The following is a 136377-nucleotide window of genomic DNA, read 5'->3' as shown; positions in this document are numbered from 1 at the left end:
ATTGGTAGTAAGAATGGATTGGTCCTGCCTGCTTACAATATAGAGGAGTTGTTTCCGTCTTTGAACTGGGAGTATCCTGGGATAGGGTTAAAAAAAGTCACAATAGTGACTATCATAGTGCAATCAAATTGCCATAATATTTATGTGTGTCCCCTATTATGGCTACCACCCTGAATATTTTTTTTACCAAACTCTGCATGCATCTCTGCTTTGAATATGAACAGCCATATTTTTTCCTAACACAGTTTATATAATTATGTTTTTTTTTTAAATAAACACACACACATCTCATTTTGTTACTCTCTTCTTCACTATTATTAGCTACGCAATTTTCAGGCGATCCTGAAAAGTGAGCTGCAAATTCTTGCTTGTGTTTTTACACCAACTTTGTTTAGTACTTTTCTTCCTGAATTGTTGAAATCAAAACGTCATTTTAATAAAGACTTTACCTTAGATGGATCTTTGATTATGGTTTTCTGTGTTTAACATGTTTTTTCTTTTCATAATCTGTCTAAAAGAAGAATTTAAAAAATCATTTTGCTTAAAATAAAAATAAAGGACTCACTGATTTTGATATGCTCTACATAGGAGGATATATCGGATGTAAATCCAGTTCCACTTTTCTAAGTGCTTGAAATCTGATCCAGTGTTGTCATTTCCAAGAATATGTCAATGGTGTGTCTCAATTGATAGCTTAGCTTCCACATGTCAACTACATCTGTAATCAAAATACCTTTTGAAACTACATCAAAATCAGAGGAAATCAGAAAATCCTACTAAACATAATCAAATCTTAACTAGATAGCTCATGTTATTCTGAATTTCTGCTATCCCTTGGAATATAATTTATGTAGCTGAGTCTTCTCTTAAGGGTTAGGGTTTATTTTAGTTGAATTCTTGACTAGTTTACTGATGTCTGTATTTGGGGGATACTATTTGCAAAGCAGCATATTAGAATACTCTAATAAATATTCACTTCGTCAGTTCAAAAGATGTGAATCTGGAAACAATAAATTCATGCCAAGTACAGTCGTGCTTAATAAAACAAAATCAGTAGTTTAGTATGAAATGGGTTAGAGCTGGGAGTTGTCTTTATTTTTTATTTTTGTTATATGTAAGGCACACACTTGATGAATGCGCATAGTTCTGGTTTTTGTCTACCTTTTAAACAAACAAGTATGCTACTTCAAAAATGAAATGTAGCTTTAAGCTACTCTTGTTTGGTTTGCTAATCCAAAATGACACTAAAGTGGTTTGGATTTTACTTTGTATGTTCCCATCTCCCCACCGAGGTCAGCCAACTCCTGAGGCTCACATCTTCCATCCAGTTGCTTAATTTTCAGCCCACTTGGGAAAAGTTGTTTCCAATCGTTTCCCCCATCAACTAAGTTTGAATTAGTCATACAGAGAATCTTTTTTTTTGCTTCTTGTTTCTTTCCATTTGTACAAAAGCTGCAACTGTAAGATGTCAAACCAAAACCTATAATTAAATGGTGATCTTCCTAGCACGTCTGTCTCTCTGGTTCCCTGACCCTACAATTTTTGTGGCAAGCAACCAACTTTTTTTCTTTTTCTTTCCTTTCTCCAGGAAGAAATTAAATAAAAATTATAGCTTAAAGTAAATGGTCTGAAAATGTATTATAAAAAAAAAAAAAAATCAAACAAGACCATACCTTGGAAGATAACCCATTTGGGGAAAGGAAGCTTTTAAAAATGCAGAGACAATTGTGGAAATCAAGTTTTCTCAGACAGTTTATTTCCCTACAACCCCAGCTCTGCCATTATAATTTCAGAGTTATCAAGCACATGCAAGCAATAAGATCAGAAATAATAGATGCAAATGAGATACATAACAAATGTCTGATGCCAAGAGGAGGAGAAACACCCCCATCCTAAATTCTAAGCTTTCTGGTACATTTTTCTCCTCCAATAGTCAGCCAGAAATTCGTCCTCCCCCAATCACCCACATTTTTTTCTTGCAGAGATGTGTATTTCTTCAAATGTTGGGATCCTTCTTGTGCATTGGAATTGCACTTTTGGTTTCATAACCAAATGGCACTTTAGTAGTCCAGAAATGTTCAGTTAAGCAGTGTCCTGGACTTTGATCTTGCAAGATTAATTCCAACATGGCAGTTGGAACCCAACAGTTATTTTAAATATCAGAGATATTAAATCTCCAATCCATTGCCTCCACACATTAGAATTTAGAACATTCTGCTCTTGTGCAGAAAACTGTTAAATAGATTCTGTACTTGAAAGTCATATACCAGAAAAACCCATGGTCAGCAACTGCGGTACTTTCTACTACAACCTTTTAAAGGAATTTGATAGATTTGTCAAGAGAATTGACTCTTAACAGCAAAATGTTGCTGGCCACAGCAAGTCTAAAGAGCACCCCAGCATTAATTTAAATCTTTTTTTAACCTTCCTAAATTTTTAGTCTTTTCAGGGAGCTTGGCTTTGTCTTTGGAAGAGAAATGCCTAGACAAAAAAAACAAAAAAACCCTAATTACTGGGCCTTGAACAACATTTTTAGAAGTCCGTGGAATAGGTTTTCTGCAAACGAGCTCAAAGAGAAAAGATTCTGAGCCTTGGGCAAGAGGGTTATTTTTGTCCCGGGAAAAGAAATGCATTTTGGCTTATCATAATCACATGAGAAGGGCTTTTCTTTGTCTGCCTAAAAACATAAGCTGATCTATTTTTAGGGAAGAAGCAATGCTTAAAGAACCAGAATAAAAGAGCTCGGGATGAAAGTTTTTAGTTTACGATGGTTAAAATGCATAAGATTTCGTACATCCATAAGGATTTGGATTTGTAAAGTGCTAGGGGGAAAAAAACCTTGGAGCAGCACATTCACTGAAGAATGCAAGGAAGGGTTCCTAATCTGTTGGACTAGTGGGACAATAACCGATGCAGGCTGGAAGAGCTGCTTCATTCATAAAAGTGGGCTCCTGCAAGGGAGAGAAATACAAAATTTGTATTGTAATGCCACCTTGCAAATGTTGCCCTTTTCTTGTGCAGGTGTTGCAATGTCACATACAGGTATCCCTGGGATGGAGCCTGCAGAACGACATCGCAGCGTATATTTCATCATTGTGATGAATTCTCTCGATTTGATAGATGCTCCTGCAGGGCATATATTCTTTTTAGCTAACCAACCATCTGTTTGCTTTCACTCATTTTCTGGGGAGAGTTCCAACCCAAGTGCTGGGCTGTAGCCATCCTCCAATTTTCTATATAAAGAAGGTTATCGAACCTGTTTCAGGCCCAGAAGCATTCTTAAAAATAAGGGTGATGTGAAGGGTGTCAACATCTTTTACAGTACGTGGGTTTCTTACTTTTCAAATAAATGTAAAAGAAAAGTCTAATCAGAGGAAAGGAGCTAGTTATCCAGTCTTGGCCCTGAACTTCTCCATGCACAAAAGAAGACTTCGAAAACTGTTGAATTTACAGGCTTGCTGCTTAAGAGAGTCTTCTAACACTTCTGAAACCTTGCTCCTCATCAGCCTGGCCAATATGACATTTTTGCCAATAATTGTGCCTTATTATGTTGTAACTATTCTGTGAACAGGGCTACTTTAATTTATGTACAGATTTTTTTTCCAATTCTCAATTTTTAAATTTAAATGTTTTCTTATCGGCACAGTCCTATCAAATTGGCTTCTTAATCTCTTAGTAATCTTCTATGCTGGTCCATACAGGGCCTGTTTGATGTAGTGATTAAGGCACCATGAGTCCTTGTCCCACTTCAAGTTAGTTGGGTGATCTTGGGATGCTTGCTTTCTCTCTCTCAGTCGTAGGAAGAAGGCAAGAAGCCGACAACCTCCAACCATTTTGCCAAGGAGATTGACTTGAAAGAAGCAAAATGTCAAGTCTGGAAGCCATCTTTTACACTGGGCCTTCAGGCCTGCCACATTTTCTGCTGTGGGAAAATAGGAGGGGGGGATTATATTGAGTATGGGAGATACATAGTCATAATAACATTCCTTTCTCAGAGAGTCAAGGACATCTTGCCCTGCATCTGGAGTGGTGTGACTGGGAGGCATCTCCAGTTGGGATGGTGTCTGATTGGACCATGTGATGGACATGTGGGTGCTGGGCAGGGACTTGAACTTTCACTTGGGTGGGGGAAACCTGGAAGCTTTTAGAATTGGGTTTTCCTAGATGTGCCAATATGACATCTCTAATAAAATGGAACTTTGAAGAAACTCAAGCCTCACAGTCTTCTTTCGTTGGAGGTGTTACTTAGAATCCTGACACAAACCCCCAAAAAACAATAACTCAAGCCTGTGTTCCATGCAACATTAACCCGCATTAACTTTGCAGTATTATAATATGCTTAACTTGGGTCCAGACTTGCAGTTGGTACAGAAAGACTACCCAACTCAGCCAGTGTGATTCACGTAGCATATAAACAATAAATCAAAGAAGGATAAAAAAACCCATAACATAACATACATTTTAAGAAGACTTCCTAGTGAAGGGCATCAGAGAAGATCTGAGGGTTGAAATGAATCCTTGAGTTCCCCCACGTGGGAATGTCAGTGCAGTTTGAAATCAGCCTCTGGTTCAGAAATTGGAATGCGGTAGACTTTCTCAACAGATGTCATGCCCCATGCTACCTATTCCTCTTGGTCTCTCAGATTTGATGGCTTTCATATGGATGAGCTGTTGGATGGTGGATGATGGGTTGGTTTTCTTAGTGCCTTTGCGGAACTGAAGAATGGACATTTGGCACAGTGGAAGTGGCTCTCATACTCTTTTCTCTCCAAGTTGTACCTTTTTCTCCTTTCTCTAGTGGAATCTAGGTTAATGAGTGGCTTCCTTGAAGAGAATCTAAACATCCCTGGCCTCAGCCCAGGAGCTAGAAGCAGCTGGCTAATAAAATAAAAAGCTAGAAAACCTTCCGCTTTAAAAAAAATATTAAGTGACCTGTTGTTTCCCCTTCCCAAAATAATTCTGATAGGCTTTGTAAAATTCAGTTGCAATTAAGGATTTTTAAAATATCCTCTTACTTCAGTCTGAATGCTAGCCTAACAGTGAAACCTGTCTAGATTACTTAAGGCAATAATGGAAATATTCCTCTTGAATGCACTAGGCACATTAAGGTGCACGTTAAGGTGGAGCCGAAATATTTCATGAAATGGTGAGATCAGAAGCCAACATCCCCCAAACTGTCTTCCATTATATTGTGTTTTTCCTCATTTTTCAGAATTAGAGTTAGCTTATATTAGAGAAATGCTATTCCATTAATGTTGCTGAGTAGAGCTCATTTTCAGATTATCTAGTTTTTATGCAACACAACTTTCAGAACTTGACCTTTTCTCTTTCCTCCTCATGTATATGTATGCATATATGCTTCTTTCCCAAGGGGAAGGCCTTTGTGGTTTTGCAACTTTTGCATAACTCTATTTAAAAATTAAAATGCAGTAAAACAACAATTGCTCTCTGCCCTAAAACTATGTCCTAGGTTCCCCCACATTTCTGCTATGCAGAACAGGGGTGGGTTTCAACCGGTTCGCGGCGGTCCCTGCGAACCGGTTGGTCGGTGAACCCGGAAGTAAGTAACTTCCGGGAACGGCGAAGGGCCCACCCGCCCACCTGTGCTCCTTACCGGTCTTTGAAGACTTCTGCGCTTCCACGCAGGCGCATGGCACATACAGCGCCTGCGCAATTCTCCGCGAGCAGCTGGATGGCACATACAGCGCCTGCGCGAGTCTCTGCGAGCAGCTGGAGCATCGCGCAGGCGCTAAGACACATGCGTGAACTGCGCGCGTGCACGAGGATGTCGCTGGCCCCGTTCCAACCGAACCGGTTGGAACGGGATTAGCAACCCACCCCTGGTGCAGAAGTATTGTATTATTATCTATTATTCCAAATACCATGCTGGTTAGAGATGGCAAGCATTGAAGCTTAGCATTTCTGGGGCTTGCCCAATTTGGGGAAACTACAAGTAGTCCGAGACTTACAACCACAATTGAGCCCAAAATTTCTGTTGCGAAGTGAGTTTTGCCCCACTTTATGACCTTTCTTGACATAGTTCTTAAGTGGATCGCTGCAGTTGTTAAACGAGTAACCCGGTTGTTAAGTGAATCTGGATTCCCCATTGACTTTGCTTGGCCGAAGGTCTCAAAAGATGATCTCATGATCATCAGGACACTGCAACCGTCACAAATATGAATCAGTTGCCAAGCACCTGAATTTTGATCACATGACCCTGGGGATGCTGTAACGGTTGTAAGTGTGAGAAATGGTCATGTCACTTTTTCCAGTGCCATTGTAACTTTGAATGGTCTCTAAATGAACTGTTGTAGGTCAAGGACTATCTGTATTCTCTGTAGGTGCAGAGCACGGCCAAGGAAACAAGAGTCCCTTGGACTTTTTAAAATGAGATTTAATGCTATGAATTAGGGGTGAGAATACTGTACAGAATCCCAAGAGCTTGAACGGAAGCTCTCCAGCCTCCCTTATTAGTGAATTCATTAAAGTGGAACCTCTTTGAAGCTTTGGAAATTCTTTTTCGTCGGCAGGATGCACTAAGAATCTGTTTCTTTGATAAGCCAGTTACAGTCTCTCCCATCTGCTGATTACTACATACTCCTTTTCTTACAAAACCCTCCTACAGCACTGATGCCCCGAACAAAAATGACTGGCTCAGTCTCCGGAGAGTTCTAGCAGCTTGTACATGCTGCAACGACCTTGATTATTGGCTTATTCTTTTCTCTACCTCCAGACCTCCGGTGCTGAGTTGAGAAGTGATATGACTAAGCGATCCCACACTGAGTTCCTAATCATGCAGAATGAAAGCAGGGGCAATGGTCAAAGCACTCGTGATAATGCCCTGTTGCCAGCAGCAGAGAAGAATCTGTTGTAAGAATGGGTGCATCATTAATAAAAATGCTTCTCTCTTTCACATAGTGATTTCCAGGAGAGGATAGAGAGAACAGAAGTGCTGATCTTCATTTAGATACTAGCTGATAACCTGGCGCTGCCCGGGTATTTATTTATCCCAACCCTCCTTCCATGAATGTCGCAGCAATTTCTAATTTTGGATTTTCCCCCCTTACCAGAGGGAGCCTCCTTGTGGTGTACTGTAAAGCCATTACCATGGCAACTCCACAGTGGTGTACAGTAGAAGCCATTTTAAGGCACAACAGGCTGTATCTTAATGGAACACACACTCCCAAGGGGTGTTAGGGGTGTCTTACCTCCACAGAGGGTAAGTAATCTATGTACCATGTTTGGTTCACATATATGTGATATATATGCTGGTCTTGTATTCGGGTCTTTTCCCGTGTAAGATTGGGATTGTCTTTGCGTTTCGGCGAGGTCTCACTCGCCATCTTCAGGCTGGGTTTTGGGCTTAAAGCATGGTCGGAGCTGCCGTCTTTCTATAAATCTTGGTGAGGGTGTGTGGAGTGCTGGCTTTGTTTCAGTAAGTGAAAAGATTGGTTGTGTGGTTGTATCATGATTGATAGATTGGTGCTGATTGGTGTCCATTGTTGTTTCGTGTTGTAATGGCCTGGGTGGTGGGTGGTGGGTGGGGCTCATTTGTTGATTAGGGCTGGTTTCCAAATGTCTGGTAGGTGCGAGGTATTGTCACGTGTATGTATATATATGTGTATCTGTGTGTGTGTGTGTGTGTGTGTATGTGTGTATATGTGTATATGTATGTATGTATGTGACCTTCCTCCCATACTTGGGCATACCAGGGGTTGTGACTTTAAGTATATACCTCCCACCCTGGCTGGCTGATAAAGGAGTCGTTCTCTGTAGCTCAAATGGTTAACTCCCTGCCTGGGAGGCAATAGAGCACAGGTTCGATTCCCAAAAACTTGGGTATGGCTAGCTGATGAGAGCTAAATAGCTTGAAATAGATCTATACTAGTCTCCCTTTATTTATTTATCAGCATAAATATAACAAATGTAACAAAAAAGGCAACAGTAAAAAATATTGGGTTTCTGTCTGGATGGTCTCTTGTGACGAGCCTAATGACAGAGAGTGGAAGTGTGACCTTCCTCCCATACTTGGGCATACCAGGGGTTGTGACTTTAAGTATATACCTCCCACCCTGGCTGGCTGATAAAGGAGTCGTTCTCTGTAGCTCAAATGGTTAACTCCCTGCCTGGGAGGCAATAGAGCACAGGTTCGATTCCCAAAAACTTGGGTATGGCTAGCTGTTGAGAGCTAAATAGCTTGAAATAGATCTATACTAGTCTCCCTTTATTTATTTATCAGCATAAATATAACAAATGTAACAAAAAAGGCAACAGTAAAAAATATTGGGTTTCTGTCTGGATGGTCTCTTGTGACGAGCCTAATGACAGAGAGTGGAAGTGTGACCTTCCTCCCATACTTGGGCATACCAGGGGTTGTGACTTTAAGTATATACCTCCCACCCTGGCTGGCTGATAAAGGAGTCGTTCTCTGTAGCTCAAATGGTTAACTCCCTGCCTGGGAGGCAATAGAGCACAGGTTCGATTCCCAAAAACTTGGGTATGGCTAGCTGATGAGAGCTAAATAGCTTGAAATAGATCTATACTAGTCTCCCTTTATTTATTTATCAGCATAAATATAACATACATACATACATACATACATACATACATACATACATACATACATATATATATATATATATATATATATATATATATACACACACACACACACACACACACACACACACATACATACACACATATACACATACATGCACGCACACATATATACATACATACATACATACACACGCACACATACACATATATATATTCTCCCATCTTTCATTGAGAAGCTCCAGGCTGTTAGCATAGCATTAATTTCTCTTATTGTCCTCCACAACAACCACTTTATAAAGTAAGTTGGGATGAGAGTGAGTAATTGCTCTTAAAGTTGCCCAGTGAGTTCTTGTGCCTGAGTGGGGACTAGAACACGGGTCTCTCCACTCCTACCTCAACCCCTTAGCCCTACACCGTCTTGCTCTGGACTAAGAGATTGTGATCGTGTCAGTGCAGTTCTCCTCTTTCTGCACATTGAAATCAATGGAAAGAGAAATGGGGTGGAAAATCCTAAATATTAAAATAATTTGGGAAATGATACTTTAATCAGCCAGTTTCGCCACTTTTAAGGTAAATTAGTGATAAAGGTGCTTCTCCATTCCCAAGGCAGCATGATGACTCAGCTTACGACACTGGGCTTGTCAGCTGGAAAGCCGCCCCAGGTTCAACAATGTGAGCACCTGTCTTTGCCTAACTCCTTTAAAGTGGCAGAACTGGCCAATTAAAGTATCATTTCCCAAACCTAGCAGTTTGAAAGCATGCAAATGCAAGTTGATAAAAAGGTAACACCTTGGTGGGGAAGGAACAGTGCTCCGCGACCTCATGCTGACCACATGACCATGTAAATGTCTTCAGACAGTGCTGGCTCATGACCTCAAAATGGAGATAAGCACCTCCCCCTGTTGTTGGCAATGACTAGCGGGAGTAAAATCTGTAGGGATTCCTTTCCTCCTTTCCCCCAGCACTGAGTTGTACTTTACTTGGGGCTCTCTCTATGTTCTCCTTCCCAGCATTGAGCTATGGTGAAAGGATGAGTTACATAAACTTGAAAATGGACAGATGGAATAGCGGAGAGTTGGCGGTGATGATGATAGTGGTGTGGAGAAACCTAGCCAAAGTTCTTTGTTGTTTCTGCATTGAAATCACGATGATCTGGTGCCACTTTCCTGGGCTATTTTCTTCTCTCTTACAGACAACAACAAGCAGGATATTTTTAAGAAGGAAATTGCACTTACTGTATATATTTTGAGATGAAAGCCCTCAGATCTCCATGGCAACATATATGCATCAACAGGGAGAAAGCTGAACATCTTGTTGTATTTGTCTGATTAAAAATGGACTATTTGTTTGAACCGGGGGAGGTGGGAGCTATGTGTGGTAAAAAGAGAGAGCTAATATTCTTGTTTGGTCCAGGATCTTAGAAGATCAGGAGCAGTGGTGGGTTCCTGCCAGTTCTAACCTCTTCTATAGAAGAGGTTCCACAAATCTACCGTGTCATTTAGAACTGGTTCTAGCTCCCTCCCCCTGCCCATCCACACATTATCAAGATGAAGACCAAGAGGAGGAATTCTGGGAGTTGAAGTCCACAAGTCTTAAAGCTGTCAAGTTTGAACACCCCTGGGGGTTTTTTTCCTAAAGGGTTAGGGGTGCGAGGGTATTGTAACTTGACAACTTTAAGACTTGTGTGCTTCAAATGCCAGAGTTTCTGAGCCAACATTTTGGTTGCTAAGCAAGAGCGTTGTTAAGTAAGTTTCACCACATTTTACAAGTTGGCCACTCCTACCCAATCACATGGCCAGCAAGCCACTCCCACAAGCAGGCCACACCTACAGAAGACGTTATAAATTTTTTTGAAACCCACCACTGATCAGGAGGATGGTGTGTCCGTGCATTGCAGCAACAGGTGGAGATCTCCAGAGACCAGAAACTGTGACCTAAAAGATCAGCTTTATTGGAGTTCAAAAGATTCCTTCAGAAGTGAGGCAACTCACCAAGAGTGATTTGTTTTGCCTACCTCAGCTCCCAGCAGTAAATCCTTGCTCAGGACCAAGAACAGGATCCATCTTCTCTCTCAACTTTCTTTTTCGCCTTGTAAATAAGCGACACCTCAGAAATAGAAATGTTCTGGCAGAAGGCAGGGAGAGCAAATCAAGGAAGGAATAGCATTCATTAAGCACCTCTGAGGGAGAACCTGTAATGGAACGTATAGATCACCTTGGCAAAATTCTGGATGCTTCTTCTGTTAGGTGAAGTTAGATGCCAGAGGTCTAAGCCTAAGAGATGGTGGTTAAAGACCTTGTGTCTTTTCTCTTGTGCCCAATCAAGCCAGGCAAGGGGGCAAGTTAAGAAAAAGAAAATGGACAGGCTTTTGAGAAAAGCAGAAAGACATGGAAACGGCAAACTCAGGAAAGAACATTTTTCATTCAGCAGGCAAAGCCAACTAAACTCAGCCACAGCTAACTTTTATTTCATGATCCCAAGCCATGGATTTTTGTCAATTGCCTTACTATGGAGGTCAAAGCATAGCTCAGCATAGAGTATATCTCATGTTTGAGGCAGATTGAAACTATTTGGGGAGGCAATTTTTTTATTATTATTATCTTGCCTTTAATATTTTTTTAATAAATAACTCAAGGCAGTGAACATACCCAACACACCTTCCTCCTCCTAATTTTCTTCACAACAACAATTCTGAAGGTTGGGCTGTGAGAGTGGGACTGGCCCAAAGTCACCCAGTCAGTTTTCATAGCTAAGGCAGGGCTAGAACTTACAGTCTCCTGGTTTGTAGCCTGGTGCATTAACCACTAGCCTACTAGTTTAATTTTATCTTCTCCTTCTGGCACCCTGTTTCTTAGATTGACAGATGAACAACCCAAGGAAAGGATCCTTCCTTTCTTCTGAGTTTTTCATCTGACAGTCAGTGATGTTCAATAATTTACCAATAGTCCTTTTTTTATAAAAAACATTAGCAACAACAAAGGCAATTGACCTAAGCATAAATCTAGTAATTTCTATTGCTTTGCTTTTCTCTCCCTTTTTATGTGCTCTAGGACAGGGGTCTCCAACCTTGTCAATTTTAAGCAAAGCTGGCTGAGGAACTCTGGCGGTTGAAGTCCACAAGTCTTAAAGTTGCCAAGTTTGGAGACCCCTGCTCTAGGACAAAAAGAATATAATGATTTGATTTTGCCATATAAATTTACCTTCTAGGACCTACTGCAAGATATTTGAAACCTTAACTTAACTTTTCCATAGCTAAACTCTCTGGAGTTTGGGGACAGGACAGGAGCTCATGACAAAGTTTTTTCAGCTATTGTATAGCTTCTGGAACAGCCACACATCTATGGTACCATTTCAATGAATTGCGCTTCCCATCACTATCAGTTACCACAGCCAGGGATTAAGTTGTGATTTTACCGAACTGGAGAGCTCCAGTTTAGTGAAGGCTGATTTAAGAGACAGTGAAATCAGTTGTCAAATTGTAATGCCAGAAATGATGCCAATTGCCCGCCAAAATGCACAATATTTCCAGTTTAATATTTCACTGTCAAGTAGACTTCTTTCAGATGTTTGTGCATATTATGTCATGCTTGTTGGCTCAGAGTTGTACTCAATTGTTATTATCAACTTTAGAAGGTTCTTCTTCCTCAGGTTCTCAGCAGACATTTAAGTGCACCTTCTATTGTTGGGGGGAGCGACACCAGATGCTTTTTAATATGATTTTGGCAGGTTTTGATGTTGTGATAAAATTGTTGCCTCCCTTAAGCCAGGTCATGTTATTCAGTCCAAATAAGTGAAAATATCTGGACAGCTTTACATCAGAAATCATCGCAAGAACAGCCAATAACAGAGTCCTAATATCTCCAGAGAAAACTCTACTGGAGATCAGGTGCTTTTCACCATATTTTCTTACTCTCCATCCTAATTGTCCCTCAGACATCTGTTTTGGTTAAGAAGAATTCTGGCTGGTTAATAAGTATTCTGGCTTGTATGAACGTTTAAGAATTACCTTTCTTTCCCAGATCTTCCTAGTCAGAATTCAAACTTGTTCTCCTGGTCTTCAAAATGCTAGACAAAACTGCTCCAAATATTTCCTCTTAGGAAGCTTGAAGAGACAGCAGTCATTTCAAATGCCTTCACAAGAAGTGAAAAGTACATAATTTCCATCACCATGTATTTGCCTTCTGGTTGGCTGAATTTCCAACATCTCCCTTTATAGCAATACATTTTCAAAGGTGTAGAAAATCCAGCCAATCACAAGATAAATCTATGGTGATGGGAATGGTCTACTTTGTTACTTTTGCAGAGGCATGTGATAAGACTGCTGTCTCTTCAGGCATTTGTCTATTATGGGAACATAAAGACTGCAGACTAGATGGGGATTGTATTGACCCAAACAGACTTGCTGCGTAATTTGGGAGTGTCATCCTACACCAATGATGGCAAAGTTTTTGGGCTCAAAGGCTTCCCTTTCTCGGTCATCCTGCCTCCATTCCTCCCTGGTAACAAGCTGTCCCAATCCTGAGGGGTCCTGGGCTGCCTCATCCTGTTCCTTCCCACATTCCTCTGAAGCCAACGAAGCTTCCCCCTCGATCTCCATCAACTCTAGCTGCCGGCTCGTCCTCCTCCGCAGATTCAGGCTTTGATGGGGGCATGACAGTCAAGGTTGGGCCTGAGGTAGAGACTTGGGCCTTGAGTTCAGCCCTAATCCTAGCACCTCTGATGCCACTCAAAATGTCACTTTGCACTTCCTTGCAAAGTAGCAGTATTACATAGGTGTGCTTTGTACGATTGCTTGGCACGATTGCTCCCACCATGCAGCGGTCCTGAGGATTAGCCATGCACCACTTACTTTCAGGCTGTATTCGTTTTCTGTTGACAGGCATCTGCAGCCTACCCAAGCTGCTCGAAGTTGCATGAGATCTTCATTCGTAAAGTGGCTTTGGAGAATGCTCTTCCACGTACTTTGCTGCCTCCAAAAACCACGTGAAAGCACATCCATTCTCATGCAATTTTCAGGGGGTCTGGAGGCCACATGAGAGCACGGCCCTCTCCCATGACTTCCAGAGGGTCTGGAGCCCATATGAGAGCACATCTCATTCTCATTCAGCCCCTACAGTCTCTAAAAATTGTGCAAGAAAGGAGAATGATTTCAAGAAGAATTGATAAACACTGGTGGGTCACCTAAAATGTCATAGCATGTCACTTTTGACATGTACCATAAATTGGCCATCACTGTCCTAGACCAGTGGTCCCCAACATCCAGTCCATAGACTGGCATACCCCCTCTGGTCCACAGAAATACTTTTCTCCACAGAACCGGTCTCTTGTGCTCAAAAGGTTGAGGGGTCATTGTCCTAGACTAACAGTTTCATATGAAGAGAAAGAACCTGGACCAGACTGTCACCTGCCCTTAACTGTTTATGCTTGGGTATATCCCATGCATGGAGTCTCTAAGCAGTGCACAGGAGAAAGACTGTTGGTCTAACCTGAATGGTAGTTCTCTGTGTGCTGCGGGAGACTCCATTCCCACCCAGTTCCACCGATCCTGGATCAAAGAGTGCTTTCATAAATCCGTATTGTGTAGTAATTGTACTTTTTCCGGAACTGGAAGGCCCTACTTACAGTCATTCTGTCAGCTTCTGCCTTGCTGTTGCTTCTGCTGCCATGAAACGGGAAGGGGGGGGGGCTTGTAATTGGGAGGGGTTAATTGATGTGCTGGAGGAATGTTCTAGGATGTGCCAGTCGTTGGGATTGCGCATGCGTCTGTGTTTCCCGCCTGCATCAACGGCCTCGACATTCCATCTCTCGGCCTGTCTTTTTGAAGTTATCTCACACCTGACACTTGAAGGACTTATGATTGGACTGGAGCTTTGATCCTAAGGGGGGGGCACGGGCTATTCTATATATCAAATGCTTTCGCGCCAAATTAAGCAGACTTTGCTTTGCTACTGCTCGCTTACCATTTATAATTAGTAAAAGTACTTTTGATTTCCAACCATGGAGTCTCTTAGTCTTCTTTCCTAATTATGGAATGGAGTGGTGCCTGACAAGAAGCAAAGTCTCAAAAAGTAACCCTTTCCAGGAGATTTACGTCTACCGAGAAGGGAGATAATGTCTTCTCCGATCAGAGAGGAGGAGGCGGCCGTTGGAGGTGCGGATTCCAGTGGAGTAGGACCTCCCGACCTTTCTCTACACGAGCCCAGCCCGCCTGACTTATCCTTACACGAAGATTTATTTCAACTGCAAATTTCCAGCCAGCCTGAACCTGCCCCCCCACCCCGATGGTCAACCTCGGTGGGACAAAGAGAGACAGAGACAAGCTGGAATGCTGGACTCACCCAAAGATCACCCAGACAACCTTCGCTGGAGCTGGGTGCCGTGAGAAAACCCCAGACGACTGAATTCCCTGACTATTGGAGCCAAAGGTATTTTGGGGAAAGAAGGGGAGGCGATGACGGAGAATGCCGAAGCTACCAGCTCCAGGGGCCCATGAGAAAACCCCAGCGGAGTGAATTACCTGATTATTGGGGTCAAACATATTTGGGGGAAAGAAGGGGGGAGGAGGAAAGAGACTGGAGAAATTGGCAACGTTACCCACGCCCGACATCTCCCCCTCCCCCTCGGCCTGCTTCACCCCCTGCGGCTAGAGGTTTTGCTGACCAAGGAGGGCCTCCCCCCCGAAGACATCGGATGGCTAAAATCCCTCCCTTGCCTGTGCGTTACAATGGTGATTCTGCTACCCTGGCCTCTTTTCTTATGCAAGTGTTTAACTACATAGAGATTTATGGCCGAGACTTTGAAAATGACATCATGAGGGTCAGAATGATTCTTTTGTCATTGGATGGTGAGGCTGCTAAATGGTCAACTGCTTTGCATATGTCTGGCTCTCCCCTCTTGGGGAATTTCCACCGCTTTATGGAGGCTTTCCGCCAGCGTTTTGATGACCCGTTAACTGAGAAGCGGAGCAAATTGAAGTTTCTAACCCTTGAACAAGACGATAGGCCTGTCGCCCAATACATCCAGGAATTTCAGTGTCTGTCACAATACATGAGAGGCTGGGGGGAGGACGCCTTACTAGACAAATTTGCTGAAGGATTGAATGAAGACATTTATCAGCAATGTATCAATCGTAACCTGCCTAGACGGTTGATCACGTGGTTTGAGCATGCAGCGGACGCTGAACTCGATTTAACCCGTCTCCGTTATGCTAAAGAGGAAAGAAGGAAGCGGAAAGAGAGGGCTGCCAAGTCCCTCCCCCCCCCAGCCACTCAATCGCTCTTCAAACGACGAGGGGAAGCGAGGGGGCCCCCTTCTGGCCTTTCCAGGCCTCTGACATGCTTTCGTTGTGGAAAATTAGGGCACACCGCTCCCGAATGTCGTGCTAAATTACCCCTCTCTGCTCAACTCCCTCCCAAACGTGAGGAAAAGTCTGGCAGAGGCCCTGAAAAGAAGAAGAAGGAAACGGCTTTCGCTGGGGATTCCAACCCCCCTCCTTTTGCCCAGCCAGTAGAGAGAGACGCGGACGCTAACTCCTCTTCTTCGGAGGACTCCGATGACGACACATCGCCTCACAGGGTGAGTTCAAACAAGGGGCCCCTGCTAATCCCTATTGAGTTAAAAGTTCCTCCTGAGGGTCAACCTGCCACCCTCCTGGCATTGCTTGATTCCGGCTGTTCCCGATCCATGATCAACCCAGCCATGGTGGAGAAATTAGGCCTCAAATTGCGCACTTTGAAAACCCCAATTGTGTTTTGCCAAATAGACGGATCCATTGCGGGGGGGGGGGGCACCCATTTTTTTTACGGAGCCTTTGGAAATGAGGATGGGTACCCATACTGAATTAATCTCTTTTGTGGTCGCACCTGGCATGGACAGACCACTCATCTTGGGCATCCCATGGCTCCGAAAGTGGAACCCTCACATAAATTGGCGTACAGGCCGCTTACGCATTCGCTCGAAGGTGCCTCCAGTGGGGGAGGGCTCTCCGGACCAACCTATCACTGACGTTCCTGAAGTGGCCGCTAGAGGGCAGGAGAGGCTTGCAGGAGAGGATAAAATTCCGAAAGAATATCTGGATCTTAAGGAGGTCTTCAGCGAACAATCTTCAGACATTCTACCCCCCCACAGACCTACTGATTGCTCCATAGACATTTTACCCGGGGTTAAACTCCCTAAACCCCGGATTTACTCCATGTCGCCCAGGGAAATGGAGGAGATGCGTTCTTTCATTGATAAAAATTTGGAACGTGGTTTCATTGAACCGGCTCGACCCAAAGTGGCTGCCCCTGTACTGTTTCGTGAAAAAAAAGATGGTTCTCTTCGTTTATGCTGTGATTTTAGAAATCTTAACGCGGTATCAACTCGGAACCTCTACCCACTCCCATTGATGAAAGACTTGTTGGCACAGCTAGGGAAGGGCCGCATCTTCACTAAATTGGACCTGCGAGAAGCTTACTATAGGGTACGCATTAAGGAGGGTGACGAATGGAAGACTGCTTTCAACTGCCCTCTTGGTTGCTTCCAGTTCCGGGTTATGCCTTTTGGCCTACAAAGGGCTCCTGCTGTTTTCATGCAACTTATTAATGAGATCTTGCACGATCATCTGTACAAGGGAGTTATCGTATACCTGGACGATATCCTCATTTATACTCGCAGTTACGACCACCACGTCACTCTGGTACGCACTGTTCTGAAAAAACTCCGTGCCGCTGACCTTTATGCCAAATTGTCTAAGTGTGAGTTTCACCAAACTAAAATTGACTATCTGGGCTATCGCATCTCCCCTGATGGCATTGAAATGGACCCTGAAAAGGTGAAGGCGGTCACTGAATGGGACGCGCCCAAAACGCGTAAGCAATTGCAAAAATTTTTGGGTTTCGCTAATTTCTACCGTCAATTCATTCCCTCTTTTGCTAAGATTGCTCTCCCTATTACTAATTTGCTCAAGACGAAGGGCGACCCGAAGCCTAAACCTAATAAGCCTTTAGACTGGAACATGGAGTGCCAGGCGGCATTCGAGAAACTTAAACGCCTTTTTGCCGCTGAACCAGTTCTTAAGCATCCTGATCTCGACCGGCCTTTCGTCGTCCAGGCTGATGCCAGTGATGTCGCCGTAGGGGCCATTCTGCTGCAAGCCAACGACCAAGGTAACTTGCAGCCTTGCGCATACACCTCCCGTAAACTCACTGACACGGAGAGGCGTTGGGCGGTTTGGGAGAAGGAGGCTTTCGCGGTCCGTTGGGCCCTCGCTACTTGGCGCCATTTCCTAGAAGGCGCTAAACATCCATTTGAAGTTTGGACTGACCACAAGAACTTGGAAGCGTTGCGAACGCCTCGTCGTCTCTCCCCCAAACAGTTGCGATGGGCCCAATATTTCAACCGTTTCAATTTCACTCTAAAGTATATTCCGTGGCGGACTGGAGTGAGCGTCTCAGTCGCATTTGGCCTCTGACTCTCTCCACTTTGGACGCTGCCCATAAGGCCCATAAGAAGCAAGCCGATAAGAAACGCTCTCAGCCCTATGAATACCGCATTGGGGATTTGGTGTATTTGTCCACGAAATTCTTGCACACTACACAGAAATCAAGGAAATTGGGACCCAAGTATGTTGGCCCTTTCCCTATTGTGAAAGTCATCAATCCTGTTTCTGTTCGTTTACAATTGCCCAAACACCTCAACCGCATCCACCCGGTGTTCCACATCAACCTCATCAAGCCTGTTCGGGTTTCCCACTTACGCCCCCCAGATGAACCTCCGCCTGCTCCGTTGCTGATTGATGGGGAACATCATTTTGAAATTCGTGAAATTCTTGATTCCCGCAGGCACCGTAATCGCATCCAATACCTGGTCGCTTGGAAGCACTTTCCCCCCTCCCACACGGAATGGGTTGATAAATCCCACGTTCGTGCTCCCCGCCTGCTACAGAAATTTTATGCTTCTTATCCCGACAAGCCTTGACTTTTCTCCCCTCCCTCTTCTTTTTGTGTTTTGTCGTTTGTCTGTTTTGTTTGGTTTTCTTCCAGGCCTGACAGCCTTTTTCCGGGGGACGGCCGGATGTCAGCTTCTGCCTTGCTGTTGCTTCTGCTGCCATGAAACGGGAAGGGGGGGCTTGTAATTGGGAGGGGTTAATTGATGTGCTGGAGGAATGTTCTAGGATGTGCCAGTCGTTGGGATTGCGCATGCGTCTGTGTTTCCCGCCTGCATCAACGGCCTCGACATTCCATCTCTCGGCCTGTCTTTTTGAAGTTATCTCACACCTGACACTTGAAGGACTTATGATTGGACTGGAGCTTTGATCCTAAGGGGGGGGCACGGGCTATTCTATATATCAAATGCTTTCGCGCCAAATTAAGCAGACTTTGCTTTGCTACTGCTCGCTTACCATTTATAATTAGTAAAAGTACTTTTGATTTCCAACCATGGAGTCTCTTAGTCTTCTTTCCTAATTATGGAATGGAGTGGTGCCTGACACATTCACATCTTGGTCAGCTCTCGTCTGGATAACTGCAGTGTATTGTATATGGGACTACTCTTGAATATCATTCGGAAGCTACAGTTGGTTCAGAACACAGCAGTGTGAGTATACCTTGGTACACCTATATAATACTGATGCTTTGCAGGCTGTACTGGTTACCAGTGGGCTTCTAGTACAATTCAAGGTGCTTATGTTGTAATTTCCATTGCCTGTACAATAAGATCTGGCATGCTCCAGGTTTCATCGGTTGAATGTCACTGTTGCTGGATCTACTGTATGTAGGTGACTCAATGGTTATGAAACTGGGACGTACAGTGACGTGCGCTCAGCTTTAGCCCCGGTGAGGCTGTTTTTAGACTTGTGGACTTCAACTCCCAGAATTCCACAGCCAGGCATGCTCAGTTCCGATTTAAAGCGACAGCATTTTTCCCCCTTGCAAAATAAGTTTTCCCGTTCTTTTTCTTCTCCCTCCCCCTCCTTCTTCCCTCTCTCCCTCCCTCCCCCTCTCTCAAACAGACACACGCACACAGAGAACTTCGATCCTTCTCTCATTCACTCACTCTCAAACACAAACACAGAAGTTGGATTGGATATATTTTCCAAAGGCTTGAAAGCAGCTCCTCTGCCATACCCCCCCTTTCCCTGTTGCCTTCCGATCAAACTTTTTGAATTCCTCCCCCCTCCCCACACACGCACCTTTTCCAGCTGTTTCAGAGACATTTCAACTCTGCTTTTCCCTGCCCCGCCCTTTCCTCTTGAAAAGCCAGAGCTCTGAAGTCAGACTGAGCTAGTCGCTCCCAGAAAACTCTAAAAAGCCTCTAAAAATGCCCTCTACATGAGGGGAGAGAATACTTGCCTCATTTGCATAATAAATTCTTCGCTTGTTAACCCTTGCTTAACTCTTAAAAGGCGAAGAAATCCTTATGCAAAAGAGGCCCCTAGTTCTCTGGCCTCCTCCTAGTTAATACTGAGAGCAGACACCAAGCCACTGTGACTTGAAATCTGGTAGCAACTACCCTGGCTTTAATTATTTTAAGAAAATTATTTAAAATCCTTTCCTTTCCCTAAGGAGACTGGTGAGGCCCCGCCTCCCTTGCCTCTAGTGACTGCACGTCCCTGGGGACGTAGACTGCTAAAGGTCTATAGCATGGCAGTTTGAGACCTGAGTGCCATGAGATGGAGTGAGCTCTTGTCACTTGTCCCAGCTCCTGTCAACCTAGCAGTTTGAAAAAATGCAAATGCAGGCAGATGAATAGGTACTGCATATAAGTGTGCAGGAAGGTAACAGCTTCCCATGTTTTGCTGTACATTTTGTGCTGCGGCCTGATGTCATGCTGGCACATGACCATGAAAACATCTCCAGACAATGCTGGTTATTTGGCTTAAGAAATGGAGATGAGCATTGCCCTCTAACGTCAGTCATGACTAATGGGGTAAAACCCCCAGGGACACTTTTACTTGTATTCCCCTCCAGATCTAGGATGATTCTGACCCTGCGTGACTTTTGAAAGGACTCTGAAAACTTGGCTTTGTCCAAAGCATTGGTCAGGAGGTTGTGTAAGTCCATCTTGATTGCTTCTGATTATTTGAATTGTTTTTAGGGCAGTACGTTTTATTATGTTTAATGGAGGAGGGTTATTTGTTGCTTTTAACTATTCAGTCATATGTTGTATCTGGCTATTCCAAGCAATGGCCCAAAGGGATTTCTTTTCATCAACTAATTTTTCCTACTAATAGCAATACACCAGTGAGGCTAGTGGACTAAAGATGGCAAAAGTTGAACTGTATCCATAATTTCCTACACTGGACCTCCTTCCTTGGTTTTTGGCAATTGCTGTTTAATAGGTGGTTCTTCAATGAAGCCTTTGTCACACATGCTTGTATCCTACAGCAGAAAGAGGCAGGCAACTTGTGCCCTAGGCAGATTTTGAACTATAATTCCCATAGCCACTTTCTATCACTCAATGTAATTTAAGCTGTTTGGAGTCAAGCAGAGCTTCTTCTAAAGGCACTGAGTTATCTATTTCTGTCTTATTCATATTTTAACTAAAATATGCTCTTTTGTTCTAAGTAGAGTTTCCTGTTACAGTTATTAGGTTGAGCAGTAAAGCACATGGTGACTGTACTCTTTCATTGCTCTATGTGGTGTTTTATATAAACAGAATTTCTAGCAGATTTCCCAATCCTGTCTCAACTGTTTAAAGCAGGAGGTATCTGAATCAAAGTAAAATCTTTCCCAGCCAAAAAGGGATATATATGTGTGTGTAACAAAAGGGTGTATATGAAGGAGAGGAAAGGGAGAAGAATGCAACTCTGGATTCTTCCTTCTGTTGCATTTTGATGCAGGATTATTAACCCCACTCCTCATCTCAACATTACACGTGGAAAGCGTTGTTCATTTGGGCCCCCTATTAGTTCAAGAAGTAAGGCCCTTTCTTTGCTATGAATTACAGGGAAAGCATGGAGTCAAATAGAATAGCTGGCATCTCCAGTTGCCCCTTAGCAACCAAATGGGGGGGGGGCATGGGAAAACGATCATGTGTCCAAGAGTTTGTGCCCAAGTTCATATCCAGCGCATGAGATAAAGAAAAACAATAAATAAGACCGAGTTTCCAGACTGATATATATCCACAGATTAAATGTTTCCATTCTTTGTTTTTTCTAAATGAAGGCTGAAGGGTACCATCCAATTGGTTGAAGCTCTTTACTCATTGTTTATCTGCTAAAAGGCCGGAAATGAACAAAGTGAACTCATTTTCCCAGCTGCTTCTGCCTACTAGAAACACACATGCGTGTATAAAACTATCCCTTGTTTTTCCTCCCCATCTCATGGAAGGAAAAAGTATCTTGGTGTAAGTAGTTTAGACTAGAGAAAGCATGGAAAGCAGAGGTAGTATTCAGCTGGTTCTCTCTGGTTTGGGTGAAAAGGATAGCGGTGGCTTCAGGAGGCTCCGCCCACCTGCCCTGACATAATGCATGAGCACTGCACATGCGCAGAAGGTGCGCATGTGCAGATGAAGTGAGAGTGAAGCGAGCACGCTCACATTTGCGAATCGGTAGGGAAGGTAAGTGAATCCCACCTCTGATGCAAAGAATTAAAATTTCTCTCTATTCCTCTGTGCTTCAGTCAAAAGTGAAGCCTTTCCTGCCTCTCTCCGTATGATAATAATACTGTTCCTCTGTGTTGCTACATCAGCATCTCCTCCTTCTATCTACTGTTAAGGACTAAATGAAATGTTCTCTGAGTGTCATATCTTAATTTTGCAAGGACTGGAATGCATTTCATTTGACTCCTTCTGACCCAACTTCCACCTTATTCTGAGTGACTGTACACCAATAAAACTAAATAATATCTCTCTAGTCAAAGAATTTGTTTTCCTGAGTGGGAGTTTTGCTTTTAAAACTGTTTATACTGTGCAGGGAAACCCAAACTTATATTTTGTGAGAATTGTTCAAAGGAATCACTTCACACTCCTCGGCATGGCACACAATTTCCAGCGAGCAGAAAATAACCAGGTAGGAGTGACACAGACTGATGGATGAAAAAAGGGCTTAGCAAATCAGAGGGCTATAGTTTTTAATATTTTTAAACTAGCTACAAAATGTCAATCACATCACAAACTGACAGGAGACAGAAGGAATTTCATATTACATGCGGCAACTATATTTAATCTCACAGTTTTATCTAGAAGTCATTCACGTAAGTTATTTTTATTTTGTTTTATTTTAAAATCAATAACAGCTACTAAACATCGCCGTGATTTTGGTATGCATAGCTCTAGATAAGCAACAGAGAACTGTATTAATAACAAACCACATGGGGGAGGGGAGAAAAGAAAAGAAGAAAAGGAGTCTGTGTTTGTGTGTGTTTGTGTGTGTGTGCGTGCACGCCAAAGCGTGTGTGAGAAAGAGAGAAGAGAGAGAGGAGAGGAGAGAGAGAGAGAGAGCTAGAAAGATACAGCCTTATAAAAATTACATTTCTCTGCAACATTTCATATGATAGCCATCCCTCCCCCTGAAAAAAGACAATTTTTGAAAGCAGCAGACAAACTCTGTATATTACACTTATATCTTATTTGCTGATGCTTTTTTGTTGTTGTTTGTTGTTGTGTTTCAGCCAAATGTTTTATTTGCTGGCAATGATGAAATGATAAGTGCCAGATCCAATTATTTGGTCTTAAAATGCGGTAAACGAAAAGAATGGGGGGAAAAAAAGAGGAACCAACATCTTTATATGGAAAAATAAGACGGTGCTACTGCAGACTTGCTGGTATAACATAGTCCTGACAGAGTCCCAATACCAAGCATGCTAAATTTTTTGTTTTCTTTTGTTGTCACTGATGTTATTACTGCCATGGAAAAGTCTCACTTAAGTTAAAGAGTCTAAAAATCTATTTTTTTCATGCAATAAATGCATAAATCACATCACTGTTTGCTTAGTGCAATGCTTGTTATAAGTTATATAATTCCACATTGTCTTATTATGAACTTAGAACAACGGATGACAGCAATGGAGAAATTGAGGGAACATGAGGTTCTTAAGTGTTTAAACAACCATGATGTTCAAAGAAGAGACTTCTGGGGGGGCAGCTCTGTGAAATGTTAACAGTTTTACAAGAACAATACTGTATAGTTCAAGGTTTAACAGCACGTTGAGCATTCCTACATTTTGTTTTTCATTTAGCAGAAACGTCATAATTTAAAAAAAAAGAAAAAATAAACAAACCCACCAACCAAAAATGGACAGAAAATGCAAAGGGAGGACTGGAATGGAGGGAGGGAGGGAGGGAGAAAGGAAAAACCCAACAAATAAATAGAACACAGTCATGAGTTATAGCCGTTAAATCAGTACTATATACATACAACCTTTGGAAAGGAAGAGGTCTGGGAAATAAAAATAAATTTACAAGTATTATTTTTGGAAAGCTGACAACTTACACAGGACAACATTTACAGAGGGAAGGAAGAAGAGGGGCTGATATGTGCACGTATGCAAACCTAGTTGGTAAATACCATGAGAAAAAGCATGAGATTGCTCCCCTCGGGGACAGTGTGTGTAGAAGGATTGGCCCCTGGTTGCCTTTAACTGCTGCCCAGCATCTTTGTTGCACGTTGATTGGCTTCATCAATCCTGGTTTTGTTGGAAACAGCCTGAATTGGAGAAAAGAAACATGGAGGAAAAAGGTGAAGATGGCAATGTTGTCAAGAAAGTTGTACTAGAGTAATGGGTATCTGGGGATCCAGTCCCAGAAATGTGTGACAGTCTAATGCAGGTTATATTAATACTAAGTAAGAGTAGAGTAGGGTAGGGTAGAGTAGAGTAGAGTAGAGTAGAATGAACTGGAAGTGACTTTTTTATTTTATTTTATCAATTTCATATATACATTCACAATTATATGATCTCATAACTGTTATTAATAATATGTATTTATAACAATTTTTCCCCTACTGTTGACAATATACTTGAAGATTTTTTTTTAACGTCCCATAGATCCATCTTATCTTACAACGGTCCTACTTGTTCTTCCCTCCCTCCCTCTTTCCTTCCCTCATTTCTTCTCTCCTACTCCCCTTCCTTCCCTCCCTCCTTCCCCGTCCCTCCGTCTCGCCTTCCCCCCGGCCTTCCTTCCTTCCTTTCTTTTCTCCTTCTCTCCTTCCTTTCCTCCTTCCTTCCCCCCTTCCTTCTCTCCTACATTCCCTCCTTCCTTCCCTCCTTTCTTCTCTCCTTCTCTCCTTCCTTCCCTCCTTTCTTCCCTCCTTTCTTCTCTCCTTCTCTCCTTCCTTCCCCCCTTCCTTCCCTCCTTGCTTCCCTCCCTCCTTCCCTCCCTCCTTCCTACCCCCTTTCTTCTCTTTCTTCTCTCCTTCCTTCCTTCCTCCTCTCCTTTCCCTTCTCTCCTGACCTGAAGTGACTTTAGAGGTCTTCTAGTCCAGCCCGCTGCTCAAGCAGGAAAATCTATACCATTTTAAATAAGTGACTGTCTAGACTCTTCTTTAAAACCTCCAGTGATGGAGCACCCACAACATCTGAAAATTGGTTAATTGTCTTCACTGTTAGGAAGTTTCTCCTTAATTCCAGGTTGCTTCTCTCTTTGGTTAGTTTCCAACCATTGTTTCTCGTCCTGCCCTCTGGTGCTTTGGAGAATAATGTCTCAGATTCACACACCAACACCATTCCTGTTATGCTTATCTGTCTCCTTTATGCATAGATATTTCAATGATGATTGAAATAAAATAAAAATAATATTTCAGATGATTGATAGCATAAAAAATGGTTTTAAACTCGGCCTCATTGGATATTGAGGGATCCCTTGGTAGGCTCTGAGCTTGTTTGCTTTCTTGCAGATATTTCATTACCCAAACTAGGTAACAACATAAGTGCTACTCCTGATGATGTTACCTAATATGGGTAATGAAACGCCTGGAAGCAAGCAAGCAAGCTCAGAGAACACCAAGGGACCACTCACGTCAACCCTGAGCTACAAATATTCTCCTTTATCCTTGGAAGTTATTAGAAAAATCTATTTATGAATGGTTTTGAACCAGAAAGCATTTGGACCAACTATGAATATTGATGCCAGTGGCAGCTCATCTCTTACCTTCTCCATGATCCTGTCCATTTGGCGGTTCTGTGTATCAATCTCATTGCCCATATCTAGAGCCATGTGACGGAGGTTTCCAATGATGCCGCCAACCTGTTCCAGGTTTTCATCCATCTCACCTTCTCGGGCATCATTTGTTACCCTGCGGAAGAATGAAAATTAAAACTGGACTGAACCATATCCAAGGCTTGGATGTTTATCCAAAAGTGAAGCTTCTTTATTGATGCAAAGGGATGCTATTTGATCGGCTACATCTAAGATTTTCTGGGCTTGTATAAAGACAAACATTGAGCAAAATAAAGGGATAAAGCAGTGGTGAAATTCAATTTTTTTTTACTATCTGTGGGTGTAGTTGGTGGGCATGGCAGGGGAAGGATACTGCAAAATTTCCATTCCCACCCCACTCCAGGGGAAGAATACTGCAAAATCTCTATTCCCACCCCACTCCAGGGGAAAGATACTGCAAAATCTCCATCCTCACCCCACTCTGGGGTCAGTCAGAGGTGGTATTTGCTGGTTCTCTGAACTACTCAAAATTCCTGCTACCGGTTCTCCAGAACCTGTCAGAACCTGCTGAATTTCACCTCTGGGATAAAGGATATAATCTTCCACAACTTCCACAAGTGGATCTGCTTTAAATGCATAGGCCTACCTTTTAGGCTAATTATAGAAGTCACAGAAGAACCAGCAGGATGTCAGGACACAATAAGTGGGAATACTCTAGCACATTGTCACTCCTTTCTGCACATATTAAGTGAACATTATCAGAGCAACCTACATATTGGTTCATTCTACAGGGTTTTTTTAAAAAAACAACTTTATGTTATTAGCAAATGAGGTGATATTACATGCAGAGAGTTTCCTGGTGCCTCAAAGGAATTTTCTTTTTCTGAAGGAAAAGATGTTGGACCTGGATAAAACCACCATCAAGCCATATGTTGTACTCAATGCCAGAATCCTAATTAAAGCATCTGAACAGATGGCTGCGTAGCCTTTGCTTGAACACATCCACTGAGGGGAAGATATTCCGCTGGGGAAATGGTTCTACTGCCAACCTACTTTTACTCTGAGGACGTTTTCTCTAATAGCTCACCAGAAGTTGCTTTCTTGAAATGTAAATCCATTATTTTATATTCTGTACCCCTGAAAGAATACAGAATAGTTCTTGATTTTTTTTACTATGCAACATTTTTTTTCCAAAACGGGAGGATACTATTTTATTCATCTTTTCCTTGTCCCTTCTGTATAGTCTTCAAAGAATTTAGATTCTAATCTCCAATCATCATTTATTTATCCCCATCTTTCTCTTTCTCTCTCTCTCTCCATCTCTCCCTCCTTCTGTCTCTCATCTATCATTTATCTATCCTTTATTATTTTTACAAATAAACTCAAAGCAGCAAACATACATAATACTCTTTCCTCCTATTGTCCCCCTAACAACAACCCTGTAAGGTGAGTTGGACTGAAAAAGGGTGACAGGCCCAGAATCATCTAGTCACCTTTCATGCCTGGACTATAACTCAGTTATAGTCTGGACTATAACTCAGTTTCCTGGTTTGTAGGTCTGATGCCTTAATCACTAGATTAGCCCTATTTCTCTATTTTTATATTAGCTATTTGTCTTTTCTCAGCCCTTTTCAGTTTAGCTGAAATCCAAAACTGGATGCAGTAGTTGGAATGAGATCTGGTTGCCACAGTAGAAAAGAAAATTTTACTTTCCATTATTTGGAAATGATACTTCGGTTGATGTTCAGAAGTTTAAAACTGCATTTACCCTTTTTTCTAACTACTGCACTCCCGCTTCCTATTTAGATGTTTCTCAATTTCCCTCCCAATAGAATGATTTCCACTTGATTAAGAACGTTAGCATTTGCCCTTGTTAAACTTCCTTCTGTTATTTCCACCTATTTTCCTGTCATATGAACAAGGTTTTGCACTTCCAGCTTCTAGGAAAATTGCTATCTCATTCAGTGTTGTGTCATCTGTAAATTTGATAACCTCTTTCTCACTCAAGTCATTAATAAAAATAATGAAGATGATAGGACCTTTGAATGTGCCTGTTGGCAGCTCATTTGATTTTCATTTGATGTATTTATTTGTCATACCATCCAGCTCATAGTTAATTAGCTTGCTACTGAGAATGTCACAGTGGACTTTGTGAAATGCTTTGATACAACGCTCCAGTAATGTATTAAAGAAGATACCTGATTCCAAAGAGTATGTAAGAAAAAGTGAAAATTCATTCTAGTATTTATTATTTTGTTTTCAAGATGTTTACAAATCTATCTCTTTATAATCTGCTATGCAGTCTCCCCAAAGTATTTGCTAGACTGAGGGATCTGGAGAAACTCCAAACCTTTTCCCCTTTTTGGAGATTGGGGCATTATCTGTTTTCTTCCAGCAGTTCCCAAGTTCTCCAGAATTTCCCAGCATTAATAGGAAGAGGCTCAACATGAACATCAATATTTTTCCATCCACTTTCCTAGAATGCAATTTATCGAGCCCTAGAGATATATATGAACAACTATTCCTTAGCAACTACTACCACGCTGGTGATAAGATGGGTAGATAATAAATTTTATAATTAAATAAATAAATAAATTTACTAATAGTGTTCCCATTATTGAGGTAAAGTGCCATCCATCACCCTTGAGCTGGCACCAAACATTGCCAGGATAACACCTACTCTTCCCATCAATGTTCCCTAATCTACAGTATGTAGGGCGTGTCCAATTTTTCAACTTTCAATTTCCAAACATTAGGTGTGCTCAAAAATTGTGACACGCCTTGGGGATTGTAAAGATGTTTTGGTTATTTTGATATAGTTCAGTTCAGTTCAGTTCAGTTCACTTTATTTGTATGCCGCCCTTTTCCCTGGGGGGATTCAGGGCGGTTCACAATTCAAAAGGGGTGGGGGAAGGACAAACAATTTACAACATAAAGCATTACATCATTTAAGAACTCAACAGTCATACAATTCGAGTAGGGGTTAGAATCTTTAACCCCAGGCCAGCCGGGATAGCCAGATTTTAAGTGCGGCGCGGAAGGACTGGAGGGTGGTGAGGGTCCGGATCTCCACGGGGAGTTCGTTCCAGAGGGTCAGAGCAGCCACCGAGAAGGATCTCCTCCGAGTAGTTGCCAGTCTACACTGGCTGGCTGATGGAATTCGGAGGAGGCCTAATCTATGCGATCTTATCGGTCTAGTGGAGGTGATTGGCAGTAGGCGGTCTCTCAAGTATATAATTTAGATGCGCTTGGTAAGTAACTACATAAATATGATAACTTTTTAACATTTTGTTTGTTTCATCAGTTACATTTGTCTGAGTCAGAGCAAAAGATGTGTGCGCTGGTTTGCACACATTATACATAAAACAATTAGTTTTCTGGTTTTGTTGCAGGGGTGGGCTTCAAAAATTTTAGCAACAGATTCTCTGCCCGGTTGCTGAGTGGGTGTGGGCATGGTGGGCATGGCCTAGCTGTCCTCCTGCACTACTGGGGGGCATTTTTGCCTTCCCCAAGCTCCAGAGGGTTTCCTTGAGCCTCTGGGAGGGCGAAAACTGCCTCCTCTAGGTTCCAGAGGCCTTCCGGGATGCCCGTTTCCCCCCTCCCTGAGCCTCCATGTGGGCCCTGCTCTTAACTCACATCTAAAATGGGCCATGTGGAGACTCCAGGGAGGGGAGGGTTGGGCATGGCCATCCAGGGGTGAGATTTGGAGGTTCTCCAAACTGGCCATAACGTTAGCTACAGGTTCTCCTAAACCCAGGCGAACCCATAGAGCCCACCCCTGTTTTGTTGCCCCCCCCTCTTCAGTTTGACACCAACAAACAGAGCAAAGACCTAATAGCTGGGAAGGCTGACTTTCACATTTTACCTAGGATCGGGATTTCAAGGTTGGCTTGTTTGCTCCACTTTTTATATCCTGGACAAGTGCCAAATTGAAATAATTTGAAATAGAAACATGGAAAAATAAAAGGTATGGGAGGAATTTGTTTCCTAAGTGATCATTTATTTCATTTATTAAACTTATATGTCATCCATCTGGTCAAAGGCAGTTCTAGGCAACATACAATCAATTATGGGGGGAAACCCCTCAAAAAATTAAGTGCACATGGAGAAGGCCAATATTGAAGAGAAACAGCTGGTTAGTGGTGAAGAGACGGAAAGAGGGGTTGCCCATGACTACAAATCATACTACTGATCATGCCCACCAGAGGTGATCTGCCCTTGCCTTTAAGCTAATGGGTGACAAAGGCAGATTTTACATAATTTGATAATCTGTTGGTTTAGAAGGGAAAATACCATTTGTGCCCTTAGAAATGGCTTAAGAATGTTTCTTCCATGAAGTAAGGATGAGTTATTTATGCCTGGATCAGTGGTGGGATTCAAATAATTTAACAACCGGTTCTCTGCCCTAATGACCAACTGGGTAGGCGGTGGTCGGTGGTCATGTGACTGGGTGGGTGTGGCCAACTCAATGTCACTCACTCTTCACCTTAGCTGTTACAATGTAATAAGGGTTAACTGGAGAGGCAGTTTCTGTAAGCAGGGCAATAAAGATTAGGCTAGAAACAACACTAGAATGTTTCCTTCCTGCCTTCCTTACAGGATTAGCCCTGTAAAGTGGAAAAAAAACAAAAGGAGATTTCTTCCAACAACCGGTTCTCAAAACTGCTTAGAAAGTTAACCACTGGTTCTCCCGAATAGGTGAGAACTGGCTGAATCTCACCATTGGCCTGGATGCATAATCTAACAATTCCAGGGAGAAGGCTGGAATGGTTGGCATATGATAGTGTCGTAATTAACTGCAAGTGGAGCCATGCCGGACCTATGTTTCCACAGGTAACAAACTTCAGTCCTTTCCAGTGATGGGATTCAAAAAATTTTACTACAGGTTCGGTGGATGTGGTGAGGCTTGGTGGTCATCGGTTGGTGGGCATGGCAGGGGAAGAATACTGCAAAATCCCCATTCCCTCCCTACTCCAGGGGAAGGATACTGCAAAATCCCTATTCCCTCCCCACCCCACTAACCTGTTTTCCAGCTCTGTTCTCCTGGGCAGGGCAACAGAAGAAGACCCAGCCAATCAGCTGGGACTCCGATCAACTGGCACTCAGAAGGCAGTGAATAGATGGGGGTGGAGCCAGCCATAGGTGGTATTTGCCGGTTCTCTGAACTACCCAAATTTCTGCTACCGGTTCACTAGAACAGGTCAGAACTGGCTGAACACCACCTCTGGTCCTTTCTCTCCATCCTGCTGTTGGCAATTGCCTGGTTGAATACCCCTCTCTAGTTGAAGGGGACTATGCCAGAATAGGAACTGAGTATCTCTTGAGTAACCCTAACCCTTTTTTCGGTCATTTGTTAGCCTTATTATCTATGAAAAAAGATGGAGGATCTTTGATTGCCTTGTAATTCCCATCCCTACTAAATCTCTTGGCTCTAGGGATACACCGCTAAAAAGTCTCTAGCTTTCAAATGTCTACCAATTTGGGTAAGGGGTAATGGTGGGGAGTCTCCCAAATGATGCTAATGTTTGGAATCCCTCCTAAATACTCAAGAGAATGTTGATGGAAATTTCTAGTGCAGCTCGACTAATGAATTTTGGCTGTACAAACTGGGAATAAACAGCACTAACACTCTCAATAGGACCATCTGGAGACACGTCTCCAGTATGCCAGTAACAGGAAAGAAGGAAGGGAAGACTGCATTTTTAAAAGGGGGAAAAAAAGAAGAATAAAATCTTCAAAATCCTCACCTGCGGATAAATCCACCACTGATGGCCATCTGTTCTCGTTCATCCACAACACGGGCAGGCTGGCTGGCTACAACTCCATCTTGATTGTTGCCCCAGGCTTTTTTGTAAGCATCACTTGATTTAAGCCTATGCAAAAACAGGCGGTGAGTAACAAGGCAGCAAGAGCGGGGAGAGCCAACAGTAAAACATCTTCTCCATATTTGTTTCAAGCTAAGAGCTGAGTCAAGCAAATGGGTTGTTTTTTTTAAATAAAGGGGGCATTCTGGTATACCGATATATCATAAAGTGGAACAAAAGCATTTCCTTTCTTTTTATTTGTTGCTTGCACATTTCATTTCCAATAGTGTCAATCGTCATCATGGCCAAGTTGGTGGCTTTTGGAGGGTGGACTTGCTTGATTTACACAAGAATAAACAAACACAACTAGGAAACGTTCAGCTGGTTTTTTTCATGACACATGTGTATCAGGACACCAAACGCAGGGACTGCACTTCTAGACAGACAAGAAAACAGAACTGCAAAGGGAAGTGTGTACATCACATCACAGTGAGACATTGTCTTAGATTTTTTAAAAAGACCAAGATGAAACAAAAACAGACTCAGCCTCCTTTTAAGCAAGGCTTCTTGATCATGGGGCACAAAGAACTTTTACATCCAACAATTTTTCCTATGGGATACTAGAAGAATGGAGATTCACAGAGGCTTCTTTGCCATAAGGCCTGATGGGGCAATTTGGCAAGACATTTTAATAATATATCGGTACTTGGAGAAAGTAACTATAGATCTAGAGTTGATGTACAAACCTTCACAGAGACAGAAAGTAAAATCAGGCTATATTGAGATGAATGCAGGGAAGTAAAGAAAGAATGCAAGCATGTGTAACAGTTGAGCTTCAGAAAGGGAAATTCCTCTAAGTAGGTATATATAGAGATATATTTCATGCACCAGGTTCAGGCATGAATAAGAAGCGTTCTCGAGAAAACCCAGCTGCCCCCGTGGTCCAACATTCTCTTAACACACTAGCAGTTACACAGCCTACACAGCAAAGTGGGATGCAGGCAAAAATGGATCTTCTGTTACAGTGAGAATTTAAAACATGAGGTCATATAAAGTATTTTAGTGAGTTAAATAGGCAATTTTTTTCAGAGGAACCATCTTTGACTGAGTCTCCACAGGGTAATTAAAATCCAGGCATACCAGCGATAACAAGCAATACAGTTTTAATGTATGCAGCATCCTTGTATATTTTAATGGTAGAAGTGTTGGCAATTACAAATTGAAATTACTGTCAAACCTGGTGGGTTGTTAGAGCCTAAACAGCATCAGTTTCAGCAAAGGATGTTCCTTAAGTTTGTACATGAAAACAAGCCCTCCTCCAAAACAGAAAATGTCCAGCCATGTTAATAAACGTCCACTTTATGCCCAAACTGGCACTATTTAAAAGCTTTCTAAGGACAGTGAACACAACTGTTCAAACATTCCTTTGGCTTCTCATTTCAAGCGGGGCTATTTGCTAACATGTTTCACAGCCTGGATGTTGCTTTGTAATCATTGTTTTTGGTCAGAAGTCAATTGACTTTCTTTTGATCAAGTACATGAGTAGAATTACAGTGCAGAGCTCCAATCCTATGAATGTCCCCTTGCTGGTCAACCTAACAAGATGTGCTCCAAGGAACATGCATGCAAAAATAATAAAAACTACATGCTACGATAGTGCTACAATAGTTTTTGGTGTTAATGTGTAAGGCGAGGCTGATAAATTGGATTAAACACAGCAGTAAGAGTGGAATGCTATTTGGAAAATTAGGTATGCCCCATGCACAGTAATATTTGGAACAGTTTTTTTTTCCAAATTGGACGTGAACAGTGTGTCATCTTAACCAGAGGTGATAAGGAGGTGGCATTCAGGCATTGCTACAAGGCCACACATTTGCCCACCTTTGCTTGAGCTGCTGATTGACTACATTTTTTCTCTTTACATCACCATTTGACTAACCTCTTTGGTCTGCTCTTCCATTCAGGGTTTCTGTTTCTCGATAGCAATAGCAGTTAGCAGTTAGACTTATATACTGCTTCACAGGGCTTTCAGCCCTCTCTAAGCGATTTACAGAGTCGGCATATTGCCCCCAACAACAATTCGGGTCCTCATTTAACCCACCTCGGAAGGATGGAAGGCTGAGTCAACCTTGAGCCGGTGAGATTTGAACCGCCGAGCTGCAGAACTAGCAGTCAGCTGAAGTGGCCTGCAGTACTGCACTCTAACCACTGCGCCACCTCGGCTCATAGGTACAGGTTGCTCTGAAATTATCTTGACAAAGTATGTAGACTTAAGCAGGGGTTGGGCTGCTGAGGGTTTGTAAGGGTTCAGGAGAAACTCTGAGATTCGGTGCAGTTCGAAGAACCACCAAATCCCACTCATTGGCTGGTCCCGCCCACCCCTCCCCTCCCAGGAGTCCCCACGCAGCCCGTTTTGGATGCAGGTAAGTGCAGGGCGCACATGGAGGCCTGGGGAGGGTGAAAAACAGGCTTACCAGAAGTTTGGGAAGGCCGCAAATGGTCCGTTTTTGGCCTCTAGAGCCTGGGAAGGCCATTTTCGCCCTTCCGGAGGATCAAAAAAAGCCTCTGGAGTCTGGGGAGGGCAAAAACGCCCCCCCCCGCCATGGTGCAGGAGGCCGACTAGACCATGCGCACCATGGCCACACCCACCCAGCAACTGGGCAGAGAACCCCTTGCTAAAAATTTTAAAACCCACCCCTGTTAATGAGACCCAGTATGGTGGTTAAGGCATCAGGCTAGAAAGTGGAAGACTGTGAGTTCTAGTTCCACCTCGAGCTCAAAGCCAGCTGGGTGATTTTAAGCCTGACCCTTTTTCTCAGAGCTAAGAAGGCGGCAATGGCAAATCATTTCTGGGAAAAACAAATTGCCAAGAAAACTGGCCAGGGACCTCTCTAGGCAGATCTCGAGAGTCAGATGTGTTTGAATGGAAGAAAAAAACAGACTTACTATTTATTATGTTCAGCATTACTGTTTGTCTTTCTTAGAATTTCCTGAGAACTCTTGCTACTCTCATTCACATCTTTGCCTTTCAGTGACACAATTGAGCCCCAAAGTTCCACTGCAGTCTTTTTACGTGGGATGGAATTGAGTGTAAAGGGAAGCCAATCCTCAGTGCAGAAAGTCTAAATCAAACTGGCAGCACTGAATCATTGGGTCTGAAAGGGGGTAAGCGTAGAAAAGCTGCACGAAGAGACTTCTCTCTTTATTATTTAAGACAGCGTTTCTGAACCTTGGGAACTTTAAGAGGAGTGAACTTCAACTCCCAGAATTCTCGGGAATATTGAGAAACACTGCTTTAAGACACCTGACTGGTTTATAAGGCTTTAAACCAGGGGTGGATTCCGGCAGGCACTACTTCCGGTTCGCTCGTGTGGGTGCTTGATGCGTGCTGTGTGCGCATGTGCAGCACAATAAAAATTGTTCCACGCACATGCAGAAACAATAAACAAGATGGTGGCGCCTACAGTGCCGCCCAGAGAACTGGTTCGGGGATGTGGCAGGCCTGGGTCGCTGCCGGTTCCAGTGACCCAGGCCGCCAAACCACTACCAGTTTAGCCGAAATGGTCGAACAGACCACTGCTTTAAACAGGATTATTTGGGAGGGGCAGATTCCATCTTTCTGGGTCAATGTAAGAAATATAGCAGCCCGCAAATATTTTTAATTTAAAAAAACCTTCCCAGCCTCTTCATGTATCATAAAACAATCTGAATACTGGATGGAACAGTCTAATTATTAGAATTATTGCATATTCCTGATGTCTGAGCAAATAAAAAAAGGCTAGATTATAAACCCAAAGCTACAGTATGTTACAAGGCCACATGCAACGGTACATGCTCACATGCAAACAGATATTCACTGTTCTAGGCCTGTTTTAATATTTATAAATGTTTTAATCATTCATCCGTGCAATAATTCATCCCACGCGAAATCTCTTATTTCTCTAAGCACGCATTCTTTCTCCTCTATGTCCTCCCTTTAAAGCTGATGCATCCATTTTGTTATGCTGCACTTTCATTTCATGGCAGTAATACGGAAGCAGGTCTAATATATTTCAACATTTTTTCTTGGTGTCATGCTACAAAGTGGAGAGCAGCTTATGAGCAAAATGGATCCAGTTTTTTTTCCCCCCCCCCTGACAATATTTTACTTTCCCATAGCTTGGGATCCAACAAGGAAAACAAGATGTATCTCCAGATCCAAATAATCGTTTTATGTATTTCTGAGCCATGAATCGTGGTCAAGAAGTACTGCTTTAAAGGCTGTTCAGAGGAAGAAAAGATTACATGGGGTCCTCATAATTTTAGAAATTTAAATTGTTTAATGCTGCATAGAACACACTATAAAATGTTGAAATTGTCATCATTGAAAAGTGCCTAGAATAAAAAATTTTTTACTATGGTATGCCTGATTTTAATGCATCTACTATAATCCTACTATTGTCTACACCAGTGGTTCCCAATCTGTAAATACACAAGCCACTGTCGAACTCTGAGGCGGCAGCAACTAGTTCACACAACCAAACTTCTCCTCTTATCCAACATGTGACAGCAGTGGCCCAGGGGAAGGGACATGTGAACTGCCACTGTCTCTTCTGTACTGAGACTGATGTGTCACTGGGTCAGCATTCACGTTTCCAGGAAATAGCAGTTAGACATGTCTTGGGAACAAAGGGTGAGACAGATGGCTGCCCACTGCATTGATTCCCTGGAAGGTGGAAATTTGAAAGCTGATAGCAGGAGTCATAGGTAGCCAAAGAGAGATTTTAGAGAGAGGGCCAAAGTGGTTTGTTAGTCAGAAAGCTTGGGAACCTCTGGTCTACACTATACGATGAATGCATTGGAACTAGAAGTGTTCTCTCTGCATGCCACATGCTCATCCTGCCCAGGTGCCTTAAGCAAGGATGAGCGTCACAAGGCTCTGTTGAGGTCAGCCTTGAGTGCTCTAAAAATCAGGCAGGCAGGCAGGCAGGCAGCACCTACTTGTTACATGGACAGGCACAAAGGCCACAGAATTTTCCTAGGTCCGTCAAATTCTTTTCTGCTTCTTTCATGTCCTTATTGATTTGGTCCATTCCCTCTTCGATGCGTTCCAGTTGTTCTGATTAAACACAAGCATTTTATCCCCATAGTATGAAGCAGATGGAAAGGGACAAAGAAAAAAAAAGACAAAGAAAAAAAAACTTCAGACATTCACTCATGACAAAGAAACTGGACACTACAGAGCATCACTGGCACCAAGTACCTACTTGTTACAAGGACATATGAAAAGGCCACAGCATTTCCCTAAATCTTTTAAATTTTTCTCGGCCTCCTTCATGTCTTGGTTGATATGGTTCATGCCTTCTTCAACACGATCGAGTTGTTCTGGTCAGGACAAAGGGATGACAGTATGGAATGAATTGTTTTTTTGTTTTGTTTTTTAGTCGTAGCTGTTTGTCTTCAACAGAAAATGAAAAAAAAAGATGTATGGAGAAACAGAATTATTACGATGGCATCTCAATGCATTAATTGCAGCTGATGCATTGAAGCAAAAAATGGAAGCAACCCTAGAAGCTAAAAAAAATAGTCCCTTTTACTAAAATGATGAAGCACACATACATCCATATAGGAAAAAAAAAGAAATGGAGAAGTGCTTGATGTGTGCTAATAAGAACAAAAATGTAAAAAAAAAAATGGAGGTGCTGTCAAATACCTCAGAATCCAGAAACATAATACAATACATCCAGTTACTATGACACCAGTGACATCCAAGAAAAAGAAAGAAATTGGATTATTACCTTGCAATGCAATTTGTGTACATTGATAACAGTTTTAAATGATTGCCTTCCATGGACAATATCTACAATACTTCCACTTACAAATGTCTTTGAGTTTGATGATGGTTGAAAATGTAATTGGTTTGCTTGGTGGAAAGTGTATACAGTTAATAATGGTTTTAGAATGGATATGAGTAGCTGAGTTAAAATCCATGTCCAGATACAAACTTTTTTCAATGACTGAGGTTCTTCAGATCTGAATTTTGGGCCGAGGTCCATCTCTAAAGAAGAGAAGACCATGGGTCTTATTCTTCTGTCAGTGACATTATTATATGCTAGGAGTGACCCCAGTGGAGTAGAAAGAATTACATAAAGTGCAGGACCTTGTTCCATGTCCAGAAAAGCAGATGGATAGACTGCCATAGAATTAGGGAGACTCAGAGCAGATGCAATATATAGATAAATAGATGGATAGTTAGGAAAAAAAATATAATAGAAGACCATCTTTTTTCCACCCATTGGTGGGCATTATTTCTTGCTTACCTGATCTCCCCATGGGTTCCAGGACATTAATAGGTCAATGTAATTCCTTTCACTTTAATGGAGTTACACCTGATTTGCATTAGAACAGTATAACATAAATATCAAGCCCACTATTTGGATTTATATGCAAATAATAAGTGACTTTTATAAATGCCACCGAGCCTGTGCTGACTTAGACTTGAATTAGTTACAGATTGCCTTTGAAAAGCGGCTAAGAATCATTATTCTTATTAAGATATGCCGAATAGCACAAAGTAAACATTTGAGATGGCACAAACAATCATACAGCTCAAGTCAGTCAATATTTAGGTAGAAAAAAATTCTCATCATGTTTGGCAGTAATTATTTCTGGCAAAGTACACATAGAATTGTCCCCTTGGTGCCTCCTTCTGAACCTCAGTTATTTTCCACTATCATAAACATATTCATTTCAATGGCATGTCACCTTGTTTCCCACCCTTCACCCTAAGGCAGTGGTTCCCAAACTTGGCAACTTTAAGAGCTCTGCTGGCTGGAGAATTCTGGGAGTTGAAGTCCACAAGTCTTAAAGTTGCCAAGTTTGGGAACCACTGCCCTAAGGAAACAAAATAATGAAGAAACACTTTTAAAAGGAAAAAAAAAACCCTAATTCTATTTAACACAAGGAAAAGAAGAAGAAATATTAGCAACACAAAGCAGGTTCTATTTGTCATTTCTGCACAGAAACGAAAATGTTTGTATTTGTATGGCTAAATATAAAGAAGAGGGAAAAATACAATATAAGTTGTAGTCATTAAATCAAAGGCCAGCCTTTTGAAATCACAGAATAGGTTTAGAGAAAAAAAAGTGTTGTGGTATCAGAGGTTTTTTCTTCTTAATTCCTCCAATTTCTCTATGGCAGGTAAGAGATAAGGATTTGGTAGAGGAAGTTGAAGATGAAGAAGGAACTACTATCCATCCATCATAATCCATCCTGAAAGAGCAGCGTGTGTTACAAGGGTACTTGAGATGACTGCTAGGTGGTGGAATTTTAAAAGCAAAATTCCTTCAAAAAAAGAAAAAAAAATCTGTAGCCCTAACTCTGTCTACTTGATATGGCTTTTTATTTAATTGGCAAGTGTATATTTAGTAAACATGAGTGCAGAAAGTTAATGCAGATGTAAAAGGATGATGTCAGCTAGGATGATGTTCAGTTGGCTTTCGAGTAGCAGCTGCAGTTTATATTTCAGTACCAGTTCAGGGACAATTGCTAGGAAACGAAAGGCTATAAGGAGCAAATGTCTGATGCAATGGACAATTAATTTCTACATAGAAGGCCCTGTTGTTCACACATACCTGGAAAATGAAAATGCACACTTTTTATGGGTAACATGCTTTGACTTATCAGGAGTCTCCAACCGTGGCAACTTTAAGACTTGTGGACTTCAACTCCCATTCCGGGAGTTCAAGTCCACAAGTCTTAAAGTTGCCAAGGTTGGAGACCCCTGGCTTAAATGTTAAAATAGCCCCCACATAATTCAGTATATCACTGAATTTCAGCAGCACTGCTGGACAAAAAATGCCATGTAAGGGCCACAGGTTGTTCACCAAAGGAAATACTGATATTTTAAAATTTTCAATTTCATTGATTTTGGAGTATATATTTGTGGATTCAAGACAATTAAGACACCTGAGATGCATTTGTGGAGCTGTGATTCATGGATTCACCAACTGATTATAGCTACAGTTTGTGTCTTTAAAAGGACCAGCCTTGTGGCCCCTAGCATACCTTAAATCAGTATGTGCTTGAGTTTTGTGTGTTGTACCAGATAATTTTCATGTGATATTAGTAGTAGCATTTAGTTTCCGTTAAACTTTAGGCTATGGGTCAAATAATCCCCTCTTGGTATCTATGCTTCTTCTTCTGAATCAAGAAATACAAGGCCTGTTGTTACTAATGCTAAACTCAAAAGCAGAAATTTGCCTAGAAGTTACGCAGTTGTTATATTGAGGGTGTCCGCAGGACTGTCAAAATAGAATATCAAAATGGAAGGCAGGGCTGAATGAGCAAAGGCCCGCCTCTTTAGACATCATTTATTACCACACGGTACCTCAATATCTCTTGAAAATGTATCGGTTCCTTCCCTCATATTCCTCCCTCAAATCCATGAAGATTTCAAACCCACTTATAGTTTCTCTTTGGTGAATAGTAGCCTGTGTTCAACAATGTTCTGTATTATTATTTTTTTCATGTGGGCAGGACCTTGAACATTCTTACATTGAACTGATGATTATTTTTTTAAAGGCAGAAATAAACACTTAATCTAAGCTAATTATTTGGTTTGGAGAACAGACCACCAAGGGGACAATATAATCAAAGTTTATAAAATTAGGTGTGATGTGCAGAAGGTTTTCTTTCTCCTTAAGAACATGGATTGGAAGGAGATTTGGAACAGATGATAAAAAGAACACAGCTCATAACTGAACTGTGGAAATTATTATCACAAGATATACTGATAGCCATTAAATCAGAAGGATTTTAAAGGGAAATGGATAAATTCATGGACAACAGAACAATGAGAAGCAATTCATCTTGAAGACATACTGGAGGCACTATGCTATCTCCAAATGCCAGTCATAGAGGAACAAAAGGTATGGAGGGTGCATCTCCTCCCAAGCATTGCAGAAGCATCTGCCTCTCTGCTCTTAGAAACAAAATGCCTTTGGGCCTTGGCTTGATTTAGTAAAGCCATTCTAATGTTCTCATTATTCTGAAATGGACAACCGAGCCTTGTAAATTTTCTTCAACATCAAAATAAACAAGCAATCTAGGAAACTTAAAAGAGTCAGGAGAAGATCCAAAAGAAATGGAAGGGATCTGTCAACTGAGCATTTAAATAATCCAATTTCATAATTTTGAGATTCACATCATTTGATGAATCAGATTATCTGTGAGTTATTCATGGTCTAATGGAAGCATAGCCTGTCCCAATTGTTTAAAGTATACCGAAAATTGTTTTAAAGCATATGGAACATTTCCATATTTTGAATGACTTACAAGCTTGCATTTAAAAGAACCACCAATATTAATTTTGGAACGTTTTATAGGGAGATCTGACTGTTTCCTATATGCATTTGTGTTGAATATCCCATTATCTAGCTTGTTCAAGTTTCACTATCAAAATTCTTTCCTCTTCCAGAATGCAGAGAACCTGATCCCTAAAATAATCTGTGCTTCAAAGCAACCTTAAGGAATGTTAAAATGTTAAATACTGTAGCTCTGATTAGAAGATTTATGTTCATTTTAAGTAAAAAAGGCATGTGCTAGCAACATCTTCCTAGTTTAGATGGCTGCAGATCAAGACCTATAAACAAACACCTGTCTAAGTATATACATGTGTTAGTATAAGACCATTAATTGGTCTAAAGTTTACTGTTCCTAAAAGGGTTTTTTTGGGTAAACAACCTGAACTTACCTCCTTGCTCATCCAACATAACCAAGGTCCTGATACCAGCATCCTTGCTCTATATTCCAGTGAGGATAACAAGATGGAACGGAGAGACACAGAGATAGATAAAGAAAGAAAGAAATTAGTGAAAGAACTAATAGTTAAGTTCAAATCAAAGTTAACAGTGAAAGAAAGGCAATAAGAAAGAGTAAAGTTTATAGCATTAAAGAAACAATGCAATAGATATCACATCGGTACTACTAGGAGAGTGTTCCCTGTCTTGCTCTATGGGGATACTTACTGGTCTTCTGAGAATTGTAGTCCCTATAGTGGAACTATTGGAGGGTAATTCTGTAGTTTAAATAATGACCTGACTGGTTAGTAACAACATAAGTGTTGCTATTTGGAGGACATCAGATTAGAATGACTCACCTTGGGACTCATGGCAACACCAGATAATTTCAGAAGGAAGAAGGAGTCATTAGAAAATGATGGCTCAATTTTGGTTCTGCAAGTTAGGAACCTATTGTTCCAAAATTATTCTTATTATTTGCTCTAGTTTGTTTTCTTTCAATAACTGACAATGGAGCTAGATCACCAACATGCACATGGTACTGGTGTCCATACGAGTGCATTTAATAGAGTATATATAAGTAAAATCTTTTTTGTATATTATTTAGGTAATATGTGTAAATATTGGTTCCACCACAAAACCGCGGTAGACTAAAGCGCGTGTGACTAAAGCGCGGTGACAAAACCGCACCGTCAAAACCGTACGACAACAGCGCGCCGACAACAGCGCGCCGACAGAAGCGCGCTGTAACATAACCCTAAAAATAACCCTAAACCTAACCCTAAACCTAACCCTAAACCTACCCTAAACCTACCCTAAACCTAACCCTAAACCTAACCCTAAACCTAACCCTAAACCTAACCCTAAACCTTACCTTAAGTTAAATCGTGCTTCTGTCGGCGCGCTTTTGACATCGCGGTTTTAGCGCCGCGGTGTTGTCGGCACGCTTTTGACGTTCGCGATTATGTCGTGCCACGGTAAATATTTAGCTAAAACATGAAAACTATCCAATATGGAATTAGGCTAGGATTTTGACTATGATAAGTGTAGATGGTTGAATCAGGAATGAAAGGACAGGAAACACACCCGTACATAAGCGTGAAAATCCCATCTAAACTAATTTCTATTTTTCTCTCCCATAAGATAATAATAATGAATAAACAAAACATTTGAAAACCTTTCATAAGGATAGTTGATAGATGAAGTGGGTAGGTTAAAGAGTCTTAAAATTATGAATGGGATTTGGCTACTTTCTCAAGCCTGGGATGCTGAATGTGTTAAGGCAGGGTTCCCCAACCCCCGGGCCATGGCTGACTACCAGGCCTTGAGCCATTCTGAACCGAGCCACAGAAGTGGTAGGCGAGTGCATACACCCAGATGCATTCCCACTTGTACAAAAAGCAGGCGAGTGAGTGCGCTCCATTTGCATAAGTGGCAAGCCTGCCATTCGCATAGAACAATCCTCCCCCCCCCCCACACTGCTGGTCCACAATTGATTTAAAAATGTCTTCAGTGCTTTTTATTGTAATATATTTTTGATTGTAAGCTGCCCAGAGTCATTGACTGAGATGGGTAACTGTTGTGGCCCAGCAGGAGCCGTTGGAGCTGCCACCAGACTCTGACAGCGAGGGGCCCTATGAGTCGGCTCTGGAGGACCCTGTCCAGGGTTCCGACTCTGAGCAGGGCGCAAAGAGGCTGGTTGGCCACCAGGAGGCACCTGAGGCTTGGACCAGTGGGAAGGAGACAAGGGAGTGTGAGCCTGAGGTCAGCAGTGAGTTGTTCCTGGATGCCCGGCACCGAAGAGCTAATAGACGTCAGGAACAGTTGCGCAGTTACAGGAGGTAATTGCACTCAGCTGGTGGTCATTAGGCTCCTCTCCAGACTATAAAAGGACTACTTGTGCACACGCCCCTCTTGCAGAAGTCAACACAGGAACTAATGTCGGAGAACATTATTGTGAGCTTGGCAGGCTGGATTGCTGCCAAGCCTTATCTATGCTGGATTGCTGCCCAAGCTTCTCTGTGCCGGTTTGCTGCCAAAGACCTGTCTGTCTGTTAATTAAATGCCATAATTTATCTTTGGCTCGGAGTGTGTGTTGGTGTGGGACGAGGGGGGTCAGAACAGGTAACTATAGATATTGAATAAATAAATAAATAAATAAACAAACAAATAAAATGTTTGTAATCCCCCCCCCTTTTCCTATGCTTATTTTTCAGGAAATTTGTATGAAAGTGACATATTTCATTGTAGTACTTTCTTAGAACAATTGCAGGAGAGTAGCTGCAGGGACTACAAATTTAAAATGAATAAAAAGCAAGTACCATTTGTCACATTTTCTATTTAAGCAGCAACTAAAAGGAAGTATCCAATGTTGCACTCTTCTGAATCAACCAAAACTTTTTTAAGTTCTCAGAACCAAACAGAACACTGGCTCAGTCTTGCAATATATCAGTTCTTCAAGTCTTTCAATATACCACTGTGAAAACTGTTTATTGTGATTACAGACTAGTCACAAAAAATGGAATTTTTCTACTCTGTATTGTGATTTTTTTTAAAAAAAATATGGGAACCTCATTTATGTCTCTGAATCTCCAGATTACCAAGAAAGCTTCAGATGTGCCTCACTTCAGATAAATCTTTCTCTAATTGTGATGTTTCTTAATTTTTTTTCTGAATCAACCTATTTCAGTCAGGAGTCCATGTGTAATTGAATGTGTAGTAACACTAATGTACATAGTGTCATGTACAGAGGTTAAGGCTGAAGAAACTTAAAGTCAACATAGTGGAATCTGACTGTAGAATCTGAATCTTAGTTCTTGAATGTTTCACAGGGACAGAGAGAAAATACAAATTCCAAATTTTCTAGTTGATCAGAAAGTATAGAAAAGGTAATATTGTCTTTCAGAAGACAAAATTCTCCCATTAGATTGGGGACCAGCTCACCCAGAAAATACACAATTAAATTATATATTTAATAAGTTGCTGCTTTTGTTTCTCTAAACTTTAAGACCAGAACATTACATGGTCAAATGAAGAGCTAAGCATTTTCCCCCTCATTCTCATCTCCATCGGCAATACAAGGCTAATAATGCTGATGAACCTTCCAGAGTGAATGTATGGGTTACAAAAGGGTAATGTATATAAAACATTTTACAGTATTCCAATTCCTTTCTCTCTGTGTGTGTTTGCATAGTTCATTACTGCAAATAAATGGTGTTATTATTAAATCAGGAAACAAACCCACTGCTGCTCAACACTCCTGCAGGACAACCTGTTTCACAGAATCTTTTCATTTCATGCGCTGATAAAAAGGATTTAACCCTAATCTACTAACAAACTGCTTTGAAATGACTGATCATCTGACAACTCTGTTGCCACAGTTTGGTCTCTAGGCAATCTGAGCTCCAAATAAATAGATGCTGTTTATTTCCTCTGCTCTATTACTATAGTTTATAGTTTTCTAAGTCAGTTAATTAAGTTAACTGCTTGAATGCCAGATCCCAATGATAATGCTGGAGTTTTGTGTAGCTTTGCCACCATTCTGAAAGTATTGACATTTCAACGTGATTTTGTTTGTGTATGTGTTTATTTTCTATCCTTAGAAACAGGATAAAAAATGTTTAGATAGAATTATTTTCTATCCATGTCTTGGTGGGGACCAAGGTGGAGAACACACCTAAAAACACCTTCCTCTTCTTATTTTCCCAACAACAACCCCTGTGATATGCCTAGGGCCGAGAGTGACTGACTGTCTCAAGGTCACCCAGCTAGCTTTCATGGCCAAGATGGGACTAGAACTACAGTCTCCCACTTTCTAGCTGGTGCTTTAACCACTAGACCAAACTGTCTCATGTGGAGAGCTAGCATATAGAAATTATGCATGTAATCTGTGTTGTGCTAAGATAGGCTTGTCAATGTAGCACAGCACTTCCAAATAGCAATAGCACTTAAGACTTATATACTGCTTCACAGTGCTTTACAGCCCGCTCTAAGCAGTTTACAGACCCAGCATATTGCCCCCAATAATCTGGGTCCTCATTTTACCAAACTCAGAAGGAGGGAAGGCTGAGTCAACCTTGAGCCTGTGAGATTCGATCTGCCAAACTCCTGGCAGCCAGCAGAAAAAGAGCAGGCTTGCCCATTAGCCTTAGCCACACCCATGTCACATGCAGCAAACCTTATATATAGTAAGGACATTATGCTTGGGCATGTTTTAGGTGATTTGCACAAGATCATTTTTATTCCGAGCATCTCCTCACTATGGTATGCAAAGTACAGGTAGTCCTCAATTTACAACAGTTCATTTAGTGACCCTTCAAAGTTACAAAGACACTGAAAAAAAGCGACTTATGACCGTTTTTCATACTCGCAACCTTTGTAGCATCCCCAGGATCATGTGATCAAAATTCAGATGCTTGGCAACTGATTCAACTCTAACCCAGGTCATGTGATCCCCTTTTGCAATCTTTTGACAAGTAAAATCAATGGGCAAGGCAGATTCACTTAATAACCATGTTACCAACTTCTCAACTGCAGTGCTTCACTTAACAGCCGTGGCAAGAAAGGTCATAAAATGGGGCAAAATTCACTTAACAACAGAAATTTGGGACTCAGTTGTGGTCGTAAGTCAAGGACTACCTGTATGATTTGTAGTGAAAAACAAGGTTTAATTATGTTTCCATTTTCTCTCCCCCCGTCCATCTCCTATCTTCATTTTTCTTCCTTCCAATAATTTTTTTATTCATTTTGGGCTTTTTGCGTAAGACTGATGGCCATTAAAGGGAACAGTGGGATGGATGTGTATACATACATGTTGTTTTCAATCATGTATCAAATAAATCATTGAAATGAGTGAGGCTTAAAGTAGCTAACTTAAATCCTATTGACGTTAATCATTCTACTTTAAATGGGACCAGGTCCAATCCAATATCTTTTGCAGCTCCTTCTTCAAATTCTGGGGGATTTATTTGTTCTAATCTCAAAATATTTCTAACAGAGTTAAATGAGACTGGTGAAAGCCACTCTCATTGGCCAAGCAAATACTGGTCCTTTTGAGCGGTCCCAGTTCTCTAAATTCCCCTGATTTCACAGGATGTGGAAGAGTATTGAAAATGTTATATGCATGTATTGCGCCCTCAAAAGCAGACAAAGGATTTACATGGGATGCTCCTTATGAAAACCAGTCATGGTTTCACAGGAAGGCACATACATATAAAAACCTCTGGCTTTATGTTAGCAGTGTGTGTAAATATTCACCTAAAGAAAACACTTTAAAATAACCATTTTCATTGTGTTTGGAAAATAGCAATAGCACTTAGACTTATATACTGCTTCACAGTGCTTTACAGCCCTCTCTTAAGTGATTTTACAGAGTCAGCCTATTGCCCCCAACAATCTGGGTTCTCATTCTACCCACCTTGGAAGGATGGAAGACTGAGTCAACCTTGAGCCTGGTGAGATTCAGTCTGCCCAATTGTTGGCAGCCAGTGATCAGCAGACGTAGCCTGCAGTACTGCACTCTAACCACTGCATCAGCGCGGCTCATAATGACTGAAAAGTCATTATGTAAGTCTAAGATGGATATACTTTGTCATGTACTGAGAAGCCTCAATTCCGGCTAGCCAGGAGGAAGAATCAAGATAAATCATAACAGTCTTACCTCTTCAACAAGCTGCAGCATACGACGGGTGCTTTCGAGGGACTAATGCAGAAAAGAAACAAAACAGTGTTGAGATTAACAAAATGTTTCAAATTATATATTGATAAGACCAATCATATTAGTCAAATACTCCATCCTGCACAGATCATTATCAATCTGAATCTCAGGTACCAAGTAATGCATCCATCACAAATTGAACTCCAAGGCATTCCGTTTTGTCAAAGTACAAAGTTATTTAGATACACAATATTGGCACTAACTGGTGAAAAGCCAGTACTAAAGTTCCCGGGCTTTTCGCCACAATATAAGTCTCAGTTTTCTCAAGTTGCCAAAACAACTGTTCCTATCTGGGCTCAAAAACATTTGCCACTGACAATAAATTCTGCTTTTTCGGAGACAGGATCCATGTTTCGGAACAAAGACCATCCATGTTATCATTTAGGAGGAGTCTAAAAATGTATTTAGTACTCATGTTTTAATTTTAGGAATTCCTCTTTTTGACATCCTTTTATTTTGCTTTTATGATCGTTTTTATTAGAAGCCCTTCAGAATCACTATAGGAGAGGGCAGTCCATACATTTCTTAAATACATTAAAAAATGAAAAGAAGATAAAATCAATAGTATTATGTTTATCTCCTGTTTATAGAGAAGATTCAATTTATTATGTTTAAATTATAGTATCTTCCCTGCAAGGAGTTTAAGATTTAGGATTCTCAGAGCAGCCACGTAATATAGATTGATCTAAGAATCGTTGATCTAAGATTGCATAAACTATGATCGCTTCACATATGGCTGAATGTCAAAAATTATTCTTGGACAAATGTTAAGTATGAAAAGCAGAAAGAAACTTAAATCACATTTCTTCAATTTTGGAGAAACACTGCATTACAGCCTCGTTTATTTATTTAAGAATCTATATTTCGTCTTAGTGATGGTTAGAAGGAGTTTATTTTGTTTAAACCTGCTTCTATCCACAGATTCTCAGTAGCTAACAAAAAACATATGGCAATCAATAGTAAAAAATACAGTAGAAGAACAATCTGGTAGCTAGCAGCACTGGGGATTGATCGGAAACACATGATTAATCCACCATAGCTATTTTAAACAACTAATATAGGAAACCCTTTTGCACGACTCCTCTTTTGCATTTTAGTATTTAATGATGATGGACCTCACAGTTTAAGGATTGATATTATAGGATAGTTAGGCCATGTGCATCTGACAGATTGGATGCCAAATTGTGATTTGAATATAGATTTTATCTGTTATTTATTATTTTATTCTAGAATTTTTAACTGGATATTCCTTGAGTGTTTTTATTTGTTCTGGTCTCTTGTCTTTGATTGTAATAAGCTTGATTTGATTTGATTTGAGTAGAAGAACAGCATAATATTCATAAGAAATTTAACAGGGTAAAATAAAGTTATACAGTAATAACGATGGTGTCATTTCATTCTCCAGATGCTCTCTGCCCAATTCTGTCTTTAAAATATACAGAAAACCAATAATGCAGAAGCCAATCTGATTTCTAGTAGAAAGCTGTTCAATTTTCTCACTTGAAATAATGTTCCAGGTACCAAATAATATTGTAAATATGTACAGATAAATCTATAGCTAACCGAAGCATAAGGAGAACCTTTGCTGTATCAGATCAAAGGTCTCTTTAGTCTTTAATTTAATGTAATTTAATTTATCCTGTTAGATTCCTAGAGGAAGTTGATGAATATTAGTTTCCTGCATATAAATGTCTGATACCTCCTATAAAAATAATAGAACTTTTATTCAATTTGTCACTGCACAAAAGGCTATGTATGAATAATAAAAGACATTCTTTCATCTTCAGTGACAGCTTTGTGATCCAGTTGTGGAACATGGATATGCTTTTCTCTTGGACAGTATTCCTGCTAGAATTACTTTGCTACAATGAGCAATTCCTTGTAGATCAAAGTACTATTCATCACTCCAACTTATTATTTGTATGCAGGGTAAATTAAGGAAAGCAAATGGAAGATTCCCCCAGTTTTGCTTCCTTCTTTTTTCTCCAAATATCCCTAGCTGGCAGAAGAACTTCCACCCATCACCTTCCTTAATTGGGATAGAGTTGGATGAATAGAAAAGAATATACGAAAGAATTGTTAAATTCGTTGGCTTAGCCATCTGTCAAAAGCTGTCCCAGGCTTTGCCCAAGCTCTCAATAACAATAACAATAGCACTTGGACTTATATAGCGCTTTGGTGCTTTACAGCCCTCTGTAAGCAGTTTACAGAGTCAGCATGTTGCCCCCAACAATCTGGGTCCTCATTTTACCAACCTCAGAAGGATGGAAGACTGTGTCAAGTTTGAGCCAGTGAGAATCAAACTGCTGGCAGACGCAGGATTAGCCTGTAATACTGCATTCTAACCATTGTGCCAGCATGGCTCTATCCCAAAATAGATCACAGGAATAAAGGGGGAAATCAGCTTTACACATCAGGTTTCACATCTCAAGGAGTTGATCAGATGCCAAATCTGAAAGGGTTGGCTAAAGAAAGCCAATGATTGGCGCCTTCAGCTTCACCTGCCTCCTCTCCCAGCCTAAGGGTCAGTTCAGACAGGCACTGAAGCCCCTTAACTACCCTTATGGATAGTTAGGATTTTCCACACTAAAATGAAGAAGATATCATTTCACATTCCACCCCCCAATCATCAAAGCCCGATCAGTTGTTTCTTGGGCTGCTTTCAAAAAAAAAGGTTAGCACTCTTTGGAAAAAGAATTAAAATCATGTTTAAATTAACCCAGCCAATTGATTATAGGTAGACCTGATATCTGTTGGTTGGGCTTATGTTTCTTTCAAAAGGAGGGATCAGCTTAGAGAAATAGGAAATAGGGAAGAGGCTGGATCTCTTTCCACACTGCACAAACCTGAATGGCCCCATAGGACCCTGCCCATGGACTGCAGGGAGAAGAAAAATGTTCATTGCAGCCTAAGATGGTCAATAGTTACTAGTCTGATCCCACCAGAGGTGGGCATCACATAAATGTAACAACCGGTTAGCTCTGAACCAAAAATGTGAGCGTGCGCATGCACGGGTCATCAAAAACACAGTGATTATATAGGATGGGATAGCCCCGGGATGGGTTGGCAGGCCCAATCATTGGTTGGAACTACCGGTTCACCTGAACCGGTCCTAACCGGCAACAGCCCACCTCTGGATCCCACCCCTTAATCCCACCCTGACTGCAACACCAACTTAAGTTGGTTGGTGAAGCCTATGCAATTGCAGCAAGAATAAAACTGCTGCACATTTTTGATAGCTTGAAGGGGGAAATGCTACTTTAAAGCTAAAAAGCCAGGGATGATTTAAGGCTGCCTAAAGTAAGAATGGCAGCAGTATGAGAGCAACATGGCAGAAAAACCAGGTGATCCAAGCCTGTTCATCATTTCATCAGGTGCAACTGGGGGAAATTTCCTTCATTGCCCTTTGGGCAGAGATTAGCTTTAATAAGGAAGCTTCAAGTTGTCTATGGAGGTTCTCAGTCATCCAGGTCATGGTTGCCCTGAAGGAGCTTTTTCAAGAGGCAACTGAACTTTCTTTGAAGATGTTTCACTTCTCATCCAAGAAGCTTCTTCAGCTTCTTGGATAAGAAGCAAAACGTCTTTTTAAAAAAACCCAGAATGTCCAGTTGCCTCTTGAAAAAGCACCTTTGGGAAGTTTCAAGTTCTAATCCCTAGTCCAGTTCAAAGGCAACACATGAGTTATAAATAAACAAAGCAGTACCCCCAACTTCCTGTCCTTCGGAGGTGCTCAATTCCTTGTACTGCACATATTTTTCTGCCCTTTTCTTTACCTCATCAGTCATCTGATCAGCCCGCTGCTGCATTTCTTCGAGCTCATTGCGCATATCAGCATCTTCTGCCATTGTGGCTGTAAGTGTATGGCTCTCGCTTCGAGATCAATCAGTTAATTTTCTGCCGTCTGCAAGCCTAGAGTGCAAAAATTTTTAAAAAAGTGCATTATTATCATCATCATCATCATCATCATCATCATCATCATCTTGTGCTTTTCAGTCAATGTTGACTCCTAGGTGCTGTCTGGATAAATCCCTGCAGTTTCCTTGGCAAGGTTTTCTTTGGAAGTGGTTTGCCATTGCCTCTTTCCTAGGGCTGAGGGAGAATGACTGGCTTAAGATCATCCAGTTGACTTTGTGCCAAAGATGGGACCAGAACTCATAGTTCCCCAGTTTCTAGCCTGGTGTCTTAACCACTAGATGTAGTCCTCAACTTACGAGCACAATTGAGCCCAAAATTTCTGTTGCTTTCTGTGACATTTGTTAAGTGAGTTTTACCTCATTTTATGACTTTTGTTTGCCACAGTTGTTAAGTGAATCACTGCAGTTGACAAGTTTGTAACACAGTTGTTAAGTTAAGCTTCCCCATTGACTTTGCTTGTCAAAAGGTTGCAAAAGAGGATCACATGACCTTGGGAAACAGCAGCAGTCACAAGTATGAACCAGTTGGCAAGCATCTGATTATTGATCACATGATCATAGGGATGCTACAAAAGTGTGAAAAATGGTCATAAATCACTTTTTCAGTACCCTTATAACTTTCAACGGTCACTAAATAAACTTTTGTAAGTGGAGGACTACCTGCATACCAAACTGGCTCTCTTAATAAAAGGAATACCTTACAATAAATTATGAGGAACAATTCCTTGATGAACATACATAATACGGTATTAGGGAGGAATAAATACTGAACCGAAATTGTACATATTGCAAGCTAGATACCTACATAACAAGTACTTGGAAAACACCATCAGATTAGTGACCTCACCAAACAAATGGTTTTGATTACTCGTGCGTCAATACCTGTGTTTTCAAAAATACTCTTATGGCTTTCCTCATAAAGCTATTTAACTGAGGCAGGCAATGTTTGTAAGTGAGAAAGCTCTCATCAATTGTTCCCAAGGTGATATTGTGCTATTCCTGGGCCATTAATCATTCTCCTGAATAGGAACCCAAATGTATGTTTGGTGCAATCACGAAGCAGAACTGATTCATTTCTGTCTCATAAAAACTCTGATCAACTTTCATAAAGCAAGAAGGCCAGGGAAAGAATGGATACGAGGCAAAAGTATCTGCACTAGTTTTGTCCCAAATCCCACACATTTCTCCAGAACTGAAATAAGTGTTGAAATTCTGGCAAGGAACTGAAAAATCACAGGCCCTCAACTATTCCAATTCCACAGACTCCAAATTCTGAGTGGAGATTAATCTCACAATGGGATTACATAGGGAAAGTTTTATTCTGTAAGAAAAGCAACAGGTTGGAAATCTGCTTCCAAATCAAAACTGGTTGTAAGAAAATAAAACTTTACATTTCTCAACAAGTATTCAAAATCTGATTTACTCCGAGAAGAAATCAGCCATCACTCCAAACTACACATTATGCTTTATGTAAACTCTCCATCTCTCCTTTTTCTGTTTCTTAAAAACAATGGTAAGAACAAAAAAAATTCTCTGTGTCTTTCTAATTATTGTCAAGGGAAAAGTTGTAATCCTGGATACTGTGGATTCATTATGCAACTAAATGCTTTTAACTTCAACCTTGACATTTCCCACACAATGGATGTTTTTTATGATGCATGCACACACATTGGAGGGAAAAATCTCTCTTCCACCATAGGATAATTGTTAGGTAATCAACATCACAAAATAGCCTGTAAGCTTTTGAATCTTCCATAAATCTTCTGCAGGCAAGTTGACTCCTTGATTATGTGCTATCAGGTTGTTTTCAATTTCCAGAGACCCCTTAGATTGATTTTCTCCATGACGATCTGTCTCCAACCTGGTCATCCAACTGTGCATCCATCACATCCATCTGCTGCTGGTTGTCCTCTTCTTCTCCTCTTCCTTTCCACCTTTCCCAACATTAGATCCTTCTGCAGAGAGCTGGGTCTTCACAGAATGTGTCCAAAAGTAGAATACTTTGAAGTTGACAAGATAGAGCAAAAAAACCAGACGACAAGAACATGAGGGCCCCCAAATGTATGAAGGACCTGCATGAAAAATACTTTTCTCACACAAGAGGGGAAGCATGCTTATCTGTGACCTCTCTGATTATAAGTAGACTGACTCTCTTTAATAACCGCAAAGGTTGAAAGCTTCTGCTGCATTGGTCTTAAAATGTAAATGAGAGGAGGCTAACCACTAGAGTTTTTCTGCTTCTTTATTTTTTGATAATAATAAAATAATAATAAATATTCTTTAGTTCTCCTAAGAAAAACTGCAGGTAATTGTGCAGGAAATGATTTTCCCTGTGACATTCTATGAAAGTGAAAGCTAGACTTTAAAGAAGCAAGACAGGAAGAGTAGTGATGCTTTTGAAATTTAAAGTTGGAGAAGACTCTTGCCATGGATCATCAAATAAATCAAAACAGGTTATCGTCCCAGGCTCAAATGATCAGGTTCAACTTTGGACACATTATGTAAAAAACTAGATCTGTTGGGAAGTCTCTAATACTGGGGAAAATGGAAGGAAAAAGGACATCTAGCAGCAAGATGGATGGAGTTGGTCACAGTAACAATGGATGCACCATTAGAAAACCTGAAGGGTGAACGTTGGCCAGGTTCCTCCTGGAGAAAGTCTATCACTATGATGGCGAACCTATGGCACGTGTTTCACAGGTGACACACAATGCCGGCTCTGTGGGCTTGAAAGATGTCACCCTAGTTCAGTTCTGCTGCACATGTGCACAAGCCTCCCGCCGGCCAGTTGGTCGTCGGGTCTGTGCTCAGCATTTGCAGGGTGTGTGGCATGTGCCAGGGCCCCGTGGGTGCATGGGGACCAAGGGGGGGGGGGCATAGTCCAGAAAAGGTTAGCCATCAGTGGCCTAGAGCAACCCGTGGCTCTGGAGCTGCATGTGACTCTTTCATCCTTCTGCTGTTGCTCCTTGTTGCTCAAAATATGTGTCACAACTGCCAATGTGTGACACCCAACAGCACATGACCTATTGAGTTTTTCAACCCCCAGTAGGCCAACCATGGATAAATCCAAGAAAAGAAAAGTTTCAGATGAAAACAGAACCTTTAATTCAAATACATATGCTAGTTTTGTGGGTGCTCAGGAAATAGTCAGACATGGGAACAGTTTTGTGGCTCCCAGTGTTTTATTTTCTGTTGGAAATGGGTCCAAATGGCTCTTTGAGTGTTTAAGGTTTCCTGGGCTAGAGGAAAGGTCACTGGCTGTCTAGATGTGCCCTTTAGATAGGACCAGTGGTGGGTTTCAAAAATTGTTGGAACCTACTGTGTGGGTGTGGCATCCTTTGTGGGAGTGGCTTGCCACCCATGTGACCAGATGGGAGTGGCTTGCCGCCCATGTGACCGGATATGAAATTATGAATTAGTACTTAGGTCAGTCCAAGTAGCTATTCAGAAACTCTGGCATTGAAGCATGCAAGTCTTAAAGCTGTCAAGTTACAAGATCCTTGCCAGTGGTGGGTTTCAAAAATTTTTGGAACCTCTTCTATAGGTGTGGCATGCTTTCCGGGTCCACTAGTGGAACCTCTTCTAACCGGTTTGGTAGATTTGACGAACCAGTTCTACCGAATAAGTGCGAACTGGTAGGAACCCACCTCTGGATAGGACTAACTTATTATTAGGTATAAACATGTTTGAATTTTTAAAAAGAATCAGAAATACTAAAAATGAAGTAAAAGTTATTACCATGCCTTTGGATAAATATGTACTTCTTTTCATGCTCTTTCATAAAAAAAGAGACGAGAAACATATAGATTTTGAACATCAAACCTATCCATACCCTACATTTAGTGCAATTACTTAATTTAATGTGAATAGTAACATTTAGTGTCAATTCTAAAATTTAGGAACTATGGTGATACACAACAGATCTCCTAATTAATCAGCAAAACTGACTTTATAAACGTATTATAAGAAACTTCTATGATTTAGTATTCCCTGTTTCTCTGTACAAATATGAAAAAAAAAACATTGAAAATCATATAAAATATAATAAAGATAAAGGTTTCCGCTTGTGTCTGCCTCTAGGGGGCGGTGCTTCTCTCTGTTTCTTAGCTGAGGGAGCCAGCATTGTCCAAAGATGATTTTGTGGCCAGCATGACTATATACTGAGGCGCATGGAACTCTGTTGTCTTCCCACAAAGTGGTACCTATTTATTTACTCACATTTGCATGCTTTCAAATAGTAGGTGGGCAGGAGCTGGGACATATAACAGGAGCTCATCCCTTCATGTAGCATTCGGATCTCAAACCCGGGCTGTCAGCTTTCCAGCTGACCTTAGCCTCTTTAACCACTGAGCTATCATGCTCCCTATAATTCTAATACTGTTATTTTTATGGAGGGAGGGTCCCCCAGAGCAAAAATGCCAAGGGCCCACCAAAGACATACTGAAGCCCTGCCTATATAATATCATGATTGGAAAGTAAAGAAAGAGAATTATACAATAATCCATTCAATTTCATTCTCCCACTAACAATTTATACCGTAATTAGGAAGAAGGAAGTAGAGAGACATGGTGTAGTCCAAATATGTAAAATTTACACAATACACACACACACACACACACACACACACATACACAATGTCAGGCAGTCAAAGCTTGTGGAATAAAGTCCTCTTAAAACTTTGGGCCTCCACAGTAAATGGAATTTCACCCCAAGCATTATTTTCAGCTCTCACTAATGTTTGGTTTCCCTCGCTGACAAGTCATTTCTGTGGGAGACAGGACTCTCCATGTGAAGCATGTATCTGTGCTAATTAAAAATGAACAAGAGGCAACTGCAAGGATTGTTGACGTACAATAATTGCCGCCCCACAAACATGGGGTGGGAGGGAGCAAGCAGGGATTAGCAATCAATTCTATTGAAGTCTCTGATTCATTTATGTAACTAGTTCGTGACGGTCTCACTCCCTCACATGAAAAACAAACAAACTGATATTTGCCCAGGAGGACAATTCTGAATACATAGATTTTAAAAGAATAGAGAGGATTGTTTCATTATCTGAATCATTTGAGCTGGGAATGGTTCTCCTAATTCCATTTCATGTAAAAAATAATATGAACTCCAAAGCAAATACACTTCAGTCGCTGTGTACTCCAAATTGGAAAGTGTTACTGCTGGGAGAAAATGGGTTATTAAAGGTTTGCTATGTAGTTTATACTGAAGCTCAAATATTCACAAGTGGTTCACAATAAAACAGCATCGTTTCCAGGATAATAAACTGCTTAGCAGCAAAAATCTGAAAAAGGTTATTGTTTTGACCTGCAATCCAAAAACGATAGACAAGAGTTATAGTGCATAGTTTATTGTTAACCTGGTTTGAGTGTTGAGAAACTACCATAAAGAAACAGTAGGGAAAGAAGTTTATTCTATTTTTTTCCCTACAAAATGGCTAGAAACTTTATAATAATTTCATAATGATTTAAGCAGAAGGTAATATTGTTTTCAGTCGTCAGTCAGAGAGAGTCAGCAGGGAAAGACAGATAAGTCAGCTGCTTTTCAGACACTTCTGATATCACACCTTGACACACGTGGACCTGTCTGAATACATAAAATCAGGGGTGGGCTTCAAAAATTGCAGCAACAGGTTCGCTGCCCCGTTGCTGGGTGGGCATGGCCATGGTGGATGTGGCCTAGTCAGCCTCCTGCACCACGGGGGGGGGGAGCATTTTTCACCCTCCCCAGGCTCTGGAGGTTTTCTGCACGCCTCTGGGAGGGCAAAAACAGCTTTCCCCAGGCTTCGGAGACCCTCCGGAGGCTGGAAACAGGCCCATTTCCAGACTTCCGGAACTTCCGGTTGGCCTGTTTCCCATTCTCCCCAAACCTCCATGCGCGTCCTACATTACCTGGCATGATGAACAGGCCACATGGAGACTCCTGAGAAGAGCAGAGTGGGAAGGGTAGGATGGGTGTGGCCAGCCAGGGGTGGCATTTGGGGATTCGCCAAACTGGGCAGAATCCTAGCTAGAGGCTCACCCAAACCCGTGAAAACCCCCAGCAGCCCACCCCTGCATAGAATCACAGGGGTAGAAAGAATCCTGGAGGTCTTCAGTGTTTAAAATTCGAACACAGAAAGTACAAACATAGATTCACTCTCTGCTGTATGTAGAACAATTAATCAGTGGAATGACTTGCCTCCAGAAGTTGTGGAGGTTTTTTAAAAAAGAGATTGAACAACCATTTGTCTGAAGTGGTATAGAGTTTCCTGTATGAGCAAGGGGTTGAATTAGAATACTTTTAAGTTCTAAGTACTATCTCTTTCAACTCTGTTATTCTATTATGTTCTATTTACCCTCTGCCAAAATATTCCATTTAAAAAATAGCATGATTTTATCATAAAACCAATGGAACTGTAAAGTATGCATCATGACTAAACAGAATAATGATTGTTGGTGACTAGTACCGAGGTAAATGTGTTAGCAAAGAGGGAGGGAGGAAGAGAAGGAACAAACAGCTTACTCCTCCTCAATGCCTGTATAATTTGTTTGACTTGTGAAAAGCAAAAGATTAGTTTTCACTCCCTGCCTCTTTCTGAAGCCTTTGGGAGTGCAAAAATGTCATGCTAAACCTTTTGCATAACCAGTGCATATCTCGGATGTAAAGTCAGTCTTCTCAAGATGCTTCTACAATCTTGCAATCCCTTGCATGAACAATTTAGGAAGGTATGATTCAGGCAACCAGGGGCTATAAAGAGAGGAATATATTATTTTTTGTTGAAGAAAAGAAATCTGAGCTTTTTGCCTGAAATTCTCTCTCTCTCTCTCTCTCTCTCTCTCTCTCTCTCTCCCCCTCATCTATCAATCTATCTCTATCTATCTATTTATAGCTATTGTCTATTGTCTATTGTCTATCATCTATCATCTATATCTATCTATCGTCTATCATCTATATCTATCTATGTCTATCGTCTATCGTCTATCGTCTATCGTCTATCGTCTATTGCCTACCGTCTACCGTCTATATCTATCTATCTATCTATCTATCTATCTATCTATCTATCTATCTATCGTATGTATGTATTATCTATCTCTGATGGTCTCCTATGAAACTGTGCTGGAAAAAGTAGTTTTTGAACAAACAAAATAATTGCGAAGGTAAGAAGACATCAGAAAAACAACTAGCCCAAAAAAATCCATCAGTCAGCTCTTCCCAAGAATTTTCAAAACCTGTTCTAGTTCTTTGTTTTTGGCTTTCTTGAAATTGGAGATTCTATTCTACGAATTCTGAAATAATAGCACTCACAAAATGGAGACACTGTCAGTATGGTCCAAACTGAAGGCAAAAAATGAGTTATTTCTCTATAAGGTTATTTAAAGTTAAGCCCCAAATAAATTACACTTACATGCTTTTGTTAATCAGCCTTGGGGGAAAGAACAACAAGACAGAAATTTGACTGGAATGATTCTTGGATCCTAAGTCTTTCCTATTGTGTTGGCTACTATACCAGTCTTGAAAAAGTAGACAAAGGCTCACCTGGTTGTAAACATAACCATCCAATAGAAACAATAAAGAACATTTCCAGATTCCTAGGAGCAATTCATTAAAGCATTCAAATGATTCAATTAAGCTACATCACTATCCCTGGAGCAGGTCCATTCATCAATTTCAATGGCAAAATCATCAAAGCATTCTCCCCAAACCATTCATTGGAGGTCAATGGAAGGTTCCTGCAACATTGTAGATTCATCCTATCAAATATTTAGCCTTGCCAATTTCTAGCACTTGACATCTGGGGTCTAAAAAGAAAATTATATTAGCTCCAAGATTTTTCAATAGAGCCAAGTGCGATGTTTACTTGCTCATTTCCTGAGAATAGTGCTTTATTTGCTTCCATGGGTTTTAATTCTTGGTTATGGCGCACTCTATTCAGGAATCTTATTATGAAGAAGTTGCTCAAAGGATGCACTACAGGATATAATACCATTTGGCATTACACATTCTCAGGTCAAGCCATAAAGCAGAGGATGTTGAAACTTCCATTTCCAGCTCATGCTGTACTCCGTACAAACCCTGCTTTGTGTAGCCAACCATTAAATCACAAACTGGCAGGGAAAAATTGATCCTTTATTAATGTAGACACATAACCTTATTTCCCCCTCCCTTCTGCACCCAGCATGGATATGGATCATGCTGTGGGGGAAGGGAGTAATTCATTTCAATCACATGATCAGCAAATGTGTGGAAAGATACAGCAAAATCCATTCCATTTACCAATTGAAGCCTTCTGCTTCCCATGCAGGAGGGTTTATTGATTTCTTGATATCTTAATTTATTTTATTTCCTTACTCACATTTGTACAGACGCCCATCTCACTTAGTGACTCTGGGCAGTATACATAAAACTAATCAAGAGTGCATAAAAACCATTGAAACCCATCTGTGCAAATTTAAAAAAAAGGAAAAACAAGTGAAAAACCGAAATGGCAGAAAAACAAGCAGTGAGAGAGCCTCCTTGCCAGGTTTTGCAGAGCAGCGATCAAAATCTCTCAGATGATGACCTGTGCCTCAAACCAGCCTTAATGAGCATCTGATTAGTTAGTTGAGTTCTCTGTATTATCATCATATTTGGCCATATTTTAATTTTTATCCATCTTCATAGGATTTTTTTTTAGATTTTTGTTTTTATACACATATCGAATAGTTTTTTTTTAACTTTCTATATTTTATGGGGTTTTTTTTAGCTTTCAAAATTATTAACCATCTGTATTCTAGATTTGTATTCCAGATTTGGTTGAAATAGAGAACGCATTCCCTTAACTGTTATATAACCATTTCACTGACTCCCCTCTGCGGTGTTATCCTTAAGCTAACTGACAAAGCCACATTCACTTTCTTTATTTCTTTCAGTGCTACTACCTATTGCTACACCCTGGGGTTGTGACTAGAGCAATTGGCACAAGATGGATGCTGATGGTGACTTCTACCATTATAAGCCAGGTAACAATTTTTGCTACATAAAACAATAAGAGTTGTAAATTGCAGAACACAAACTTTCCTTGGTTAAAAATGGGTCATTTGTTTCTCAGAACTGTTTCTTCCCCCCAGTGATTCCCGGAACCAGACAATTCATTACAGAATTCCCAAAAAATGCTTTCTTTTCTTCATTTGGAGGTCATGTACCTTGCGTGAAGAAATCCCCCGATAAATTCTCTGTGGTGATCTTTTGGAGCTTTACTGCTAATTTCTGCAAATAATATCAGGGTGGGCACTTTGACCTTCTGATTCCGATCAACCTGAGGTGCCATCACAAGCAGCAGGGTACAAAATGTACCATGCGTGCCCTAGTTAGCTTCCTGCTTTAGTGATGCTGAACATTATTCCTTTGCCTACTTTGCGGAAAATGTCAGCTGCGTAGCTAGTCAGGTTCTCTCTCTCTCTCTCTCTTTTTGGCATGAAATGTTCCTTGCCTGAGGTGGCAAAGTGTCATGGACCAGCTCTGTGTCTGATTCAGCATGAGACATTTTTTTGCTTCTTTCCACTATAATTCCTGCTATAGCTGTAATTTCTCTTGTGTCTTACAAAAAAAACAGGGTTGCAGCTACCACAATTGGTGGATATTCAGGCCATGCAGCTGTTTGGATTAGAATGAGAAAAAAATGATTTGGAGAATGCGTAGGTCCAGAGACTGCTGCTCTTGGCACCTCCTTCAATTAAACACATTTTTCCTTGGGATTGACTGGTAATAGATAGAGCCGAAAAATATACCCTTTAAAGCAATTAGGGCAACACAATGAATTTGGCAGTAGATACGAAGCCGGAAGATATCCCATTCTTATTAATCATTCTAAAGACAGTTAAGCTGAAGTCATATTTATTTTTACTACTTCTAATTGCAGATCCTCCAATGGATTTTACCTATCTTTATTATTTTTATGTTGGTGAGCTGAAACTTGTTTGTTGGGTAAGTGGTGCAGTGGCCTAGAGGTGGGCTTACAAGCCTCCTTACAATCAGGAGGCTGTGAGTTCGATCCTAGGTAGTGGCAGATATTTCTCTCTCTGGGCAAAATGAGTAAATATCTGCTGCGAACTCTGCATTGGTAACAGGAAGGGCATCCGGCCAGTAAACATTCAGTTGCCCTGACTCCATGCTGATGCAAGGGATTATGGAGTCATTCAAAGACCAAAAAAACCGTTGTTTATTGGGTCTTACTTTTCCTAAAAGATTGATCAAATCAAGGCTGATTTCCACAATTTCTGTCCTTTTTAACTCAAAATTTAGGAATTTTCTCAGTACTGTATTGAAAAAGATATCTGCAACATTTCTGGGTTTGTTTCTTTTATAATAATGATGCATATGAAAACTGCAGGTTGACCTATATGACAGGGTTGTTGTTAGAATCAGGAAAATATGTGAAATCTTGTGAAGAGCAACACAAATCCAATTTTTTTTTTCAGATAACTAAGGTGCCAAAGCCCAGGCTTTCTAGGAATAGATGGGTAAAAGAAAGAAAAGGCACATTTCAGAATAAAACCCTTCTTTGATTCATCTTTTATTGTTCTGCCTAAGGCTAAGAGCTGACACTAGTGACTAAAATTAGACAGGCTTTTATGGTATCTATATTTAACTGAAATGCTGCAAAATTGCTGCAATTTTTAATAGCACAAAATTTTAAAGGGTTCATTTTAAAGACATTTGCATGATTTTATCAGCAGAATTTGATCATTATCCTATTGTCAGACTGAAAAATGTATAGTAATCCCCTTTTAATTAACATAATACATGAGAATCAATTATCTCATCGCCAACCGACATTATCATTCTGATGGCATATTTCTACATGTGCCGATTCTGTCTTCCGAAGTACAGTACTGGTATATTGAGCTGATTGTCTTGTGTTTTCAACTTCCAGGAACAACCTGGTCACTCATTATTCTGTAGGGAGTTATGTTGGCAAGCTGAGCTCCTTGACAGTGCTGGAACGTCCTAGCTCTGAGTTTCATTTCTGACTTACATCTGAGACCTCAAGGAAAGGCTATTGTTCTGACCCAGCTCTCCAAACACAACAAACCCTCTAAAGTTAACTCAAAGATTCCTTTATTAGGACCGCCAAGTTTCTCTCTCAACACCAGCTAACAAGTCTGTCTGGCCAGAAAATGAATAGTTGTCTGCCACATCTTTTCATCTCTGCCCCCTGCCTTTTATCCCCAGTCCTAGTGGGGCTTCACTAGCAGCGGTGGCTCTTCCTTCCCCAGGATCGGCCCATGGCTTTCCACTGCTCCCCCTTCTCTGCCTTCTGCACAGCCACGCGTCAGACACTGGACCCAGCTGTTCCCCCTCTTCTTTATCCACCACCTCCAGACCTGGGGGCTGTTGACTCTCCATCTGAGGGCTGATGGATGGCCCAGGCTCCGCCTCTGTCTCTCTCTCTCTCTGCCAGCTCTATTCCCTCTTCCCCTTTGGAGCTCTGAGGTTGCATTGATGCTGACCCTGATTCCCGCACCACCACCACCACCACCTCCTCCTCCTCCTCCTCCTCCTCCTCCTCCTCCTCCTCCTCCTCCTCCTCCTCCTCCTCCTCCTTTCTTCCTCCTCCTCCTCCTCTGATTCAGCTGCTGGAGGGGCCGGTGGCCGACAAGCCACAACAGCTATATGCATTAGCATTCAATATTGCAACAGGTTGACCATCCAAAGCCTAATACTGAATTGAGTTAGTTGCCTCTATAGATTGGAAATAATGACTCTTTTTCAGGGGCATCTGTAGCAAGCCAAATTTTTCCTCAAAATGATGACATGTGCATTGTGATGTCATAAAGCAACTTTTGAACTTGCACGTAAAATCACAATGCAAGCACACAAGGGGCAGAGTTTGCAACCTGTTACTCATGGGCCCCACGCTCTCTCCGAGTGGACACATAGGCTCACTTGATTGATGCAACATGCCTGTCTGCACCTCTCTCTCATCACACAGGTCCCTTCACTAGGAATCAGACCTGAGGGAAAACTGGGGAATACTGTTTTATTATGGTAAGATTAACAGCAGAACATGTCATCACAATCTAGGGTCCCAGTGCACAGCTGTTGATTTCCCTTTGATTCTCCTCCAGAGCCTACTGGGGGGAGGATGGGACTCTCCTCACAGGTACATTTCCCTGCCATGACGTTGCCTTCATTTTGCTTCCAGCCGAAACCTGAGGTAAAATCCTTGTTAGCAGTCCTACTTTTAAAGAAGCATTTTTTGCCCTTGGTTAACAATAGGATACACTTTGACCATTGCCAAGCCACAGATGTTGTCAGGAGCCTCTAAGGTTCTCAAACTTCCCAATGCCGCGACCCTTTATAATACAGTTCCTCATGTTGTGGTGACCCCCAACCATAAAATTGGTGTCTCGGTTCCTAAGACCATTGAAAATATGTGTTTTCCGATGGTCTTAGGCGACCCCTGTGAAAGGGTCATTTGACCCCCAAAGCGGTCCCGACCCACAGGTTGAGAACCACTGCTCTAAGGGATATTGGTTGCCCTCCCTCCCCTCCTTCATGGCTTTTCTATTGTGGGCAGTAAGAGAATCCTGTTCATTCAATTGGACTCTCTTTGGGACCTATCGAGAGGTAGTATTCTGCTGGTTTGCCCTGGTTCATGTGAATGGGTAGTGGTGGCAGCGGGAGGCTCTGCCCACCTGCCCAGACATCATCATGGATGGTCTGCGCATGTGCAGAAGCGCCATGCATGAGCGAAGCAAGCATGTGCGAGCAAAGCAAGCATATGTGTGGGCGCTCTTGGTTCCAAACTGGTAGCGAAGGTAAGAGGATTTCATGCCTGGACCTATCAAATGTCTACGCCTGTTCCCAGCTTTGGAGATGCCCCTCCTCATCTGTGTGTGTGTGTGTGTATGTGTGTATGTGTGTGTTTATGGCGAGGGGAGACACTGCTTCCTGAAACAGCAGAAAAAGAGAGAGAAGAGCTTCTACCACCGTCCCTTGCTTCCCATACTCGCAATACATGTTAGCTGCCATTCGGGTTCCTTTTGAATATGGGTTTAACATGCTTGATTAGAAAGATGGTTTGCACCCCTTCATCACCTGAGGGTGTCAGGAGATCTGGGATGGAGGAGCTCCCCTCTACATGACACTTTTCCCAGCTCAGGCAGCTGATATCCAGGCTGGGAGAGAAATTGAAGGAGAAATGGGAAAGCCATAGATCTAGCTTGAGACAAAACCGTAGCCCGTTCTGTGTCTAGGGAAGTGGTGTGAGAGACAAACTTGCCTCTCAGGAAACAAACACACCATCCTCCAACTGCAAGGAGGAACAGATGTGGGTGGGTGGGTGGGTGGGAAGAAACCCTGAGGAAGAGACCCAGGTGTCATTGATGTTCTGAGCAGTGCCATTTTAATTTCCCACGATATCTTGAAGTATCAAGGTCATGTCAGCAATTAAAACAGCTACTTGCTTCAGCTACTTGGTAGTACTCAGAAATCCCTGCAAATCTACTGAAGGCTACCGATTAGCAGACGTGTGTGTGTGTGTGTGTGTGTGTGTGTGTGTGTGTGTACATGCGTGCACATGTGTGTGCGTCTGTGCATGTGCAAAACCTGGAGCCAGCCCCATTTGTGAGCAAATAAACTAATTTAAATACAAACAACCAACCCACCATGCCCCAACATGCTTTGGAGGTTGAGATGTTCCTATTTACAAAGATCAACATCCAAAGTAGAGAAAACAGAGTTGCATTAGACTCTTGTCACGAGGCATTAGAGCTCCATTTGAAGGGCTTTAGTACGTAGTATTAATAGAAATAGAAGCAACCACCCAAGACACAGGTCCGTGACTCAGGGCCAGCAGGCTACCTGGGAAGGAAAGCAAAAGGACAGCCTGAGTCACACAACTTTTGGAGTCAGGCTGACCACAGTCCTCTGCTGAGAAGGCTGAGCTTATAATTCCAGCTGCGTCACCAAGCTGCTGTGAAGAGGATGAAGATTTGACAAATCCTAATAGCTATTACAATGCTATAGGGAGAACGCTTTCTAAAAGTAGGTTGCGTTTCCGGAGCGCTCTGACTAAGACAAATGCTGCATTTGACATCAACTTCAGTATACACAGCAGGAAGCCAAACACTGCTACTGATGACTATGCAAAGAACAGTGCAGAACAGGTTTCTCCAGGTGGAAAAGAGGCACCTTCTGCCTCTTGTGGGCAGCAGGTGAGACCTAATCTGATTGCTCTGAGTTTCTGAGCAAACAATACTCTCCAGTCCCCGTCCCCGTGCCCCCCACCGCTCTGTTTTGCCCTGAGGCAACCTGTCCTCCAACAGGAGTGGCATACATTACGTATCAGCCAATCATCCTTTCTTAGGGCTCTTTAGCCCCGCTCATGGGGCAAATCTAAGAGCAGGCATTCTCCCTTTGTTTTCTCATTACTGGCAACAGAAGTGCATTTGAGAGGAGGGCTATGCCCTTCTGGTGTGCTTTTGGAAGGGCCCCATAATAATACATTACCCCCCTCTGCCTTGCCAGTTGATTGACCTGCTCGGGAAGCAGTCAGACAGAAATTCAAGGAGCATCCAAAGAGCAGGAATGCTATTCCTAACAACTCCAAACCTTTGCATGCAGCACAGCTGAGCTCTTTCCATGTCCTCTTCTGCCTCCACTGAAATTACAGTCAGAATAACACAGTTGGAAGGGACCTTGGAGGTCTTCTAGTCCAACCCCCTCTAGGGAGACCTTACACCATTTCAGACACATGACTCTTCTTAAAACCCTCCAGTGATGGAGCATCCACAACTTCTGAAGTCAAGCCATTCCACTGATTAATGAAGGCAAGCAGCTCCATTGATTAATACGTGGAATTGATTAATAATCAATTATATTATCATATTAATACGTGTAATGGGTTAATAATGAAAGTCCACATTCCATGCTAGCCTCTGCTTACATAAAACCTCATAAAAGAGATGCCCATCGCATCTCCATGCTCTGCTTATGAACTTCTGGAAAGTAATAAGTAGCCTGTTGCCCATGGACAAATTCTTTTCCCAAAGTAACCACAGATAGAATGAGAACACCAGACTGCAAATTGAGTAAAAGACAGAGAACAATTACCCCCTTTGATTGATTGCTACCCCATCCATTTTTCAAAAGGTGAGCTAATAGCAGTAGCAATAGCAATAACAGTTAGACTTATATACCGCTTCATAGGGCTTTCAGCCCTCTCTAAGCGGTTTACAGAGTCAGCACATTGCCCCCACTGTCTGGGTCCTCATTTCACCCACCTCGGAAGGATGGAAGGCTGAGTCAACCTTGAGCCGGTGAGATTTGAACCGCTGAACTGCAGATAACAGTCAGCTGAAGTGGTCTGCAGTACTGCACCCTAACCACTGCGCCACCTCGGCTCTCTTAGCTCTCTAATATTCCTGACAGACATGTGACCAAGAGATCAGATGTTAAGTAGGCAGAAATAGGGCTGAAAGTAATAGCATTAATGGTGACTAACATTAATCCATCAACATTTTCCTTTCCACTGTTTTCTTCTTTTCATGCAATCCATTCCCTTCTAGGGTTCTGTGTGACTAGCCTTTTGTGAACAAGCAACCCCTTCCTCTACCATTTTGCAACAAATGCCTACATTCGAGCAGGTCCTCAAAATTCCAAATGTATCCACCATCACAAATAGTTGGAATAACTTGCTAAAACCATGGTCTACACACCAAACTAGCTGGCTTTATACGTCATATGAAATCAAAACCAACTTAAGGGTTTATATTTGAGCCTTGGCTTATGAAAATACTTTTTATCTCATAATCAATGATATTTAAGCACGTTTTCTTTAATAAAGCATATCTTTTGAGATCATTTTGTTTGTTTGTTACATTTCTACATCGCCCATCTCACCAACAGCCATAACAAGCATTGCCATGCATGGCTTTGTAATCCAAAACGCAGAGAGACTACTAAATTACTTTTTCCTGCTTTAGTTGAAAAGTGGTACAACTCCACTTAGAAATGTAAAGTCCATCAAATCCAATGGAAAATATTCTCATGTTGAGGAAATTTGATCTATAGTTCTCTCGCTGTATGGAATTCAACTTGATGGTTTCATCTTCTAATAGGAATAGCAATGTGATCCAGAGTATGTGATTATTTCACAGTCATGTTGAAAGGTGGAAAAATCAGTGCAGTGAAGTTTACCTTTCCAATACAAATGAAACATAAATGAGCAGTTTTCAATAAACCTCCATTGAATTGTCAAGTTCCAAAGCATCTTTCTCTCTCCACTGTTAAACTAGACTTGGGCAGCCCAGACTTTCAACCATAGAAATTCTCTACTCTACTTTCTACTTTCAGCCATAGAAATTCACTCAGTTAATTTAAGCTACCTCCCCATACTCAGTCTAACCTACTTCAGGAGTTCAGTGGGGAAAATCCCCATGAATGCTCTTTGTCCTCCTGGAGAAAAAGCAAGATATGAATTATGATGATCTATTAATGTGTAACTACATAAATAAATAGAATGTTCCTAACTCAGAATTTGCACGAAATTGCTAAACCCAGATTTTACTCAGGACTATTGCTCTGTCTAAAAGTAAGCCAGAGCTGTTCCAAATACTCAGATATGTCAGGGTCTAAATTGGCCCTAGAGACAAACCCCTGACCCGCCTGATGTTGTTGAACTATAGTTCCTAACAACCATTTGTCGTAGCCAATAAGGAAGATTGGGGCTAGTTCTAGTATGGCAATATCTGGAGGACACCAGATGTCCTAATCCTGGCCGCACTCTGCTTTGTACTTAATAAGTCAGATTGGTACCATGGGTGACAAAGAATAGCATCTACACTGCACAGATTTAGTCAAATTTCTATTTTTGTTGGGGGGGGGGAAGGCTGAAACAAACCAGGTCAACTTTCCATAAATTAAGACCCCAGAGTCCCTAGAATAAGGGGACTGCAGTTCCATCAAACCATGATGGAAACACAGTCTGGGACACATACAGTACAGCTATTTCCTACTCTTCTGTTAAGGCGAAGTTGTACAAAATGGCTGCCATCCATGGAGTCTACCTACGTTTTGTGACAACAGAAGAACTACCGTACTCTTGTATAACTTTCAAAGTGGAAAATGGTTTCTGGTTTTCTGAGAAAAGTTTCAGTGTCCTTTTCTTTTCTTAAGCAGTGTTAAGGGGCTGCAATGTTTTATTCCAGTATTTATAATTTTTAAGCAAAGATCATGCAGCAGATGGCAAGTTCATATAACATTCTTGCCGAAGAAAATAGGCTAACATTAATAAAGGAGAAAATTTGTAGCTCAGGGTCAGTGGTGGGTTTCAAAATATTTTAGAACCTCTTCTGTAGGTGTGGTCTGCTTTGTGGGAGTGGCTTGCTGACCATGTGACTGGGTGGGAGTGGCTTGCCGACCATGTGACCAGGTGGGAATGGCTTGCCAGCCATGTGATTGGGTGGGCGTGGCCAACTTGTAAAATGTGGTGAAACTCACTTAACAATGCTCTTGCTTAGCAACCAAAATGTTGGCTCAGAAACTCTGGCATTTGAAGCACGCAAATCTTAAAGCTATCAAGTTACAAGACCCTTGCACCCCTAACCCTTTAGGGGTGTTCAAACTTGACAGCTTTAAGACTTGTGGACTTCAACTCCCAGAATTCCTCCTCTCGCTCTTCATCTTGATGATGTGCAGACAGGTGAGGGGGGGAGCTGGAACTGGTTGTAAACGGCACTATACATTTGTGGAACTTCTTCTATAGAAGAGGTTAGAAGTGGCAGGAACCCACCCCTGCTCAGGGTTGACATGAGGGGTTCTTGGTGCTCTCCGAACTTGCTTGTTTTCTTGTAAACATTTCATTACCCAAACTAGGTAACATCACCAGTGATGTTACCTAGTTTGGATAATGAAACATCTGCAGGAAAACAAGCAAGCTCAGTGAGCACTAAGGACCCCTCAAGGCTAACATTAAATATTACATAACAGCTTCAAAATATTTTTCAATCTTATATTATCAAATGAAACAGCAGATTCTATTCACATACTCACCCACCTCAATGTATGTAATGAGTACTGTATTCAGAAAGGCATATTATACTACACCCCTCCCCCCATAGGTTGCATCAAAGCATAGCTCAGGCAATATTTCTGGATTTTTAGCATTAAATGTATAGTTGACACAAGTTCCACTATTGTCAGCAATGTTTGTACTTCTTCAATGAAGTTAATGAAGTTGTTTTATCTGCAACTGAGGTTCTAACTTTTCTCTTGTCTTATATTATAACATGATGGCTCTCCTTTGTTGCAGGATAAAATGCCAAAGGAGAAATCAACGGTATTATTTTTTTCAACATTCTTTCTAAAACTCTATACACAGAGCTGGCAGTCTTCCCATGGGCTGGGATGAGCCTCCAGTTCAAGAGCTGACTCACAAGAGCCAGGAGTAGGGGATTCTGTTGCTACAGCTGGGACTCCCTATTCATGACGGTCTGATTGCCTCATCATCTTGTTCTTCCTCAGGATTATTTTTCCAGCCATGTCATGTGAACCCAGCTCTCCCAATCTTGATGTGTTGAATCTCTTAATGTGCATCCTGTTAGGAAAGGCCAGGCCATTCACACATTCATACTTATCCTCATTTCCCACTAACAGCAGCATGATGATCATCCTGTGAAATATTTTCAGAGGACAAGTACTCATGACGTGGCCTTCATCTTATCATCAGGCCACTGTTAAGGCAATTTACATTCTTCCCTATTCTGCCTTTTAAAGCAGCATTCTTTTCCCAAGGCAATTTTTTCACAGATAAATATTCTATGAGATCCTGTTTTATGTATTAAAAATGATTAAAGTAGAAAAACACGTTTGCATTCTTTATTTCAAGCTGAGCTCCTTAATAACCAAAACATACAGTTAAACCCTTAAAATAGATTTCTTCACAAAATCCCTTTTAAAGCTTTCACAAATGTCCTTAAACCATGAATGTTCTGTGCCCCACTTTACCAGGATGTACACAAGATGTGGTTCAGTTTTAGGATATAACTGGCTTCAGGGTCTAAATATTCATTGACTGTTACAGAGCTTCTACAAGAATCAATGTCTCTCAGTTGCCCTAGAACAGGGGTTGGCAAACTTAAACACACAAAGAGCCATTTGGACCTGTTTCCCACAGAAAAGAAAACACCGGGAGCCACAAAGGTCCTAATCGGAAGCCCCCTGTTCAATTCTGGAGCTGACTGGAAGTTCAGTTCCCCCACCATAGAGTCTCCTCCTAGCGCGGCGTACTTTTTCCTCTACCTGTCATAGCCCTATCAATTGTGGAGACAACCAGTGGCGGAGCTGCAGCAGAGGGAGGAAAGAGTCACCCTAGAAGTAATGCTTGGTATTGATTCCCTCATGTGAATTATCCTCAATTCAACCTTTATTTTCTTAATCTTTATTTTACATCATTTCACACTGCTGATCCTGCGGGTGTTTGGATTTGATTAGAAAAACAAAGTTAATTGCTGAGCAAACTTTGCTCTTTCTTGCATTTCTCCAAAACCTAACATGTCAGCTTGGCAACACACAGAAAAATGATATTTGCTATGGGGGGTTAAAATCAAGTTTCTGATTTTACCCGTAATATTAGATGCTTAGTTATGAACCTATCCCTTCCCCCAGTATATTGTAGGATTTTCTAAGGGTCCTTAGGTATCCAGGTATCAATGTCCTATACACTAGTTTGAATATAAAAATGGTTATGAAGTAGGCATTTACAATCTTCAGATATATCCTCTGTGCCTGGATGGAATGACCTCACTATATGACATTGAAAATGTATTTCCAAACTTGGACCCAATGTATCTTGAACATTTATTTCTTAATGTATTCTAATCAGATGTAAGGGATGTGTTTCTCGAAATAGTTTGATCATTGTCAACAATTAAGAGATTGTATGGGCTTCTTGTAGAACTTGCAGCTTCTAACGTATGAAAATAGGAAGTGCAGTTCTTCAAATATAAATAAATAAATAATGGAATGATTAAAGGCTATGCTGACTACCCAACTACAGAGAAGGCCTCCTGATTTGTTTAGAAAGAAGGAGTTCTTTCTAGATCAGGGGTGTCAAATTCAAGGCCTGGGGGCCGGATTTGGCCCACAGGGTGCTTAGATCTGGCCTGCAGGGCTGCCCTGGAAAAAATGAAGGATCAGCCCACGGTGCCTCTGCCAGTGAACACAGCCCTCACAAGCTCTGTTTCCCCTGGTAGAGGGCTTCAGGAGGCCATCCAGCTGAAAACGGAGCTCATGAGGGCTGCATGTGCCCCCCCCAGCTCCATTTTCGCTGGCAGAAGGATGCAGGAGACCATCCCAGCTGAAAGCTGAGTTTGGAAGCCCATTTTTGCTGGCAGAGCACTCAGGCCACCATAGGCATCCCTCCCACCCCCCGACATGAGTGATGTCATGCTGGTCACACCCACCCTGGCCATGCCCTCCTTGGCCCTCTAAGGTCAATCATAACCCTTAAACGGCCCTCAACAAAATCAAGTTTGATACCCCTGTTCCAGATTATGTAGCCCATCACTGTTTCCTGTCAACAGTCAGACACATATCCAGCTTTTCCTGATTTAGCGAGGGGTAGAAATAGATAATCAGTGATTCCATGTAGATATTCCAGAGAAGTCAAAAAACCCGAACCCGTAGAAGTCCACAAACAGAAGCAATTTATCCCCTAAACACATACCAGATGCTGCTTCATAAAGACAATAGCATTTTTGCTAATTACGGCATCTACTTGGAGTAGGTATGAACCATTTTATCTTTACAGTGCTTTGCAAATCTCCTGCAGTAGATGTTTGTGGTTAGTTGAGTCTGTTCCCATCTAGCCCATTAACTGAGAAAGGTCTGCCAGGCATTTCACAGAGGATTCAATAATAGTAAAGGTTGTATTTGTTGCAAAATTTATATCTTCGTGCTCTAACCACTTATCAGATGATAAGATCTTTCCATCTGGAGAGCATCCAAACATTGCAGTGAAAATATTGGCCTTCATCAAGGAGACCATAACTGACGTAAAGCAATTTCTTAATGCCCCACTGCTTTTGCTCATTTTTCATCATTTCAAGTCAGTGATGTGGATGCCTCATTCTCAGAAAGGGAATTAAAATATTTTTGACCAAGGTAGAAAAAATACCCAACAAAGGACTGGGAAATCTGTGCCTCTCCACATGTTGTTGAACTATAACTCCTTTAATCTCCATTAACCATGGAAGTAAAAACCACCAAGAATTGCTTGGAGTTGTTGTTATTAATATTAGAGGCCAAAGTTGTCTTGTGCCGTACACTTTCCCATAGTTTTTAAAGATGTCAATAATTTTATATAGAATCCTATTACGTTCTTCCTGCTTGAATGCTTATCTACAACATCTGTGGACATATAAAGCATGCACAGATAGACAAGCCATGGGCAAACACAATCCTTTCTTCTCTTGTTGCCTTAGAAATCCTCATTTGAAGGTGTGGTGTTTTTTTTCACAATCATAAGAAAAGTACAGAGAAAATACAATGATACTTGTAACTGACATGGGACAGTGTTTAATCTCATAAAACTGAATTGAATATTTGTTGGGCAAATGCAATGGCTTACTACAGCTAAACAGAGGATGTAGCAAAACTGGTCTAAGGTAAATTGTCTTATTTTTGTTATTTGATTTTTTTTTTAAAAAAAATAACTTTTGAATATTTGCCAAGATGGAATTGTTTCAGCATCCCGACAAGCACACTAATCCTAGCTCATAAAACCCTTTGTCACATTTGTTCTGATGTTTTATGCCAAGTCAGGCCAGAAGGCTGGTATGCTACTGTGATATTCTGACAGAGCACTTTGGATTTCAAATGCCACGCCCACTTGGATGGCAATATTTATGGCTGTGTTCACAAGCTTCCTTCTCTGATAAGGCTCCAACTAAGCAGCCATACAATGGTTGCTCATAGCACAGTGTTTTTTTTTTACAGGCATCAGGGCAGGTGCACCTGTGCTAAAAACTAACATAATAAAGGCTTGTTTACTGATAACCAGATTTTAAGGTTAGTATAGGAAGGTAAGGCCAATTGCTTTTAATGGGGGAAAATGGTAAAACTCAAATACTGATTTCTCGGAGAGATGATCTTTTTTTTTAATCAGATCTGGAAAGATTACATAAGTGATGCTAAGAATAACTCTTCTTTTAATAAATTTAGCATTATGGGGAAATTATGACTGAATGTTGAGATGTATTGTTCTGGACTATTATCTTGTATTCGTGTTTCTTCTTGCTTTACAGAATATTAAAAATGAAAAAAAAAATGATAATACCAGAGGGGAAAAACAGAGTATGAGAAAGCAGTAAGTTACATAACTATCTCATTGTCTTGGTAGGTCAAACTTCATAGGGAGGAAAAATACTGGACGCTGCTGTTGAACTTGTAGGCTATGTAGAAAGAACCAAATTAATAAAATGAAAGATAAAAAGGCACTTTTTTTGCATTAAAAGCACATCATCAAATGCTAGATGTAGAAGGAACAAGAAAGTATTTTGAGTTTCAGCCAGGCCAATGTTAAGAACCCAATATCCTAAGAATAATCCACATACAAAGTATTATAAAACTCATCAATGGGCCAACTCCTCACTCTATCACCCCAAATGCTGTTTGGAATCATCAAATTTTCAGTAGGTTTCTAAATATTAGGGTGATGGAGTGTGCCAACATTATATCTGGTGGGAGATATACCCTGTTTTCCCCAAAATAAGACCTCCCTGGATAATAAGCCCAAACAGGCTTTTGAGCACATGCACTAAAATAAGCCTTCCTCCTCAAATAAGTCGTCCCCAAAAATATTGCAACGCAGCAGCAGCCATAAGGTGATCGTGTTCACAGCTTCCTGCACCTCAAAAATAATAGGACCTCCCCCAAAATAAGGCCATTTCAGCAGTCAAAAGAAAATAACACAGTAGGAGAAGAGTTTTTGCACAAAATGCTCTCCTGGGAGCCCATTTGGGATCCTTAGCAAGTACTCTCTGCCATCATGTATTCAATGGGTGGATTATATTTGACGTTAGCAATCCTAACTTTATGTAAGTAACAACAGGCAGTTTGAATTGCACTTGGAAACCAACTGCAGTTTTCATAATACTGGTGCTTTATGTCTGTACTCTATAGTTCTTGTTTCTACATTTTGAACTAGGTGCCATTTCTAGATGATCTTCAGGGAAGCTCCCTTGTAGAGTGCATTACATACATCTCACCAAACATGGGCCGGATTTGAATGGCTAAGCAAATTCGGTTCCAGAAATGACCACAAATCTAGGCAAATACCCTCCTGACATTTTCACAACTGCTTTTCTAGTATTTATTATTTGTTTATTTTTTTATATCCCGCCTTTAATATTTTTTTTAATAAACAACGCAAGGTGGCAAACATGTTCTTTCTTCTATTTTCCCCACAAAAACAACCCTGTCAGGTGAATTGGGCTGAGAGATAATGACTGGCCCAAAATACCCAGCTGGTTTTCACAGCTAAAGTGAAACTAGAACTCACAATCTCCTGGTTTCCTGACTGATGCTTTAACTATTAGAGCAGATTGGCTAATAGGAGCCACGAGTCCAGGAAAATCCCCAAATTATATACGTTCTTTATTGGAGAGTACATACCATCCAAAAGCTAAGATTGGTATTATCCCATGCTCAGTCTCTGAATCAATAGCTACTCCCTCTTGCTATGGCTAAGTGTTCTGACCCCCTCCTCCGTCCAGTAACGAATGCCGAGACAAGCTTAACTGGAATGTACTTTAATAGCAAGACACCAAGACCTCGGTGGCTGAAAGCCAAGCATAACAAACAGATAAGGATCTTGGCAGCAACTCAGACAAACTCAGGCAGCAATAAACACAGATAAGGCTTGGCAGCAATCCAGCCTGCCAAGCTCACAGTACTGTCCTCCGACATTCAATCCTGCGTTGACTTCTGCAAAGAGGGGTGTGTGCACCAGTAGCTTTTTATAGTCTGGAGAGGAGCCTAATGACCACTAGCTGAATACAATCACCTCCTGTAATTGCGTAATTGTTCCTGGCACCTAGTAGCTCTTCGATGGCGTGCATCCAGGAACAACTCACTACTGGCCTCCGGCTCACTCTCTCTTGTCTCCTCCCTACTGGTCCAAAGCTCAGGTGCCTCCTGGTGGCCAACCAGCCTCTCTGCGCCCTGCTCAGAGTCAGAACCCTGTCCAGGGTCCTCCACATCCTCCAGAGCCGACTCAGAGGGCCCTTCACTGTTGGAGTCTGGTGGCAGCTCCAACGGCACCTGCTGGGCCACAACAGTTAAGTACGGACCTATTTCTCCCCATCTAGACCCTTACAGCTTCCAGATACTTTGTTTAACTTCTACTAGATTTTCCAGTTGGTCTGTGGTAGAGATGCAGAGCTGGCCATTATCAGCGTATTGAGGATAATGGGCCCAACTATCAAATAACATGTCGGTGGTTTTGCGTAGTTGTTAAAGAAAATGTAGGAGAAAGCTGAGCATGAGAGTGTATGAGAGCCTGTGGGAATGTGCAGAGGAATGCAGATTAGGTATGGAGAAGCAGTACAGCCCAGAAATAAGAACTGTGAAAAGAAAGCATTTGAAAGACATGTGACCTTAATTAACTCACAAAATGTGACCGGGAATTCACTCTTATGGTTTTCAATATTATATTTTATCCCGACTGAGCATTAAAGATGCCTTTCTGAAATTCCCAAAATTCTTGCTTCTTTGACTAGGCAGCTATGTGGATTTAACATTGTGACAACCTATACTGGAGTGCCCCAGGGTTCAATCTTTCCTTCTCCACACAAAGCAACTAAAAACTCTGCTTGGGGAAACCATGAAACTATCTTAAATTTATGCCTGTAACTCATATTCCTAACAGATGTCCAGAAGGATGCTATTCTCAATGGTACCGATGGTTACTGAAAAGTTCAGCAGGGCTAACAGAGTCATGCTTCCTCTATCCATTTGATACTGTGGATCATCAATGAGATACCATTGTTGTTTCTGTCTCATGCCTGAACCTGATCCCTCGATGAAAAGGGGCCAGATAATGTGATTTTCCTAGAATTCTTTACAGCTACCATTCCACTACTTTCTCAACAACATTATCTGAAAACCAAGGTTAGAAACTATTTGATAATTGATAATTATCTTAAAAAGATGGGTCTGAAGCAGAGGCCAGTTTTAACAGGTTCTGAAAAACCAGTAGTGGAAATTTTGAGTAGTTCGGAGAACCGACAAATAAACTGGCTCCACCCCCATTGCCTCCCAGCTAATCTTCTTTTGTTGCCCTGAACAGGAGAATGGAGCTGGAAAGCAAGTTAGTAGGGTGGGGAGGGAATGGGGATTTTGCGATATCCTTTCCCCTGCCATACCCACAAGGCCATGCCCACAAAGTCACACCATGCCTACCAAGCCACGCCCACAGAACCAGTAGTAAAAAAAATTTGAATCCCACCACTGGTCTGAAGGCAGCTTGTTAAGGATTGTACACCAATCCTCTTCAGGGACATTGATATTTCCCCTTCGACAGCAAAACCTTCACAAAGGCCCAATCCCAGACTCAAGCTGCAGATAGAAATGAGGAAGGGCAGAAGTCCAACCTGCAAGTGACAGAGTTCATCTTAACGAAGGACTCTGCTCATTCTTCAGGATCGACAGCTTCAACTTCTTCCTAGCTGGTAATGCCACAAATATCAACCTCTATTTGGACTTTGTCCAGCAATCTTCCAACTTTGAGGGAATGCTAATGATTTAATCCACAAAGTACTTGGCCACAACTCGGAGCTATCCATCAGCCAACCTTCTGGCCAACCTTTTACCGAAAAGTAAACTGCATAGTACAAATATGGAACTGACCCAGAAATTGTTGTCTATGCCATAAATACTAACACCCATGAAAGGCCTGGAGAAGTGGATTCTTCCCCAGCATTTTTTTTCCCAAAGAGAGAAGATCTACCACAGCTTGCATTCAGCCATAGCTTCTTATTGGCTTTTCATCTACCTTTTGCAGAGACCTTTGTGCTAGCTCTTTGATAGGAGAAAGTGGGAATACAGTTTCATTTAATTTCTCATAGCAAGCATGCCCTTGGGGAGAAAAGGAGGTATTACAAAATTGTTGGCTTTAGAGGCAGTCTTTAATTGGCGCAGGAGCTGGGGGGGGAACTAGAATGATGGAGGTATTGACTGGAAACAACTCCTGCTGTTGAAGAGTTATGATTTTAATCAAAAACAATGTGGCCTGGCAAAACTGAGTTGGGTTGGGCAGGGTTTATGCTGCAGAAGGCTTCTTAATTGGCATGGGGCCCAAAGCCAGTGAAACAGAGTAGGGCACAATCTCGAACTTTTCCTCTTAACACAAAGAGCCCCGATGGAGTCAAATATTATGGAAGGTTTGATCAGTCAGAGAAAAGCAAGCTACCAGTATGACTCACTGAAAGAAAATTGATAATTAGAAAGGCAGAATCAGATGCAGTCAATTCTTTATGCAATCATAACCCAAACTAACAAGATAAAATTATAATAAAGCATTTTCTAACAACATCTCCTACAGTGAGACTTTTTAGGCAACATCTAATATTATTCAAGATTATTTTCATTAATCTAAAAGACTCTTTTAATCTTCTCTTCCTATTGCAGCTTCTAGAGCCTCCCGAGCTGCTCTGCCAACTTCCCCAGATTTTTTAAGAAGCAGACTGGAAGACTTAGACTATGAGTATTATACTGGCCATATTTACAATGAGCACTTGTGATCTGATTGCATTTACATTTAAAACCTGGCGTTTTAAAACCATTTAAAACCTGGCGATAACCTGGCGTTGCCTGGATATTTATTTATAGGGGGGAAATGTCTAGACCAAATGTAATTTCTAATGTTGGATTTTCCCCCTTACCAGGAGGAGCCCCCTTATGGAGTACTGTGAAGCCGTTACCATGACAGCTCCACTGCGCTGTACAGTAGAAGCCAGTATGGTGCAACGGGCTGCATCTTAACAGAACGCACAGCCCGAGGGGTGTTAGGGGTGTCTTACTCCATAGTATTTTTCTCCAGAGAGTAAGTCATCTGTATATCAAGTTTGGTTGGAATTGCTTGAGGCATTCGAGAGTTATGCTGGAACATACACACACACAGCCTTTCATATATAGATAGATTAATAAAAATTTGGGTAAATTACTTCAACTACCTCTGACAAAGAGAGAGGGAGGGAGGGGCAGGAGGAGAGAGAATTTTCCCCTTTTATCGTGTTAAACATTAAAATTCGTTAAATTTGGAGAGTGCTTGCAGGTTGTAGATTTATTGGATTTATATGCCGCCCTTCTCCCAAGGGCTCAGGGCGGCGTACAACATAAAAGAAAACAAAATTTACAAAAATTAAAAGGGACATTAAATAAAGTATCCAAAAAAACCCCCAATTGATATTTACAATAAAAATTTAAAAATTAAATTAAAATTAACAACCAAAAATAGCAATTGCAGTTAGACTTATATAGCAGTTAGACTTATATAGGGCTTTCAGCCCTCTCTAAGCGGTTTACAGAGTCAGCATATCGCCCCCACAGTCTGGGTCCTCATTTCACCCACCTTGGAAGGATGGAAGGCTGAGTCAACCTTGAGCCGGTGAGATTTGAACCACCGAACTGCAGCTAACAGTCAGCTGAAGTGGCCTGCAGTACTGCACTCTAACCACTGCGCCACCTCGGCTCTTTATTCTATTCAGGCCAGGCCGGCTTGCTGGAAAAGCCAATTTTTTAGAATACGTCAGAACAACCGGAGGTCGGGGATTATGCAAAGCTCTGTGGGGAGCTCATTCCAGAGGGAAGGCGCTCCCACAGAGAAGGCTCTCCCCCTGGGGGTTGCTAGAGTCTTTGGATCCAACCTTAGTTTTAGAGTTGTTTTACCGGAACTGGACTACCCCACTAGTCCAGAGTGAATTTATAACTGTAATGGATTCAGTGACAGCAACAATAATTTCCCTGAGCACTCAATTCTTTGGGCCAGCCAGGGAATGTGTAGATGGGCCTGCCATCAGGGTATGATGGAATTCATAAAAGCCATGGTTTACAATAAGAAATGGTCTTGATTGAAGGTGGTACCTGCTGGAACCTCCTTAACTGAAATTCATATTTTCCTTAAACTGCATTGCAGTCAGGAACCCAGGAAAACACATAGTTTCTTCATGGAGATGCCGACAGATGCAGCAAGCACATCCTCACCTGGATCCATCTGCAGTCCATTACAACAACATGATGGGTAAATCAAGAGAGATACTGTGAAAAGTACCTTATATTAATTAGACAAGACACAAAATTTTCCAGTTCTCTCAAATTTAGAAAGAGAAGCAACAGCCATAGCAATAGCTCTTAAAGTTATTGTATATACCACTTCACAGTGCTTTCCAGCCCTCTCTAAGCGGTTTACAGAGTCAGCGTATTGTCCCAACAATCTGGGTCTTCATTTTACCGACCTCAGAAGGATGGAAGGCTGAGTCAACCTTGAGCCTGATGAGATTTGAATTGCCAAACTGCTGGCAGCCTGCAGTCAGCAGAAGTAGCCTGCAGTACTGCAATCTAACCACTGTGCCACTAGTAGTAGCCACTTTGCTTTTAATTCAGGGGCCACATCAAGCTCTTTTTTAAAACACCGAAGAAAAACTCAATGTCACAGCAAAACTTTTTAGACACCTTTAAAATCCTAAACGAACAGAGGTGCTTGCCTGATGCCAAAAGATGAATGAAGGTCCCAAGTGAGTCTTTATGGGGAGAATGTTCTGTAACTAAAGAGTTATTGCTTAAAAGCAATCCGACAATGTCCGACCTCAGTTATTTAGAGCAGAAGCAACAAAAAATATTTCAATAGGATAGAAAGAGACATTCCTTTGCATATCAGTAACGTAACAGGGTTTTAAGATTAACAACTGCACAATGAATTGACCCCCAAAACACTATTTTAGTCATTGCAGTGTAAATCAACTAATTGTCTTTTCATAGCAGAAAACGTTTTCCCTAACATTCATTTACAGATGGATAATACAATCAGATTGCCTTGCAGTACATTCTTGGCATAATAGAAAACCAGAGGGTGGAGCTCTAATACCTATATAGTATTTGGTAGAATATATTGATAATCAGTAAAAGACGCTGGATTCTAACATACATTCCCAAATAACCTTGATAGCCTTCTTTGTCCTTTCATGACACTCAAAATCTACTCTTGGGAAGCAACCTCACCATATTTTCAACTGATTAACTGTAGTTTTGCAAGTCGAAGGCATAAGAATTTCTTAAAACCTAAATTCGTAGTACCAAGCCATTTTTCTTGCAGGTAATCCAACATCCCGCATGGATTATTTTAGAGTAGATAAAGAGACAAATAATTGACATTTCAGGGCTCCTCCCTGCCCAGTTTGTCATTTCGTGCTTCAAAATTGTTTCTGGGTTCCAAATAACCTACTATAAATGGGGAGGGGTGGGAAGAGTTACCAAAATATACGTAGTCCTCAACTTACAACTGTTCATATAGAGACTGTTTGAAGTTACAACAGCACTGAAAAAAGTGACTTACAACTGTTGTTCATACTTACGACAATTGCAGTTGATCAAAATCCAGACACTTGGCCACTGACTCATATTTATGACAATTACAGTGATCATGTGATCACCTTCTGAAAAGTGAAGTCAATGTGGAAGCCAGATTCACTTAACAACTGTGTTACTATCTTAAGAACTGCAGTGATTCACTTAACGATTGGGGCAAGAAAGGTTCATGAAATGGGGCAAAAATCACTTAATTGTTTCGCTTAGCAACAGAAAATGTTGGGTTCAGTTATGGTTGCAAGCCAAGAACTCCCTGTATTTGAGCACTTGCAACTTGACACAGTGCACTGGCTTAAAGTACAGCGCCATGAACATTACTGACATATAATGAAATTTGTCCTTGCAGCCTTGAAGCTAAGTGTTTTTACTTGTGGCTCAGCTCCATTTCAATATGGGCAAGCAAAATAATAAAATGAAAACTTTATTACCATATATAATCCTGATTTGGCTAAACCCTACCTTTAAAATCTTTTTAAAAAAACCCTTTTTGGCTGCAAAACCCAGGATTATTAACTGCTTCATTTCCTATATAACTATATATTTTGTTTGTATCCTGCCTTTATTATTTTTACAAATAACTCAAGGCAGCGAACATATCCTATGCACCTTCCTCCTCCTATTTTACCCACAACAACCACCCTGTGAGGTAGGTTAGGCTGAGAGAGAATGTCTCCCAGCTGGCTTTCATAGGAATGCTATATCATTCCTAAATATGTCAATCCTTTTATAAAACGTAGAGGTTTTTCTAATTCAGAGGTGCCAGAATTTTGTAATCACATTTGATCACAATGTAGAAACATTAAGTCATGGATTTTTCTTTCTCGCTGATTCCCCCCCCCTCCCCGTTTCAAGCCATTAAAAAGCAAAATATTTCGAATATTTTGAACATGTGATGCGACACCCAGAAAAATACTGCATCCTTCACTTAATCCTCCAGGGAATGATTGAAGGCAAATGATGTCCAGGTAGAAGAAGAACATCATGGCTTCAAAACCTAAGGGACTGGTTTGGATAAAACTCAGCAGCCCTTTTTCATGCGGCTGTTGACAAAAATAGGATCGCCAACATGATCGCCAAGATCAGATTATGGATATAGCACAAGAAGAGGAGGTTTCAACCTAATGGGAAGAAAATGTGTAGCAGGACTCTGTCTGGCCATGCATGGTAACTTCCCAAAACTGGAAAAGGCATAAAGTCCCAGAAAAAAGCAGAAACACTGACGTGCAAACATGTTATATATTTGCAGCTTTGCATGCTTCCTTTATTTTGTTACTCAAGGAGCGTCAACATCTTCATACTTGTTTAACACCATCTAAATTAAACACACTGGAGAGGGAAAAAAACCACTGTTCTACGCACTGGCAACAATATTGAATCGGTTATACAGAGGGTACCCTTTAGACAACCGTCCTATAGTTTGAACAGGTTGTCATTTTCTTTTAAAGTCTTCTTCATTTCTGGTTTCACGCCTGGCCTTTGAACAAGTACAATAACATTTTCTCTGAAAAAAAATTATTTAGCATGTGGCACCTCTGGAAAAAAACCTTGAATGTGATTAACTTAATAAAATATATTGCGATTGGACCTACAGGGCCTGACTTTGGGAAAAGTCAACTTGTCTTTCAAACTCTACAAAGCATGGGAAGATAAGTCGAGAGTTGGTTAAAATTAAGAGTTGAACAGATCTGTATTTATCAGTTTGGGAGAATGTAAAGATAAACATATATTGAAGCGAAACAAATACTAGCCTGGGTCAATTTGCCCAGGAAAATTAAATCCATTGCCCATGAATTGCCATGGTGGCAATTGTTTGAAGTTGGATTTTGGATTCAATTGGATTTTAATGTGGTCTCTTTAAAACATAAAAAAATATACATGAGTTGCTAGAGTTCCAGCTGAAGAGCAAAATGCGTGCAATGGTTGCAGACACGTGATTTTAATATTAACCATGCCAGAAGCGCATTCATCACCTGCAGCCATATAGAAACCCTCATGATAAATTGCTCCTAGTCTGTCCTCTTCCCTTGATTAATATTCAGCTTCTGCTACTGCATAAGATGAAACACCGTATCTATCATTACCAAAGAAGGAACATAATAAAGTTCTGACACAACCAATATCCCGGCGATATAGCACAGCAATAGTATATTTGATCAAGGAAGAACTTTTAACATATTAGGGAAATTGCCCTATGATTCTAACTCTGCAACAGACTGAAGCCGCTGAGATCTGATGGCACGGTATATACCCTCTCCACTTATATTACGTGCTTATGATGAAAGAGAATATTTTGTGCCATTCGGCTCTTATTCATTTTGGTGCCTTCTAGTCAGTGTTGACTCCTGGTGACTGTTCGGACAAGGCCCTGCAGTTTTCTTGGCAAAAAGGAGTGACTGGGCCAAGATCACCCAGTTACGCCTAAAGCAGGACTAGAACTCATGATCTCCTAATCTCTAGCCTGATGCCTTAACCACTACACCAAACCAAGTGTTTAACCAAACTGGCTCTCGAATCAGCAAAGAGTAAGTAAAATTGTACTAATCTCATCTTCACATCCAACTGAAGGAAACCTAAACATTTTGCACGGCAAGGATTTTTCACAGAAGCATATTTGCAGACTATCTTTTCAGAGGTGCACTCCGCCAGACATGGAAGTAATTCGGAAAATTTTAGAATGTGCTGAAATGGATAGATTAACTTTTAAAATGAAGGATAAAGAAGACTCAGAATATTACCTGACATGGAACCGTTTTTATGAATGGCTAGAGACAATGGGTAGGAATTAGAAAAAAGACCATGAATGTCTATATTAAAGTAGAGATGGTTTTCAACTATAATTATGATAATCTATAAAATATAAATAGGCCAAGATGTAAGAAAACCCAGTTTAAACTATTTGTATACTATTATAATTAATACAAGTGTTATCATATTATAGTTACTGTTATGAGTCCATGCGTTAATATTTACCATGATTTTTTTTATTCTGGTCTTTGTGTAACTGATATACCCTGTATTCAAAAATGCAGATAGATAGATAGATAGATAGATAGATAGATAGATAGATAGATAGATAGATGATAGATAGATAGATAGATAGATAGATAGATAGATAGATAGATAGATAGATAGATGAGATACCGATATAACAGCAGATCAGCAGAGGTTATATATAAATACTGCTCACCCGTTTCAGAGAATTTAAATGCCTGCATTTTAATTTGCTCAAACAATTTGACAGATTTAAGATGAAAACACATCTCTTACAGTAGGACAAAAAGAAAAAAGAAATATTCTAGCTGAACAATGTACATCGGTAATGACATTTCTAGATTCTGTATCCGAGATACGCCAAGCCTTTAGTGGCCCAAATTCAATGATATCAGTAAGATGTATCGACCAGCCAAGCTTCATAATCAGCCAGCCCCATCTGATATGTCAATGATTGGACTGTGCTACTCTAGAGAAGGAAGACAAGTGAGTTATGCAAATAGTGAGATATGCAAATACCCTGTTCTCCAATTACTTTAATTAAAGATGGTGATAAAGTATCTCAGTTCCAAAAAGAATATGGAAATTTTTGATGCCTGGATAATGTCGATATAGCCAGCAGGGGCACCAGCAATCCGAGGTAACACATTCCAGCAACAGATCAATCACATAAAGCTACCAATCCTGGTTTTTCCTATAAATTTAAGCTATTGCGTAACAACTCAAGCTTTCCTTCTTGATCAAGTATATAATAAGGTCCCCTCCAACTCTGTTATTCGATTAACAATTTTACTATCCTATTGCAGAAAATTATTGAAACCTAAGTCTACCAAAAAATGAATGGGGCCTATTTACAAGCAATGGATACTAGGACAAAACATTAGTGTTTACTTAGGGCAAGACTAACTGTTTTTAAAGCTCCAATCCTGTTTACCCTACCTTGTCCATCCTGAATAAAAACCCTGCACATCCAATCCTGCAGCATAAGGCACCCATGTCCTTTTGATGACAATTTCTACACTAAGCTAATTCAGACATTTTATCAATCTCTTCTCCTCATGATGCCACTCCACCTCACTTAGGCAGAGTGACACTACACTCCAGTTCAGAAGCAAAGCTTCACAATACACTTTAGTTAAGAGTTGGGTATGCTTATTTTGGACTGGAAATGGATTGGGAAAATAACAGCATCACACAGCAAGGTATAATTCAAAGAAGGATAGAATTGAAATAGAGTAGAAGTCTGAAAAGTTATTCCTTGACTTTTAAATCACTCCCAAAATTCTTTGCCTTGTAATATTTTCAACTCCTGACTTCCCAGCATAAGTGTTAACAGATACTTTCCCATTACTATAGCCTTTCTTTGTAAGTAACGTTTTGTAAAAACAATAGTTTAGTGAGTCCAAAGTAAAACATTAAAGGAACAGGGACATAAAATTGTAAATGTTAAACTTGGATATTTTGTTTTTACAGTGGGGCTCTTTAAAGGGGACCTTCTACAAAAGACTGCATAATGAATGCAATTCTGTTAGCTGTTTTCACTCATAGCAAAAACGCATTTCTAACCAGCCCCCTGTGTTTTTCCTTAAAAATTACAGCAGCTAAATAGGCTTTCTCCCTAGAAGATACCTGCAAAGCTCCGTGCTCCCCACCCCTTCTGCTCATCCCTACTATCTGGTTGGAGAAGCTGCCTGTTTTGGTTACATAAGGAATGGCACTCACACCCAATCCATACAAATAAAGGAAACGGTCTCACAGGCGCACACAAGTACTGAATGGGGCATTCTGGCTACGTTAACAGCCATGAGTATACTATATTCAGATGGCTTTTAATTAAAAGCAATAGGGTACAGCCCAAGAGAGAACTAGGAAGGCTTACAAGCCCAGCTTTGGGTAGACTTTTGTTTATATTAGAGTTGCTGCTGGTGGGAGGATAAGAGGCTCTGCATGCATACACAAGATACAACATTCAATTTTTAGCTGCCTGTTTATTTTACTGAAGTTCTTGGTTTACATCTTTAGTAACATTCATTTGAAGGGATAAACAAAGAGAGAATCTCATTCCTATTCAAACACAGTTCTTTGTGGACTCTCCTGGCTTCTGGAAGAAAAAACCAGGACAATGTCACTAGTGGGGAGAAAACCTGAATTAAGCTATCCTGTAAAAGGTAAAGTCTCCTTCACACAGAATCCAGCCCTGATGGCCTCATAGAAACATCCATACAGTGTTCTTACTAACAGTAAGAGATTTGTCATTGTCTTCAGCCAGGGTGGAGTTCCATCATATGCTGATTGCAGGATGGTGGTTTTCTCCTGCTTTATTTTATCTCCAATGCCTGGAAGGGAACCCTGAGATTCTTCCACCTGCACTCTTGAAATAATTTACTGGTTTAATCTACACTGTGCCAAAGAAACAGCCAATCACTTCTTAATGCCTGCAGCAGTTTTCGGTAATCAAACGAACCAGCTCTTTGGAATGCTGCCTTGGTGGCTTTGAATGGAAAATTCCTTCAGACTCTTTTGGAGAAATCATCCCCAACTCCACATGTCCGTATGTCTGTTTGCTTCTGTACGGCCACAAATATCACCTTCCCTGGTGCCTCTTCTCCTCTTATTGACCATTCTACATTCCATCTTGCTAAGGGTTCGATTACTAATTCCTTGGACTCGATCCTGCATGGGACTTTGCCTAAAGTCTGTCCCCTGTGATTTAAAAAAAATACTCGTTGCAAGAAGGGCATTTTGCATCTGTTCAGAGATACCTACATTATTTCCCAAAGAAATGGGATCGTGGCTTGACATTTGGTGCTGGGGGATAAAGGTTGCTGTAGACCAAGGTCCTCTGTAAGCACTGCATTGTCTAGCACGCTCTTTCTCCCTCTCTCCCCCCCCCCCGCCCTCGCTTTTTCCGCTGCTATGAAGTCCAATTCCTTGATTGTTCCTTGTTCCTCTAGACAATTTTGCTTTCCATCCTCTGTCACGAGGCAGTCGAAGAACGGTGCTTTATGCAGCACGCAGGATGCAGACCCTGACTTCGGTCAAATCATGAACATTTCCAAGGGTATCTGGACAGCTCTCGGCCCCTGCCTTGCCCCCACCCCTGCTGCTTTTACCAGGCGGCCTGTCACCCTCCTCCAACATGACACCACTTCCAGGGAAAGATTTAAAATAAGAAAGCTGCCTCGGCCTATTTAGCTAGTCACGTGGAGCGAGGCCATGCCCGTCTCGGATTTTGCTACATGCGTGGCCTATGCTGGGCTAGGCAGCCGCCGCAAACCTGAATCATAACGCCCCCCTGATGATTAACCAAGAGGCGGAAGCAGCAGGAAGCAAGTGATCCATGTTAGCTCCGGTTAATTCCCAAAGGGATTCTGCGTTTCCTGATTAAAGGCGTCCAGCTGGAACGGATACAGGGGCGACGGAAGAGGCCGTAGGGCGGGAAAGGATGAATCCATCCCATCTAAAACAATCCCGATCGGCTTCGACGCTTAACGTGGCTTTTCCGACTGCAACTCTTAAAGACAGCAGATGGACGCAGCGAGACGGGGAAACATGACTGCGAAAAAACAGAAAGCCTTTCGCCAGGGGAGCTTTACCGCCTGATCTGCAGGGCTGATCACAATCAACCCTAGCTCTGATCCGTCAGTTGAGCTGACGCGCTTCTCCCGCCTTACTCGTGAATGGACGCCACTTGAATTCTCTCCTCCTCCCCCGCCAACTTCCCTCCCCCACCCCACCCCACCCCCAGCTTCGCTCTTTCCGCGTTGTTTGCGAAGAGGCGCTAAAGAACTCCTTGGGGCCCCCCATCCGAGAGCCATCTCTTGGAAACCACACGCGTTGTATCTCCTGCCTTCCCTTGTCAACAGTCTCGGTTTTCTCCTCCTCTTTTCCCCTCCCCCTTTGGCAAAGCTGAAGACAACCGGGAGGGGAGGGGAAGGGAGGGGAGAGGAAACAGCAGAATAATTATTGAAGCTCCAACGCGCAGAGCTTTTTCCTTGACGCCCTGGCTCCCGATGAGCGCTTTCGAAGCATGGAGAAAACCTACATCAATGTTCCCCTTTCTTCTCCCCCCCCTCTTCTTTTTCTTACATGAGCCTCTCCAGAAGTTCACTCTCACATGGACGACCTGCTTCTTCCACACTTTCCAAAATAACCCCAGCTTAATAGAGGGCGGCGAGACTTCTGAAGGACCCCACTTCCTCTAGAGGAGCACGGGTTTGAACCATAGGCGTTTCAGCGAAAGGGTTTTACAATGGTAGGCTCACAGAGCGAATTATTTTGTGCTTCCTGGCACCAAAGGTTGGCCACCTTTCCAATCAACGCGCTAAACGAAAAAGGTACCTGAAGCGCTCCCGATACTGATCAAACTACCTGGCTAGCATTCCTCGCATTCAAGAGAGTTCTCGCCTATCGCAGTGCTATTTAGGAATGGCCGTTTGACACGTCGTTATAGGCGGCAAAAACGGAAAGATGAATGAAACACGTCTGGAGGAAAAAAATTGCACATCGCTGGGGCTCACGAGAGATCGCCAAACTCAGTAGAACTTTCGCAGTGTGATCTTTGGGGATCATGAAGAGAGGAAGGACGGAAGATTTTTGTTTGTCTGTTCTTAACGGTCGCTTTTACCTCTTAAAAATAGATTTAAAAGATTTGGACTCAATCTCCCTTCTTTGAAACCTCCCTCTTAATCAAATCTAACCACAACAAACTGTTTAGTTGCAACACCTCTTTCCAAAACAAACACGGGTTCCCAGCCTAGGGAAGCGTGCCACTGCTTCACAGCAGGTCTCTGCAGTGGAGAAGTCAGGAAAGGTTTCATCTTTCCTACGTGGCGACGAATACGGATGTTGTGAGGCAGGGTGGCTATGGCGTGGAAACAGAGAAGATCAGTATTGGCAAAAGGGACGAAGGGAAACTAAATAATGAGCTACAATCGCGAGCGATTTTAATGCACCAGTCTCCATTCCCACGCTTCCTTTAGTGCAGCCTCTTCATATATAAAACTTCTTCCCACTTTTCTGCCTCCGGCATTCCTCCTGGCCGCCCCCCACCCCCACCATTTTGCAGTATTTGCATTGTCACCGGTCTCCCTGCTTTAAGGCAAGTATCTCCAAAGCGTCGGATTTCCCTTCATCATCACAACTTTTGCCTGCAGGGGGATCCCATGAGGATGGCCCTTAGCTGTCCGAGGTGCTGAAATGAAAGTCCCGTTGCTGCAGTGAGGCTTTTAGGTGCGCACTCTGCCTTGGATAGATTTCTGCGGCCGTTGCGACAGAGTCCGCAGCAGTGGTATTCGCTGTCCAGGGTACTGAAATGGAATCTGTAATCGAAGAATGTTGCCCAGCGTACAGGAAAACCCTCCGCTACATACAATTTTCCCTCCCCACCTCTTTTTACACCTAGTCACACCGATTCTGCACCAAAACGCGGGAGGAAGAAAAGTGATATCAGCCAGCAAAACACAACCACTTAGTTGAACCCTATCTTTCTTTCTTCCTCGCACGCACTCACTCTTTTACACACAGGCAGACACGAAACCAGGCAAATACTGCAGAAGAACTCTTACGTGTAAAGAATGCACCACCAGATTCTTTTCAAAATAACAGCAAATCAGACACAGAAATGAATGTTTCTTTTCTTCTCCTTCCCTCTCGTTTGCTCTATCGGAAACAACAATATGGTTGGAAAAATATCACCGTTTCTCCCAGCCTGCCATAGTTCTCCCTTCCTTCCACGGCTTTAGCCTTAGAAGAGCTTCCGAAGGCAAGCAGGGGGCTTTCATCCTCTGCTTTCCCTTACCTTCGCTCCAGATGAGTTCTGCTCGGTTGCCTCTGTGGAGGGTTATGAGACTGGGGTGTGCTGCTGCAGTTGGGAAGTAAGAACAGCCGCTCCTGACCTCCCCAAATCTCCTTCTTCAATGGAATGGGAGCTGTGCCCTCATCAAAGATGGCCGTCGCTCCCAACGTCAGCAGCTTTTAATAGACATCTATTGAGAGGCAGGGGGGATGGGAGGAAAGGAAAAGAGGACGGAGGGGGGGAGGCGGAGGCAGGCTGGCGTCTGTGGGAGCTTGACTCATCAGAAGCTGCTGTTGCTGCACTGTACCGCAATCCTTTGCATTTTGCTCCACTTGTTAATAAATAGGATAAATTCGTTTCAAATTGTGTAAAGAACATTAGTTTGAAGTGGCCTGGACTGCATTCTGTAATATGAATAGATTTTGCTTATCCGTGTGGAGCATTTTTTTGTGAAGGTTTGATTGAATAGTGGAGAGAAGGAGAAATAATGCGGTAGTGATTTGTTTTCACCAAAGGGGTGGTGCAAAAAAGAAAACCTGAAAGAAAGAATGAAAGGGTATCCCTCTGAAGTCCCCAGTAACTCCATATATGGCCTGTCGACGTGGGCTTCTATTTTTATGTATGCTTTTCTTCTGTATTGTTTCCTATGTTTCAACAGATCACCTTTTCTGATAGAGTGGAGAAGAGACTCTAAACATGTTATAGTGCAAAAATTTAAGATCTCTTTTTCTGCATCGAGCAATGGAATCAAACTGCTTCAGTAAATATAGTAGTTAATCTGTACTTTACAATGTAGTTCGGCCAGATGTGATTTTCTCAGAACTAATCTTTTCAACAAACATATATTCCTTTTTTAAAAAAAATAGCATACCAATGGAACAAATCTAATCCTCTCTAATTATACTCATTTTACTCAACTTGAAAGTGCAAGCTAAACTGTTAACAGAAACCTATTTCTTAAAAGGAAGTCTTCTTTGCTGTTAAAAACTAAAATGCTTCTAGAATATGATTTAAAACAAGTGGACTTCAAACACACGAATCAAAATCTTCCTCTACTATAGAACTATCATAATGAAGCAGTTCTGTCTCATCCCTAAGTAAACAAATAATCCGATGACATGAAATGGCATACTTTTCACAAAGGACCATTCTGAGTTGCAGAACTGAGAGAAAAGCAATTATCAAATATTTAGTAAAATAAAATAGTTTATCAAGCATTGTGGTCTTGGGAGCTCTGCAGGAAAGGAGAAATGGTATTATTTGTCCCTCTTTAGCGTTTCCATGTCCTTATTTCCCCACTAAAACTTGATTATTGGCTCTGCACTGAATATTTAGAAAGCTCTGTCCTCACAAAAATACCAGTAAATGTTCTGAAATGAGGTGAAGAGGATATCTGCTAAGTAAAAAAAGAGAAATAAACAATGATGATCACAGAGGTAGGTGTGAGTTGTGTATGCAACATCCCACAGTTAATGTGGCTATTGCTAGGTGTTAAAGGGACAGGGATGGGATGGAGTTCTGGTCCTATTAAATGTTCACGTATTCACATATAGTCCAACCTGTATTCCCAAATCTTCAGACTAATGGGTCTCAATAAAGGGAGTCCAACTTTGGTAACTTTAAGACTTGTGGACTTCAATTCCAAGAACTCCCTAGCATCCCTAATCTAAATCAACAGTATAACTCTGCTTTTTCCTTTATGGGACTTGCATTGAGAGGGGGAAATGCTGGGCTGGAATTGAGGCAACCACTCTAGAATAGAATAGAATAGAATAGAATAGAATAGAATAGAATAGAATAGAATAGAATAGCAGAGTTGGAAGGGACCTTGGAGGTCTTCTAGTCCAAACCCCTGCCTAGGCAGGAAACCCTATACCATTCCAAACAAATGGCTATCCTTCTTAAAGACTTCCAGTGTTGGGGCATTCACAACTTCTGGAGGCAAGCTGTTCCACTGATTAATTGTTCTAACTGTCAGGAAATTTCTCCTCAGTTCTAAGTTGGTTCTCTCCTTGATTAGTTTCCACCCATTGCTTCTTGTCCTACCCTCAGGTGCTTTGGAGAATAGCTTGACTCCCTCTTCTTTGTGGCAACCCCTGAGATATTGGAACACTGCTATCATGTCTCCCCTAGTCCTTCTTTTCATTAAACTAGATATACCCAGTTCCTGTAACTGTTCTTCATATGTTTTAACCTCCAGTCCCCTAATCATCTTTGTTGCTCTTCTCTGCACTCTTTCTAGAGTCTCAACATCTTTTTTACATTGTGGTGACCAAAACTGAATGCAGTATTCAAGTGTGGCTTTACCAAGGCATTATAAAGTGGTATTAACATTTCATTAATTGTGGTTTAATTGCACATTTTTTTTAAAGGCAAGCTGTAATAATGAATACAATAGCAAAGCTCCCATTCAATGAGACAGGAATATAAACACTAAGCAACCACAACATAGCCCAGTTATCTTTATTATTAGTGGGGAATTGTGCTTAAGAACAACTTATTTATTATTATTTTATTTGCTAAATTTATTTACCACCTATCTTGCCACTCTACCCTAAACTACTCAAGGCTGCTTACAATAAGAAAAAGGAAGGAAATGAAATGAGTATAAACAGAACAGAAGTAAAATAATGATAAGACTATCAAAAATAGGTTCTCCTCACTTCATGTAATTTATAATTTTCATTCAAAAATTCACTTTATGTAGAAAAATGCTATTATGCAATTGTTGTCGGCACAGTGAATTTGCACATGAAAACCTGCCAAAATTACTTCCCACTAAAATTATTTGAATATTTTCCCACCAAAACCTCATTCTGCCTTTACCTATACATTTAGTTTAGTTTACTTTGTTGTCATTGCACATTGTACAATGAAATTAAATGCCATCTTCAGTGTACATTATAAGTATAAAAAAACCACACATCCTTCACATGCTATATAATTGAAATTGAAAACCCGATATTACATTAATATTGCACTATACCAACTAGAATTCAATATAGTTACTTCCAGTGATGGGTTTCAAAAATTGTTCGAATCAACTGTGGATGTGGCCTCCTTTGTGGGAGTGGCTTGCCACCCATGTGACCAGATGGGAGTGGCTTGCCGCCCATGTGACCGGATATGAAGATGCCGACAACACTTGTCAGAACCACCTTAAATTACCTCACACACAGCACTGGCATGCATAAGAATATGATGTAAACTTGTTTTTTAAAAGGCATCTTTAGTTTGCGTTAAAACAACTTCAACACATGCAATGTTCTGATTGCACCACAAACGCAGTAGTCATCCTTACCTTTCACAGAGGCACTGAGTTTTATAAATATGAGCATGATAGGGTAGAATAATCATATCCAAGGACCAGTGGTGGGTTTCAAAAATTTTTGGAACCTCTTCTGTAGGTGTGACCTGCTTTCCGGGTCCACTGGTAGAACCTCTTCTAACCGGTTCTGTAGATTTGATGAACCGGTTCTACCGAATAGGTGCGAACTGGTAGGAACCCACCTCTGGTTACTTCCCTGGGATAGAAGCTGTTTTTCAACTTATTTGTCCTTGTTTTTATTACCCTGTATCATCTGCCAGATGGTAATAGTTCAAAAAAAAGTGTGCCCAGATGGATCTTTAAGAATGTTTCGAACGTTCTTAAGGCAGCAGCAGGAGCTATAAAGCTTTTCCAAACAGGAGAGAGGGCAACCAATGATCTTCTGGGCAATGATGTTGACCCTCTGGAGTGCTGTCCTATCTGCTACTGTGCAATTGGCAAACCATACACAGGTGCAGTAAGTTAAAAAACTCGCTATAGTGCAGTGAAAGAAGGTCACCAGCAGTTTTATAACAAATATATCTATATATTTGCTATCATGTTGTACAATTGTTGTAGTTGTGGGTTCTGTATCCCACTTCAATATCTTAAATAGTTAATACTGTTATTGCAGGATCAAAGTGACCATCAAAATCTTGTCCAATCAGCATTCCCAAAATGCAAAGGAAAAGCCCCTCTAACATTAGAAACAAACTTAGATTGTTACATTGCTTCAAAATTGGTGAAGAACCCCCAACCTTAGAATGAGCTTTTAACCAACCAGGCAAATCTACTGCAAGCAACACAACAACGAATGTTAATTTGTACTATTATGATGAAATGCATTCTACTCTTTGTCTGTTATGATAACCGCATGCATTAATAGAAAAGATGGGAAAAATGCTTCTCCTGTACAGAACATAGGTACATAGAATATGAGAGAAGGAAGAAAATGCATTTGAATAATGTAATAGCAAAGAATAAGACTCTGCAAATTTATGAGCATATTTGTCAATGCATTTGGGTTACAAAATGTAACAATCTATTTCTCAACCCCGTCTTTCCATTGGTTCAATGACTCCGTTTATATGAGTTTGTTTTATGCAAGGTTTTCAGAGAGCATAAAATAAGGGAAATCTGTACTGAGCCTGGAAATGCTTTTGTTCAGGATACTCCTGATAGATTAGGGCAAGCATAATCAAACCCAGAAAGGTGCAGAATAGAGTTGTTCAATGGTGAGATGGGCGGCATATAAATTTAATAAACGAAACCAAGGCAACCAAGCCAATATTTATTACTGCTGGGGATATATGCAATTATTAAGGTCCTTACTAGAGTGGGGGAATTTGATTTATTTCCATTTCCCCATCTCCCACACCAACATATGCCTCTACATTTTGGCTTTTGTAGGGCTATCCAATCTTGGCAATTTCAAGACATGTGACTTCAACTCCCAGAATTCCCCAGCCAACCACGCTGGGAGTTGAAGCCCACAAGTCTTAGAGTTGCCAAGGTTGGACAACTGTGCCTTACAGTGTTCCTTTGGCAGCATAGATGTTGCAAACCTGTGCTCCTCGTTCTTCATGGGTAAGGGTTCTATTCCACCCAAGTGCTTGCCCCATGCACATGCTTTTTTTTTTCTTTTATAAATGTTATTAAATGTATCATCCCATCTGGTCTCCTATTTGTTACATCAAAATATGGCTGAGGATGCCTAGCAGCTGTGCGGGGGAGAAGAAACTAAGTGTGTGGGGGGGTGTATTTAGCTTTGTTGCCAAGCAACAAAGATCGGTGAGAGATAGCAATTCTGGGGGAGCTTGAGAGGAAACAGGAAACAGATTTGATCAGAAAGGAAACAGGAAGTGGGTGTTGGTTGGAGCACAGTATTTGGGGGCCAGGTCTCATCAGGCCAGAGATGATCCCCAAGAAGAACATATAAAAGAAAAAGAAAATCTGGTATTTACATTCCAGTACAGTGCTTATAATCTCTGTGTATTTGAGCTTCAGATACACATGATTACTGCCATCGTCTAGATGCTTAATATTGAACTACATCACATATAATCCGTATCTCTGAAAACTGAATGGGAGAAGCCTGGCCCCATACATTTTACACTCATTGCTCAGTTCTGCAACATTAGTCCATACAATAGGACAACCCAGATGATTACTCATTCCGATGAACAATTTGCAAATGTTCAAATTGAGTCCTCTGCAACAGCAATGGAAACATCTTGAAAATAATGTGACTTGCCCGGATGCATCTCTAAAAGAGGTATTAGACTTACAGAAATTTAGCCAGAGATTAATATGGCCCACCATATTAAAAGTAGAAATCCAATCTGTTCTGGCTGGCTATTGTTACTTTAAAATACTTAGGTTTTAAAAGATCGAGTCTAGACCTCTATTCACAGGAAATCTCTGCTGTGCTTTCAACATTCCTTTGCAATATTATTGGTCAATCACACATAAGTTTTATATTGTGGATTAGTAAAACAGGCCATAATCCTAGAGAATGGCGTAATAATGTCAAATCGGATTTTATTTTAATAAACATTAGTCACTCAAAATAACATTTCTCCATGCTGTTTCGTAGGTTATTTCTAAAAGGGAAATGAATCATGAGGAAAGAAGAAAGATAGTCAGAAATTTCCCTTGCCCCAAGCATATTAATTGCTAGGGGGACTCACCTGGGTTATTGCCATAATAATTCTAAAGCATTTTGCAAGAAAGAAAGAAAATTCTGCTAATTTGAACTTAGCAGTTACAATATTATTTGGATCATAAAATATTAAGGCCTCCAGCTTTGTTGTTTACAATGGCCCCTGGATTCTTTACATCACTGTGTTTATGTTAAAAATTGCACAACTTGGAGAATTATTTTATTTTCAGATAATCCAAGTCATCCAAACATTATATAATCATATTATTTTTGAATAGCACACTGTGTGGCAATTATTTGTTGTCATATTCATTCAAATGCTTTTAAGAACTGCTTGCTAGATGATATCATTTTTGTCAGTTTCTTTAAAATTAGATAAGCACCAGCTTCCCTGCATATGTAGAGGCAGTGTAAACAATTCTGTAAAGAAAAAAAAACCTTGAAATCAAAACAGAAGAGCTATGTAGTCTAATTTTGATCTTGTTGAAGTTCAGTTTTAATTAATACATATGCTGTATCCAATGGGGCTTCTTTCAGGGTATGTACGACTGTATAACGATGTTAAAATTAAGATTAATAACCATGTAATCCTGAAAATTGGGAAAAAATTAAGTTTAAAAAGAACAAATATGATAGGGGTTTGTTTTTTTTGCATGAAACCCAATGCCAGACAGAGAATAGGAAAGCTCCATTGGCATAGAAATGACACCAATGACATTTTACCACAAGAAAGAAGGATAATGTTTATCTCTTCATGCAGATTTGAGGGTAGATGGTTTTTGTTTATGTTCATCAGGGTTAGAACTAAAGAATGTATTTGATCATCAGAGTATGTTGGATTTTCCAAGAGAAAAGACCATTATACATTCCTTCCCCATGGCTTCAAACTTGCAAGCATCGAGTGTCTCACAATTCCACCAATGAGCAATTGCGCTGGAGTTCTTTATTTTCCCATTAAGGCATTCTACATTATCCCTTAGCTTAATGTTGTGTTAATACATCTTTAGGGTAGAATGTCTGGCTCCAAATTTAAAATATAACTAAAATGTTGCTATATGGACTTTTTTTCTTCAGGGTTTTTATCTCTTCATTATTGATTTAATATATTATTGTGGTTCATCATACAGTCAGCCAGATGTTTTCACAGGATTTGGCCAGGATTTGGCCACCTATCATGTCCTTCCGAAGGACCTGGCATAGAGAGATGTTGTTGGATGGTGTTAAAGATTTCGTTGCAGAATATAAACTGTTCCAAGTACTGTATATGATTATTATTAATTCCTTGACTTTATTATGCATTAAGTCAGAGTCCTCTAAAATCCCCAAGTACTTGTAGCCTTCTTCTGGTTTTATTGCCTTTATCATTTCTTCATTCTCAAGTTCTATTCCATCACCTTCTATGTCCTTGCCTGATTTGGTTGCCATTGTTGCACATTTGCCAATTCCAAACTGCACACCAATGCCTTGGCTAAATTCTTTTATGCTTTCAATTAATAAATTCAGTCCAGCTTTTGTTTTACCAAACAGCTTCAAATCCTCCATGTACACCAAGTGCGAAATTTTCAGTCCTTTCTTTGCAAGTTCGTATCCATAGTTCATCTTCTTCAAAATGATTGTCAGTGGTAGCATTGAGAGTATAAAAAGTAGGGGTGAAAGGGAATCGCCCTGGAAAATGCCTCGTTTAATTTCAACTTCACCCAGTATTTCTTCATTAGCTATAAGCTTCGTTTTCCAGAGGTTTATTGAAGTTTCCATGAATTTTTTTGTATGTTGCTGCTGATGCCAAAGATTTTTGAAGAGCCAAGGTGGTGCAGTGGTTAAATGCAGCACTGCAGGCTACTGCTAGATCAGCAGTTCAACGGTTCAAATCCCACCAGCTCAGGGTTGACTCAGCCTTCCATCCTTCCGAGGTGGGTAAAATGAGGACCCAGATTGTTGGGGGCAATATGCTGACTCTCTGTAAACCGCTTAGAGAGGGCTGAAAGCCCTATGAAGCGGTATATAAGTCTACTGCTATTGCTATTGCTATTGCTATTGCTATTTTCAGGCATTTCTTGATCCAGCTATGGGGAACTGAATCAAATGCTTTCTTATAGTCTATCCAAGCCATGAACAGGTTGGTTCGTCTTTTCTTTGAATTCTTTAGGATTAGTCTGTCAATCAGCAGTTGGTCCTTTGTTCCTCTTGAATTTTTGCAGCATCCTTTCTGTTCTACAGGAAGCAAGTTATTTCTTTCCAAATATCCATAAATATGGTTTGCAATGATACCAGTAAGGAGCTTGTATGTTGTTGGCCAACAGGTGATTGGCCTATGGTTTCCAGGATCCTTTCCTTTTTTTTTTATCTTTTTGGATCAAAAATGTCCTCCCAGTTATTATCCATTCATCATTTTCAGGTGTTTTAAAGATCTGGTTCATTTGGGATGCCAATCTTTTGTGCACACTTTTAAGTGCCTTTAACTCATCTGGTCCAGATGCACTCCAGTTCTTCACTTTTCTTGACTGTCTTTGCACCATTTCTTTTGTTATTTTCACATTTCCATTTTATGCACTTAATAGAATCCTCAATCTGTTTGATCCATTTTGCATTTATGTTGTGCTTCTTGTTGTTTTCCCACAAATTCTTCCAGAATTTCAGAGCTTTCTCTTTATCAGGCTTTTCATTTGTTGTTACTCCATCTCCACTTTCTAAGCTCTTATAAAACTGGTGCTGATTTGCTCTGAACTGTGAGTTTTCCTTGTATTGAGTTACTCGGTTTTCATATCTTTTAATCTTTTCAGCAACGGCAAAAATCCTCTGCTTCAGCTCTTCAATTACTATCGCAATCTCTTTATTCTCCAAATAGTATTTTGCTTCCAGGCTGCTTTTGACATGCTTGTTCTTTAGCTGACCTTGCCTTAGGTTCTTCAAGTTGCTCAAGTCTCCACGAAATTTTTTGATCTTCAGTTCTATTCGAATTTTCCATTTAGGCTTCCTCTTCTTGCCTCTTTGGTTCTTTTGTATTTTCAAACCCAATTCTTTGATAGTTATGAAGGCTGCTGCATACATCAGCTGGTTTGTTTCAGCTAATGTAGTGGTTTGAATGGTTTGCACAGCCTCATTGACCTTTTTTAGTACCTTTCTCAATTCTTTCCGGTTCACTTGGTTCAGCTTTGGCAAACGTGTTCTTTCAGCATCTTCTATTTGATGCTTTATTTTCTCAGCTAATTGAGCAATATCTGTTGGTGTTTGTTCTTCAGTGCTTCCTTGTTCTTTATCTTCATCCATTTCAGCATTCTCTTCCTTCATTCTTCCTCAGTTTGCTTTTGAGTTTGCAGATCATTCTTGATGTTACTCTGTTGGTATACTCAGACCATTTCTTTTCGATTCCTATTAATTCTGCTGTAGTGAAAAATTTGTGGCTCAGAATTACACGTCGTTGGTCCATTAGCCTTTGTTCACAGTCCGTGTGGTTAACCTTCCAAATCTGATACATTTTTTTTGAAATCCACATTTTGCTGGCTCAGACTGATAATAAGCTTTCATAATAGAGATGTTTTCTTCCCTAGTCCAGATTTTTCGCTTTTTCACTTTTTCTTCCAGTAGCTTGTCAGCTCCATGCCCTGGTTGCCTAGCAGAGGGAGCTGAGCCCTGTAGCTCATTTTGCGCAGAATGCCCAGGAGCCATAGCATCCAACGGAACCCTTGTTAATCTGGGCAACAGTTCAGACGGCATAAATTTCATTTTTTTTTTGTATTCACCATATTTGAATGGGTTGTGGAGCAAATTTTGTCTGGCCCTTCACCTAAAACCAGTCTGATATGGTTGTACCTGTTCAGCATATCCTTAGGATCATTAGAGCGGGCAAGCCCCTCCACCACAACAAGGTAAAGCTCCTTGGATGGGATTATTATTATTATTATTATTATTATTATTATTATTATTATTTCATTAAACATGAAACTCAGTCAACTGAATTATTACTATTATTATTGTCATATGTATTTATTTTTAGAAATTATATATTATGATCACAGACAGTGTGAGTGTGTCTGTGTATGTGTGAGAGAGGGAGGGAGGAAGAGAGAATGAGAGAAAACATCTTACCAGTAATTTAAACCATTCTTCTATATCGTGTTTCTTCTTATAGCCTACAAACTCAGTAGCATCTAGCCCTAGGACAGCTATCCACAATACAAATTATGAGCATTAATTAAATTCTTTTGTAAACTAGTCAGGGTCGTTTGCTTGGCAATCTCTCCTGTCTTCTTCCAATTATCTTAATATGTTTCAACTAGATTTTCCCAATTTTCCATATGTTAGATTTTAATTCCTATGCTGGACAGGGGAGGTAGATCTCATCACTGGAGTTTGTTAGCTCCAGTGCCCCATTTCCAGCAGAGACCTGTAAGAAGCAAGTGGTCCATTTCTCTCTTGCATCTACAAGTGAAATTGAGAAATAGCTTCTCCATATTAAATCTAGTGAGTCCAGAGCTGTACATGCCCTTCAAATTGCCTGTGAAGAACCACAATCCAGGAAAGAAATGGGGCCACCACAAAATAAAGAGATCTGGAAGAGATAGGCTAGAATTAAACTTGACTTGATTAAAATTAAAAGTAAACATCAGTAGGATCGCTTCCAATATGCTTAATAATTTTCGATCATTTTTAAAAATTAAAATTGGGATATGGAATCATACCAGGGTTGAATTCCAGCAGGTTCTGACAGGTTCTGGAGAATCAGTAGCGGAAATTTTGAGTAGTTCGGAGAACCAGCAAATGCTACCTCTGGCTGGCCCCAGAATGGGGTAGGAAAGGAGATTTTGCAGTATCCTTCCCATGGAATGGGGTGGGAATGGAGATTTTGCAGTATCCTTCCCATGGAATGGGGTGGGAATGGAGATTTTGCAGTATCCATGCTCACCAAGCCACGCCCACAGAACTGATAGTAAAAAAATTTGAATGTCACTACTGAATCATACCCATGGCTTTTCTAAAGCTGTACATGGCCTTGTGCTCTCTATGGAGTTTCTGTAGTGGGCAGGTTCAAGTAAAAGGGCTACTAATGTCTCTCTATCCACTTTTTCTCCGCAGAGCACCAGTGAAAATAATTATGTTCTTCTAAAGCCAAATATGTAATTTAGTAATTTAAGAATCCAGATTTGATTCATTGCACATACACTTAGATTATTATCCTGGTCTTTCCATGGTAAAGCATCTAAAAATATTTTCCCTTCATCTGCCATTTCTTGCTTTGTAATTAGTTAAAACTTTTAATATGCTGGCAATGTAGTAGAAGACAGTAATGTGCAGTTTCACATTTTAAGCTCATAAATCATGGCACTGTAAGGATTCCAGGAACAAAACAGAATCTTCCCCAAACAAAATTATTTGACAGAAAGCACTATTTTATTTTGATAATGAAAGCGATACAGTGTTTATATAGTATATATGTACTCACTTCTCTGTCCAAACTATAACATATATTTTTAAAATAGATTTTAAATGTCTAAAACTTTTTTTATTTTTAAATAGTATTACAAAGATTCGGCAATGAGCAGCTAAATCGGGGGATTCATAATTCTACAGGAGATAATGCTAGGATTGTTTATTGTTTCCCCAAACTTCTGAGTTTTTATCTGGGATGATCTGGGTACTGGATCTTGGTCTCTTGCCTTTGCCATTAGACATGTTAACTAACAAACTTCCAAAAGTTTGTAGAAAGTTAGCACCCAACCCCCTCCTAGAAGAATGAAATATTTTGAGGAATATTTTTAAAAGGCAGATTATTTTATTTCCCAAAGATAGAAATGGAGAAACATGTTTTTAGAGGCAGAAAGCAACCCCCACTTTCCTTAATAGCCACAGCAGATGTCAGCACTTAAAAGATAAAGAGCTTATTGAAAGTAGACAAGTAGCTAGATAGCTCTATTCATAAGCAAGTACCCTTATCCAAGAGGCAAAACAGGACGAAAGTAAGCCACAATAGGAGTTACTCAACACCTTTCAGAAAACAAGCCCCTTCATTGCATCACCCTCAGAGCAATCCAAACTTCAACCAAACTTAGCTCAGACAAACACCTAGGATTTGTACTTTGCCTATAAAGCCAGCAATGACCCCTACATAACCCCTACACGACCCCATGGGAATCTGACAACAGCCAATAGAATACATGTTCTTGCACAGGAATAGGAAGCTCAAGTGCAAAGCCCAAGATAAGGTACAAAACCTCCCCACTCTCAACTCCATTTTGTCAGGTGTCCAGAACCACAAACCCTGGTGGTTCTGTTCATCAATAAACCATCTTTCCAATCAGCCTCCATGTTTCCAGTGTCTTTCTCCCAGCTTCAAACTGAACCAGATGGATATTTCTTCCCACAGGTTCATCCTTTTCTTCTTAGGAAGAAGAACACGTCTTTATCTTGTCTTAGGAACATGACCTCCAGATGTCATTATCTTGTCCTGGCAAGTTGATAATGGCTTTTTAGATTTCAGTCCTACATATGATCCCTTGCATTAAGCCTTATTTCCCTTTCCCCCTCATACAGTAAGGCCCTTGAATTATCATCCAATGCCATCTTTCATCACTGCTGACATTTTAACGAACAGTTGCAGATTGAGGCTGCATGTGTTCTGCTTGGCTCATTGGGAATTTTCAAGATGTCAAGAACTGTGGAATTCATGCAAGTCAATAGCAAAAGAATTATTATGCAGAACTGGGACTGGGGAAAAATATCTGCTTAACGTTTGCAACAGTGGATGGTTGATAGATGTTGTTTGTCAACGTTTGAATTAAGTGTTCAACGAAGAGTCGTGGAAGAGGACTTTTGAGCAATCTGGTGGAATTTCTTAGCATAGTTTAACATACAAGATAACTTCCTAGGCTTTTTTACTTTATTCCCTTTTTAAAAAAAAATTCAATTGTACCATTAATTCAATTGCACCATTAATATCAACACTAATATTTACCGTATGGCGTACATCTGTTTTTCTTACACAGTTTCACATAATCAAATGGCTTACAAAGTCATGCTGGAATTTCATAAGCACAAAGTACCAATTTATTGCTGATTATAGAGAGCAATTCTCTGTCTCTGTCTCTGCCTCCTGCCTCAGACAAGAGCGCCCACTTCTCTGATGACAGAAAGTTGTTATTATTATTGTGGTTGCTCTTGTTCTCATCCCACCTTTTGTCCTCAGAGAGTAGTTATGCGGCCTCTCCTCCATTTTTATCCTCACAGCAACTTTGGAAAGTAGGTTAAGCTGGCAGAGGATACCAATTAAGCTTTGGGACTGATCAGGGATTTCAACTTGGATTTCCCTGAAATCCAAATCAAACATCAGTCTTGTTAGCAGATATTCAGGAATAAAGATTCTGTATTTTATTTTATTTTTTGAAAGCATTCATCGTGGATTTTTCAGCAATCCGTGACGATAAAGTCAGTTTTCTCATATCATCTGCAACATGTGTTACATTAGGCATGTTGGTGAGTTGTGAAATGCAGATCGTCCTCGACTTACAACAGTTCGTTTAGTGACCGTTCAAAGTTACAATGGCCCTGAAAAAGTGACTTATGACCATTTTTCACAGTTACAACCTTTGCAGCATTCCCAGGATCATGTGATCAAAATTCAGATGCTTGGCAGCTGACTCATATTTACAACCATTGCTAGGTCCCAAGGTCATGTGATCCACTTTTTGTGACCTTCTGACATGTCTCACTTAACAACAGGAATTTCAGGGTCAATTCTGGTCATAAACCGAGGACTACCTGTATTGGCCATTGCCTCACTAGCAGCTTATAGTGACTTTGCAGTACCACTCAGCCATTGTTGAAGTGGTATTAAGCCTTTCCTCATTACAATTTTATTGGTATGGAAATGGTTGGACTTCTCTAGGTGATGTAAGTCATAACTGAAGTAACTGATCTATTGATTATTTTATCATTTAGCCATGGTACTTTTTATATTATGCCACTTCCATACACGCACAGACATATATATCTCTTTGTAAATCATTTGATCTCAAGAGTTGAAATGAGAGAAATTGCTTATTTCTAGTCTCTACTCTTCAAGTTTATTGGTGGCTTCAATGGGCTGGTTTCAAGGAAACTTCTTATACCTTTAAAATATCGATAGGTTGAAGGTGAATTGCTCCTGAATTTGCTTTTCATTAAGATAATGTACTTTTGCAATCCATTCTTTCAGTGACAATGGTATTATACAATCATACCTGTCATGCCACAATACAGGAAATCCATAGGTACCAAGAATTAAATCCTCCCCAAACATTCTGCATTGTACATTCAAAATGTACAAGTTTAATGCTGAAAGAGTACAGCAAACCTGTACTGAATTAATCAATGGACAGTCCTGGGCTATATTTCCTGACCCTAAATTGAACTTTAAGTAGATAGACTGTGAGATGTTGACTATGTATTGTGGGAAATAGAAAAAAAAATCTTATTTTCTGTGCCAATAATACAAGAAAGGGCATTCTGCTTGAGGAGCGCTCTCTCTCTCTCTCTCTCTCTCTCTCTCTCTCTCTCTCTCTCCCTCCCTCCCTCCCTCTCTCTATGTCTCTGTCTCTCTTTCTCTCTCTTTATCTGATTCTCTCTCCCTCCCTCCTTCTCCCCTCTCTGTCTCTCTCTTTCTCTGTCTCTCTTTCTCTCCCTCCCTCCCTCCTTCCCCCCTCTCTCTATATCTCTGTCTCTCTTTCTCTCTCTTTCTGTTTCTTTCCCTCCCTCCCTCCGTCCCTCTGTCTCTGTTTCTCTCTCTGTGTCTGTCTGTCTGTCTGTCTGTCTGTCTCTCTCTGTGTGTGTGTGTGTGTGAACCCTTGTATTAAACCTTATTCAAACTGATGGGACATATTTCCAATGCAACATGTTTCACATAGTCAGAAGTAAAAATCTGTCCTTGGAACAACAGTGTGCAGACATTGCTAGGTTGGAAGGCTGCTTGGCCAATTAGCCTGGTCTAATCCCCTTTTTGCCTTCTGCAGAATGGCTTCAAACTTACGCAGCAACTGTGATGTAAAAGGTAAAAAAATAATAATAATCATGCATTCCTTATGAGCAATTCAATCTTGTGTTACATTTTACTCTGCCATCACTCTATAACACCACAAGGGAGATTAGTATTGTTATATAAGAATGAAATAGCTGTCATAAATACTGCAGGGCTTCATATTCTCCTCATGCCACATGGTTTTCTGGGGAAGGTAGCCAGTGTGCATCTCAATCCCAGCTCTGCCTTCCAAAAGAAGCCCAGGATATGAATACGTAGGCATTAAGGCCCATCCAAAGTTACCCTTCCACAGTCTAGTGCTCTTCAGAGATACTTGAATTAGAATACCCAGCTCCAGTATTTATTGCAAGGGTTGTAGTTCAAGCTATCTAAATCACCAACGTAGGGAAGGCTGATCTACATTCTTGGAAAAGTAGGAAAGTTAGAAGTTGGAGGGAAAAGATTGACAGAATCAAATGCAATTTTTTACAGTAGATTCTTCAATCACTCCATCCACTTTCATACATAACTCCATGAAAGAGGAAAATAGCAAAAAGCCTGTAGCTCTAGTGTAGATGATGAGAAATTATTTTTGTCTATCCGTGCATTAGATTAGGTATCTAGGTCTGGCCATTTCCATAAATATATCTATTATAAATATGTGCATATAGATAGATTGAGATATATATTTCAACAGATAGGTCATGAAGCATTCCCAGCTCAGATATCCCCAACTTGATGATAGGGCCATAGAACTGCCTGTCGTGATTCTGAGACAACAACCCAAGACCCTATGTCAAAATATTTAGTTCCTTCATGTTACTAATGTAGGTTCACCGACAAAAGGGCGAACGATAAAACCGCGCCCGACTAAACCGCGTCGCTGACATCATCAACAGGGCGACAACAGCGCGGAGACAGAAGCACGCTGTAAACCCTAAACCTAAACTTAACCCCTAACCCTTAACCTAACCCTAAACCTAACCCTAAACCTAACCCTAACCCTTAACCTAACCCTAAACCTAACCCTAAAGCTAACCCTAAAGCTAACCCTTACCTTCAGTTAAATCGGCTTTCTTTCGACGCGCTATTTAAAGCGCCCTTCTTTCTCCGCACTGGCTGTTGTCACCACGTTGATGACGTCAGTGACGCGGTTTAGTTGGGCGCGGTTTTGTCGTTCGCCCTTTTGTCGGGTCACGACTAATGTATGTGGTCTGTGATCCCCTTTGGTCTAGTGGTTAAGCCATGAAAGCCAGCTGGATGACTTTGGACCAGTCACTCTCTCTCAGCCCAACCCACCTTATAGGGTTGTTGTTGTTGTGTGGAAGATAGGAGCAGGAAGATGCGTTGGATAGGTTAACCTCTTCAATAGCAATAGCACTTAGCAATAGCATTTATAGGCTAATATACCACTTAACAGTGCTTTACAGCTGTCTCTAAGTAATTTACAGGGCCAGCCTATTGCCCTCAACAATTTGGATCCTCATTTTACTGATCTCCGAAGTATGGAGGGCTGTGAGTCAACGTTGACCCCATGAGAATTGAACTGCTGGCAGTCGGCAGAATTAGCCTGCATTCTAACCACTGTGTCACCACAGCTCTTTAAGCGATTTGTAAAAAAATAATAGAGGCAGGATACAAATAAATAAATAATTGAAAAAGGAATGCTGTAGTACTAAAGTGAAGAAAGAGTACAGGCAGTCCTCAACTTACAACTGTAGTAGAACCCAGAATTTCCATTGTGATTCATAAGTTGACGCACCCATATAGCCAGGTCTGATTTTCTGACTTTTTTGCAGCAATCATTTAATAAATGCTGCAATTGTGAAGTGAGCGCGGCAACCATTAAGCAAATGTAAATCCATATATACCTATGGGCATATATATATATTTTGCCAGAAACTAGCTGAAAAGGCCAGAAACTGGCAAAAAAAAAAAACCATTATAAACTGTGGTCACCTGATCACCAGAAAGATGAAAGTCTCTGAAATGTGGTCATATGATCGCAGGGCTGTGTGTAGATATTAGACCTCCAGAATCAGGTTGTAAATAGCTTGGGGGTGGGGGTGGGGGGTCTGTCGGAACTTCAAATGATCCCTATATAAAGTATCCAGCTGGTGCTGAATGTCCTTCTCCAAATTAACGTCAGGGATCCCCTAATCTCAGTGCCTGTTTGAGGTCAAAGAGGAATGTTTAAGCCTTTTACAGATTCTTCACATCCCTCTCCGAACTGGTAGTAATAAAAATGCCTCTGGCAAAGCTAATGACTAATACCCAAGAAACCTTAGCAGAATGTAAGTTTATCATGAAATCAACACAGATTTATCAATGCCAGCTCCCCGCATGGAAGTCATTCAGATTTCATTTTGCACATTCTGTCCCTGGCCCTTTTGCTGCAATAGAACTCCTATAGTTCAGGCCCTACTCTATCAAGGTGTTCATTTCCGTGTAGCAGAAAGCCAATGTGTAGCAAGGCTACCAGGAGCCCTTGAAGAAAAGAGTTATAGCCTTTCCTTTTAAAAATGCTATTATTTCTTTCCCCCCATGCACCGTAGGAAAAAGAAAAGACCAAATCTATAGTAATGTTGGTGGCACAATTTTCAATCCAATTTAAGAAACAAATATTTTTAAAAACCTAAACTGTTTCCCTTTGATTTTCAGATGGCTGTGAAGCCATAAGGTTTGAAAAAAAATGAACATAAATTTCACATTATTAAAGGAGGAGTGCTTATCCTTTTTGTACTATGGAGCCCTTTGAGAGTTGGGTTTTTTTTTGTAGCAGTTAGATAGTTATAATACTGTTATACAGGAACAAATAACTATAATAGAATTAGATAGTTATAATCCTAATAATACAAAATTGACATTCTACTTGGGGGAGACTTCTGCGAAAGCTGGACTGTTTTTACATGTTAGGCAATTGTAATAGCCTCTAAGCTACAAGCTCTCCTCCCTTATCAGCTGAGCCAAGGAAATAATTAAGTGTTATGTCAAAGCACCTGGTATGCCCAAATATGGGAGGGAGCATACTGCTTCCCTTTTGCCTTTCAGCTCCACCCTAGGAGCCTTCCAGGCAGAAAACCATTTTTGTGTTGCATTTTGTGCTGATAAATAAATAAAGAGAGACTAGTTTATGTGTTTTGTCAAAGCACTAGACAGGGCTGATTGACTTGGCATCACTACCTCTATCATCATCACTACCTTCTGATCCTTATCTACTATCATGATGTTCTGGTTGATTTGCCAGTATCTGCCTGTCTATCTGGGCCTGCAAATCCCACAGGTTCTTAGCCCTGTGATTCTCCATGACCTTCTGTGGAATCTCCCATCAGGACTTGGGTGGCTGTAGCCCATACACTGTGCAGAGGTTCTAATACATAATACCAGCTATTTGATTGTGTTATTCAGTGTATGTCTGCATCTTATATCCTAACACCAGGTGTTGGACTGTTTCTGAGACCTCTCTGTACAGTCTGTGCCTTGGGTCCTATATAAAATGTGGTAGACCGCTGCTTCTAAGGATTTGGTGCTTAGTGTCTGTTCTTGTGCTGCTATGCTCATGTCTTGGGTGGTGTTTTTTAGTTCAGCCCTTTCCAGCCACTGGTAGGATTTCCCAATGTCAGCCACCTGAGCTCTCTATGGATGGTATATCTTATGTAGGATCTGGTCTTGCCGTGGCTCTTCTTCTGCTTGATCTTCCATGTCCTCCTTTGGCCAGTTCACTATACCCTCTCTCTCTTTACTACCATCTGGCCACACTTCTCGAGTCCAAATGACACTCCAATTTTCTCAAAGCAGATATGGGTCAGGTGCATCAGCGAGTTGGTATCCTATTACTTTTAGCATACAGCTTGATGTCATCCATGTAAAGAAGGTGGATGATGGTAGTTTCACTCTTGAACTTGTATTTCTATCCAGTATGCGTGATTTCTTGGCTGAAGGTGTTTAACTGTTTAAGTCTATGGTTCTCAATATCTGGTATGGACCTTGTTAATCTGAATGATGTCCAAGCTAGCCCAACTCTCTTAATTCATATCACTATCTGAGGTAAATAGCTGAAGCACTGGGATTTTTTTTTGCCCTAGGACCCCTTCAGGTAAGGTAGACCCCCATTTCCCGTGGCAAAAGTTGGTACTCTAACCACTATACTTTGATAAAGAGATAAATTCCAAGGTGTACAGTATTTGGCTGGCTTTGCTGATTCACATGTTCTTGGTATGGTATTGTGGACAGTATAAAAGATGGCCTTGAGGGACAGAAGGAAGATTTATTACCAAGGCAACAATCAGAGAAACAAGGCTTGAACCCAAACCATGAAAGTGGTTTGCAATAATGTCTCAGACATCTGTCCCCCATTCCCGTCACTCCAATTACAGTTTATATAAGATGAAAGGGGCAGAATAGTTAGACTTGCAAGATTCAGTTTTTATAGCTGTTCTAATAAATGGAGTTTAAGGCATACATGGTGTCTATTTCTTGGTCTGGCCTGCCTTAAAGGGTTGGCAGATATTGATAATGTTTTGAGTTCCTGCGGCTCTTAACCAAGGCATGTTTGTGTGTCTGTGTGTGTACACACACACACACACAGACACACACACACAATCCCGGTAAGGGTATGGCTAGCTGATGAGAGCTAAATAGCTTGAAATAGATCTATACTAGTCTCCCTTTATTTATTTATCAGCACAAATACAACACAAATGTAACAAAAGGCAAAAGTAATAATATTGGGTTTCTGTCTGGATGGTCTCTTGTGACGAGCCGATGGACAGAGAATGGAAGTAGTGAACTTCCTCCCATAATTGGGGCTTACCAGGGGTTGTGACTCTAAATATATACCTTCTTCCCTGGCTTCAGCTGATAAGGAGGAGACCTGTGGCTTAATGGCTAAGACGTTTGCCTAAGATGCAATACAGCACAGGTTCGAATCCCAGTAAGGGTATGGCTAGCTGATGAGAGCTAAATAGCTTGAAATAGATCTATACTAGTCTCCCTTTATTTATTTATCAGCACAAATATATATGTGTGTGTGTGTGTGTGTGTGTGTGTGTGTGTGTGTGTTTTCATAGATTTTCATGGGTATAGGTATGCAGGTCTTGGAATGGCAGCTCCAATCACGCTTTGCTCGCACAAGCACGAAACCAAAGGCACCAGCCTGAAGATGAGTGTGACCTCATTGAAACGTCGCCAAGATACTGTCAATCTTACATGGGAAAAGACCCAAATACGCCAAGACCTGCATATCTATAGACATAGACATAGACATAGACATAGACATAGACATAGACATAGACATAGACATAGACATAGACAGACATAGACATAGACATAGACATAGACATAGACATAGACATAGACATAGACATAGACATAGACATAGACATAGACATAGACAGACAGACAGTCAGATAGAGGTAGAGGTAGAGATAGAGAGATAGAGAGATAGAAAAATAGATAGATAGAAATATAGATATAGATATAGAAATATAGAAATAGATATAGAAATATAGAAATATAGAAATATAGAAATATAGAAATATAGAAATATAGAAATATAGAAATATAGAAATATAGAAATATAGAAATATAGAAATATAGAAATATAGAAATATAGAAATATAGATGTAGATGTAGATGTAGATGTAGATGTAGATTAGATATAGATATAGATATAGATATAGATATTGATATTGATATAGATATAGATATATAGTGTTATGTCAAAGCACCTGGTATGCCCAAATATGGGAGGAAGCATACTGCTTCCCTTTTGCCTTTCAGCTCCACCCTAGGAGCCATCCAGGCAGAAAACCAATTTTGTGTTGCATTTGTGCTGATAAATAAATAAAGGGAGACTAGTATAGATCTATTTCAAGCTATTTAATTCTCATCAGCTCCCTCCCATATTTGGGCATACCCGGTGCTTTGACATAACACTTAATTATTTCCTTGGCTCAGCTGATAAGGGAGGAGAACTTGTGGCTTAGAGGCTAATACAACTGCCTAACATGTCAAAACATCCAAGGTTTGAATCCCAGTAAGGGTATAACTAGCTGATGGGGGCTAAATAGCTTGAAATAGATCCATACCAGTCCCCCATTATTTATTTATCAGCACAAATATATATATGCTGGTCTTGTTGTATTCGGGTCTTTTTCCATGTAAGTTTGACAGTATCTTGGTGACGTTTTGACATGGTCACATTTGTCATCTTCAGGCTGCTGCCTTTGGCTTCGTGCTTGTGCGAGCAAAGTGTGATCAGAGCTGCCGTTTTTCTATAAACATAGGTGGGTGGGTGTGGAATGTTGGCTTTGTTGCTTTAAATGGATTGGTTGGCTGTATCTTGATTGATTAATGGAATTGATGTTTGGTGAGGGTGATGATATATATTATATATATGTGTGTGTGTGTGTGTGTGTGTGTGTGTGTGTGTGATATTTGTGCTGATAAATAAATAAAGGGAGACTAGTATAGATCTATTTCAAGCTATTTAGCTCTCATCAGCTAGCCATACCCTTGCTGGGAATCGAATATAACAAATGTAACAAAAAGGCAACAGTAAAAAATATTGGGTTTCTGTCTGGATGGTCTCTTGTGACGAGCCGAAGGACAGAGAATGTAAGTGTGATCTTCCTCCCATATTTGGGCATACCAGGGGTTGTGACTTTATATATATATTTAAAGTCACAACCCCTGGTATGCCCAAATATGGGAGGAAGGTCACACTTCCACTCTCTGTCTTCGGCTCGTCACAAGAGACCATCCAGACAGAAACCCAATATTTTTTACTGTTGCCTTTTTTTTGTTACATTTGTTATATTTATGCTGATAAATAAATAAAGGGAGACTAGTATAGATCTATTTCAAGCTATTTAGCTCTCATCAGCTAGCCATACCCTATGTTGGGAATCGAACCTGTGCTCTATTGCCTCTCAGGCAGATGTGTTAACCATTGAGCTACAAGGCTCGACTCCTTATCAGCCAGCCAGGGTGAGAGGTATATATTTAAAGTCACAACCCCTGGTATGCCCAAATATGGGAGGAAGGTCACACTTCCACTCTCTGTCTTCGGCTCGTCACAAGAGACCATCCAGACAGAAACCCAATATTTTTTACTGTTGCCTTTTTTTTGTTACATTTGTTATATTTATGCTGATAAATAAATAAAGGGAGACTAGTATAGATCTATTTCAAGCTATTTAGCTCTCATCAGCTAGCCATACCCTATGTTGGGAATCGAACCTGTGCTCTATTGCCTCTCAGGCAGATGTGTTAACCATTGAGCTACAAGGCTCGACTCCTTATCAGCCAGCCAGGGTGAGAGGTATATATTTAAAGTCACAACCCCTGGTATGCCCAAATATGGGAGGAAGGTCACACTTCCACTCTCTGTCTTCGGCTCGTCACAAGAGACCATCCAGACATAAACCCAATATTTTTTACTGTTGCCTTTTTTTTGTTACATTTGTTATATTTATGCTGATAAATAAATAAAGGGAGACTAGTATAGATCTATTTCAAGCTATTTAGCTCTCATCAGCTAGCCATACCCTATGCTGGGAATCGAACCTGTGCTCTATTGCCTCTCAGGCAGATGTGTTAACCATTGAGCTATATATAACATTTTTTACAACCCCTGGTAAGCCCCAATTATGGGAGGAAGCTAATTGCTTCCATCATCTGTCAATCGGCTCATCACAAGAGTCCATCACGACAGAAACCCAATATTTTTACTGTTGCCTTTGTTATATTTGTGTGTGTGTTTTTTTTGTGTGTGTGTGTGTGCTGATAAATAAATAAAGGGAGACTAGTATAGATCTATTTCAAGCTATTTAGCTCTCATCAGCTAGCCATACCCTTACTAGGATTCGAACCTGGGCTGTCTTACATATTAGGCAGATGTGTTAACCACTAAGCCACAAGGTTCTCCTCCCTTTATCAGCTGAGCCAGGGAAATAGGTATGTATTTAGTGTCACAACCTCTGGGCATACCCCCATACTAAATAAATAAATAAATACATACATACATACATACATGCATACATACATACATGCACACACATACATACATACATACACACACACACACACACATATGTTACATTTGTGCTGATAAATAAAAAAAATGCAACACAAATGTAACAAGACAACATAAAAAAATGGCTTTCTGCCTGGATGGCTCTTAGAGTGAGCCGATAGACAGAAAAGGGAAGCAGTATGCTCACTCCCATATTTGGGCATACCAGGGATTGTGACACTATATATATTTTTATTTTTATTTATATATATGCCAAATATGGGAGGAAGCTTACTGCTTCCATTCTCTGTCTATCGGCTCGTCACAAGAGACCATCCAGACAGAAACCCAATCTTTTTTACTGTTGCCTTTGTTACATTTGTGTTGTATTTGTGCTGATGTGTGTATGTATGTATGTATGTATGTATGTATATATATATATATATGTATGTATATATGTGTGTGTATATATATATATATATATATATATATATATATATATATATATATATATATATATATATATATATATATGCACATACAGTACATATATATTATCAGCAAGATAGTACATCCATCTTGCCACAAAAATGTCTTCTAATACAAGGCTGATGGGGGCTTTTAAGCTTTTTACTTTGGGTCTTTTCAACAGCAGGTCTCTTAATACTCATCATATATTACTCATCTGCAGGCATCCCGAGATCAAGGGGTTACAAGGTTTACATAGCCTGACGTTTTGATGCTCTCCCTCTCCCCTCCTTCCTTCTCTTTCTCTCTTTTAGCTCAATTGGTATGCAGAAGCAAGACGATCACGTAGGCGGACGCAGAAGGCAGCTGTACTCCTTGTATTGATACACCATAGTCCATTTTGTTTTGAATGGCAGATCTAGCTAGTTAACCTGCCTGATGATTGCTTGCCTTCAGCCTTTTGGCTTTATGCTTCTCCTGCTGGGATCGCTGCCATGCTATGCGCCAGCTCTGCTGTTTATTTGTGCTCTGCTTTCTTTCTTTTTGTGCTCCTCCGGGGCACCGAGCATAAATCTGCAACTGAAAGGAATTCTCCTACACCAGAGGCTGAAACAGTCATCTAAAGGGTTGTGTACATCTACATCTACTTTTTTTTTTTTAAAGTTTCACCATCAGTTCCTCATTCAAAGTAACCCAGAACCTGACTGGATCATAAGCTGGTATACAGGAACAGCACAAATGTTTAAATCACTTTAAAAAAATCACTTAAAATATGGTCTCAAATAATTTTGCATGTTATGAGCGCTAAGGCATTAAATTCACTGGTATGATGATCCTGAAAATAAAACCCCCAGTTGAACAGCTTATTTGAAAATAAAGAAAAAGGAACATTACAAATTTGAGTTGTTATCAAGGAGGTTTGTGTTGTACCTGCAATCTCATGCAAGAATAAATTAAAAGGCAGCAGACTGACGTTTGGGGCTGATGAGCATATACTGTACGTGAGATTTTGAGTATGCCGGAAACGTCATTACAAAATATCTGCTCAGGATATCCATGACCAGAAAGAACCTAGATAAATTGTTCTTTGACACATTCTCCAATGCTATCTACTATGCTGTTGCCTTGGGGGGAGCAGGGCAACAGTCTTTCAAACAAAGCATTCCCACATTATCTGTCTGCCAACCCCCTCGTCCACCTCTAAATATTGTAGATCTGGAGTTTGCAAGTCTCAGAAATATTCCTGGAAAAAAAGGATTATCCTTGGTGCCAGTTCTGTGCTTTGCAGCCTGCTAGCTTTCCATGTATTCATTTTAATTAAAATCATCTTTAGAAAGTAAAATTAAACCATTGGGGAATAAAGTCTGAAGCCATTGGGGAAGCTATTTGCAAGAAGAATGTCCCTCAGTGGTATCTCATTGCCTGTTCCTGAACTGTAGAAATTTAAATTTCTATACAAACAAAGCATCAAAAGGCTGAAAGGGGCCTTGGAGGCCTTCTAGTCCAACCTCCTGCCCAAGGGAGGAGATTTTAGTGCATCCCAGATAAATGGCTGCCCAATATTTTCTTGTAGACCTCCAGCAATGAGCACCCCCAACTCTAGAAGGCGTGCTGATTGCTCATTCTTACTGTCAGGAAATTTCTCTTTACTTCCAGATTGGATCGCTCTTTAACAAGATTCTACCCATTACTACTGTCCTGCCCTCAAGTGTTTTTGGAGAATAAGTCAACCCCTTCCTCCTTGAGCTATCTCCTGAAAGTGCCAGAAGACAACTATCAGACCATCCCTAATCCTTCTCTGTCTTAGGCTAGATCAGACCAGGGCATTTTATGCCCTCCTCCCCCGATCCACATCAGGCCTTTTTGATTGTCCCTGTCCCAACAGCATGAAGTCAATCAGAAATTAGAAATCAAACGTAAATGTTTGCCACGCGCATAATTTATCCGAATTAAGTTCAGCCTATTGGTTTAGTCAGCCACAACAGTCCCAGTTTCTCATATGGCCCTTTGGGAGAAATGAATTGCCCACCCCTGGGCTCGACATACCTAGTTCCATGAACAGTTCATCATATGGTTTAGCCTCTAAAAGCCTTATCCTCTTTGTTGCTCTTCTCAATCACTTTTCATAATCTTGTTGTTATCTCTCTGTTTATGCATCTAAGGAATGCATTGGCTTTTTTGACAGCTGCAGCACACTGCTGGCTCATACTTACAGTACCTATGGTCCCCTAGGACAGTGGTCTCCAACCTTGGCAACTTTTAAGACTTGTGGAGTTCAACTCCCAGAGTTCCTCAGCCACCTGGCTGAGGAACTCTGGGAGTTGAAGTCCACAAGTCTTAAAAGTTGCCAAGGTTGGAGACCACTGCCCTGGGATACCTAAATCCCTCTCACAGGTACTGTGGTTGAGCCAGGTACCACCTATTCTATACTTGTGCATTTGATTTTTCCTGCCCCAAGCGCAGGATCTTGCTTTTGTCACCATTGAACTGCATCACTTGAATATTCCTCAAATACTTTGGAAAATTGCAGCTGTCTGAAGCTGCAAACTGGGTCTGATAAAAATTGAGTACATTTGTATAACGTTTTTCATTGGAGGAATGTACTTATTGGTCTAAAAGCTAAGGCATCTGGCTAGAAATCAAGAAATGGTGAGTTGTAAACTTGCTTTAGACATGAAAGCTGGCTGGGTGACTCTCTCTCAATCCAACCCACTTCACTGAGTTGCTCTTATGTTGAAAAGAGAAGGAGAAAGGAGTTTTAAGTTTGTACATAGCCTTGTGTTATTTATAAAAATAATGAAGGTGGGATTTAAAATATCTTTAAACATCTTAAATATATACATGATATAAGAAACCATCTTGAGGCAGGACAAGTGTATGGCAATGAGTCACAGACCATATCTGGTATAAATCTATTAAGTCCTATAAAGGTAAAGGTTCCCCTCACACATATGTGCTGGCCATTCCCAACTCTAGGGGGCGGTGCTCATCTCTGTTTCAAAGCCGAAGAGCAAGTGCTGTCCGAAGACATCTCTGTGGTGATGTGGCTGGCATGACTAAACGCCGAAGGCACACAGAATGCTGTTACCTTCCCATCAAAGGTGGTCCCTATTTTTCTACTTGCATTTTTAAATGCTTGCGAACTGCTAGGTTTGCAGAAGCTGGGACAAGTAACGGGAGCTCACTCTGTTACACGGCACTAGGGATTCGAACTGCCGAACTGCTGACCTTTCTGATCGATAAGCTCAGCGTCTTAGCCATTGAGCCATCATGTCCTATAACTAAGGTTTAATCACAGAAGGACCAATGCTATATGCATAGAGGTCAAACACAGTGCCTCCTTCTGATTCCCAACTCTTTCAAGCCTCGTTGGTGGACACAAGAGAAATAATTTCACTTGTCCCACACCAACATCTTCTCACCAACCGAAATAGTGGTCTTATATGTTAATATCACTTTATAATGCCTTGATAAGACCGCATTTGGAATACTGCATCCAGTTTTGGTCACCACAATGTAAAAAAAAAAACCATATTGAGACTCTAGAAAGAGCATAGAGAAGAGCAACAAAGATGATTAGGGGACTGGAGGCTAAAACATATAAAGAATGATTGCGGGAATTGGGTTTGTCTAGTTTAATGAAAAAAGGACTAGGGGAGACTTGATAGCAGTGTTCCAATATCTACAGAGCTACAGAAGATGAAAATGACCCAGCAGATATTTTCAGGATTTCGATATGTAATGTAAAATACCAATGGTGACTGTCATTGTGACTCCCAGAGAAGAATTTTAACAATAGATTTTGAATTGTGCTTCAATCTTTTCCCCTCTTTTACTTCACAATTATTTTCTTGGTTCTGTTTATAGTTATGACACCTACAAGCCCACTTAATTTCCACATTGTAAGTTGCAATATTGCAAACAAGACTTATCAAAAAGCCAAGTCAAAGAAAATATCACCACCGGTGAATTGACATGGGGGTTGTGGTAGTGAGGAAATGATAGCAGTATTCCAATATTTCAGGGGTTGCCCCAAGCAAGAGGGGGACAAGCTATTCTCCAAAACATCTGAGGGCAGGACAAGAAGAAATGGATGGAAATTAATCAAGGAGAGAAGCAACCTAGAATTAAGCAGAAATTTCCTCACAGTTAGAACAATCAGTGGAATGACTTGCCTTCATAAGTTGTGGGTGCTCTAACACTGGAGGTTTTTAAGAAGAGATTGAACAACCATTTGTCTGAAATGGTACAGGTTTTCCTGCCTGACCAGCGGGTTGGACAAGAAGATCTCCAAGGTCCCTTTCTCTCGTCTTCCTCTGCTTCATACCATCCAAACTCAGACCCACAATATCCAACTATTTGAAACTGAAATAAAGTTCCTTTTTATTGCAGTTTTTGCATCCTTTCCCAAGCAGGTAGGGAGGCAAACAATTTCTGACAATGATATCCTGTCCCCCCCTCCCCAATTCCACTCTGACATTGCCCAGAGCTCTCGTTTCTTGCTTTCATTTCTACTACTTTGTCCTAAGGGAATCAGATCTGACTGAATACCAGTAATCTTTATCAGCCTGCCTTCTTTATTTCTCCCTCCCTCCCTCTCTCTCCCCCTCCCTCTCTCCCTCCATCCCTTCCCCCTCCCTCTTTACCCATTCAATTCTGCAGGGATACGACCTGTTCTATTGCAGCTCTCGTGCTCAGAAATGATGCAGTGAATTGCTTCATTGACTAGCCAGGTGGGGAGGGAGGCAGAAGAGAGATGGACAGGCAGAACCTCTATCTGTGAAAGACAAAACTAACAAAGGAAGCCCATGGATAAATGCTACGTTAGCTATAAACTGCCAGCAGAGAAAGACAACAAAGGAGTAGAGAGATTATGATTCATATAAATCCCCAGGAGATTTTTGGATGACATTTGCATGCAGGCACTAGGGAAACTACAATGATTTGGGGAGGTTTCCGAACTGCTGAAATAAATCTTAAGATAAGGGTAAAAAGTATCCTGCTAAAGCACTTGGAACAATCATCTGTCTTGGCCAGCATCCGGTTCCCCCAGAGGGATCAAGAGACCTTTCTGAAAGCCCCATAAGCAGAATGAGGGCAAGAATGCTTTCCTACTTCTATTGTCCAGCAACTGGTACTTGGAGATATACTTCTTGTACTACCATTATGGCTACAACTCATTGACATTGCTGGTTTAAAGCTGACACCATGTCTTAGGTCAGTCCATGCAATAGCAATAGCAATAGCAGTTAGACTTATATACCGCTTCATAGGGCTTTCAGCCCTCTCTAAGCGGTTTACAGAGTCAGCATATCGCCCCCACAGTCCGGGTCCTCATTTCACCCACCTCGGAAGGATGGAAGGCTGAGTCAACCTTGAGCCGGTGAGATTAGAACCGCTGAACTGCAGATAACAGTCAGCTGAAGTGGCCTGCAGTACTGCACCCTAACCACTGCGCCACCTCAGCTCTTTCAATACCTCTTGCCATGATATTTGCATCTGATTTTTTTTAATAGACTAGACTAGGATAGGATAGGACTAGACCTTGGAGGTTTTCTAGTCCTGCCCCCTGCTCAAGCCGGAGAACCTATACTATTTCAGATAAGTGACTGTCTAGAGCAGGGGTGTCAAATTCGATTTCATTGAGGGCCGCATCAGGGTTATGTTTTACCTCAGGGATGTGTGGCCAAGGGGGCATGGCTAGCTTGATGTCACTTGTGTCAGGGGTGCCTGTGGTGGCCTGAGCACTCTGCCAGTAAAAATGGGCTCCCAAGCTCCTTTTTCCGCTGCAATGGCCTCCTGCAACCCTCTGCCAGTGAAAATGGAGCTCCGGAGGGCTGCCCACGGCCCTCTCAAACTCTGCTTTTGCTGGCAGAGGTACTACGGGTGGATCCTTTGCTGTTTCCACGGCGGCCCCGTGAGCCAGATCTAAGCACCCTGTGGGCCGGATCTGGGCCCTGGGCCTTGAGTTTGACATCCCTGGTCTAGAGGCCCAGGAGTGTCAAACTGGCAGCCCGTGGGCCGGATGCATCCTATGCAGGCCATGCTCGCCCCAGCTCTACAAAGGGGAAAAAAACGTCATGATACATCAAATGACATCAATTTGACGCAGTGGGTTTGACATCCGTAGTCTAGACTCTTCTTTAAAGCATCCAGTGTTTTTAAGAATGCATCTGCTTTGAAACTCAACATTGACTAGCTAGCCAACAACTGAGTAACAATTGCTGAATCATAAAGCTCCTGAGATCTCCACCTAATCACTTTTCTGCCTGTGCATACACACACACACACACACACACACACAAAGAGAGAGAGCAAGGACAGGAGGGCCAAGATAACCAAATGCTTAACCTTCAAGTGCAAGTAATCTTGAAGGATAATTTACTCCCTGGGCCTTGCAAGCTTTCTCAAAATCGGTACAGAATATTTAAGGCAAAGCACAGAGCTGGGAAGCCTCATGAGCACCGTGGAAACATCACCTTGGTCCTTGGTAACTCACTTTGTCTGTTGCCCACGGCAGAGCAAGAGTTTATTGACTATATCATTCCCAATGTTTCTAATGCAGGCAATCCCTGTGGTTGCTTACAAGCAGCCTTGCTTGCTTATAGGCAGCGTGGAGAACCAATACAATAATTCCCCCTTTCAGGGAGGCTTTTAGCTTTCCAAAACCAGCTCCCCAAAGGATTTGAAAAGCTTCCTGTAGCCTTTACTCCTGTTTCTTTCTCTTTTATCTACTTCAGCCCTGACCTGTGCTGAATAAGCTACCTTGAGTGCAAATCAGCCTTGCTATGATTAAAGCCGTGCTCACATTCATTCCTTGCTCCTCAAAGTAAGTAAGCCAGTTGCTCCCTTTGACATTCACCTATATATTGCCTCTTTGAAACTGCCTTGGTAGTATATCTTTTGTTGTTGTTTCGTTCTGGCATTGATTTATTTTATTTTATTTTACAGTTTTATTTAGAAAAATCTTAGTTCTCTCACCTTAGCAATCAAGAGTGTCATTGTACTACATCCAGTTTTGTGTGTGGATGTTTTATAATAACCAGCTTCTGAAGATATTTCAGTATATCCTGTCTCTCCCTTTCCTTTTCCCTTATTGGCTCCCTTGACAGGGTTACCTAACTGGGAGGCAGAACAAGGAAGCTCCCTTAGGCAGCTGGTTAAGGAGCTAGGGAAAGGGCTGCAATAGTAATTTCTTGCTATTCTTTTGTTTTAATTGCTGGGGAAGATGCATATTTGAATTTTCTGCTGTGGGTGCCTAAAGAATTGGCATATTTTGTCTTGGAACAGAGAAGGTTCAGTCCATCCTGATTGTAATACTAAATTATAGTACCATTTCTTTGCTTTTGGCTTAGTGTGATGTAGAACATTAGCACCCGCTCCCCTCCTAGAAGAATGAAATATTTTGAGGAATATTTTAAAAAGGTAAAATATTGTATTTTCCTGGATGAGAAAAGGTGAAACATGTTTTTAAAGACAAAGAGCAGCTCCCTGCCCCCAGCAGATATTTGGAGCCCATTGAGAAAGACTGGGCCAGCCTATCTAACAAGACAAAAAGACTCCAGTTCCAGGGTGATGGGATTAAGACATGACCCTCCAGGACATAATAGGATTCTCTATCATCAGAGCTTACCACATGGCACAACCAAGCCTCTACATTACATCAACCCAAGGTTCAACCAAACTTGACTTCAAGACAAACATGACCCCACATGGCCCCATGGGAGTCTGACAGAAACCAATAGAATACATGCTCTTGGCACAGGAACAGGAAGCTCAAAGCCCAAGAGAGGATATAAATGCCTCTCATTCTCCACTCCATGTGGTCAGCTATCCAGAATCACATGTGCTTGTTGGTTCTGCTTCACCATTAAACCATTTTTCCAACCAGCCTCCATGTTTCCAGTATCTTTCTCCCCACCTGGAACTGAATCCAGATGAACATTTCTTTGACAGATTAGGCCAGATCTTGGCAGAAAACACGTAGATAGGTAGAAATTCAAAAAAAATTCCTACCTTTTTCTGTGGGCGTGGCTTGGTGGAGGGTGGTCATGTGACTGAGTGGGCATGGCCGTGAGTGATGTCAAGTTGGCCACATCCCCTCAATTACATGACCCTCCACTTAGCCATGCCCACAGAACCAGTAAAAAAAATTGAATCCCACCACTGCATCTATCCTGTTCCTTTAATAAAGCATCCAGAGGTACACACTATTTTATTGGAGGATAGGTGGTTTTAGCTACATATCAAGCTGCACACAGAGTACCGTGTTGTGAGGACATTGACGATTCGGGTTCAAGTCTGCCCTCAGCCCTGAAAGCCATTGGGTGACTCTGGACCAATCATTCTTCTCTCAACCCAGCCACAAAATGGCAGCAGGGGGCGGGAGAGTATATTGGAGCACAGTGTGTGTGTGTGTGTGTGTTTCCTCTTGAGCTCTTGGAGGAAAAGCAGGACAGAAACTGAATGAGTATAGCAGCTGTGAATAATACAAGATGCCATAATAAGATGCTTCCTTCCAGCTGATCCTGCAAATTGACTAATTTAGGTCAAGTCAGAACTAGTGATCATAAAGCTGAAGGCAGAACGGGAGTGCGCGCTCTCCTGCCCTAGGCCTTGCCTGAGATTGGGGACCAAATCAGCAGCCATTGCAGAAAGTTAGCAATAGCAGTTCGACTTATATACCGCTTCATAGGGCTTTCTAAGCAGTTTACAGAGTCAGCATATCGCCCCCACAGTCTGGGTCCTCATTTTACCCACCTCGGAAGGATGGAAGGCTGAGTCAACCCTGAGCCGGTGAGATTTGAACCGCCAAACTGCAGGTAACAGTCAGCTGAAGTGGCTGCAGTACAGCACTCTAACCACTGCGCCACCTCGGCTCTATACTGCTACACTGGAAATGCCTGGCCTAGCAGGCTATAAATCGCAGCTGGCCTAGATTGTAAACTACAGGTAGGCCTCAACTTACAACAGTTCATTTAATGACTGTTTGAAGTTACAACAACACTGGAAAAAGGGACCTATGACCATTTTTCACACTTATGACCATTGCAGCATCCCCAAGGTCACCTAATTTACATTCAGATGCTTGGCAACTGGTTCATATTTATGACAGTTGCAGTGTCCCTGTGACCATCTTTTGCGACTTTCTGACAAGCAATGTCAATGGGGAAGCCAGGTCCACTTAACAGCTGTGTTACCAATTTAACAACCACAGTGATTCACTTAAAAACTGTGGCAAGAAAAGTCATAAAATGGGACAAAATTCATTTAACAAATTTCTCATATAGCAACATAAATTCTGGTCTCAACTATGGTTGTAATTCAAGGACTACCTGAATTTCATTTACAGTACAATGCCTATAGACAAATACATTTCCAGGTTGTAAGGGGAGGAATCAGAATATTCTACCTCCTTGGATCTCTATGGATTAATTTATTTTTTGCAAACGTCAAAGTCTCTCAATATTGTCTTTACTTCCCATTCTAAATATCCCTAATCCAGTTACCATTTATATCTCAAGATCAAAATTAGGATGAGGTACATATGGTGGCCAAAGAAATACAAAAGCTAGCAAAAGGCAACAAAAATAATGAAAATAAGGTGCTTTAATTTGAAGAAAAGTTTAAAATGATGAAACATTTGAAAGAAGAAAAACTGAAGAAAAATCCTATAGGAATTATGAATTGCTGTTTTTTTTCCTTTAAGAATACTCAGTGTTCCTAGTTTCAAGGAGATTCAGAACTGATTTTTTTAAAAAACAGCATAGCTTCACTTATTAAGAAAGATTTTCAGACCTGTCTGTCTGGAACATCAGTAAAGATATTAGAATGGAAATGCTACAGTAAATCTAGTAGTAGTAACTATCTAATGAAGATATTTGTCATCTCCCCAACAATAAATTAATCCTGAGCTACCTTTAAGGATGAAAAGCCTTCCAATGTGTTTAAGATAAAACTAGTATAAAATGCAAATAACCAGGCACCCCCAAATTAAGTTAAGAAAGTTAATGAGAGCAAGTGAATTTTCAGTTTTCCTAAGGACTTCTTCTGAAAAAGAAATATCATTCTTCCCAGAACAAAAGCAGAAGTCCTGCTTAAGACAGATCCAAAGAATCAGATAAGGAGCCTTATAAAAGAGATAAGTAAGAAGAATGAGTTGGTTGCCTCAGATTGGCTGGTGACAAAACATAATTAGAGTGAAGAATCGATTTTTTTTTAATGCAGCTTGCCTTCTGTTATACTACTTCTAGACATAACTGAACAGGCTAGGCCATTTCTTGGCTTCCAGTTATATAGGGAAATGGAAAAGAAATGTCATCTCATTATTCGTTCTGCAAAAACAGGTGTGCTCCTAAACTGGTCTTGAATGACTGTACTGTGGTTCCTCTTGAGTTGAAACTCCCAGAGATAAGGACCAATATGTTTGGCTCCCTGACAAAAATCTCTTCTAAGTGGGGGAGTTTCCTACTTAAATAAATAATAGAATTTAAGATAGAAATAATTTTGAATTATTGCGGTGTAATTGGAGGATCTCTGGGCCATAGTGGTGCAGTGGTTAGAATAACAGTATTGCAGTAACTCGGCCCACAGTCAGGAGTTCGATCCTTGACAGGTTCAAGGTTGACTCAGACTTCTATTCTTCTGAGGTCGGTAAAATGAGGACCCAGATTGTTGGAGGCAATAGGTTGACTCTGTAAACCACTCAGAGAGCGCTGTAAACCACTTAGAAGTCTAAGTGCAATTGCTATAAAAAATATCTATGAAATTGAGGATCTCTATGGAATTGCAGGTTGCTCACCCATCCAGGGGTCTCCAACATGGCAACTTTAAGATTTGTAAACTTCAACCCCCAGAATTCCCATGGCTGGCTGAGAAGTTCTGGGAGTTGAAATCCACAAGTCTTAAAGTTGCCAAGTTTGGAGAACTCTTGCTATGCTCTAAGGCACAGGTGTAAACTTGCGGCATCATGTTGCCATCATCATCATGTGACGTATCGTGACAGTTTCCCCCTTTGCAGAGCTGGGGTGGGCATGGCCTACATATGAAGCATCCAATCTGGCCCGTGGGCCACCAGTTTGACCCCCCCCCCTCATACTTTTCAAATTCCATAACCTAATGTCTCACTCAGACTAAAACAATTAATGTTCCAGCAGCACATGCCCCCATCTATTATCAGTGATACTTTTAGACTCTGAAACCATGTTAAAATTATTGGAATAAACATAGTTTGTCAGATTACCAGATCCCAGTGAAGCATTTACTTACCCCTCCTCTAAAAGGCTAGCAGTTTGTCACTGTAAAAAGTGTACTTTTAGGAAGGGGCAGTGAACGCCAGTAAAACAGATGCCAAGGCTGACTTGAATACAAATCTCCAGCACAGACTTAGCATCTAGCATGGCTCAAAATATCACAGTGAGAATTTTTCCTATGAAATTTAAAAAAAAAAAACCTGCATTGGCAGGGGTGATCGAGAAAAGCAGAATGCAGAGCCTTGCAGAAGAGGGAGAGAAAAACAGGGAAAGTGGGGAGCTAAAAATAAAGGCAAGATGCTAATGCCACCAGAGCTTCTCTCACATTTTTCAAGGTGTTTGTGGGATGGTGGTGGGAAAGGAATGATCCAAAATTACATCCCAGCCACGCATACTAACTATGGGCAACATGCACAATGGCTATAAAATCTATAGGCAATTAGATAGTTCAGCAACAAAGGCAGAGGTGGGTTGCTCCCGGTTCAATCTGGATCGGGCGAACCTGTAGTAGCGGTGGCAGGAGGCTCCGCCCACCTGCCTGGATGTTTCTGCGCGTGTGCAGAAGGGGTGTGTGCAGTGATGTGCAGTCAGGGGAGGCAGGGCCTCACCACTGTCATCATGAAAAGAAAAAAAATAAAAGGAAAAAGGCTGAGCTAGTTGCTGCCAGACTCACAGTGGATGACTCTGCTTAGTGCTTAACTGTTTAAAAAAGCCTCTAAAAAAAGTGCCCTCTGCAGGAGGAGGCGAGAGAACCACGTGCCTCATTTAGTTTATCTTTATGATCAAAAAGCCCTGGCGAAGCCCCGCCGCATCCTGCTCTATGGCGGACACGATGGCAATAGAGCAGGACGTCGGGCTTCAGGGGCGGCTTTCCGAAAGCCCCACCGAAGCCCCGGCGCTGGCAGACATAGGGCAGCAGACATAGGGCGGCTTTTGCCCACTGCCTCACCGGCCATAAACCTCACCGCACATCACTGGGTGTGCGCCCAAACCAGTAATAAAATAATTGGCAACCCACCACTGAATAAAGGGCCAAATTAACCAAAGTTTATAGTGGAAATAGGATAAGACATAGAATCAGAGAGAAACAAACAAAAAATATACTTAAGAAGAGGCAAAGAACAGGCTGTTTCATGCCAGATCATTAAACAAATGAAAGAAGCCATACAGGGCTAGAAAATGTGGAGAAAGTTGGTCCATCAAATAACCCAAAATCAGACACGATTGAACAGATACCAGTGGTGGGATTCAGCCAGTTCGCACCACTTTGGGAGAACCGGTTGTTAACTTTGGCAAACTGGTTGCTGGAAGAAATCATGACGGCAGAGAACCGGTTGTTAAATGATTTGAATCCCACCACTGACAGATACCATCATCCTCAAAGAACAAACTATTATCCAAGTAGACCAACTCTAAGTATTCCTGGGTTTTCTCAGGATATTAGAAAAGATAAAAGTCATCTCTGTTGCAATGGTAGCACTGTGGCAGCGGTACCAGGGCAGAGAATGCCAAAGCAGTGCGAATCCTCTTCTGTCTTCAAATTGTCTGTTCCTTGGGGATGTCATCCCTGACTCCTCTGCTGGCATCAGAGGAAGTTAGAAAGATGACAAGGCCATAAATTAGAAAGATGATGGAATGTGGGAATGGCCTACTTAGGCCTACATGAAGTAATGCTGACCAGGAGATGCAAGAAAGTACAGCAGTTAGGCCAAGGATCATGTTGCTAAATATGGAGGAGTAAAAGTCAAGAGACCTTTTCAAACAATTTTTTATTTCCAAAAGTTGCTTGTTGTCCAGACTTATCTCCTCCCACCCCCCAACACAGAAACGAACTTTCATTGGAATACAGCTCATCCCTTCAAACCTTTTCTATCCTACAGAATTATTTTTGTTTTCCCATTTTGACTTTTCCATTGTGCCCAAACGGCCTCTAACCCAGATATAATGAAACAGAATTTGGTTCTTTTTGGGGTCTGCAGAGACGGGGCTTTATGAAGTGAAGCCTTTCGGCCTCCTTTTTGCCATTTCATTTTGAACACTTCAACATGCATGGAATAATCTTTGAGGCAAGCAGATATTATTGGCAAGATCAGCTAGGCAGCCTGCTCTCGTACTGCCAAACGCTGCTTCAGCCAGTTATGAATGTCTTGTTCTGTCCCAACCTTCCCTATATATGGCTTGAGAGACAGATGGTATAATGGAAGAAAGGGGAGGTGAGGAGAAAAGTGTGTTTGTGTGTGTGTGTGTGTGTGTGTGTGTGTGTGTGTACACTCAGAAGAATGGGGAGCTTTCTTCTGCATTGGTTACCATACACCTTTCTAGAGCCATAGGCCACACTTTGAAATGGATCTCTGTTCTGACCCCCCTCCTTGCTTGTTCACAAACTACAGTCAGACAGAACTTCAAAGGAAATATCTTTATCAGTCCTGGCTCAAGTTGGCTGCGAGCCCAAAAATAAACATAGATAAAGTCTCTGGCAAAAAGTTACACAGCAAAAGCAAAAACAAAAAGCTCTTACAGCAAACCAGGTTTACAGAAAGCAAATCACTTATCCAAGTGCCTCTTTGAATCAGGTTTACAGAAAACAAATCACTTATCCAAGTGCCTCTTTGAATCTCGAAACGATGAACCACACACGACGAACGACGAACGTTGACTTCTGCAACTAAGGCATGGCACCATCCGTCTTTTATCTGCAGAAGATGACCCTAACGAACAACAGCTGCTCATTATTCCTGCATCCGACACAACTCACAGCAAGCTGCTGCTGAGTCACAACAGATCTCCTTCTTCCTCAGCTCTTAGAGAGGAAGGGTCTGTCTGAACAGCCGTTGCCCTTTTAAAGGCAGCCTGAGTTACCACTCTGGAAGCCTCACATTCATTTTCTTAAACCTCAATGGAGGCCATGACAGGGACAAGAGTAAAAGGAAAGGCCTAATCTCCTTCTCCTGACATCAGCATTGTGCAATTGCAAAGTCCAAGGAAAATATATTTATCATCTCCTGGAAATCTTTCCTTGTTATTTTCGTTAAACTGGGGATTATGCAGGGTAGGTTTTCCCCTTCCCGTGGGTCATTCAGGCAAAGCCTGGCTTGCAATTCCAAGATCTGAGGAGCGGCACAGCAAGGGCAAATCGCCCGAGAGGATTTGGAATGGATGCATTTGTTTGTTTTAATTTCGACGGGCCTTGTGCCACATGGCAGGGTGCTTTCACGCAGAGGAAATGCAAAATATTAGAAGTGGCATCTTTCGGAGATGCAAAAAAGCTAACACCAAAACCTCTCTGCCTGCCAGCAATGGGAAATTAAGCCAGGGAAGATACCTTGAGCATAACGTTGAAATTTTTGACGCGAATGGAAGTCTTTTTATATGGCAAATGTCTATTGCTTTATGGTAAATCCTGTTGCTTCCCCCCCCCCCCCGCTCTCTCTGTGAAGTTCATTCTACACGTTCTTCTGTTCCAACAGAGTTGGCTCATTCCTGAGGCAGTAGGAAAGTTTGTTCTTCACTTTCACTTAAGCCTCAATTAACAATTACTTAAAATTACATTTAAAATTATATTTGTATTGTTTGGACTGCTTTTCCTTATAGAAACCTCTCTTCCCATCTAAGTCCCACATTTTGTGCTTTTGGGTTCAGGTTCTTCCTTTCCATATAGGTTACTGGCTCCTCTTCCTTCTCTTTATTAATTAGGATCACATTTCACTCCAGGCAGTAAATAGATCAGGAATGGTGGCTGCAGACCTTCAGCATGAATGTTCCCTACGATACCTCACTGGGGAGGTCCTTTGATTAAGACTTTGTGTTAACCAGGAATTCTAGCGGGACTGCTCATTCCCACATCTTGGTCTGGGGCTAATCACTCTCAAATTAGACTTGCTTTTCATTTTGATATGCTGGCCCTAATTTATCATTCCGAGAACTCCTTGGAACTCCCTTACTGGTAAGTAATCAGTGGAGGAAGGGGCAACTGGTGAGTAATCAGTGGAGGAAGGGGCGGCTGGGAGCGACGTATATTCTGGAGTTAGATTAGATTAGATTAGATTACTTTATTTGTATGCTGCCCTTTTCCCTGAGGGGACTCAGGGCGGCTCACAATTCAAGGGGAGGGAAGGACAAACAAGTTACAAACATGAAGACAATACATCGTTAAAAAGCGCAACAGTCATACTATTCGAGTGGGGTTGAAGTCTTTAGCCCCAGGCCTGTCGGGACAGCCAGGTTTTAAGGGCTACGCGGAAGGTCTGGAGGGTGGTGAGGGTACGAATCTCCATGGGGAGTTCGTTCCAAAGGGTCGGAGCAGCCACCGAGAAGGCTCTCCTCCAGGTAGTTGCCAGTCGACATTGACCGGCTGATGGGATTCGGAGGAGGCCTAATCTATGGGATCTTATTGGCCTAGTGGAGGTAATTGACAGTAGGCGGTCTCTCAAGTACCCAGATCCAATACCATGAAGGGCTTTGTAGGTGACAACTAGCACCTTGTGTTCTCACTGCCTGCCAAGAAAAACTTTAAAATAGATAGTGGGGGAAAATAAAAGAAGGACGAAATAATAGTGTGATAGAGAAAGATGGCCATATCAGTTTTTTTAAGTGCTATGCAGGTCAGTACATTTTTAAAAAGATAGGCAAAGCCAAGAGAAAAATTTAAATTGGACTAATTTCATATATATCTAATATAATTATCAGGATTACTCTCTGGTCATTTATTCACATTAAAAGTGCAATTAGGGAAAACATTTGGGTATCTGAGGGCTATATCCCAGGCCTTTTGGAGTTGCAAATGGCCCTAGGGTTCCCTCTGGTGAAAAGTTGGCCTTGATGACATGGGACATCACTTGGGGGTCTTTCAAGTACGGTAGCTCCTTGAATTTCTCACTTTAACACCTAGCAATATAGAGCTTCAGTACATTCATCTGTATTTGTATTTATTAATGGATAAGAAGAAATGGCATTCAGGGAATTTTACACACATTAGGCACATTTCTTGCAGAAGAAAGTTATGTCAAGACAGGTGTCATTCTTGTGATTAGTGGCACAAGCCCTGACTCTAAGAGGGAATTATCCCGATAGTTTAACTTTCTTAAGATGGGTTATGGCCAGAGGTGGGTTCCTACCAGTTCGCACCTATTCAGTAGAACCGGTTCGTCAAATCTACCAAACCGGTTAGAAGAGGTTCCACCAGTGGACCCGGAAAGCAGGCCACACCTACAGAAGAGGTTCCAAAAAATTTTGAAACCCACCACTGGTCCTTGGATATGATTATTCTACACTATCATGCTCATATTTGTAAAACTCAGTGCCTCTGTGAAAGGTAAGGATGACTACTGCGTTTGTGGTGCAATCAGAACATTGTGTGTGTTGAAGTTGTTTTAACGCAAACCAAAGATGCCTTTTAGAAAACAAGTTTACATCCTATTCTTCTGCATGCCAGTGCTGTGTGTGAGGTAATTTAAGGTGGTTCTGACAAGTGTCGTCGGCATCTTCATATCCGGTCACATGGGCGGCAAGCCACTCCCATCCAATCACATGGGTGGCAAGCCACTCCCACAAAGGAGAACACACCCACAGAGTAGGTTCAAACAATTTTTGAAACCCACCACTGGTAATGGCATACACATTCAAGTTTTTTGCTCTGCTTGAACGTATTATAAGGCTCGTTTCTCTTCCTATGAAGCCGTCTAGATCTGAAGGTCAGCAAAGAAGGCCCTGCTCTTGCTTTTAAAGATCTGTCTACTGGGTAGAAGATCTTCTATTACTGTCAAGTTAAGGAATACACCAGGGCTGAGCCACTTTCAAAATGATTGGGAATTGCTTCAAGCCTCATGCAAGCCCAGCCCTGCTCTACCCTTCCATTTGTATGAGATCTAAAATGTTTATTTTGAATCATTTTTGAAGAGTACTCAGCCACCACTCTCTGTGCTTTTAGGAAACTTCTTCATTTTTAGCCCAGCTTGTTCAGTTTCAATTAGTGACTCATGATTTTAACTAATTTGTCCATAAATGTTGCTTTGAAAAATTGGTAACTGTATTCAGTACCCTATGTGAAGAAAGAAGGGACATACATTAAATGAATTATAATTTTACAGGCAAAATTGCTCTGGAAGACTCTACCACATCTAAAATTATAGTACAGCAGCTTGTTGGACGAATGGCCTAATATGGTTCCTTGAGAATACAGGATGGTGTCTTGTAAGCTGGAGATCTCACTCCAGCTTTTTGGAATAAATGCTAATTAGAGATGGAACATGGTATTTCAAATAAGATAAAGGAAGAAAAACAAGAATAGGGCAGAAGGCCAGAGGACTTAGTAGCTGAATGGAAACAAAACTATTGTTGTGGTCCCCCGGGTGGCCAGCAGAGCTGGCAGCAGAATCAGAGAGTGAGGAGGTTGGGGAGGAACATGGGCCAGTCCTGGGGGCTGAGGAAAGCTCAGACGAGGGCTCTGTGTCGGAGGCAGAGAAGGAGCTAGATAGCAGTGAGGCAGAGGAACAGCTGGAGCCTGTTCCCAGTATGCGCATGCGCAGAGCTGCCAGAAGACAAGAACAACTAAGAAAGCAGGGTCGACTTAGGAGTAAAGCAACACCTTGGAGGTGATTAGCCCCTCCCATAGGAAACAAAAGAGGAGCAAATGGGGAGTGGGCTTTTGCAGGAAACAATTCGGTCATTTCAAGAGTGGAACGTTCTATTTATGACTATAAGAGACTGCGCCAAGTTTTGCTTTGCCTTGCATTTGGAAACTTGTTAGCTGGCAGCTGTCCAAACAAGATAAGGTTCGTGTTGATAAACATTTATCTGAAAGACGGTTTGCTAAGCCTTGCTGACTGAATGAAAGGAATTCACAGTCGTGTAAATAAAAGGGGTTTTGCCGGGTGAAAGACTCTACTTCTTGCTTTTTAAGGAAGCCTAAGTCAGAACAACTAGAGCCTTGGAAGCAATCTGTAAGGTTGCCTTGAGATTCCTGATGCAGGCTATTTTATTCCTTCAGGAGGGTACTTTTGCCTTTATTAGGATCTGCTTATGCAACAGTAAATAAAATAAGTACTATAAATGTGCCTTACGTTCTTAGGACATTCTCAGAAACCATCTAGGGCAGTGGATCTCAACCTTTCAATGCCGTGACCCTTTAATACAGTTCCTCATGTTGTGGTGACCCCCAACCATAAAATTATTTTATGTTTTCCATATTTTTTCAAAAATATGTGTTTTCCGATGGTCTTAGGCGACCCCTGTGAAAGGGTCGTTTGACCCCCCCAAAGGGGTCCTGATCTAGGTTGAGAACCGCTGATCTAGGGCTTCCTTTAAGGAAGCGAGACACAATACATACTAATATGCTTGTCGACGTAATGACAAAATTTCCGTATTAAAATCAACTTGATTTATGACTGTGTGTGCATGTTTGCGTGTGTATACGTAAAAGACAGACAGTTGTGGGGTTTTCTGTGCCTCGTGTAAAAGGAGAATCAAGCTTTCGTCCTTCAGATGTTGAGCAAAAAGGGAAGAGGGAGGGGGGCAATATCCTGACGCCACAGCAGGCAGTAAACAGAGACGGGATTTTGCCAGTGCCAGAAAAGATGCCTGATTGTTCTGATTGCACCTGCAGAGATTTTTTGAGATCTCCCGCACCCCCCACCCCTTTGCTCTCTGTGCCTGGATAGCACAGGACAGATTGCAGGGGAAGAAGCAGAAAGCCTGCCTCCAGGAAGTGATGAAGCTGGCGTTCCTCTCCATTCCTCGGAGTTTGGCAGGGGAGAGCACGGAGTTATGCAGCCATTGCTTCTTGGTCTGTTGAAGCCTCACGAAGGAGAAAAACAACGGCAGAACTGCAATGCCTTGAGTCACACGGCAAAGAGACGAAACACAGAATTGTTGTTTTAGCTTCTGCAGCAATCAGGGTAACCACACACAGGCTCTCAGAAGGAGGGAGCCGGCGAACTGCTGCGAAGGGTGGCAGAATCGATTCATTGCAGCAGTGATTTGGCACACAGAGGGGTGTTTTGTAGAAGGCTCTCTTTTGCGGTGGTGCAACGTTCAGCATTGGGGAATTTTTTAAACACACCCTCCCAGCACGAGGGGAAGGATTGAGATAGAAAGGAAGGAGGAATGCACATTAGCAGCGGAAATAAATCAAGTGCAAGGCACCCTGCATGCTACACAAGACATATTGCCTCCTTAGAAAGCCCAGTGCACCCAGGGGGGAGCAGTGCCAAGGTAGAAATGGTGTAGAGATTTTGGGTAAGCTGCACAACAGCAGACTTTCCCCAACCAGGTGGCCTCCAAACATGTTGTGCCTCGATGCTCACCATTTCCAACTTATATAGTCAGAAGGTAGGAATGATGGAACTTGAAGAACAACACACTGAAGGGCACCTTAATGGGAAGTTTCAAATTTATAGTTCACGGACTTTGGTATTTGGTTTTCATCTGTAGCTTGAAATAGGGAGAGAAAGAGGCTGACTGACAGACACAGACAGACAGACAGATACTAGCATGTAAGGTACAGATAAAGGTTCCCCACGCACATATGTGCTAGTGATTCCCGACTTTAGGGGGCTGTGCTCATATCTGTTTCAAAGCCGAAGAGCCAGCGCTATCCGAAGACGTCTCGTCTCCGTGGTCATGTGGCCAGCATGACTAAATGCCGAAGGTGCACGGAAAGCTGTTACCTTCCCACCAAAGGTGGTTCCTATTTTTTCTACTTGCATTTTTACATGCTTTCGAACTGCTAGGTTGGCAGAAGCTGGGACAAGTAACGGGAGCTCACTCCGTTACGCGGCGCTAGGGATTCGAACCGCTGAACTGCCAAATTTTCTGATCAACAAGCATAACGTCTTAGCCACTGAACCACCATGTTCTAACTAGCATGTAGTTAATGGTAAATTAATCCAAAATGCATGAATAGATTCTCATAAGGAAAGGCAAACAAGTACGGTAACAGTGAGAATCAGACTGGCAATGTATATGAATTCTTTTGGCCAGACCAGGCCTATGATTGGGCTATGGTGACAAGTGCTGGTCTTCTGTAAGCTAAGAATGTCTTCTGCAATACAGCAGTGCCATGGCTTCGTTAAAATGCAATTAAAGAATACCTTATGACAATGTTTTCCTGGAGATGACTTCTAGTAATTTCATACGGAAAGGCTGGTTATGGTGCACTTCCTTCCTGCTGTAGTCCCATAAGTGTTTCAACCTCTCCCTCTCTGCTGCTCACCAAACTTGCCAGTGAGAATCGCAAGACTGGGAATTGTAGTGTTCATCACAGTTCCAACATGGAGCTGGGTATGTATTGGCACGTCTTCCAGGAACTGAGGAGTCCAGGGAGACATAGTTTGGGCTGCAAGCCCGTTACCCTGAAATGAGGGGAAAGTAACTTATGCAACATGCTGGAGAATGTTTATCCTAATGTATTTGTCACTACAAAGCAATGATTTCCAATACAGAATAATCTGCGCTGCTATTTATCTTTATCAGATGTCCAAATTGTGCAGAATGTCTCAACAAACAAAGCATTCTGGACAGCAAAGTGATGAAGCTTATTTCTGTTACAGAGACAGTATACTTATGTGTGAATTATGGGGAAATGCTTATGATTTATAATGTGGTTGCTCTAACCTGAAGTGGATGAAATCATGATGCATCTTAGCAGCAACCTTGCCTAGATCAGTTCCACTGAAACTAGATTTTTTTCTCTCAGGTTGAAATGGATTTGGTATTTGCAATTCTGCTGGACTATATTCAGTAGCTCTTGGCAGTCCCAGATTCACACTTCAAAGAATATTATGTGGGTCAAGCAGTCTCAAGATATTTCATTTTGTATATATGGCTCTCTTCTGTACAGTTCACAGGAAAGGGTGACATGGCATAAGTTGGAAACTGGAATACTGCTGAGTGGCACTCATGACTGAGTGGCATTATCAATCACAGGTTCATTTGGACTTCAAACTAGACAACACTATGCTTTGGCTACGCAAGCAGCAACATTCAAAATTTGTGGAATTATTGTTGTGCTAATTATTTGTTGGCCTAATTATTGCAAAATACTAATTTAATAATTATGGCTAAGATGATATTGTTGAAACTATTGCTGAGAACTAGAAATCTCCCACTGTACAGTGTGTTGATTGTGGGCTCTTGAGCAAATCCACAGTAACTAAAAAGATTCATTACATCACTTTCATTTTGTACAGTTCAGTATTGTGTCTGCTTGATTCATTCACCAAGAATTTGGCTGGGCCTTGATATTGCTGGTGGATATACTGTCCCTTTCTTGCAACTTTGGATTTTCTTTCTAGTCATCAATATATTCCCGGTCATCTTGGAAGTTCTACCAAGGTGGTTATGCCATCCAAACTTAATACACATAAAATGGCTGCATTGATTTAAGTTTCCACTTTGTTTAATATAATCAATTTTCAGATCCTGGAAGAGAAGAGATACAGAGCAGGGACAGAAAATTTAACCTCTTCTAATTTTTGAGCACCTTGTACTTGTGGAACAGAATTACCTACAGGGTTAACTCAACATTCTTGTAGATTAGGGCACTATAATACATATTTACTCCTATTTTTGTCCTTGCTTATTATTCTTAAAGTTGCTGGAAGGAAATAGACCTCTGTGTGTGATGTGAGAACAATTGCCCTGAGACATGTGCGACATTTTATATGTCTCAGAGCAAGAAAGGCGCTTTAGGAAAACTTGTGCACAAATTGGTACAAAGTGTTAGGACAGAATGCAGACTGCAACTGGCATCCATTCAAATCCAGGCAGTTGTGCCTAATCAGTTGCACTTAAATACAGATCAGCAATAGGTTCTTCTAGTTCAAAATCGCTAAACATGTAATTTTCTCCTTTTTTGTGTGCAGGAGGCACAGAAAAGGCATCTGTATCCCTGAAATAAGTGTAATATTTTTAGAGGATTCTGCTCCATTCTAACACACACATGTACGCCAAAGAAGTCCCCTTCAGGGAAAAGGGCGGCATAGAAATATAATAAATTCAATTCAAATAACCTGGGGGGAAAAATCCTGCCTCTCCCCTATGCAGTGGACTTTGTATCATCACCCCCCCCCTCCCCGGTAAGTCTCTGACCATAAATAAAATCTGTTGTGAACTTTGCAGCCTTGTAAAACTATGTTTAGACCACTGGAGAGGGTGTTATTTGTATTTCCTTCATGTGGTCAGTCTCAGCAGATGGCAGCACTGGAGCAACCTTGTTTGGGCTTGGAAGCTAAGGAGAGTGAGGCCTGGTTAGTACTTGGGTGGGAGATAGCTAGGGATGTAAACCAGCTTAGAACAGTTAGGAACACAGACATCATTATGCAAAATGTTCTTAAAAATGGATAAAGTTTACCCCTCAGTTATTTTTGTTAGGTATAATTACTGATTGTACAGTTATAGAGACTAACTTGATTTTGCATTTAATAACTGCAGCAAGACTGTTGGTGGCGCAATCCTGGAAGAAGGAAGATTTGCCCACTATTCAAGAATGGACATTAAAAGTAACAAACTTAGCAGAGATGGCTAAAATATCAGCATATCTCAAGGACCATTCCAATGAGAGATATAAATTGGAGTGGAGAAGATGGATTGACTATACTCAAAATAAATATGGGACTAAGAAATTCCAGATAGCTTATGACTGAGGCAACAAAGAATGACATAATCTGTTTAGAGTTAGCCTACCAAAGAGGAGTTAAACCTCAAATGATAGAGGATATTAATTTTTTACTTTTAAGTTTACTTTAGATTATTTTTGTTAAAGATTTATACCCTGTATTGGTTCTGGGAAGTTGGAGGAGGGAAGGTTGGGAGGGGTGGGTTTTGGGTGGGGAGGGTAGGGGGAGGAAAGTAAACATTTGTAAAAGGTTTTTTTTTAAAAAAATCAATTAAAAAAAAGGAATTTCCTGACCAAGAAAATGCAATGAAATGTGTCTCCTTATTGCCTTCAACTTTATAAGAGCCATGGTGGTGTAGTGGTTAGAGTCCAGTACTGCAGGCTACTTCTGCTGATCATCACCGGCTGCCAGCAGTTTGGCAGATGCAATCTCACCAGGCTTAAGGTTGACTCAGCCTTCCATCCTTCCAAGGTGAGTAAAATGAGGACCCAGATTGTTGGGGGCAACAGGCTGACTCGGTAAACCACTTAGAGAGGGCTGTAAAGCACTGTGAAGCAGTATATACGTCTAAGTGCTATTGCTAAGTGCTATTATTGTCCCTTTCGTCTTTGGAATGGAGAAGGTTGGATTGTGGGGAAGGGCTTTTACATGGGCTTCTATTAGTTGGATGTGGAGTCATCATAGCGTTGCTTCACATTTAAAGCTTGAAATTCTCCCCTTCTAGAAAATAGTTTCTTGGGGAGCTGTTAATTTTTCCTGCCTTCCACAGTGGGAAACTACTTGATAGTAAACCATATTTCCCTTTCCCATTT

At 41.2% G+C, this 136377-nt stretch overlaps 2 protein-coding genes across 2 annotated transcripts in view; one reads left to right on the top strand and one right to left on the bottom strand.

The window, feature by feature from the left end:
• Positions 1-267, top strand: part of MKKS (McKusick-Kaufman syndrome) — a 12860-nt gene extending 12593 nt beyond the window's left edge. Inside the window, exon 4 of the mRNA XM_032213455.1 lies at positions 1-267. This exon is cut by the window's left edge and continues 1589 nt beyond it. The gene's annotated coding sequence lies outside the window, so the exon portion shown is untranslated.
• A 23851-nt stretch (positions 268-24118) lies between these two features.
• Positions 24119-89381, bottom strand: SNAP25 (synaptosome associated protein 25). The gene is made up of 8 exons (XM_032213015.1): positions 89265-89381; positions 50714-50849; positions 46884-46925; positions 41179-41227; positions 36426-36543; positions 31389-31514; positions 25633-25777; positions 24119-24187 (listed from the first exon to the last, which is right to left on the bottom strand). Exons 2-8 carry the CDS (start codon positions 50783-50785, stop codon positions 24119-24121), a joined length of 621 nt encoding a protein of 206 aa, XP_032068906.1. The 5' UTR covers positions 50786-50849; positions 89265-89381.
• Positions 89382-136377: the final 46996 nt, after the last annotated feature.

The sequence above is a fragment of the Thamnophis elegans genome, chromosome 3 (assembly GCF_009769535.1).
Source record: "Thamnophis elegans isolate rThaEle1 chromosome 3, rThaEle1.pri, whole genome shotgun sequence".
NCBI classification, from domain to species: Eukaryota; Metazoa; Chordata; class Lepidosauria; order Squamata; family Colubridae; genus Thamnophis; species Thamnophis elegans.
Note: the sequence above shows the minus strand (reverse complement) of the source record. Positions and strands in the feature narration are given on the sequence as shown.

Excerpts from the sequence above, each read along its gene's own strand:
- SNAP25 (XM_032213015.1), bottom strand. The coding sequence starts at position 50,785 with ATGGCAGAAGATGCTGATATGCGCAATGAGCTCGAAGAAATGCAGCAG. Across the intron at positions 46,926-50,713 it reads CTGATCAGATGACTGATGAG|TCCCTCGAAAGCACCCGTCG; the intron begins GTAAAGAAAAGG and ends TTTCTGCATTAG. Across the intron at positions 31,515-36,425 it reads TGTGCCTGTCCATGTAACAA|GCTTAAATCAAGTGATGCTT; the intron begins GTAGGTGCTGCC and ends GTTTTTGCATAG.